Source organism: Miniopterus schreibersii (assembly GCF_964146895.1).
Source record: "Miniopterus schreibersii genome assembly, chromosome: 18".
Classification (NCBI taxonomy): Eukaryota; Metazoa; Chordata; class Mammalia; order Chiroptera; family Miniopteridae; genus Miniopterus; species Miniopterus schreibersii.
In genome coordinates, this window is record NC_138121.1 from 31,738,527 (window position 1) to 31,878,964 (window position 140,438).

The window sequence follows — 140,438 nt, forward strand, 5'->3', positions numbered from 1 at the left end:
TTCTTTAATTTTGACCCCTTGCCTGTCCATGAGCTCTGTCAGGACAGCAACAAGATCTGTCAGGATGCTTTGTGTCCAGCAGGGGCTTGCTTACTTTAGGAGACACTCAGAATTGCTGAATTAACAAATGGTGTCAGAGTGATATATTTTAAAAAGGAAGTCTGGACACACTGATTTAGGTTTAAAGACTCCTCTGCACTCCTCCTACCTTGCATCAGGGTCCCTCAAGGGACCTGGACTGCTGTGTTTCCTGGGGAGCCCATCTGAAAGACATTCATCAAATTTATCAAACAAATATTTACTGAGCATCCACTATGTGCCACATACCATTCTAGGTACAGAGGATACAACAGAGAATAAGACAGGTTAAAATCCCTTTAGTATCGTGGAGCTGACATTCTAGTGAGGGAGACAATAAATGTATATACCAAATATGTGGTATGCCAAATACCGATGCATTAAAGGGAGAAATAAAGCAGAAGGCAGATAGAGAGAATATGTATGTATCTGGGAGAGGGTTATCATTTTACATAGAGTGGTGATCATAAAGGGAAGGACTTTCCGGAGGGAACAACACAGGCAAAGGCCCTGGGGCAACAATGTGCCTGGCATGCTAGAGGAGTATCAAGCAGGCCAATTAACACTAGAGCAGAGTGAGTTAGGGGGGAAATGAGGTCATACAGGGATCCAGCTCCTTTAGGGCTTTAAAGGCCTGCTTTCTACCTGTTCCAACCTCACCTTGTCTTTTATATAGTGAAGAGCCAGGAAAGGGATGTGAGCAGAGGAGGGCCCTGATCTGATTCAGGTTTTCACAGGTTCCCTCTGACTGCATGAGGGGAACAGACTGTGCAAGTAGGTTGACCAATGAAGCTACTAAAATAGTCAGTTGGGAGGTGACAATGGCTAGGACCATGGTGGGGCAGAGATGGGGTGAGAAGTGGTCAATTTCAGATAGATTTGAAAGGGAGAGCCAACAGCATTTGCCAATGGAATGGACAAGGAAAGTGTCCTGGCTCAGTTAGACTGACAAACCTGTAGTCAGGTTTATTTCCTACAGCAATGAGGGAAACTGCACACCAGAGAGGGGAGTCTCACCAAAGAAAAAGATAGTTATTATTGGGATTGGAGGAAGGGTGAAATTTAGGTGAGATGTAAATGAAAGTGGATAGGCTCAAAGCAAAGCCCAACTGTGTGTAAAGGGATCAATATCAAGTCTGGATTGTGAAACGGGCCCAGGGTCCTGTCCTCTCAGAAACAATAAAGTTTAGGTAGATGTGGAACACGGTGTCCAGAAACGCCTTGCCTGAAGCTCTGCACCTGGATTGTAAATCGAGGCTGCTTCTGTGTCTGCGTGACTTACTCCTCCAGGTTTTAGAACTGAGATGTTTCCTTCTGACATAACTTGAAACAACAAAGTCTGTGATAGTCTATGATTTTAGCAAACAAAGTTTCCTAGTAAGAAAGGAGTACTCACTCAAATAAAGGGAGTTGCGTCCCTGTCTGGGGGCAGCATGCCCCTGAGAAAAATACAGAAATAGTTTCCTTTTAACTCTTCATCTTTTTCCCCCATGTGTTTACTCCAGCCAAATAAATGGCAAGGCAGACTTTTTTACAGTTCAAGCTAATTTTTCCTTTCTCAAGTATGAGGAAAAGAAAAGGTAAGGATGACTCTAAGGTTTCTGCCTTAAGAACAGGAAGGATGGAGTAAGCTATTAACTAAGATAGAAAGGTTGTGGAAGGCTTTGGGCAGACGAGATCAGGAGCTCGGTTTCGGATGTTTTGAGTTGGAGGTGTCTGAAATCCGTGGATTTGGTGCGTGGGCAGTTGTCGGCCCTTACAGAGCCGGGAACCACCTCACTTCTCTCTGCAGAGCCCCCCTTCTCCCTCACCCCCGCTCTCTACCTGTAGTGAATCGTCTACACACATCTACAACCTTCGTAAGTGCAGCGCCTGCTGGTGAAGGGCTGCGAACACCGTTTCTTCCCGCCGCTAACCTACTTCAGGACTGCGAGCAGGACCGGGGGCGGACCGAGGCATTCACGTTCGGGCCCCGCCCCTGCGCTCACTTGAAGAACCTTACAGGGCAGTTGTCTGGAGCATTTCGGAGCCAGCAGGACTTGGGCATGGCTGTCCAGCCCGAAGTTTCTCCTGGTCGGCAGCCGCCCTTGGGCGGTGGCTCGGAGCCGCCGAATCCCGTCCCGCCCGCGCGCTCTCTGACCCCACGTGAGGATGCCGAGGTGCCTCCTCACGTGCCTCGGGAGGGACGAGTGCGCCTGCGTACTACCCGCCCATCCGGGTCACCACAGTTACACCCCGGGGTCACGTAGTGAATGGGAGAAAGCGAGTGCGTCTGGTCCCAGTCACCCGGATTTATTCACAAGCTCGGGTAGAGGTGGAGTCTCAGCGTTTCTGAGCCTGCGCCCACTCGTCAGTCTGTTTGGGCTCCACCCTAGCTTACATCCGAGAGACTGCCACTGCGTGGTTAGTGGCCCTGGGGCGGCAGCAAAAAGCGAGATGAGGCGGCTTTGGTATTGGCCACGTAGAAGTTAAAAACCAGTGTGTTTCAGCGAATGATGAAAACGCAGACTACATAAAATGCGTCACCAAGATTGATCCTAGCGTTGGCTCCACCCCGCCACCACTCCACCCCGCCTCTTAGCCCTCATTGGTCAAGAGCTCCCCCCGGCAACCCTGAGATTGGCCAGACCAGCGGGGACCGCATCCAATGGGGGGCGGCGCCGGCTTTCCCGCGGCGGTTCGTTATTCGAGAGGGCCGTGGCGGCTGCGGCAGTTGAGTGTAACGGCTCCGGTGCGACCATGGCGGCCTTGGGGCCCGGAGGCTACGGGCGGAACGATGCGCGGAGGAGCCAGTCCTCCCCGCCCCCCGCTCCAGCGCTCTGTCTCCGCCGGCGGACGCGACTCCCGGCGGCCCCCGAGGACACAGTGCAGAACCGGGTGAGGAGCTGCCGGCCTTGTTCTCCCCAGGTCCTTCCCTTAGACCTTTGGCCGCGCCTGTCAGCTCCCGGCTTTTGGCTCCCTGGCCCCGTCGGGTCTCCAAGCCCCGCCCCTTTAGTCAAGGCTCCTCCCACTTTACATCTCCTCTTCTCTGGGGTACTGCCCGTAGTTCCTAGCCCACCTCTGAAAACCCGGCCCCACCCTCAGCCCTTGGAGCATTCCTGGGTTCCTCCAGGTCCCCGCCTTCCTCCCTGCGTGTTCCTTCCGTCTTTAGACGTCTCTCTGGACCCTTCCACTTGTGTTGACCTCGCCCGGGCTGAGTTTTTAGGGTCTCTAGTCCTCCCTGCCCCAACTCTCCCTCAGCTCTACCCCGCCTTCTCTTTCCTTCTCTCTTACCAAGGTGGGGTTCTTGGGCCATATCGCCACCCAGAGTGATGGAGAGCATGTGAGTCATTGTAAAATCTCAGCAGCGCTGCTTGCGGGGAGGCTTACAGAAGTCCCGAGACACAGAAACAAAGATGATTTTATAGTATGTAGAGGGAATTCCATTAGCACAGCAGCAATTTTCAAAATTGTTCTCCCAACTTTCTGAGCCACAAAGTAATGTTTTTATAAAACGGAGATAACAATAACCGTACCATGGAGTGGCAGGGAGATGAAATAAAATTGGGAATATGACCTGCTTGGCACAGAGTCCAGGTAAAGGATGGATACAGGGTAGCTTCTTGTGGATTCCTGCTGCACTCTGATTGTATCACCGACTCCTGGCTGCAAGGCCCCAGGCCCCTATCCACCTCTCTGCTGGTGCCCCCTCATCCTCACTCTTAAAAAGATTCAGTCTCACTGCCCTGCTGTCTGTTTTCCTGAGGCACCAAGCTTTTCCCCGCTTCCTAGCCTTTGTTTGGTGAGTCCTCTGTCTGGGCTGTTTGCCACAATCTACTTGGCTGGCTCCTTATCCCTCAAGTCTCTGCAGGAATATTCCTATCCTAGAGGCCTTCTTGAACCCCAGCCTAAAGCCAGTACCCACCTTCATCTCTCACCTAGCTCCCTATACTTTATAGCCTTTATCTTGTAGGTTTCTGAAAGTGTCTTGCCCGCTCTGAACTTTCTATAATGTAGAAGAATAACTGGCAATTTCAGAGAGGCGGTGTAGCCAGGTGGGTAAGAGCACAGCTTCTTGGACCCAGACTGCCTGGGCGTAAACCTTAAAATCTTCTTCCTGTTATGAACTCTTGTGTGCCTCAATTTCCCCCTCTGTAAAATGAGGATAATAGTATAAATATTCGCTTATAGGGTATTTGTGAGGATTAAGTGAGCTCACATATCTTAAGCACTTAGAACAACACCTGGCACATTGCAATTACTTTGTTATTGTGAGCTGCTGTTGTTATGATTATGTATTTTGGGTAACTTGATGTCATTTATTTTTCTTGTTTGGTGATGCAGAGTCCACCTGGCTTGCAAAAGACCTAGTCTGAGATGATTAGTTATACTAATGCCCAGTACTGCTGATTGATAGATTTTAAAAAAACACACATGAGTGCCACTGCCTGGTTGCCTGGGCTAAAGTCCTGGCACTGCTCCTTTTTGGATGCGCAACCCCTCTGGGTCTCTGTTTCCTCATCTGTAAGATGGAGATGATGTGGAGTGACCAAAGCACAGGGTTATTAAGAACATTAAATGTGAATACAGTCATAGATATTCAAACACTGCCTGGCTCCAGGTAAATGCTCAGTAAATGTTAGCTATTATTGTTTTATATTTGCCTTTCATTTCTAAGACCAGGGACTTGCTCGAGAATGTTTTACTTTATAATAGTTAGAAACTACTCTATTCAAAATATGAAAATACCACAGTTTTATGAATCTGTACTCTAAGTAGTTCGATCAACCATGATGGGGACTGGTCCATTTTTCTTTATTACTCTTATCATCATCTGATATCTATTTTGCATATTTTTCCTGTTCATTTTCTTGGAATATCCTCCATTCCATCATCACCAGAATGTGAGCTCTGGAAGGGCAGGGATTTTTGTGTGTTTTCCTCACCATGCTATGCCTTTCACCTGGCCCTGTGTATTTGTCAAAGGAGTGTTGAGGAAAACAAGTGTTAGCTGCTGGTAGGTGACTATAGAAGCTCAGTGAGTGTGTTGATTATAATAGGAACAGAATGGGTAGCTGAGGTGACTATGCCACATGGGACCTGCTGGGGCAGGTGCTTTTGACTTGGGTCTTTTCCCTGCAGGTGTCACTGGAGAAGGTGCTTGGCATCACAGCCCAGAACAGCAGTGGCCTCACCTGTGACCCCAGCACAGGCCATGTGGCCTACTTAGCAGGGTGAGTGAGTGGATGGGCCTCGGTTTTCCGTCTGTACAATGCAGATAATGCTGCCTACCTCTGAGGGCTGTGGAGAGGATACCATGGGCCCATCTGTATCTAGAACAGTACCTGGCATGTAGTGAGAACTATGAAAGCCTTACTGTGACTGCAGGTGGGAGGTGGCAGCGATTATGGGAAAGACAGGTCATTAAACCCCAACCATTAGACAATCTGGACTTGTGTCCCAGCTCCACCATGTGCCCCTCTCTGAGCCTCTGCTTCTATGATTATAAAACAGAAATAGTGATACCCTCCTCTTGGATAGTTGAGACCTGAAGGACATTCTTCAACTGTTTATTCCACAAATACTGATCTAGCCTGACACTGTTCTAGGCACCAAAGGGAACCTCCCTTCCCCCCCTCGCAGGACAGGACACGCAGACCCATGATCATTCCTGATGAACAGTATCTGTTATCAAGTCTTAGGGGAGTAAGCAGTCCAGGACAGAGAACAAGGGCGGGCTCTTGAATCTGACAGGTACAGATTCACTTCCCCACTGTGTCCCAGATCTACTGGGTAGCCCTGGGCAAAGGACTTCACCTCTCTGGGCTTCAATTTCCTCCTCTATAAAATGGCACTAAGATTCCTGACCTTACCTGGCCCTTGTAAGGATTTAAAGAGATGGTAAACACAAGTCTTTATTAGCCCAGGGCTTGGCAGGATAGTAATCATAGAGGAAGTGTTGGTTTCTATTTAAGAATGTATTAATATAATGTGAAGAGCCCTAGAATTCTCAGCATAGACATCTGGAGGAGGAGGTGAACAGCGAGAGAATCTTTATGTGTGGGCTCTCTTCTGTTGTGAACAGAATATCCCTGAATTCCAATACTCCCCTCAGTTTGAACACATTTTCTTTTTTCTTCCCAGCTGTGTGGTGGTGATTTTGGACCCCAAGGAGAACAAACAGCAGCACATTCTTAACACCGCCAGGTAGGCTAAGGCCAGGCATGGGTAGGGGTGGAACGGTAGAAATGCTTATGGTTAGGTGACTCACGCATTCATTCACCTATAAGTTCAGTAATATTCACGAAGTGTCTGCTCTGTGTTAGGTACTGTCCCAGGTGCTAGGAACACAATAGTGAACAAAAGAGACGAGAATCTCTGCTCTCTGTAGAGCTGACAGCTACAGACTAAAGCCAATTGGCTAGCAAGCCCACTGTGACCATTGCTATGGGGTAATGATGAGGGATGTGTTAGGACAGGTTTATAGGCAGAGAGTAGGGGAAAAGCTATATTAGAGACCTCTGGAAAGGCCTCCCTGAGGCCAAGACCTGAGGGAGTGAGGGGGTGACCCATGTGATGGTGAGGGGAGAGCATTTCAGGGAGAGGGAACAGCAAGGGCAAAGGCCTGGCAGTGGCTAAGAATCTTGGGTTCTTTGAGGAGCAGCCAAGGATCCATGTGCCTGGAATAGAGGAGTGAGTGTGGGGGAGATGAGGCTGAAACAGGCAAAAGCCACATCACATGGACCTTAGGGAAGGGGTTGGACACTGATTGCAAAGAGAAGCCACTGGGGCCTTTATAGGCTAGGGATATGCTTTCCACACCCTGACCTTCCAGCACCCTCTACATCCCTTCTCTGTTTTACTTTTCTCCACAAAATGTACTCCTTTCTCATATGCTATCAAATTTTCTCATTGATGATATTCACTGTCTCCCTTCCATGGTGTGAGCTCTCTGAGGGCAGAGACTTTCTCGTAGTGAATTTCTATGTTGCTTTCACCTAGAGCAGTATCTAGCACATTGATGACACTTATTATTTCATGAATGAATGGATGTGATTTAGAAAGATCCTCCAGCTTCCAGTTTATTGGGGAAGGCCCTTGGCCCTGAGTTGGCCCAAGTGGGTGTTCAGGGGCTCCCTGGGGTTGATTGATCACTGCGTCATCCAGCAGATGGTATGGAAAGGGTCCACTCTCAACCACTGATGCGTCTGTCTTAGGAGGTGGTGTGGCCAGTGTCGAGGTTTTCACTCTGGATGTATTTCAGAGTCACCTGACCCCTGGGCCTCACTCCCAGAGGACTAATCATTGGTCTTGAGTGAGGCCTGGGTATTGGCAACTTTAAAATACTTTATATGAAAATTATTTTATTATTATTTTTTGTTGTTGTTAATCCTCATCCGAGGATATTTTTTCCATTGATTTTTAGAAAGAGGGGGGAAGAAACATCAATGTGAGAGAGACACATCAATTGGTTTCCTCCTACACACACCCCAACTGGAGTCAGGGATCAAACCTGCAACCTAGGTACATGCCCTTGACCGGAAATCAAACCCCTGACCCTCCTGAGTGATGCTCTAACCACTTAGCACACCAGCCAGGGCTAAAATAATTTTAGACATATTAAGAATAGTACAAAGAGTGTGTGTATACCTTTTACCTCTATTCCCCAAATGTTAACATTTTACCACATTTGCTTTATCATTCTCTCTCTATGTACATATTAATTTTTTTCTGAATCATTTGAGAGTAAGTTGCAAACATGATGCCCCTGTATCTAAATACTTAGGCTTGTATTTCTTGGGGGGACAAAGAAATAACATGGTCCTTCAAAACCGCAATACATTCAACAATATCGGGAAATTAAAATTGGTACATCGCTACCATCTACTCATTCAAGTTTCACCATTTATCCTAAGAACGTTGTTTATAGCAAAAGGATTGTCCAGAATCATGCATTGCATATCATTATCTCTTCAATCTTAACTTTTGTGACCTTAACACTTTTGAGGCCAGGTACTTTGTGGAATGTGCCAACCTTTGGGTTTATTTGACATTTCCTCATACACAGATTCACGTCTGCACCTTTGGCAGGAACACCTCAGAAGGAATGCTGTGTGCTTCTCAGTGCATTCTGTTAGGAAGTTCATGATGTTGATCTCTCTCGTGGCTGATGGTGTTCACTTTGAGCCCTTGGTTAAGGTGGTGTCTGCCAGGCTTCTCCACTATGAAGCCTCTCTTTTTCCCTTTGTGATTAGTGAGTACCTTAGGGAGAGCTTCTCTGAACCTTTGCACATATTACCCTGTTTCTCACCAAGCTTTTACTCACTAGTCTTAGCGTGGCTTTGACATTTTTAAAAGGCTCCCCAGGGAATTCTGAGATGCAGCCAAGACTGAGAACCTTTGGCCTAGAGTCCAGAGCTCTGCCCTGTCTGGTTAGGTAACCTTGGGCAGGGGACTTCCCTGTGATGAAGTCTCCTCATCTCAAAACTGGCTAATGAGAGTCCTGATTTCATGGAATGTATATGAGGAATCAGTGTACTGATGCCCGTATAGCATTGGATAGAGGACTGGGCACAAGGTCAGGGCACATGACAGTCAGGAGTACCTACAAGCAATAGAAACCCCACAACAAGCATGGTTTAAACACAAGGCATGTTCTTCTTGCACATAAGTCTAGAGGTGGCCACCCAGTGGGCTGGTGGCTCTGAGCACTAAGGACTCCACTTCTGCTTTTCTGTTCCACCATGCTTATTGTGAGGCTTCCATTCTTGAAGTCACCACTTGACCCAAGATAGAGTTCTGGCTGTCATGTCCTTTTTTCAGAAGGGGAGCAAGTGGGGAGCAGGACAGAATTCCCTTTGAGAAGCTTTTCTGGAAATTACACAGAGCATGTCTCATTGGCCAGATTGTCATATAGCTGTACCTGTGTAGCTACAAGAGAGGTGAAGAAATGTACTCTAACTGGAGACATTGCCATTACAATTAAAACTGGTATTCTGTGAGTGAGGAGGGAGTGGTGAGGGGCTGTTAGGTAGGAAGTTCACCTTGCTTGCTGTAGGAGCAATGGGAACCATCAGAGGGTTGGGTTGATGATGAATTTTCTATAAAATTATCAAAGACTTACTCAGAGGCATTTACTTAGTTATTTGCATACTAGTTTACTCATGTGAAGGAGACAGTTACTAGACTGTTAAGGAACAGATGTAAAAACAGAATTAAAAAAAGAGGAGAGAGCCCTAGCTGGTTTTCTCAGTGGTTAGAGGATTGGCCTGCAGACTGAAGGGTCTTGGGTTCTATTCCTGGTCAAGGGCATGTACCTCAGTTGCAGGCTGGGGAATCTCTGGTCCCATGGGAGGCAACCAATCGATGTGTTTCTCTCTCTCTCCCCTCCCTTCCACTCTCTAAAAAAATCAATGGAAAAAATATACTGGGGTGAGGGTTAACAAAAAAATTAAAATAAATTTTAAAAAAATAAAGAGGAGAGAGAAAAAACAATACAGTCTTGGAACAGTGAAACTTGCTACCAAAAATGTGCAAACAAGTCTGGTCATTCAGTCTTTCTGCAGGCTATCTGGGAGTATCAGAGAGAACCATGTTTGTTGGTAAAAGGTTTTCCAGAACACCTTGAGTGATTAGCAGTGGAGCATATGCTGCGATGTCTCAGTGTGATTGTCTGCCAGAGTCCTCCCTGCAGCACCACCTCCATAGTTAGGCCAGATCTGTAGCATTTCCTACATCTGAATTTCTCAGGATTATAGGGCTGGTGGGGTCTTAGGAAACTCACTGTTGTAGAGGGAGAGAAGGAAGTTCCCCATTCACTGTCCACTCCATCTGGGTTTGGAGTTTTAGGAAGGAAGGGACCTTTGCTTTTACAGAACCCCATTTCCCTATGCTGCTGCCCCCTCCTAGCAGCAGGGGATGCAGGAATGCACTGTATGCTGTGCTGGGCACTCAGGCAGCACTGGCTCTGAGGGAGCTGCAGGTGCTCATGTCTCCTGGCCCCTTCCAGGTTTGGGATGAGGAGTGGGCAGTGTGCTGTGAGCACAGCCAGGCTGAGGTTCGGCTGCCCACCCTTAGTGGAACCAGTGATCAACCCCTTTCCTTGCCCTCAGGAAGTCTCTGAGCTCTCTGGCCTTCTCCCCTGATGGGAAGTACATAGTGACGGGGGAGGTGAGTTGTAATCATGATTGAGTAGGTGGGAGGTGTCTTGGGGCCATTCCTTTTGTCCCCACCAGGCCTGGGGAGTCGCTGGAATAGCTCCTTCCTGGGCCAGAAGAGCCTCATGGCAGATGGGGGAGGTGGCTTTGGGGCACACCCTGGGGCAATGCCATCTTCAGCCCTGCCAGCCCCTCTAGCCCTGCCTGGTATAGAACCCAGCAGTAGTAACAGCCCCATCTTCCATAGAACGGGCACAGGCCTACTGTGCGAATCTGGGATGTGGATGAGAAGAGTCAGGTGGCAGAGATGTTGGGCCACAAGTACGGCGTGGCCTGTGTGGCCTTCTCCCCAAATATGAAGCACATTGTGTCCATGGGCTACCAGCACGATATGGTACTCAACGTGTGGGACTGGAAGGTGAGCCAGCTGGTGGGTGTGCGGGCAGGCAGCCAGCCGCCGGAGCATCCGAGTCTCAGGCTTTGGAAGAACTAAATGAGATAACTTGGTAAAGTGCTCTTTCATTCAGCAAATATTTATTGAGCACCTGATCCCAGTTTTAGGCACTTATTGAAGGGCATATGAGAAGTTCTCAGCTAGTGGAATATATAATTATTTTTATATTAGCCAGCTGTAACCTTGACCAAGTGACTTACCGTCTCTGTGGGTCTGTTTCCTTATCTGTGAAATGGATATTATAGTACACACCTGGTTGAATTGTGAGAATTCATTGAGTTGATAAGGAGCACTGGACTGTGGAATAGCTGAGGGAGGACTGGAGTTGGCAAAAGTGGGTACCAAGTCCTGGTTCTGTTCATAACCTGCTCTGTGACCCTGAACACAGATATCCCCCTCTGCGCATGGCAGAGTGGGAGGAGAAGCACCTCCCTTAGAGCTATGGAGGGGATTCGTGACTTATCCTGTGAGTGCTCAGCAGGGCGCAGAGCGAGAGCCCTATCGATGGCAGCCCTGGTTGGTATCCTTTCCTCGCAGCTTGGCTGTCCTCAGCACCTTGTGCGGGCTGTAGAGCTTGGACTCTCAGGGAGAGCTCTGGAACTTATGCTCACGTGGGAACCTTTCCAAGCCTCAGCAGCCTCTGTGGTGGGAATGAGTGCCAAGCAGGTTCTCCCATAAAGTAGCTTCCTGGGGGTCCAAGGAAAAGAGACTCGGAGCAGGGGATAGTGAGGAGATGCGGGGCTGAGGGCAAAGGCTGAGGGCAGTACAGTGGGGTGGGTGCTGGCATGAACTTTTCTGTACCGATTCTTCCAGAAAGATGTGGTGGTGGCCTCCAACAAGGTATCATGCAGGGTCATCGCCCTCTCTTTCTCCGAGGACAGCAGCTATTTTGTTACTGTTGGTAACCGGCATGTTAGGTTCTGGTTCTTGGAAGTGTCCACTGAGGCAAAGGTGAGTTTTTGTCCCTGCAACCTCAGCCAGGCCCAGGGAGTGACTTTCAGGGACAGAATGGACTCGTTTCTACCTGAGATATGGGGGCAGTGGTCTCAGAGGCTGTCTAGCCTCTCAGGGGTCTGGCTTCTGCTTCTGGCCTGCTCTCCGGGTGCTGTCTGGCAGGCTCTGCTAGGAAATCTCCCTACCAAATTTGCTTCTTCCCCTGACTCTGGGGCCAGACCTTGTTCCTGAACTGCTGCCTTCCAACCACTCTGCCTGGAAGTGTGTTCTGGTTTTTCTTCCCTTCTCCACTTGAAGGAGTTTCTTAGGGTCCTCCTGTTTGTGTTGTTCCCCTGGTCATGAGAGAGCCATCATGACATTGTTGGGGGTCTAGGCTATGTGGACACTATCTCATTGTACCTTGTTATGCCTCCAGGTGACGGGGACAGTGCCCCTCATAGGGCGCTCAGGCATCTTGGGTGAGCTGCACAACAATGTCTTCTGTGGTGTGGCTTGTGGCCGGGGCCAGATGGCAGGCAATACCTTCTGTGTCTCCTACTCGGGCCTCCTCTGCCAGTTCAATGAGAAGAGGGTGCTGGAGAAGTGGATCAATCTGAAGGTACCCCACCTCTCTGCTGTCAATGGGGGAAACATTTCCCATGGCATGATCTCCTGGGACGCTCAGCAGTGTTTCTGCCTGGTGATTGATCACACCCGCTCTGGGTTTGACTTCAAGTTCTGCTTGTGTGACTCTGGTAGATGACTTTCCCTACCTGAGCCTCAGTTTCCTCATCTGTAAAAATGGCAATACTGCTGCCTCCCTCACAGAGTTGATAAGGAGTCACATGAGATAATATAGGTAAGGCATTCAGCACTGTGCCCGGTCCCCTGTAATTCGGTCAAGTTACAATTGCTTTCCTCACTGTTTGATTCAGAAGCTTTTGACAGAGAGATGTGTAGCCCCTGTGCAGTTGCAGTTGTCATAAATGACTCATCAATTAAGTCTCTGTGGATTTGTAAAAACTCCTCTAGTCTGTGCCCAGAGCTCTGGCATTTCCTGCCCCTCTGCCTACATCTGGCGGGCTAGACAGTCCTTCCTGTATACAGTAACTTTTTCCTATGCTGCTTTGTAGTCTAATCTCTATGAAGTTGTTTTTAAACAATAGGAAATAAACCGTAAGCCTAAAATTCAACTTTGTTACTGCAAGTGACCTCTCTGGAGTCATGGTCTGCTGAACAGATATTTCCCACCCACAGCTGAGTTCCTCTGTAGGTAGCAGTGACAACTCTGTCCCAGTCTGTACCTTTATCTACCTGCTGGCACATTTCCTTCAATAGTGCCCTTACACTACATCCTGATTTCAGAAAACCTTAACATTTACTAAGATGGGCTTCTTAGACCCAAGAAACTATAAGGCTTCTCTGGAGGCCCAAGTCTGTCCCATCAGTGCCCATGTCCCTGAACCGGGCCACACAAAGCACAAAGTCTACTTGAGTCCCCTTTGCCCCCACAGGTCTCTCTGTCTTCCTGCCTCTGTGTCAGCGAGGAACTCATCTTCTGCGGTTGCACAGATGGGATAGTTCGCATCTTCCAGGCCCACAACCTACACTACCTTGCCAACCTGCCCAAGCCGCACTACCTTGGGGTGGATGTGGCCCAGGGCCTGGAGCCCAGGTACTACCCAGCAGGGGGAGGGAGAGGGGCCCACCCAGAGTCTGTTGGTATGCATCCATGCTTCCAGATCCATCTACATGTGGGCCAGCCCTAGGTGGGAAGCAGGATACAGCTATAATGAGGCAGCAAAACTTCTGCCACTGTGAAGTCTTCAGTCTCGTGAGGGAGCTTGATGAGAAACAAGTACACAAATAAGATCATTTTAGATAGTCATTCATAAATGCTTTGGTGAAATAAAACAGGGACTCGGGAAAGAGACTGCCTGGGGGTTGGGGCTATATTTGAGTGGCCAGGGGAAGCTTCTCTAGTGAGAAAGAGCCAGCTGTGTGGAGAACTGGGTCCTGACAGCAGGTGGAAAGGCCTTAAGGGGACAGCACACTGGGCTTAGTATATTGCAGGAACACCTAGGGGCTGTGTGGCTGGAGCCTAGTGTGCCTGGCGGAGGAGAATGGTAGGAGACAGGTCTGAGTATTGATGAAAGCTGGGAGGAGGAGCTTATAGTCTATTCTGAGATCCTTGGGCAGCCACTGGGGATTTCAGGCATTGGCATTATGTGGTTAGGCCTTGAGCATTAGATCTCTCTGGCTGTCATGTCAAGAGTAGGTGGAAGGGCTGAGCTGTGACATATTTTCCTTTTGTTGTTATTTTGGGGGGGCAGGGAGCTACCTAACCAGGGATGCTGGGTACCTGGGGTGGCCTCTTTGTAGATATCTGGATACTACCTCCTGAGTGCCTTTTCTAATCGCCTGGAGGGGGCTTTTGGGTGTTTCAAAGTACAGAGAGGGTGGATCAGCAACCCACACACAGTGGTATGTTGTAACCAGGCCGCCCAGCTCTGCTAGCTTTTGCTTTGTGCTGTGTGGCCTCAGGCAGGTCACTGTATCAACCTGTGCTTCTGCAGTTTGTCTATAAAATATAGTACCTACCTATCGCAGAGGTTGTGGGGATTTGGTGTAGCTAAAGCTCTTGGCTCAGCACACAGTAGGTGCTCAGTAAACTGTAGCCTTTGTAGGGATGCCCCAGGCCAGGGGACGACAACTCTGCTCCCTTGTACAGAGATTTTTGGTCATGTGTTGATGGAGTCCATGAGAGAGAGGGCCTGAGGTATGTGCCCATTATCCTTCCATGAGAGAGGACAGAGCTTGGGTTGGGTGAAATGAGGGGAGAAAATTGTTAACAGTTGAAAATTCAAATATTCTCAGGGGCCAAGGGGAAGCGTTCACATTACAGCCTCTGTATTAGAAACAAAGCAAAGGAAGAGAGAGGAGGGAGAAGTAGAGTTGGAGTGGGAGAGATGGGCCACAGTGGCATTGACATGAGATAGCTCAAGTGTCACCACAGGCAGCTGTCACTACCCACAGTGACACTGAAGGTGATTGATGATCCGTGTTGCCTTGTTAGCTTCCTCTTCTGCAGGAAGACAGAAGCTGTCTATCCGGATACGGTGGCGCTGACCTTTGACCCCATCCACCAGTGGCTGTCCTGTGTGTATAAGGACCACAGTATCTATATCTGGGATGTCAAAGATATCAACAAAGTAGGCAAGATGTGGTCGGAGCTCTTCCACAGCTCCTACGTCTGGAATGTGGAGGTGAGCCCCTTTCTCCCTCCCCTGCCTTTGCTCAGCCCCCATTTGAAGAAAGCTGCAGAGTTTGGAGAGCCCATTCAGACATTCCTTCCAAAGATACTCTGTTCCTTCAAATGGACTTCAGCTGTGTGCCAGGTGCTGTTCTAGGTGCTGAGGACACAACTAGGAAGGAAACTGACAAAAGTCCTGCCCTCATGGAGCTCACATTTGGGTGGGAAAGTAAGCCCATAAGCATGAATATAAAACATGCCAAGTAGCACCTCTCAGAAGAAAAATGAGGCCGAGCAGGTGAAAGGGGATGAAGGGTGCTGGCTGTTCTAGAGAGGAGAGGTCAGGAACGGCATCAGCATTGCTGAGGATGTGGCTTTCAAGCAGAGACTGCCGGAAGTGAGGGGGTGAGAGGCACCTGACCACTGGGTTGTAGCAGGAGCCTGTGTGCCACAGAGAGCCTTCTGGAAGCCGTTTGTGTTTAGTGCTTTTTTAAGTGTTGAACTTTTTATTTTCTAAGAATGAATCTGGGGGATTTTTTCATTCTCTAAAGCTGTCCTAAGTACTCCTTGCAGATTAGACACCTGGTGGAGAAAAAATTGTATTCTACTTTTTTTCCCCCTGAAAATTTCTGACTACTAGGGATATCTGTCCTAGAGAACTTGTGTTTTCAGTGGCCTAATTCAGAATTGGGGAACATAACTTAATCCTTCTGGATAAGTGTTATTTAGCCTTTTGACTGCTTGAATTCATCTGCCTTCTTGGATCTGACGCTTCTGTTAGTAGCACTTTTCTCACTTTACAAGAATGCTTTTAAGTAACTTTAAAATTTTATATATAAATATATTCTCTTTGAAAAAAAGGTAAAGTATTACAGATAAAGCTAAAGTCTCTTGGATCACCTCCCTATCACCAGTCCTGCTCTCTCTTATCCTCACCCTTGTTACCAGTTTTTTATGTGGTTTTTTTGTTAATTTTGTTGCATCTCCCTGTTATTTATTTATACTTATATATAAATATAATTTTTATTTTATTTATTGGTTGACTACATAATTCTATATATAATTATGTTATATAATATACACCTTATTTTTCTATATTATGTGTGTGTGTGTGTGTGTGTGTGTGTATCTCCTGAACAAAAATATCTGTGGATAGATTTTTTTAGGCTCTTTTTATCAATTCTAGAAAATTCTCAGCCAGTACAGATTTAAGAATTGCCTCTACTCCATTCTCTCTTCTTCTTCTGTAACTTTTATGTCCTATTTCTCTCCGTCCTTTATTTTTATTTTTTAAAATTTTATTATTTTTATACTCATTACCTTTTTATTTTATTTTTTATAATTAAGGACTTCTTTTTTAAAAAATATATCTTTATTGATTTCAGAGAGAGGAAGGGAGAGGGAGAGAGGTAGAAACATCAGTGATGAGCCAGTTATTGATCGGCTGCCTCCTGCACACTCTCTGCTGAGGATCAAGCCCCCAACCCGGGCATGTGTCCTCACCAGGAATGAAACCTCGATGTCCTGGATCCTAGGTCAATGCTCAACCGTTGAGCCACGCCCGACTGGGCTACCTTTTTATTTATTTATTTATTTTATTTATTTATTTTATTTTACATTTTTTAATGCTCACCCAAGAATATTTTTCCCATTGCTTTTCAGACAGAGTGAAAGAGGGGGAGAGAGAGAGAGAGAAACATCAACGTGGGAGAGACACATGGACTGGTTGCCTCCAGCACTTGCCCCGACCAGGGCCAGGAATGGAGCCTGCAACCAAGGTACATGCCCTTGGCTGGAATCAAACCTGGGACCCTTCAGTCCATGGGCCAATGCTCTGACCACTGAGTCAAAGTGGCCATGACTGTACTCATTACCTTTTTAAAGAATTTTTAAAAATGTATTGATTTTAGAGAGAGAAGGGGAGAGAGAGAGAGACATCGATTTGTTGTTCCACTTACTTATGCATTCATTGCTTGATTCTTGTATGTGCCCTGACTGGTGATCGAACCCACAACCTTGAGGTATTGGAACAATTTTCTAACCAACTGAGCCCCTGGCCCGGGCTAGATAATTTTTTTAATGTCTTTTAGCTTTTTTGAAATAGTTATAATTTTGATCTGTTTTATGGAAATGTGTTTCTGGTGTGCTCTTTTTTATCTTATTTTAAAGAGTAACTTTGTTAGTGACTTTGTTTTGGTCCTTGTTCTGTTGTTCACTTTCATATGATAATAGGTTTTCTGAATTTTTTGAAATTGGTGTGGTTTAGGACAGGTTTTCTAACTTCCCAAAAAAGAACTTTATCTTCTGATTTTTATTTTTATTTTTTTATTTTAGAAAGAGAAAGAGGGAGAGAGAGAAAGAAAGATCTGTTTGTTGTTCCACTTATTTATGCATTATTTGATTGATTCTTGTATGTGCCCACAACCTTGATGTATCAGGACAATGCTCTAAACAACCAAACTACCCAGCCAGCGCTAACCTTTGGTTAAAAATATGTTCTATTTTTTCACTTCTTTTTATTTATTTATTTATTGTCTATTTTATTTGTTAGTTTATTTTGTTTATTAGATTCCACATATAAGTGAGATCATATGGTAGTTGTTTTTCTCTGACCGGCTCATTTCACTTAGCATAATACTCTCCCTGTCTGTTCCTGCTGTCGCAAAAGGTAAGATTTCCTTCTTTTTTTTTTTTTATCCTCACCTGAAGATATGTTTACTGATTCCAGAGAGAGAGGAAGGGAGAGAGAAAGATAAACATCGATGTGAGAGAGAAACATCGATCAGTTGCCTCCCATAAGCACCCCAACCAGGGATCAAACCTGCAACCTAAGTATGTACCCTGATGGGGAATCAAACCTGCAGCCTTTCGGTGTACGGGACAACATTCCAACCAACGGAGCCACGTGGCCAGGGCAAGATTTTATTATTTTTTATGGCTAAGTAGTATTCCATGGTATAAATGTCCCATGGCTTTTTTATGCACTCATCTACTGATGGACACTTGGGCTGCTTCCATATCTTGGCTATTGTAAATAATGTTGCAGTGAACATAGGGCTGCATGTATTCTTCTGAATCAGTGTTTCAAGTTTCTCTAGATATATTCCCAGAAGTAGAATCACTGGGTCATAAAGCAGTTCCATTTTTAATTTAAAAAAAAAACATATCATTATCCATTTTTAATTTTTTTAGTAACTCCATATTGGTTTCCACAGTGGCTACACCAATGTGCATTCCCATGAACAGTGCACGAGGGTTCCCTTTTTTCCACGTCCTCGCCAACACTTGTTGTTTATTAATTTACTGATGGTAGCCATTCTGACAAGTATAAGCTGATTTCTCATTGTGGTTTTAATTTTTATTTCTCAGCTGATTAGTGACATTGAGCATCTTTTCATATGCCTCTTGGCCATCTGTATGTCTTTGGAAAAGTGTCTATTCAGGTCTTTTGCCCATTTTTAATTGGATTATTTGTTTGTTCTGGTGTTGAGTAGTATGAGTTCTTTATAAATTTTGGATTTTAACCCCTTATCAGGTGTATCATTGGCAAATATGCCCTCCCATTCAGTGGGTTGTCTTTTCATTTTGTTGATGATTTTCTTCACTGTGCAAAACTTTTCAGTTTGTTGTAGTTCCGTTTGTTTATTTTTTCTTTTGTTTCCCTTGCCTTTTTTCCACTTCTATAACCAGTTCTATTTTGTTCTTTTCCAGCCCTGCTTGGTTATTCTTTATACCAAGCTACTCATACTTTTAATCTTGTCAGTGTTCTTCTATTTCTTTAAACATATTAAGCATAGTTATTTTTTATTCTCTGATAATTCCAGTATTTGAAGCTAGACTCTGTTGTTTCTGCTGCTGCTTGCTCGTGGTACCTTGTTTCCTTTTTGTTTAGTGAGCTACCCATTTTCCTTGGAAATTTATTCATGGGGATGTTTTACGGCCTGGGCTGAAGATGGGGCCACGGATGATAAATGGTAGCATGTTATGTGTCTTTAAGCATTAAACTATGCTTGTTTATTTTCAGCTTACTTTTTTCCCACCAACAAGCAACAGTATATCAGTGCTGTCATTGAAATGGTTGTGATGAATTGCCCTTTGCCTCGTTCTCTGGGAACTGTAGGTGTATCCTGAGTGTGAAGATCAGAGAGCTTGTCTGCCGACAGGATCTTTTCTGACTTGTTCCTCAGACAACACCATTCGCTTCTGGAACATAAATAGCAGCCCTGACTCTCCCTGGCAGAAAAACATCTTCAGTAATGTGAGTGACTTCATTGTCATTGTCAGCCATCTTTTAGGAAGAACAAAGACCTACTTTAAGCTAGGACACTGAGGCAGGAGGAAAGCTCACAGAATCTTGCTGTTAGGCTGCACTACGGGCAGGAACCAGGAGCCAAGGCAGGTCACTCTGTTTTTCCCTCTCTCTTGTTTCTCCCTCCCTCCCTCTCTTTCTTTCTGAGTAGCATAGTTCTGCCTGTCAGCAGCTGCTGTCCAGGTGTGTCTATACAGCCACTCCAGGCAACCTGACATACTCAACAGAAGAGAAATTGCTCCCTGAATCTTTAGTTGGAGCTCGTTAGGAGGGTTCTTTGATCCATCAACCAAATCAGGCAGGAGCTTCCCCTGTCAACTAGCCACCATGCAGTAAGGCCATGGGTAGGGGTGCTGGCAGGATCCCAGAGAGAGTCATGATGTGAGGTCGGGGAGAAAACACTTTGCTGGAGAAATGGTTGGTATTGCTAGGTCAGTAAGGGAGCTTCTCTGAGGAGCTGAGACCTGAATCATGCATTCATTTATTCTACAGATACTTTTTAAGGTCTGTGCTATGCTACATGCTGGAACATCAGTGACTAAGACAGACCCTTCTCCTGTACTCATGGCACCCACAGTCTAGTGAGGGGAGGCAGAGAGTGAACTAATAACTGCACAAATTATGATATAATCACAAGCATGGTAAGCACCATGAAAGAAAATTGCATAGTGCTAGTAGGATATATAACAGAGTCATCTGATATTATTTGTGGCACCAGGGGCACCTGGAGGAAGAAACAACTAAGCTGAGATATGGAGTACTGGGAGGAGTGAAGAGGGGAAGGGAAAGTGTCCCATGCCAAAGGAACAGCTTGTACAAAGGCCCTGTGGTGGGAAAGAGCTTGATGAGTTGGAAAACCTGAGAAGTTAGTGGGGCTGGAACAAAAAGGGCCCTTCTTGCAGGGAGGGTATAATAGGTATTTCTTTACTACCATCTTCTCTTCTGCACCTGTGGCTGTATACGATAGAAAACCCCGAAACAAGAGGTAAAATTTTGGTTTCCTCATTCATGAAAATAGTCTAGAGGTAACCAGTTCAAACTGCAATGGCAGCTGCGGGAAACCCTCCGAGGCCCCAGAACCTTCCATCTCTCCCCTCTGCTGTTTTGAAGAAGGGGCTACCGTCATCATCCAAAACAGCTGCTGGCTTTCCAGGTGTTACTTTAGTGAGCTTCAGGCAGCAAGAAGGAAGCAGAAGGGCTCTCACTTGCTTTACATCTCATTGACCAGAATTTATTCACAGAGCCCCATCTAGCTGCAAGGGAGGCTGGGAAACAGTTATTACTCTGAGTAGTGAACCTCCCAGGTCAAAATTGGAGTTCAGTTACTAATAAAGAATAGGAAACTCACTCTTGGGTCACAAAATTTTAGGGGTGTTTCAGACCTGCTCATTGGACTGACTTCAACCCTCTCCTTCCTGCAGACCCTACTGAAGGTAGTATATGTAGAGAATGACATCCAGCACCTGCAGGATATGTCACACTTCCCAGACCGGGGGAGTGAGAATGGCATGCCTATGGATGTGAAAGCCGGGGTACGAGTGATGCAGGTCAGTCCTGACGGCCAGCACTTGGCTTCAGGCGACCGAAGTGGAAATCTGAGGCAAGTGGGCCCTGGTGGGTGTCCAGTGTACACCTCCCAGCTTGGGCTCGGGTACTCAGGGTGGTGGGGAGGAAGCCTGGCCTTTGTACCTCCAGCTACTCTTTGGGAATGAGGGGCTGTGAGAAGTAGTCCTGTTACCAGCCACCCCGAGGAACTTAAGCAAAGAAGTGTCTTCCAAAAGGGCTGAGATGAAGGTAGCTACTGGGAACTTAGCAGCTGGGGCGTGCAAACTTTTCCTACAGAGTGGACAAGTAAATTTGTATGACTCTAGAACAGGGTAACACTTTTAACAGCTGTGTGGTACCGCTGCTGAGCCATTAGAGAAGATGCCAGCTGGAGCTTGCGGGGTCCTGGTAGCCCAGGTGGAGGGGCCAGGAGGATGGGACATATGAGGGCTCAGTTCACACTGCAGAGGTTTTTCAAAATGGTACTGGTGCAATCGGTGCTGACAGCATATGAGCCCTGTCATAGGGACCGGGTTTAAGTTGATGAGTGACAGCTGTGACCACATGGGTACTAGGGCTGTTGAGGGATGGAAGGGACCCTGCAAACTGAAGCCAGGTCCTCCAAGCTGGTATGTGTTCTCATTGTCCAAGAAGAACAGAATGCAGGATTTTTTTTCTGCGAAAAGCCTATGATTTTTTAAAATACTGGCAACTTTTTTTTTTAAATATGTTTTTATTGATTTCAGAGAGAGGAAGGGAGAGGGAGAGAGAGACAGAAACATCAGTGATGAGATAGAGTCATCAATCAGCTGTCTCCTGCATGCCCCCTGACCAGGAATTGAACGACCTCCTGGGTCAGTGCTCAACCACTGAGCCATGCCAGCCTGGCTGCTGGCAACTGTTTTGATATCAATCACTGCAGAAGGCAAATCGAATGTATCAGTGGGCTGCTCACATTGACAGCACTCTGCTGTAAATGGCAAAAATGGTAACAAGAGCTAGATGGGCATACCACTCTTCCCCTGGCTGGCCACTGGCTTGATACTGTGTGTATCAACCGATTTAGTATTCTCACCGACCCTCAATGTAAGTGCTGTTATCAGCTCCATTTTCACATGGGTTGACTGAGTTAAGAGAGGCCAAGTGGCTAGGCTAGGATTACACAGTTAGAGAGTAGAGAAACTGGGATGATTGTCTCTTATTTCAACCCTGGATGACCTCTTGATTGTTTGATTTCATTTGGAGAGAATAAGTCTAGATTTGAGGCTCTTTAAAAATGACAGGTTGAAATCAAATGTTCCCACCCATAGGTCCTATCCTTGAATGTGACTTTTGACCCTTGCCCCCTACCCCACCCCCCCAGGGATCACTCTGGTACAGCTCTGCTCTAACCCTTGTTTTCCCCAGAGGACTGTGCTAGATCTGGCCCATGGAACCACAAGGGCTGGGTGCTCACTGTGGTACTCCGAGGTTTGGCACTGCTTCCTTTAAGATGGCAGGTTTCTAGATGATAACAGTGGTTGGGTATCTCTACACTAGTTCCCCATGTCACCTGCCTGGCAGTGGCAGAGTGCCTGGGGTGGGAGCAGTGGTGGGAGGGCCCTCCGAGAAGTGTTCAGCAGGCAGTGTATGTCTCCCAGGATCCATGAGCTGCACTTCATGGATGAGCTGGTCAAGATGGAGGCCCATGATGCTGAGGTGCTATGCCTGGAGTACTCCAAGCCTGAGACTGGTGAGCCCATGGCAGGGTGGCAGGGGGAAGGCAGGGGAGTGGCCCCCCTGGCAGAGCCACAGAGAGTAGTAGTTGGTATCTGATAGGGCTGTGAATGACAGCTGGGAGTCCTGTGTTTAGTAAGGGCCCCTGTCCCTGCGCCCTGGGACCAACGTGACTCGGACTCCAGAAAGCAAGACGCTGGCAGGCAGGACTGGACTGGACTTGCTTACTGTGGTGCCCAGCACCCTGAACAGTACTCAGGCTAAAGAGGTGAATGTCGAATGAGTGAATGTATGAATGAGATCATCCTCTGCTAATGAAGATAGATTGACAGTTAAACGTGTTATTTTGAAAAAGCTTAATGCCTACAGAAAAATTACAAGACTATTACAATGAATACCCATGTGCTGTTTACGTGGATTCCCCAAGTTTCTTCTTTTAAAGTGTGACCCTGTGACTGTATAATGACTTTGTCTGTTTCCCCTTTTTCCATTTCTCCCTCTGTGTTTGTAAATACACACATATAACAAAATAATAGCATATACATTCTTGTTTTTCTTTTTGCTAAACTATTTGAGAGTAAATTGCAGGCATGATGCCCATTCACCCTTAAATGCTTCTGTGAGCATTTCCTAGGAATGAGGACATCCTTTACCACAGGGCTCATCAAATGTGGGAATTTCACTTTGATGTTATATTGTCATCTGTCTTATGGCCCTCGCTCACATTTTGCCAAGTGTCCCAATATTGTCCTCTCAGCGTCTTTGTTTTTCCAATCCAGGTTCACACTTTAGTTGTCGTGGCTCTTTTGTCACTTTTTTTCTGGAACATTTCTACAAACTTAATTTGTCTTTCTGACTTTGGCTTTCTGCAGAGTGTAGACCAGTCATTTTATAGAGTTTCCTTCAATTTGGGTTTGTCTTCCTCATAATTTGATTCCAACTATACATTTCTTGGTAGGAACGTAACATAGGCGGAGTATGTCCTCACATGTTAATGATCTTTCCCATGCTCTTCTTTCCTTCTTCCTTCTTCTGTACCCTCTGTCCTATTCAACTTTCTTTAAATCTCTCTTTATTCAGTTTCCTGAGCTCCCTTCCACCTCAGGTCGTACGTTAAGCCTCATACAGACCAGGTGACCGGCGTAGGCACTGTCTGAGGGGCCAGCAGGGAAGGCCTAGTGGTGGAAGGAAGTGTGGCAGTGGGCAGGTGATCATTAGGCCTGGACAAGGCCCATGTATTCAGAGCTCAGAGTGAAGGGGCTGTGTTCTTGGGAGCTGAGAAGTTGGTAGGGCTTCACATGGCACACCAAGGAGCTAGACTTGGTAGGAAGGAGTGCTGGGCTCTACTAGAATGTCTGCTGTGGGCACAAGTGAAGGAGTGCCCAAGTGTCCCTGAAGATGAACCCTCCCTGAGCTGGTGTTACGGCATGAGAAATGCCAGGGTTTGGGGGCGCTGGAGAAAGACTGCAAGAGCTGAGGGAGTTTCCCCTTCGGGGTTTGGAGCAAGTTAGCAGCACTTATGGGACTGAAGACCCCTTCTTCAAGGCCTGCAAAGCTCGGCCCTGCTGCTCTCTAGGAGGCCAAGGCATCAAGTAGCCTCCCAGGAACCCAGGGCCACCCTCTCCACTTGCAGGGCTGACCCTGCTTGCCTCGGCCAGTCGGGACCGACTGATACATGTGCTGAACGTAGAGAAGAACTACAACCTGGAGCAGACCCTGGATGACCACTCCTCTGCCATCACGGCCGTCAAGTTCGCAGGTGAGCCCCTTCCTTCCCACTTAGAGCACCTCGTTAGGTGGGTTCCTTCAGCCACGAGTATCACCAAAAACTCACTTCAGCTTAAACAAAGAAAGGAGAAGTAAGCTCTGGATTCAGGCACAGTTGGATCCAAAAGTTGAATTTTTGAAACTAAATTATTAGGACTCTCTCCTTCTGTTAGTTGTGCATTTCTATGGAGGGCAGGATCTTGGTTGTCACTGGGCCACTGGAAAGAGATTTCCCCTCTTCCTATCCATTTTGGCAGAAATTAGGAGCTGGCTTTCCTTTTGCTGGTTTGAGGCACCTGTTCTTTCCTGAACAGTTATTTGTGCCAGGGCTTTGGGGGTTCTCTTCAGCTATGTTGGACTCATATACCCAGCCGCCACCTACCTCCACTCCTGATCCCAGAGGACTGGCATTAGATGAGTGCAGATCCCCAAAAAGAAATCAGGGTGCTAATCCTGTTAGGGCAGGATGGGCACTGGTAACATGACAGAAAAATAGGTAAAGTGACAATTACTGGAGGCTAATTCTTTGCTGGGGATCATCCTTGTGCCATCCCAGCAGTATCCCCTTCCTTACAGCCAGTCACACAGCTAGTAGGTGCAGACCTAGGATCTTGCCTAAGGCGTCCTCCATGACTGAAAGGATTCAGTATGGAAATCCCTGACCCTAAAGGGTTCCAAGGGGAGGGGAGGTAGGCCCTGTGGGGAGTAACTGATCAGAACCAAGAACATGTTCAAAGCTATATTTAAGAAGTATATATTCATGTAGTCTAAGTTCTTGGCTATGAAGTATTTTTTACACATAATTTTGTGACTGAGAATGTATTAATGTCCCTTCCTTGGCCCTCTCCACTTCTGGCCCTGGCCCTCTCTAGCTAAGATGATAGGGAGCTGGGCAAAAACAAGTTAACAATGTTTGATGTGTCTTGATGAAGACCTTACAAAAGTTGATCAGCTAAAACTTCTCAGACATCCTTAAAAACCTGTTCTTTCCACTGGCTAGAGGTAGTTAGAATAAGCCCTGGCTGGTGTGGCTCAGTTGGTTGGGCGTCAGCCTGTGCACCAAAAGGTTGTGGTTCCATTCCCCGTCAGGGTACATAATCAGGTTTCAGGCTCCATCCCCAGTAAGGGGCATGCAGGAGGCAGCCAGTCGATGTTCTGCTATCACATCAATGTTTTTCTCTCTCTCCCTCTCTCCCTCTCTCTAAAAATCAATGAAAAGCCCTGGTTGGTTTGGCTCCGTGGTTAGGGCATCAGGCCCTCGGACTGAAGGGTCTCTGTTCGATCCTGTCAAGGGCGTGTACCTCGGTTGCAGGCTCCATCCCCGGCCCTGGTTGGGGGGCCTGTGGGAGGCAACCAATCAATGTGTCTCTCTCACACATCGATTGGTTACCTCCCGATTGTGTTTCTCCCTCCTTCCCTCCCTCCCTCCCTGAAAAGCAATTGAAAAAATATTTTTAGGTGAGGATTAAAAAAATAATAATAAATAAATAAAATAAAAATCTTAAAATATTTAGAATAAATTGGCAAACCTAGCAGTTTGGCCCCAGTGACCTCATCTCTCTCTCTTTTTTTTTAATTGATTTGAGAAAGAGAAAGAACCATTGCTCTTGAATGAATGCACTTATTTGTGCATTCATTGGTTGATTCTTGTATGTGCCCTGACCAGTGGTTGAACCGGCAACCTTGGCGTATTGGGATGACTCTCTAACCAGCTGAGCCACCCTGCCCGGGCACTGACCTCACCTTTAGTGAATGGTCTAGATCCAAGAGAGGTGATGACTGGCCTGGGGGGCCCAGGAGTTGGTCCTTTGGGCCACCTTCTGAAAGGTGCCGGCCTTCTGTAGAGCCCCAGCCAGTCTGAGAGGATGCAGCTCCTAAACCCCGCTCCCGAGTGCCCTGCTCTGCAGGGCTGGCTCACTTGGTTATGCTCAGAACATTGATAGTCAGTATAAACTGGCCACCAGTCACTCTGAACCTGTCTGAAGCTACCCTGCTGGGGAAGGACTCAGTCTTCTCTTTTCTGTGAAGTATGTCCAAACAAGTGAGGACAGTACATATGGTTTACTGGATACAGTCATGCGCTACATGGTGACAGTCCAGTCAATGACAGGCCTCCTATATGAAGGTGGTCCCACAACATTATAGTGGAGCTAAAAAATTCCTATCGCCTAGTGACATCGCAGCCATCATAATGTCACAGTATAACACAGGTCATAGCACTCATTACGTGGTTATGCTGATGTAAACAAATCTGAGCTGCCAGTCATATAAAAGTATAGCATATACGATCATGTACAGTACGTAATACTCTATAATGATAACAAACACCTGTTACTGGTTTATGTATTTAATTTACTTTTTATTTTAGCATGTGCTCTTTCTACTTATAAAACAAAGTTTGCTATAAAACAGTGTGCTGTGTTCCATAGGCAGCAGCCTCCAACATCTCGTGTTTGTGTCCCTTGACTGCATCATTTTCTCTTGTTCTTGATTTAATCTCATGTTGTTTTGTGCAGTAACAAGCTGCACAGGCTTGTAGTCTAGGAGCAATGGGCTATCTCATACAGCCTAGGTGTGTAGTAGGCTATCCCATCTTGGGGTGGTAAGTGTACCCTGTGATGTTATCACAATGGCAAAATCACCTGACAACACATTTCTCAAAATATGTCCCTATCGTTAAGTGGTGCATGACTAATACAATGAACATCCACATGGAGGTTCATAGTCGGTGGGTATGAACTAGAACACACCCCCATTGTTCATAGCCAGAGACTGTTCTGATCGTTTGCGGTCCTAACATTGGTAGGTGCTTGGATCTACCACCCCAGGTTAAGAAGCAGAACATTACCTGTAACTTGCAGGCCTCTCTGGGCCCCTCCATGTCACACTCCCTCCCCCATACAGGGCTCACTCCCTTCTGTGAGACAATGACTCCTGCTTGAGTAGCATCTTAACTTGTATGTCAGTCCTGGGCTCTCTCAAATGTCTCATCACAAAGGACCAGCATCTGTTGAACCAAGCCTCTAAGTATGTTGTCTTTTCATTCTCACCACAACTCAGGGAGGCGTTTGTGCTAAATTATTATTTTTCTATAAAGAAGGAATAATAAGGAAAGAGCTTGCCAGGTGGTAGCCACTGTTCCAAGGGTTTCACACAGTTTCTTGGGGCAGGGACTATTACAAGCCCATTATACAGGTAGGAAGCTAAGGTTCAGAGAGGAAGCAGGGTTCAGAGCAGTGTTCAACCAGAGAATGCCTGGCTTCAGTCCTGGCCCTGTCCTGACTCTCTGTACACCCTGGGACAGGGACTGTGTGACTCAGTACCTGGCTCACATTTGTGCAATGAGGGGCTAGTGAGCAGTCAGGAAGAAGGAAGCACAGGTGGCACAGGGTCTGGCCTGGGGTATGTAGGGGTGTTCTGATTGTTCTTAATGGCATGAGCCTCCCAGTGGCCTACCTGTCTTAGATGTGCCCCTCCTGTGTTCTTGGCCTTTGTTTTCCTGTCTGCCCTTGCAACTTGCTCCATGTACCCCCTCACTCACCCAACTCACATCTTACAGACTCCTACCTGCACCCAGCATCCGCCTCACCTCTGAGAAGCCCTCCCTGATCCCAGCAGAATTCCCTTGCAGTGGAGTTCCCTAGCAGGGACCCTGGCCCCAGCCAGGCCCAGCGGTGACCCAGCCCTGCCTAATACACCGCCTCCTCCTCTTCCAGGCAACAGAGACATCCAGATGATCAGCTGTGGGGCTGACAAGAGCATCTACTTCCGAAGTGCCCAGCAGGTAGAGTGGGGTGGCCTCCTTGGGGGCTGGGGTGTGGGGGCTTGTCAGAGTTGTCCTTTGAAGGCCATTCCTGTCCTGCCAGGGCTCGGATGGGCTCCACTTTGTCCGTACCCACCATGTGGCAGAGAAGACTACCTTGTATGACATGGATATTGACATCACCCAGAAGTACGTGGCTGTGGCCTGCCAGGACCGCAATGTGAGGTAAGGAGCTGCCCTGGGCCCTTAGTCAGCGTGGCCTGGGCTGCGTTATGAGTGGGGCCTGTATGGGACCTAGTTGAGTCTGTTTTCTCCTGAGCTAGTTGCTCTCCTTCCTCTGCTCATTTAGTCCCTGAGAAGCTGAGTGGATGGAGGGACCCAGCAGATGTTTCTTAGGAGCTGGGTTCACCTGGGCATAGTTTCCAGGTCACAGAGGGTTCCTTCGGGCTCTTCAGAAGCCTGTGTGGGGTGACTACGAGGTGCCCATGTTGCTCATAAACTTATTTCACCTACATTCCCTGAACACCTGCCTGGGATGGACAGTGCAGGAGTAGCAGCAGTGAGCAGGGCAGCCCCAGGCCCTATCTTCACAGAGCTCACAGTCCAGTAAAGGAGAGACGTACCCTTCACCAGCCTGGAGTGGTCAGGGCTGGGATGGGGGAAGCCAGAGGGTTGGGTCCTGGGGAGATACCTGACCCCACCTGGGAATCAAGCAGGGCTTGATGGAAGGAATGTCTGAGCTGGGGCTGCAGGACACAGGACTGAGCCAGGGGAGGGGAGAGGGCATGTGCAGAGGGCACAGCATGTACAAAGTGGTTCACCTCCTCCATCTGCTCATTCAAATTGGGTGCCAGGCACTCAGCTTGCTCTATAGCAGGGGAGACAGGCATTAACTCAACAGACACCCTAATAAATAATTTCCATGACCTCAGCCCGAGATGTCATTCTCTGAGGTGGGGTTTCAGTCCAGGCATCAAATGAGGCATAAGAGGTGACAGTGGTCTTCCAGTGGGGAGGAGGGGGCGGGTGGGCAGGTCTATGTTTGCCATGTTCTGCAACCACCTCCACAGAGTCTACAACACCATGAATGGAAAGCAGAAGAAATGCTACAAGGGCTCCCAGGGTGATGAAGGGTCCCTGCTGAAGGTGAGGAGCCAGGGCCCCTGGGGTGAAAACTATACACAGTCTTCACAAACAAGGCTCCCTTTTGTGTCTGCTGTCCTGTGTCCTCCTTGGCACCTGATCAAAGGATCACATGCTGGCCAGCCACCCTTTCTGGCCTGGCTGCCCGAGGATGCTTGGCACCAGGGGTGGCCCAGACTGCTTCCCCTTTATGTACTGTGTCCTTCCCCAAGTGGAGCCATTTTAAGTGGTTTCTGATTTGAGTGGCAACATAGTGTGGTGGGAAGAATCAGAGAGGCCTGGGCTCCCTTGCCACACTTATCCCCTGCCTGTGAGGGACTAGGTAAGAGTTCAGGCTGACTGTGACCTTGGGCAAGTGTTCTCTCTAGTCTATCTCATCAGCTGTAAAGTCCAGATACAAAGAGCTTCTGTCATAGGGCTGTTCTGTGAAAGAAATAAGTTAAACAGGCACATTGCTTAGCACAGGGCCTGGCTGCCATCAGTACCATTGTTGTGGTTAATGTTTCTACCTATGAAATGGGAGCAGGAATTCCTATTGTAGCAGGGTGTGTGTGGTGAGGGCTATCTGGGACAAGTGCATGTACCAAGTGTCCAGCACGAGGGTGGTCCTCAATCAGTGGGGGCGGTGGGGGAGGAAGCAGGTAGCACAAAGCATCACTTGCATCTTCTCGGCAGGTCCACGTGGACCCCTCAGGCACCTTCCTGGCCACAAGCTGCTCTGACAAAAGCATCTCAGTGATTGACTTTTACTCAGGCGAGTGCATTGCCAAGATGTTTGGCCATTCAGGTAGGTGTGCCCCCTGCTTGAGATGTCTCCCCACCCACCTCCACATTGCCTTCTGACTCAGAAGGTCACACAGCTTCTCTGCCCTGCTTCTAGAAATTGTCACTGGCATGAAGTTCACTTATGACTGTCGTCACTTGATCACAGTATCCGGAGACAGGTGGGAAAGGCCTAGAGGCTGTCCCTGGCTTGCCTCCCGTTGGAACTGGGTGGGACCTACGCTGTGGGGAGAGCAGGGGCTCAGAGACGGGAACCCCAGGCTCACAACCTGCCTGTGCAGAGTTCCTCTAAGTGTTCCAGCTTTCTCTCTCTTTGGACAGCATGCACGTTGGTGTCACACCCAGTCCTGAGTTCAAATTCCAAATCTGCCCCTTGTATACTTGTGACCTTGAGCAGGTCATTTTCCCTCTCTGACCCTCAGTTTGCTCCTTTGTAAGAGTTGATGCCATCTACCTTGAAAATTGTGTTGTGAGAATCAAATGAGATGTATGTCATTCTGATTTTCCTTATATAAATTATATAGATTAATTTATAATCAACATAATAAAATAAATTTTTTAGCACATGGTTGGTACCCAAGGAAGTCCCTTTGGTCATTCCCTTCAATTTACTTCCTCACAGCCCTCTTCCTTGGTCCGGAGGCCTTCAGAACAGGCCCTGGTTAGGTGGGTGTCCTAGAGCCCACCCAGGGTGTGGACCTGACACGGTCTGGAGCCCCTGCAGTAGACTAATGGGCTGTGTTTTCTGGGAGGTACCAAGAATGCGGTCTTGGCTGTGATGACTCAGGTGACTTCAGAGTCAGATGACTTCCACAGTCACTGTTGCTCCTCCTTCCACATCTCTGGTCTCTACAGCTGTGTGTTCATCTGGCACCTGGGCCCAGAGATCACCAACTGCATGAAGCAGCACTTGCTGGAAATTGACCGTGGGGAGCAGCAGCAGCAGCAGCAGCAGCAGAACACAAAGGACGGGAAGTGGAGCAGCCACCCCAGGTCCTAGCAGCCACCTGTACATCCCCCATCTGTCCTCCCCCGGAGGAATATGTTCCTGCCCTACGCCCCAGGACGTGTGATGCTGGGAACGTACCCATAGCCAAGACAGCCCTGGGCCCTGCCTTTTGTGCACTTGCAGCCTAGGGTGGGAGATGGACTTTGAATACAAAGTTATGTTAACACATACAAGAAGGGTTTTGGACTGGAAAAGCAAAGTACTTGGAGAGCCTGTGAGCACTGTAATGCGGGAACACCCAGGAGGCTCTGGGAGTAGGGAGGGAGGTGATAGGAGAAGAGTCCCATGACATTGAGATGTCTTCTTACACTTTAAAGTTTTTATGCTGTAAGACCACTTTTATTTGGAGTGGATTCATGCTCTAGTTTTTTATTAGGGATTTTGGTTTGGAGATCTCAGTTTTATTGGGAGATTATAGGATTTTTTTTCTCTCTCTCCTGCCCCTGGAGCTGTCCCCTTCTCTCTGTCTTGGGGCTTTGTCATTGCCTCCCTGTGGGACCAGGCCTTGACATGCACTGCCTGTCCTGCAATGGTTTTGGAGTATTGTAGATATAGGCACCAAGGGAGAGAGCAGCTACCCTTGGCTCCTGGTTTTGAGTCTCTCACCCTACCCTGGGGCTGGAGCAGGGTCCTGGCTCCAGTGCCCACCTTATGTCAAGCATGTTTTAGTCTCCTGTTTCCAAAGGAGCTAAAATCTCATAGCTACCCCCTGCTTCCCAAAACAGAACCCAGCAGCTCAATACTCAAACCCCACTATCTGCTTTGCTTTTCAAAGGTCCCATTGCTGTGGCCCTTGGAGAGTTCGCTTATTTTTTAAACCTAGACTTTCTATGTCTCATTTATTATGGTGCTTTACATTTCTAGCAGAGTGGGTGTGGCAAGTGAGACCTCCCAGCACCATCTTGACCAGAAGTCAGTAATATGTCCATGTGGAACCCAGCATAGGGCCTGGCCCTAGGCAGGCCCCTCTAGCACCCCATTTACCTATTCCTCTCCTTGACTTCCTTATTCCTGGTTTCAGGCAGGAGACATATGCATCCATGCCCAGCGAGACTTGCTCCCTAAGCCCTGGAGAGCAGACAGAGGATGAGCTGGAGGAAGAGTGTGAACCTGAAGAATTGCTGAAGACACCATCCAGAGAGAGCTTGGATCCAGGTTGGGAAAGGGGCCCATCCAAAGGAGCCCTTTTTTGACCTTTGTCAGTATAGGGGTCATTGCTGGGTTTCACCCACTACTTTGTTTTCATGCCTGCCACATATTGAAGCTCAATAATCATATTTTGGTCAGGACTCTCTAAGTATAATAACAACCAGAGTCATTGGCTTAAGCTGGAAAGAGAATTTATTGGCTCATGTACCTGACAATTTGAGAGGATTGACTTCAGGCATAGCTGGATCCAGACAGCCAGGTGATGTTAAAGGAATGTATTTTTCTCTCTCTTGGATCTGCTTTTCCCCATATTGGCTTTGCTGTGAGGCAGACTTTTCTTTTCCTTGAGGGGTGTAAAGATGTCCCAGAAAAAAACAGAGCATGCTAACCAGAAGACAGAACAAATTTTGTAATTCAGGCAAAAGGGAGAGTAGTAGCTTAATGACTTTATAAACAGCCAGGCCCTCTGTTAATTTCTGGCCTCTGCATATCTCCTTGGCATAGGCCCTCATGGTTGCAAGGTGAATTCCATGTATCAGAAGCATGGTTGAATAGGACATTTCCTCCTAGAATCTTCTTCAGAGAGGAACCTTTTCCCAGAATGCCCTGATGGACTTCTCTCAGGTCCCACTGGCCATGATTGCTCTGTCTATGAGAGAGGCTGGGAATAGTGATTAGCACTAGGTGCTTTTAGTGTGGGTGGTGGGCTCCAGCAGCAAGGGGCCAACAGGCACAGGCCAACTGGATGGCTATTTGGTGGCAACAGCAATATAGGAATTCAGCCATGGGCCCGGCCAGTGTTGCTCAGTGGTTAAGCATCGACCCATGATCCTGGAGGCACATGCCCGGGTTGCGGCCTTGATCCAAGAGGCAGCCGATACTAATTCTCTCTCATCATTGATGTTTCTATCTCTCCCTCTCCCTCCCCCTCTCTCCCTCTCCCTCTCCCTCTCCCTCCCCCTCTCTCCCTCCCCCTCCCCCTCCCCCCTCCCCCTCCCCCTCCCCCTCCCCTCCCCCTCCCCCTCCCCCCCTCCCCCTCCCCCTCCCCCTCCCCCTCCCCCTCCCCCTCCCCCTCCCCCTCCCCCTCCCCCTCCCCCTCCCCCTCCCCCTCCCCCTCCCCCTCTCCCTCTCCCTCTCCCTCTCCCTCTCCCTCTCCCTCTCCCTCTCCCTCTCCCTCTCCCTCTCCCTCTCCCTCTCCCTCTCCCTCTCCCTCTCCCTTCCTACTGAAATCAATTTTTAAAAATTATTTTTTTAAAAAATTCAGCTATGAAAAAAAATCAAGATAAGTTAATTTTCTTTGTCACCACCCTCACTCCCCATCCAATGTCCTCTCCAGGTGTGACTCCTTATAGACCTTTTCATGAACATTAATATGCATATGTACATATCCATAGGAAATATATGTATGGCCATAAGTTGTATTATACTACAGATACCGTTCTGTATCTTTTTCCTCTCAAAAGAATCTTACCCACCTGTATGTTGGTGGATATAAAGCAGAGCCCCCCCTCTTTTAACCAGCAGCATAGTAGGGTACCTTACTTTACCCTCTGGGTGGGCATTTAGGTTTTCTCTAACTTTATGCTGTTGTGGAGGAGGCTGTGCTGACTGCTCCAGGCCTCCTCCTTGTGCGTGTGTGACTATTTCTCCAGGACAGAAGCCGAGGACTGGCACTGCTGGGCCCTGGGGTTAGCACACTCTTTCTTTTCAAAGAGAACCCCAAGGGCCCTCCAAATCCAGCTACTGCCTCACCCAGCAGTCAGTGTTAAGCCCTCCTTCCCCATGCTTCTGCCAGCATCTGATAGTGTGAAGCATTTTAATTTTGGTCAAATCTTATGGGTAGAAGGTATCCCACTGTGTAAATATGCATTTCTCCGACTGTTAGCGAGGCTGGGCGTTTTGGGCATGTGTGCCTCCTGCACGGTGCTGTAGAAGTGCCCGTTTGCGTGTGCCACCCAGTCCTCTGTTGGGTTGTTTATTCTCTTCTCATGGATTCTTCGTGTCTCTTCAGATCCTCAGTGCCTGCTGACCAATGGCAAGCTGCCGCTCTGGGCAAAGCGGCTGGTGAGTCTGCCTGGAGACTGTGATGCCTGGGGGCTGGCAGAGTAGGGGCACCCTCCTTCATGCCCTGGTTTCTTCTAGGAGCCCCTTTCCCTCTCCATGTCTCTCTTTTCCCTGGAGAACCCCATCACCCTTCTAGTTTCAGCTTAGATAGCCCTTCATTCATGCAACATGTATTTACTGAACACCTACCCTCTGCCAGGCCTTGTTCTGGCCATTAGACACAACAGTGAACAAGGCAGACAAAATCTCTGCCTTCACAAGCTCCTTTTATTGTGTAAGAGAGGGACAGTATCCACTGTAAACTATTTGGGGAGCTGGTAAGTGCTATGGAGGAAAAAAATTGAGAAGGAAAATATTAAAATTGAACGAATGATTGTTATCTTGGAGGAGGGGCAGACTAGGAGCTGATGGGTTAGAAGCTGGTAGCAGATTCCTAAACACTAGGTTGGAGGGTTTATTTTAGGAACAAGTCAGACCTCAGATCAAAGCCTGCAGGGAAATACCTTCTGCCATTCCTGTCCCTGCAGACCAGGTCAGGGCATCTGGCCACGCTCTTTCAGGCCCCCAAGCTTCCCCTTATTGTATATTACAATTGAAATTACATTCAACAAATAACCACTGTACACTTGCTTTGTGTAGGCTTTGTTCTAAGTCTTTTACATGTATTATCTTATTTAATTCTCATTGGGGTAGGAGCTTTTCATATCACCATTTCATAGATAGGGAAACTGAGGCCCAGAGAGGTTAAGTAACTTGCCCAAGGTCACACAGCTAGGACTTAGAGGACATGGGATGGACCCTTGGCAGGCTGGCTCCAGAGCCTGAGTTCTCAAACACCCACCCTCCACTGTCTCTCAAGCAACAGTCTTGGCAGTAGGCAGTGGTGGGGTGGGCCAGGGTGGGCTAGGATGTGGCTGTATCTTGGATGTGTCTGAATGGCAATAGTGACAGATTTTGCTGAAGAAATACAGTGTGGAGTATGAGGGACAGAATAAGAGAGGAATGAAGGGTGACCTCAAGGTTTGGGGCCTGAGCAGCTGGAAAGAACAGCTAGGATAGGGAAGGCTTTAGGAAAAGCAGGTTTAGGGGAAAGATCAGTTTTCAACATGTTTACTTTGAAATATCCACTAAACATCCATGTGGAGCTGTAGAGCTGTCGCATGTACACCTCTGAAATTTAAGAGCAAGGTGCAGGCTGGAGATAGGTTTCTGGAAGTTCTTTCTGAGCAGTGTTTAAAGCCAAGGGACTGGATGAGGCCCGTGCAGTGGCCCTGGCCCTTGTTGGAGTGGGTGATTGCGTGGCTGGCTGCCTGACCATCTCGTCGCCCTCAGCTAGGAGATGACGACGTGGTGGACGGCTCAGCCTTCCGCACCAAGCACAGCTACCAGCCACACGGCCGCTGGGCAGAGCGGGCTGACCAGGAGCCGCTCAAGACCATCCTGGATGTCGGTGACCTGGATTGCTACTTCACCCCCTTGAAGTCCGACAGCCTGGAGGACTCCGTTCTGGATCCAGTGGAGCCACAGAGCCTAGCAGGCCTGCTGAGTGAGGTAAGGACTTCCTGCTCCAGCCTGGCCTGGAGCCCCTGCACCATGACTGTCTGCTCAGGACTTGGAGCCTCAGGGCTCTCATTTTGAAAATAGGGTTGACTGCCCCACTCCAGGGGTAGGAGAGGATTACCTGAGATGGTAGAGGGCAGGAGGGTGAGCCCCAGGCCTGGTGCACAGTGAGACTTCCTCGGGCAGACCAGGAATCTAGGAGGTGGGTCACTTTGGGGCTTAAGAGCTTAGGCCCAAGAGCAGGCCTGTGCCTGAGTTGGTGGGCATTTGAACAAGTGGAGCCTGGCCCTACCTCTTCCCAGCTGTGTGAATTAGAACAAGGGCTGCCTCTCTGGGCTTCAGTTTTCAAAAATATAGACCTTTTTTTTAAAAGGTGACCAAAAAGATTTCTTAAAATGGTCATTAAAAAATAGCCCTCAGCGCCCGGCGGAGTGGCTCGGTTGCTTGGGCATCGTCCTGTGCACAAAGGTCGCCGGTTCGATTCCTAGTCAGGGCACATACCTGGGTTGTGGGTTTGACCCCCAATCGGAGGGCGTCCGGAAGGCAGCTGATTGATGTTACTCTCTCACATCAGGGTTTTCTCTCTGTTTCTCTCTTTCTTTTCCTCTCCCTTCTCTCTAAGCTTGTTCTCAGGTAAGGATTAAAAAAAAAAAAAAAGTTCTCAGAGAACTTTTACAGGAATCCGGTGCTAAGAACAGGGCCTGGGTCCCCTTGGAGGTGCTGGAGCAATTTTAGCTCTCATTTGATTATTTTCCAAATAAAGTCCTTCTTTATCCTATTATATGTTTTCTTTTTTATTGTGGCATAATATACATGCAGTTATGTGCTCAAATCTTACATATATAGCTTAATGAATTGTTACCTGTATATATAACTATGTATATGCACCAAGGTCAAAATTTAGAGCATTTTCTACCTCCAGGGAGACCCCTGTGCCCCTCCCGGTCAGTACTTCCACCCAGGGTAACCAGCATTCTGACCTCTCACTGTGGACTGGTTTGCCTGTTTTTGACCTTCATATGAATAGGTGCTTAGAGAGTTGGAGCCATACCTATTCCTTATTTGTAAAGGGGCTGATGATAGTGCAGATGGGCATGGAGTGAGCTCATGGTGAACAAAAGCTTGGCCCACGCCCTGGTGTACAGTGAGCATCCGACAGTGGGGCTGCCGTTACCCCCAACTTCTTTACTGTAATGCTTAGAAGCTTGCAAGGGCCCTGGTTGCCACAGCTGCCTCTGATGGCTCTGCCCCTTCACCCCACAGTCAGAGAGTCCCCAGGAAGATGGCTGTAGGAATCCCTCCTTCCTGCCCTTACAGAAGGAGTCCTCTGAAGCCAGAGAGGTCATCAGCTCCCTGGAGGCAGAGGTGACACTTCCAGGGACAGACAGGTGGGTGTCCTTTGCACCAAAGGGAGCCTTAGTTGAAGAGGAAGCCTCTGCTGATGGGCACACTCTGGAAGAACTGCTCTCTCAGTGGGCCTGTGGGATTGGGGAGGAAGGAATATCGCCCAGATGGAGCAGGAGCCCAGCCCTGCAGCCTGTTTCCACAGTTCTAGGTGGAGGTGCAGGGGACTTCTGGGGGAAGGGAGCCTTTGCAGGAGGTAGGGGAGGCAAGATAGTGTGCCCAAGAGGAGCAGGGTACCAATGCCTCAGGGTTCTGGGTAGGGACCAGCTGTCTACTAACTAGCATGTTATCATTCCCTCACTTATTGGCACTGCAGCAAGTATGGCTCCGAAGAGGTGGAGGGGGAGTCTGGAGACCAGCCGGGTGACTCCTATCTCAGGGTCTCCTCCATGGGCTCAAAGGATCAGAGCCAACTTGCGGGTGAGTGAGGACCAGGCAAGGACCCTGCCGTAGTCTATTTGTCCTGCTAGGCCTCATTTTGTGCACTGATGATGACCTTGACCCAGTCTTCCTAAAACTTAAGAGTCTGTTGCAAAAGACAGACATGGTCCTTGATGTTACCAAAGGATTCTGGAGCCCATCTGCCTGTTGACAGCCCAGCTCTGCCACTTCCTCTAAGTATAACCTTGTTGGTCCATAAAAATAGGGGCCGGGTATTATCATCCTCATTCTACAGATGGGGAAACTGAAGCCCAAAGAAACTGAGCCACTTACCTGACTCACCCAAAAAGGGCCTGACTTTGGGCGTCTGACCCCCTACTTTCCCCTCCCTGCTCCTTTAGATTCAGAGAATTCAGAGGCCTACTTGGAGTGCACCTTCGCCACCATCCATTCCTCCCCTCCACAGCTGGACTCAGATCCTCGGTTTGACATGACAATGACCCCCATACCAGGTAAACAGACCAGACGCGAGGAAGGGCTGTACATGGGCCTGGCTTAGGGGATGGTCATGATACATACACACTGGACCCACATCAGCCCTACACTTGGTGCCCACAGAGCCTCACCTGGGAGACAGAGCCATTAGGCTTTCCTCCTCAGCCTGCTGGCAACAGTGTACCCTGGGCTCGCCCAGCTTTCTCCATTGTTAACTGCTTGATGTCTTTGTCAGGATGTCTTCCATAACCAGTAGTGTTGAAGGTTCTCTTCTGCCTGCCCGCTTTGCCTCCACAGAATGCCCAGGAACTGCAGAGGAGTTGTCTCGGCCTGAGGTGGCAGGCATATCCAATGGCTCCCTGCCCCAGACCCCTGAGCAAGAGAAGTTTCTCCGCCACCACTTTGAGACGCTTACTGACGCCCACCCTGAGGGTAGGGCCCTGCGCCTGTCAGCCCTACCTGGGCCTGGGTGGGCCATCCAGTGCTCGGCTCAGCATGGGCACCTCTGGGTTAGCCTTTCCCTAGCAGGGCTGCTGAGGGTGGTGGGAGGGCGTATGCTTTATCTTAAGGACTGAGCTGCAGTTTCCTCCTCCTGCTCCAGTTGCTCTGTGTTGTCTGTTGGGGAGGGTTTCTAAGGATCTGCCTGCTGCTCTGTGGGTCTGCTGGACCTAGGGCTGGCTGGCCGCAGGGACTGAGGTCTCCCTTGGCATCTTCCCTTAGAGCTCTTTCACAGATCGCTGAGAGAGGTGACGGCCTCTGCAGATGAGGACTTTTTTAACCCCAGGCTGAGTATCTCAGCCCAGTTCCTCTCCCGTCTCCAGAAGACATCCAGGTAGGAACTGGTGAACCAGGGAACCTTCCAGCTTCCTGTATTCCCCCAGGGTGGGGCTGTGTCCTCTCAGGCACCCACAGGGCAGACATAGCTGCCTGGTTTCCTCCCCACAGGCCCAACCACACCTTCCTTTCCCGGCCCCTGCACCTTATGAAGCCCCCGGAGGTCAAACTCATAGGCCTAGGGGGGAACCAGCCCAGAGCAGAGCCCCTGAGAGCAGGTACTGGCTACGCCTTCCCAGGCAGGACCAATGTGAGTACTTGGGCCATGTTCTCAGGACGTAGGGCTGGGAGCTGGGAGGCCTTGTCCTCACCTCATGGCTATGCTTGCAGGTCCTCTCTGGGGGAAAAGCCAAGGAGTCCCTTGACACCCTGGAGGCCTGGTGCCCACTAAGTGAGTGTCACCATCCCTGGTAAATAGCCCTGGGCTTCTCAGCAAATGACCCTGGGTGCCCAGCTGAACCATGGGTGGGGATGGGCAGGGTCCACTCAGACCCTGCAGCCATCCTGGGGTGGGCCCTGTCTATCAGTTCTGCCACTTGGTTGTGAGAGTGAACCAGCTGCTTTCTTTACGGCCCCCTGCCTCACAGGCCTAGCTTTCCTTGTCACCTCCTCCTCAGTGCTGCCCACAGACAGGAAGCCTCTGACACCCATAGCCCTGCCCACTCCAGACCTCCATACTCCCTCTCCCTGCTCCTACATAGAGGCCACTGCCAGCCCGCGTGCCAAGATGTCACGCAGCAGCTCCCTTGAGGAAAGTGAGGATTCTGTCCTGGCTGAGTTGACCAGACCCCTCTGCAGGCCCTCATCCATGGGGAAGCTGGCCTCCCTGGACCAGGAGCTTCAGGCCATCACTACCTCCGCAGCGCCCAGTTTTGACAGCGAGGGCCAAGAGCCTGCCCTGCCCTCCCGGGGCAACCATGAAGCCCGGGCCAGCCTCAAACAGACCCTGTCAAGTGTCTGTGACAGGCTCTTACTGTCCCCACCCCCACTGGAGCCACCCACTACTTGTGTCTGGTCCCAGGAACCTGTGGCCACCCGGCCCGATGTCACGGTCACAACAGCTAGCTTCCTGGCTCCCAGCCCCGTAGATGTGAGCTCCCTGAGGCTCCACAACTCTACCTTTCTCCTGGCCCCTGAGCCCCTCAAAACCCCTGCCCATCCCAGCAGCCCCCCACTTCCAGAGGCCATACCTGGCAGCATCACCTCCTTCCTGGAGCTCACACCTGGTGAGTATCACCCTTGGGATAAGGGGTTGTCTCCTAAGCTCATCCCATGTAACAGCTCCAAAGGTAGGCACTTGACCTGGCCACAGGGGCTGTGCCATTCATTTGTTCTTTACTGAACTATTTAGTGAGCACTTTGTTTGTGTTGGGCTTTTTGTTCTATCCCCTGAGGACATGGTTGGGATGTGGTGGTAAACAACAGACAGAATTGACACCTTAATTGGGGAAGACTCCCAAACTAAATTCTGAGGAAAGTGTTAAGTGTATCAGGAGGTGATATGTGCTAAGGAGAGAAATAAAAGAAAAGGTCTAGGGAATGAGAAGTGGGGGCAGTTGTTACAGTTCTAAACAGGATGGTGAGAAAAGGCTACGGAGAGAAGGTGGTATTTGAGCTGAGACCTGCAGGAGGGGAGGGAAGGGAGCCTGGGGAGCTGAGGGAAGTATTCCAGGCAGAGGGACAACGGTTGGGATCAGCCCAGCCACCCTGACCTCTCTTAGACCAGCTATAAAGTAGAGGTATCTTTCTTATTCCCTCCCCTTTACCCCTAGATGTGCTCAGTGTGGTCCGGGACAGCCCTGGACACTGGGGAGAGCCTGGGGTGCCAGCCAGAGTCCTGTCCCCAGCTCCCCTTGACCTGAGCAGTGTGGGGACCATCGTGCACAAACTTCAGACTGCCTTCCAAGAAGCCCTGGACCTTTACCACCTGGTGAGCCAAGCCCTAAGGTCAGGGGAGGGCTGAGGGGGTGCCTTGGGACTTTCTGGTGGGGTGCCTTGGGACTTTCTGGTCTGGGTGGTTCGTAACAAGGTTGGCACCCCTTGCAGATGGTCTCCAGTGGCCAGTTGAGTACCACACAGCGGCAGGCACGGACTGAGCTGGCCTCGACCTTCCTTTGGATCCACAGCCAGTTAAAGGCCAATGACTGGCTGGTTGGGAGTGATGTGGCCCCTACCCAGGCCCTGCCCAGCTCAGGTCCCGCCTCCCCACCTACCTTGTGCCCCCTGGCCAGCCCAGATTTACGTGCCCTGCTGGAACACTACTCGGAGCTGCTGGTGCAGGCCGTGCGGAGGAAGGCACAGGGGGACTGAGGGCCAGCAGCCCTGCTATTTTCTGATGAAATAGGTATTTTAAGGAAATAAACTGACAACTTGGAGGAATGGTTCCTGGTGCCTATCCTGGCACATCCACAAAGCCCCCTTCAGGTGGATGCAGGGAGGGAGGGTGGAAGGGGGTGCTCTGGTGGACCAGCCCAGAGAACTCTCATGAGCCCCAATGGTAGGCCCAGTTCTCAGAATCTGTCAATGGCAACATGAGACCAACATTCCCAAGAAGTTTTAGAACTGCAGCGATAATGATCCCTGTACCAGGTTCCTTTGTTGCTTATTATCCCCGGCCCACTGAGCTGCTAAGGAATCACATGTGGTCCTTGCCCAGTGGGTCCCAGCTGTACCCCAGAGAGGGACCGGCCGGTCCTTCTGTCCTACCCCATACTGATGCCCAAGAACCCACTGGAGCTGCTGCAACCACCATGTGCCTGACCCTGAATATCAGTGCATGTACTACCACACCACTGGCCCCTGGGCCAGGCTTCTGTCCCCATCTGCAGCAGGGGAAGTTGAGGAGAGACAAACAGGCTTATCTACTGGACAATCTGGCAGCGTGCCCAGGCCACCTAGCAGCTGGGACAGTAATTCCCCAGCAGGAGGACTGTGTCCAGCTTCGACATACCATGAGCTCCCCACACTGATACCAGCTTTCCCAGGCAACAGGCATCTAGCCACGTGCATGTCTGCTGAGAGGGCCACTCTTGTGACCACAAAAGCCCCCACTGTCCCAAGTGTGTAAAAAGAAAGCCAGCAGGGGTAAGCCCTCTCCTAAAGCACAGTCCTACCATGTGTGCTGTTGTGGCCTGAACCCCCACTTGCTTGAGTTCCTCCCTGCTCTGTTTGATGGTCATGGCCCACCAGAAACAGGCTCAGAGAGATCCAGTGTCTTGCCCAGGGTCCCGTAGAGCTGAGACTCTAACTTAGGCTTGCCTGGCGGCAGAGCCGGATCCTTCAACGTGAGGACATGGCCCACTGCTGCCTCCATAAACATTGACACACATCAGAACCAGTCATGCAGTTTTAAAAAAAAAAAGTCCTGCTGGCGCCCAGGTGCCTGTCACTGTTCTATATGTCAGGGGTAGAGTGAAGAACAGAACAAACAAAGCATCTGCCCCTGCGGCATTCACCTTCTAGAGAGCAAAACTCACAAGAATTAAAATAACTAGAGTCACTGAGGGAATTCACTGTGCTGGTTGAAGTGTCAGGAAAGGCCTTTCTGAGGTGACATTTGAGCTGAGGCTTGATAGAGGGCACAGGCCATGTGGACACCTCAGGAAAGTATCCAGGCATACCAAACAACCGGTGCAAAGGCCCCACGGCAGGGTCAAAGGTACACTTCAGGATTAGTAACAGAGCCAGGGCAGCTGGAATAGAGTGAGCGAGGGGAGAGAGGCAGTGGGATAGTGCCAGGCAGGGCCTTGTTGCTTCATGACGTTTAAATCCAAGAAACATTCACAACACAATCCGCCCCCCCCCCCCCCAATAAAGTCCCCAATATTGGTGTTTGGGGACATGCCCAGTCTTATGTTTTCAAAGCTCCCTCTTCCTGCCTTAATGAGCCCAGGTGGTCCAGAGCTTGTAGTTGAACTGCACCTCTGCCAGGCCCACAGGCCACCCCAGGAAGACAGGAGGACCCATTCTTGCTCCTGCCTAGCTTGGCCGCAGTCACCTAAGATCCCTGAGGCAAGGTTTGGCATCCAGCTCCTGGACACCCAGAAGACCAACTTGAGGCTGCGTCCCTCGTGAGAATTATCCCTTCTCCCACCCTGTATTATAGTTAAGCCTTCAACTCCCAATTAGCAAACACCAGACTTAGAGGGGCACATGTGTAGGGACATTTGTTGCTCTTGATTATGTTTCCGCTCTGTCACTCTCTGTGAACCTGAGTTTCACCCTCTAGCTTAGGCCCTCACAATTGCAACGTGTCTACCATGCACTCAGCAGCACACCCCTACCCAGCCAGTAGCAAAGGCACAAAGCAGGGCAGCCACCAGGGTAGTGGGGGGAAATTGCAAAGCCTTCCTAGACTCCTCCTTCAGAGCAGCCACAGGCAATGGGAATGGTGGTTGATTTGATTTGCGTGGACCAACCATCTCTTCTATGCTGGGCATGCTGCTTAAAATTGGGTTCTCAGCGCAAAAGGAGGTGGGCTGGTAGTTCAAAAGAATCCAGACGTCTGCAACCCTCTACTTTCTAATGCCAAGCTCTTCAGCCCTAGAAGGACCAAACTTTCTATTGGACAACAGAGCTGGTTAAGAAACCACTGCCGATGAATGTGTGTGCAGGCAGTTTATGGAACAACAGGATCTCAGCGGGAAGAGGGCGGCATGTTCACATGGGATATTTCAGTGTCATGAAGGAATCATTTGCAAAGGAGTGGGCAGGGAAGACTGAAACCACAGCACCTCAGACCTGCTACCAGAGGAGAGCTGTCACACCCCCACCCTAGACCACAAGGCACAAGGGAGCAAAGTGAAACCCAAGAGAGCAAATCCTGGAGAGAGGGCTGTCCTGAGGGGACCTGTGTCCCTGGCAACCTCACAGGGAGGGAATTGGAATCCCCGCATCTACAGGGCTCCCCATTGTTCAAACCCTACTGGAAGCCAGAGGGCACAGGAGCCCAGATGATGCTGACCACACAGGGCAGGCAGCAGAAAGGGAGTCTGGGGGCAAATAAGGACACCCAACCCCAGATTTCTCCCCTGATTGTTTTCAGCAACAACACAGGAATCAATTTGGAGAACTGGGCACCGAGGCAGAAAAAGAACAGCTCCCGTTCACCAGCCCATTCTTCAGGGCAGCCTGGCCCCTGCACTCCACACCGTGCAGCCTAGACACTGGGCTGCCCTGCGCATGAAACCCGACAACTGTGAGACGGCGACACTTAGAACCCCCGGTGGGATACTATACAGCTGTGAAACAGGAGGAACTCCTGGCCTTTGTGACAGTAGGGATGGACCTAGAGATTATTATCCTAAGCGAACTAAGCCAGAGGAAAACAAATACCATGTGATCTCACTTATATGTGGAATCTAATGAACAAAATGAAGAACAAAGTAGAACCAGAGGCACGGATACATAGAACAGACTGACAGATCTCAGGGCGGGGGAGAGGGGCACCAAATAAAAAGAGGTGACAAGATTAGCCAAATAACATGTATGCATGGCCCATGGACACCAGCAACAGTGTAGTGATGGTGTGTGTGTGTGTGTGTGTGTGCAGGGGCTGGGTGGAGGTGGAAATAGGGGGCATCTGTAATAGTGTCAATGAAAAAAACCCATTTTACAGATTGGTCAATTGAAACTCAGATGCTTGCCTAGCCACCCACCCCTCAAGACTTCCTGCTTCCTCTGTTTATATGTCAGCCCATGCCAGATCCCATGCTCAGCATTCTCCCCACATCTGCTTGGCTCTTCAGCACAATCCAGAGATAGGGAGACTCATTAGGCCCAGATCCTGCAGAGATACAGTGGCAAAGGTCTGGGCTAGCAGACTCTCAGCGCTGCCTCCCTTGCTCCCCCAAATGAATCAGCAGGACTCACTCTAGGGAGTGTGAAGAAATGAATAAATATTGCTTCTTTCACCACCAAGCCTTTGTATGGACTGCTCCCTCTGCTGGGAACACTCTCCTTTCACCCTAACCCTCTTCTTCCTTCAGGGCTTATGCCCAGGAAGTCATCCCTCAACCCTCAGGCTGGACCAGGAGCTCACCTTCTCCGCCTCCGGATTCTCCCCATCAGTTTGGATCACTCTGCCTGTGCCTCCCCCATCATGCCTTGGTCATTCTGGGCAGTCATTGGTGTGTCTCCCCCAAGAACTAAGCTATGTGTTTGTTTTCAGTGCTGAGTTAGACCTGGTCTATAATTGGAGTTCAGAGAATTATTGGGTGAATAAATGAGAGAAAGTAACTGCATGAGGAATGTTCAAAATCCTCAACCCCTGGTTAAGAGGCCAATGACCAGTCTAGAACACAGCCTGGCCAGAGTGCTGAGGTAAGGTCCTCGGAGCCCCTGGCTGTTTCTGGAATGTGGGAGAGTGGGAGAGGTGTTCCAGGCAGTCACTAGGAGCTGAACTATTAACAAACCAGTGTTTTAATGCCTGCTACACCTGAACAGTGTGCTTCCGGCTGAACATCACTCTGGGCATCTAAAGATCAGAGAGGTGGAGCTCCTGCTTGAAGATGCACAGCCTGGATCCTCACTGTCCTTACTTATTAGAACCTGCTGTCCCTCCATCCTCTGGAATAGGCAATCACAGTCACCCCCTCCCCTGAGTCCTCAGACAGTTGCTGTGATTTGAATAACCAAGCAGGCTGTTGGAACACCCGGTAGTGACTGATTTGCCTGGCAAACACACCCTTAGGTCCTTGGCCCTGTTGGTAATATGGGAAGACACCCCAAATCTCTGGGGTCTGTTTCCTCTCCCCACCCCAAGAGCTGCCTAGGCCGCAGTCTTGCCCTTGCTTGACCTCCTTGTGGGTCCTAGAGCTTGTCTGCCTCTGGAGGCTGGAGACTGCTCTCAGGAATCTGTCATGGAAGGGGGAGGAATGGCGGGCCCCAAGGCAGAGGTAACTGGAGCCAGCTAAGTCTGCTCCCTGGGCCCGTCATGAAATTTGCATTGAGAGAATGGAGGCTCCTTCATGGCTGCCCCCTCCCTTTCCACCTGGGATGGTCATCCTCAACTGAAGTCTGACAGCAGGCGGAGGCAGCCCCATTGTGTGTGTGTGTGTGTGTGTAACCATCTTACCATTCCCAGAGGTGATGCCCCGTGCCTTCCTGGTCAGGAGTAGGCGTCTGCAACCACCCAATTGGGGCCACCTGCCGGACCAGCTACGGGGAGATGCCTATGTCCCAGGTGGGCCCCTCACTAGGCCTGGAGTTGAGGGGCAGTGAAGACACAAAGCATCACCGTCTGGCTTCTCTTCTCAGATTGCAGTAGCCTGGAGGGGCCACCGGCACACCAATCTTCTGGCCTTGGGGACTCTTGGGCAGCGGTGAGTCTGTAGATGGCCCCCAAGACCCTGCTCAGTTTCACCCCTGCCCACTCTCAGCCTCAAAAGAACCTAACTGCCCCTTACTCCCCAAGCCCACTGCCCATGTCCCTCCAGCCTCAGGACCTTCCCACCCATTGTTCTCTCTGCTGGGAAAGCCTTTCCTTTCTTAGTAGCGAGCTGTTAGCCTTCATCCCAGCACAATTTCCCCAGGTGGGCAGCCACAGCTCCTACCCTTAGGGATCTCTGTCCCATGGGGCAGAACAGAATTCAAGCCACCAGTCGATGGTGATTTGCTTTGTGTTAGAGGACCAAAGTGACAGGAGCAGGATGGGGATGGGGATGAGATTGGGGCCTTTCAGAAGGGATATTCTGTGTATGCACTGGAAGGACAGCACTGGCCAAATGTAACTGTGCTCAAGGTTATTTCAGTATTTATTGAAAACCAGGAACCGTTCTAAGCAACAGGTATTTAGCAGGAGTGACAAAAATTCCATCCTTCCTGGAATTTATGATCTGGTGGCAGCTGTAGGTAGGCAATAAAATTAGAAAAAATATATATGTTGGAAGATAGTATGTACTTTGAAGAAACAAAGGGCAGTGGGGTTTGATCAGGGAGGACCTTGGAGAAAGCATGGCATTTACACACACAGTCTCTTGTCTTCCCAGACCTCCTGGTTCCAAGTTCTAGGCATTCCATTTGCTTCCACGCGCGTGTGTGTGTGTGTGTGTGTGTGTATGTAACTCCCATGTCCCTCCCACAGCCCAGGCAGGGGACTTTGGTCACCACTCCCAGGGACCCTGGGATGCTTGGCTGCCCGTTCTGCCCCAAGGCCTTCCCGTTGCAGCGCATGCTGACAAGGCACCTCAAGTGCCACAGCCCTGCACGCCGCCACGTGTGCCACTGCTGTGGCAAGGGCTTCCACGACGCCTTTGACCTCAAGCGCCATATGAGGACTCACACTGGTGAGCAGCAGCAGGGACATGGAGGGGTGCTAGGTCCTGGGTGGGGATGGAACAAAATGGAGGGAGGTCCCCTGGGTGTAGAATTTTAATTTTTTGTGTTTGTGGAGCTGAGACTCAGCTTGGAGCACTACATACTTAAGCAGGTGGGTGTAAGGTGGTGCTGGGGTAGGGGCCTGCTGAGGGGTATAGAGTAAAGACAGGTACTGGTTACAGGATTCAGGTCCCAGATTGAAGGGTGCAAGGGAAAGCCTCCCTCCACACTCCTGGCTCCAGGGGAAGGAACATCCTGGACACAGGTGTCTGGCCCATGTTTGCACTGAGGCTGCAGATGGTGGGATGTAGGTGGAGTCTGCAGAACTTGGAGTAGGAATGGGGGAATGCTCAGAAGGCAAGGTGGGTTGGCTTTGGTCTGGAGGTCATTGCCCTGTCTGTCCTCTCCCCCTCAACCTCTCTGCCCAGGGATCCGCCCATTCCACTGCAGAGCTTGCGGGAAAGCATTTACACAGCGCTGCTCGCTTGAAACGCATCTTGCCAAGGTGCACGGGCAGCCGGCCAGCTATGCTTACCGTGAGCGCCGTGAGAAGTTGCATGTGTGCGAGGACTGTGGCTTCACCAGCTCGAGGCCCGACGCTTACGCACAGCATTGTGCCCTGCACCGCGCTGCTTGAGACGCTGAATCCCGCCTCCAACCCATGAGAGGCAAATAAACACAGGACATGCACACACAGAACAGAGCATTTATTACACGTGGAGAGGGGGGGTTCACTCGGTCCAGCGGTGGCCGCAGTGAGGGGCCGTACACACGTAGTACAAGCGCATGGCGTCCTGGCAGAAAGGATACGCGGTTAGGAAGGGTCTGGACCCCGGGGAGGGCACAAGGAACCTCCATCCAGCAAAGCCTCACTCCCAAAAACATGGGGCCTTCCCCATTGGTCAGGGCCCAGCTCAGGACACCGGGAAGGGCAGGCTCCCCTCAATATTGGTATCCCAGCTCCCAGGAAGGACCAAACACAGGCTATCCAGAAAGCCTTCTTCAGGCCACTCACCTCGGCTCGGGCGCTGTGCGACTGGAAAAACACCGCCTCCTTGTGGCCACACCTGAGGGGACAGTCAGCCACTCAGAGCCTACCTTACCCTTCCCTCCAGCCGCCTCCCCTCTCCACCCGGGGGGACGAGCCCCTCTCCCTCCCTAATACAGCCGCGGGCTCACTTTTGGCACGGGTGGTCCTCGGTCCGCGGCAGCGTGGGGTCCTGGGACACGTCAGCGATGATCTGGGTCAGTTCGCTGAGTGAGGGGAGGAGGAATAATTATGCTCTGACAGGGGCCCCAACAACCCCGTCCCTAAACTCCAGTCCTGCACTCACTCCACTTCGTGCGTGATTTTGTTGACGTAGATGCAGCTGTTGTCGGCTTCCTGCTGGTAATCACAATTCCGGCACTGCGGGAGGACGTGGGGCAGGAAGGGGGTCAGGGAGAGATCCCCGACAGGACTGGGCGGGCAGGGTCTTTCCCCGAGAGGATGGTTAGGGGATGGGGTCTCGAGGTACGGGGGTGTATCGAGAATCACTTCGGGGTTGGGAAAGACGGGGAAGCCGGGTTCATTTCGAGAGGGAAGAGACCAGAACCAGCCGGGGCCGAACAGGGAGGAGGGGTCACGATGGGAACGGGCTGACCCGTGGGGAACACCGGGGCACCCGCGGGCTCGCGCTCACCGCGTAGAGCAGAATGCGGTTCTCCTTGTCCTCCTTGGGATAAAGCATGTTGTTACTGTGGGCAGGGGAGGTCAGAGCTCAGTCCTGGGGCCATTACTGGCTTCCCTTCCACACCTGTTGCCCCGGCCTCACCATTCCTGGCAGAATCGAATACCCACGAAGCCCGGCTCGTAGGTCCCGTCTGGTTCCATAGCGCAGCACTGCCCGCCAAGCCTTCCGCGCGTGCCCCGCCCCACGACGGGTCGCGGGAAGGGTCAGGCCTCGCTGCTTCGCCTAAAGAGGGGCGGAGCTGCACACAAGTAGTGGCTGCTAGCGGCTTTGTGCTCGGTTCTCTGAGCTGAGATTTGATTGATTACTTGCTTCAACCTTTTGATATCCTAAAGTAATTGCTTCGACCTGTGGGCCTCGTTTCCCCAGTTTACAGAATCGGACGGTACGCGAGCCGGGAATAGGACGCGTCACTACCTGGGAAAGCACTGAGCGTAACTGAAGAAGCCATGCCCTCAGCAGGGGCCGAAGGCCAGTGCACATGCGCGAGCTTACCTTCATGGCGGGGCTAACTCCTGCCAGGCCCTTCTCTGGGCTTCAGCCCTCGCCCGTCCGGCCCATTTCCCGGGCTGCTATTGGAAGAACTGCCCCAAGTTAGGCCTCTCAGGATTGGCTGGGCCTAACTAAGAATAGGGGAGCGCTTCCGGGGCTGAGGGGACGGCGGTGATTGGTGGACCTTCCCTGCAGGAGAGCGCGGATTGGCCAGGTTGGGAGCAGGGGGCGGGGCTGATATCCCAGAGGCGGTGGCGGCGGCAGCTGCGGAGCCGGTGTGAGGCGGCTGACTGGGCTGCACACCGGCTCGGTGCGCGGCAAGATGGAGGTGACGGGGTTATCCGCGCCCACAGTGACCGTTTTCATCAGCAGTTCTCTCAACAGCTTTCGCTCCGAGAAGCGGTACAGTCGTAGCCTCACGATAGCTGAATTCAAGGTGTGGCCGTGGGGCGGGGTCGGGAGGGGTGGGGCAAAGGAGAAATAGAGGGGCTACCGATCGCAAGGAGGGGCTAGAAATAAGCAGAGGTTGCAGAGATTGGGGACCGGGCCTCAGCAGGGCGGGGCCACAGGGAACTGGAGGTTCCAGAGAAGGGGGCAGGGCCTGGGGAAATCAGGGTTTCACAGGGCGGGGGCAAGAGCAGAGGGGGCATGGCCAGGGATAACCAGTTGGGTCCAAAAATGATGGGTTTCTTGGAGGAGCAAGGATGGGGTGATGGTTATTGATGCAAGGGGCGGAGAGTCAGGGCAGAGGGTGGGGGCACTGACGGCCTTCCTCTCCACCTCTCCCCATCCTCTACTCTTCGCAGTGTAAACTAGAGCTGGTGGTGGGCAGCCCTGCGTCTTGCATGGAACTTGAGCTGTATGGAGCCGACGAGCAGCTCTACGGCAAGATGGATCAGGAGGATGCGCTACTGGGCTCATACCCCGTAGATGACGGCTGCCGCATCCATGTGAGACCTCCCTACCTCCCTACTCTCCCTTCACTTATTTAACAGATGCTTCCCATACTTTGCCCTGTGTGATAACCAAGATAGGCCCACATGGAGCCTCTATTCCAGTATGAGAAAGACTGACCCATCACTAGACAGTGACAGCCAGAGTGGTTTGAGCTGGGGCAAGCCCAGGGGACTGCTACACCCTGAAGAAGTGCCTGACTCCACCTGGGATTATCGGAAGGGGCTCTCTAAAGCCTAAGCTGAGGCCTAAAGGGTGACTTAGGAGAACAGGGGGGAAGGGCATGCCAGCTGGAGGAAGCAGAGTGTACAGAGGCCTAGAGTTTGAGGTGGATCAGGGTGAAAGATGAGATGTGTTGGGAGAAGCTGGAACACAAAGTACCCCCTGGAATGCATCAGCTCACATCATGTTCTCGGTCCTCACTACCCCTCCTCCCCCCTGCCATATTCCTCAGATATCTCAGCATCCCAGGTGAGGTTACCTCGGGGCCTTTGCGTGTGCTACATCCTATGCCTGAACGGTTCTTTTTCTGTGCTCACATGGCTCAGTCATTCTGTCCAGTCATTACTTAAATGTCAACTTTTTTTTTTTTTTTTAAATATATCTTTATTGATTTTAGAGAGAAGAAAGGAGAGGGAGGGAGAGATAGAAACATCAATGATGAGAGAGTCATTTATCGAGCCCACAACCCAGGCATGTTCCCTAACCGGGAATCGAGCCCCGATCGCCTGGATCCTAGGTCGACGCTCAACCGCTGAGCCACGCCCAGACGGGTTAAATGTCAGCTTTTGAGTGTGAAGCCCTCATTGGCTTCAGTGTAAAACTTAAACCTCCTCCTTTTTCGATTTATTTGATTTTTGTCCTTAGCTCTTACCGTCCGGTGACATACTGTGCATTTTCCCTTAGCACCTGGAACAATGCCTGACACAGAAAGGATGCTCAGTGAATCATTGGATGATGAGTTGAGTCTATAAAATAAGACTTGGGCCCTAGCCACTTTGTCCCAGTGGTTAGAGTGTTGGCCCGTGGACTGAAGGGTCCCAGGTTCGATTCTGGCCAAGGGTGTATACCTCGGTTGCAGGCTCCATTGGGGTGTGTGTGGGAGGCAACCAATCAGTGTGTGCCTCTTGCATCAATGTTTTTTTCTCTCTCTCCCTTCCACTCTCTCTGAAGAGCAATGAAAAAAAAATCCTTGGGTAAGGATTGGAAAAAAAAAATTTGCAAGATAGTGTAATTAACCCTATTTTGCACAAGAGAAAATGTAGCTTTAAGATGGAATTTAAGGATGAAGTATAGCTAGAATTGTAACCTCAGTCTGCATGACTCCTGATCAGTGTGCCTAGAGAACCAGTTCTTTTTTTAATCTTATTTATTTAGTAACGGTTCATTGAGCATCTGTGTTACACCAGGGGTATAGCTGTGAACCAAATCTGAGGTCTCTGTTTAGCTCTGTCCAGTGTGAGATAGATGTCAACGAAATATTCACAGGAACAAATGTGAAGGGTCAGTAAGGTGAAGACCATGTAGGAAGAGATCGAGGAGCTGGAGATCCTATACTGATGGAGGTGACCCATCATTGAGGGCTTCCTAGAGGGGGTGCTGCCTTAGCAGAGACCTGAATAGGAAGAGTTAACTGGAGAAGGGAAAAGAGTGCTGCAGAAGGGTACAGCATGTGCAAACACTCTGAGATGGGCTCAGGCGGTGTGGCTCAGCGGTGAGCGTTAACCTGCGATCCAGGAGATCTCGGTTTGATTCCTGGTCAGGGCACATGCCCTGGGTTTTGGGTTCTATCCCCAGCAGGGGGCGTGCAGGAGGCAGCCGGTCAATGACTGTCTTATCATTGATGTTTCTATCTCTCCTTCTTTTCCCTTCCTCTCTGAAATCAATAAAAAAAAATATTTTTTAAAAAAACACTGGATTGGGAGGGAGCATTGTGGGTACAAGGAACTAAAGAGCAGCTACTCCTATGGCAGAGGGAAGTGGGAGCCAAGGGAGGACTCTGAGTCAGAAGAGCCCCTGTCTGACTGAAGTATTCCCAGACCCTTTCTGATTATGTGTGGGGAACAGTCTGGAGGGTAGAAAGAGTAGGGAGATGAGGGAGGAGGCTACTTCCATAGTCCAGATGATGTGGTAGGGTGAGAGTGGGTCAGGACTGTAGGTGAGCGTTATATGGATAGACCACAGCACTGAGACCGGGCTGCCCTGGGCAGCCTCAGCCTAGGGATGCTGGTGGGCCAGGCATGGGTGGTGGTATCCTCAAACAGGTTTTCAAACATGGATTCAGGTATAGATAGACCTCTGACTTCTGAGGCCATTCAAGGAAGGTTTCCCAGAGGTGGAGTCTCTGGGAAATTTTTAGTTTTTCTAAACCTTTTTCTGTTTATAAATATTACCTGTATATGTTGCTTAAAATAACAGCAACCTCAAACTTACAAAATCCCTAATATAGAAAGTAGAAATTCTTACTGATCCTTGACCAGAGGTAAAAGCCATTTCTCTTTTGGTTTGTTAGCCCAGTGGTTCAGGCCAACAGGTCAAACACCTCAGAGTGTTTCCTGACCCCTCTGTTTCTCTCATACCCACATCCAGTCTGTCTGCAAACCCTTGTAGGCTCCACCTACAAAACCTGTCCAGAATCTAAACTCTTCGCCCCCTCCACTGCCCACCCTGGCCCAGCCTCTATCCGCTCCCTCCTGGACATCACAGAGCCTCTTCTCTTCTCCTGCCCCCATTCGCACCCCCACAGTCTATTCTTCACATACAGCCGGAGGGAGCCTATGAACCAGAGCCATGTCAGAGTGCTCCTGGCTCAGAGCCTCCCTGGCTGCACCTTATTCTAGGTAAAAGCAAAGTCTACAGTGATTCGTAGTGTCTTCCACTGTCCCTGGCTTATTCCACACCAGCCATGCTCACCTCCCTGATGTTCCTCAAAAGGGCTAAAGATAATCTATACCCAGGACTTTGTGCCTGTTCCTTCTTATCCTTCAGGCCTTGAGTCAGACATCCCCTCCTTTTGGAAGCCTTCCCTGACTACCTTCCCAGGCTCCTTAAGCCTCTTTGTTTATGGTCATTCTCCGAGCAGGCATTTATCTATTTTTGTACTGTGTCCCTAGCACCCAGCACAGGGCCCAACTGGGCACCTTGGAAGAACTCAGCAAGCAATGAATTAATGAACACTGAGGGTGGTACAGGAAGAGATGTTCCAGGGTTTAGAAGTTGAGGCCAGCTTAGGAGGATCTCAGAGGCCCACAGAGGACAGATGTGTTGCCTCGAGGGTTCATGAGCAAGACTCGAGCTCCATCCTTTGGTTCTTATGACTTGAGAGCCATCAGTGATGTTGATGCCAGCGTGTGGGGCAGATCCAGCTTTCAGGGTTTGGATAGGGGTGAGAAAAGGGAGATGACTAGTGTAGATACCTGCTCTCATCCTTTCTGCTGGGCTCAGGAGATGAGAGAAGGCTGGGATAGAGTGAGGGTAGAATATAGTTTTTCCTATATGGGAGAGTCTTAAGTCTATGGAATGCTCCCATGTGCAACAGAACCCCCCCCCCCATACCCCAAGCCTCCCTGACCACACCCTGATCACCTCTGACCCCTCCTGTCACTACAGGTCATTGACCACAGTGGTGCCTGCCTTGGGGAGTATGAGGATGTGTCCAAGGTGGAGAAATACAGCATCTCACAAGAAGCCTATGACCAGAGGCAAGGTATGGGGCACATAGGGATAAATGGGGGCAGGTGGGGGCCAAAAGGAGTGTGTGCAGGTGGGTGGTAGTGTTGGGGGGCAGACAGCAGACAGGGACATTGGGGGGAAATTGGTGCTGTGGGCAGTGGGTGTAGATAGGCAGGGAGAGTGGAGGGGTGGGGTGAGGTTGGTGTGGGGACAGATGAGGGCATGGGAGAGCAGTGGGGTGGAAAGGGCATAGGGTATGAATGAGGGCTGGGAGGTGTGAGGGATTGTGGACAGGCAGACAGCTGCATGAGAAAGCGGAAGGGGCATTAGAGGGAGGTCGGGTGGGATCAGGCGTGGGGAGAGTGGTCAGAGTTACATGGGGCAGCATGGTAGAATATGGGGAGTGGATAGGGCAGTGTGGTGATCCGTACAGTCATGGGGAAGATGAGGAAGGATTCAGGGGACGGATGGAAGCGAATGTGACACTGAAGGGATGTGGGAAGATGGGGTGAAAAGCTGGACACAGGAATCTTCCCTTTAGTTTCTGGATTCTGGGGAGGGTCCAAGGAGCCTGGGGAGAGGCCAGGGCTATGGTGGGAAACTTGTGGGGCTTGGATGACAGCCCTTTGACACCCAGAACAGAAGAGTTTCTCTGTGAATGTTAGCCCTGTGTGAGCGGAAGTTTATCCCATTAGGCCAGAGGCTCTACCAGGGAGACCGTGTCTGACCCCCACCCTCCACCCCACCCACAGACTCAGTCCGCTCCTTCCTGAAGCGCAGCAAGCTAGGCCGATACAATGAAGAGGAGCGGGCACAGCAAGAGGCCGAGACCAGCCAGCGCCTAGCAGAGGAGAAGGCCCAGGCCAGTGCCATCCCTGTGGGCAGCCGCTGTGAGGTGCGGGCACCTGGGCAGCCCCCTCGCCGGGGCACCATCATGTATGTAGGTACGTGGCCCACTGAGGCCTTATGCCGTGCCCTGCCTGATGTGGGCAATGATGGGGACCCATCCCTCAAGGAAATCCCAATTTAACAGAAGAGACGCAGCAGCTGACAGTGACAACTCAGAGTGTTCATGGCAGGGAATTGGGAAGCAGAGCTGGAATGATGTGGGTTGTGATAGAGGAAGTGGAGGCCAGAGTGGTTAGTTCTGAGGCAAAAGTGGTCAGAGCTAAGATGGGGAAACACAGGCAGAATTTTTAGGGCTGTGATGGGGAAAGCACAGGCTGAAGTGATCAGGGCAGGGATGAGGGAAGCATAGGAAGCTGAGTGAGTGGAGAGGAAGTCCCAGACCTCTCCTTGAGAGGAATCCAGAGTGCTTCCTGGGGGAAGGGCTATCTGAAAGAAGGAGAGTGATCCAGGTGAAAAGGGGGGATGAGTTTTCCAGCCAGAGGGAGTAGTGAGTGCAAGGGCTGTGGCAGAAACAAACTTGACCTGTTTGAGGCAGAGAAAGGAAGTCAGCATGGCTAGTGGGGAGTGAGGGAGGGGCAGGTAAGTGAGGTCAGGAGCATGAGCAGGGCTTTACCATACATGGCTTTGGAGACAGTAGAGGAGTGTGGGTTTTATTTTTTTATAACAACTTGATTGAGATATAATTCATATATCATAAAACTTACCCATTTAAAGCGTACAGTATTCATTCATTGGTTTTTAGTATGTCCACAGAATTGTGCTACCAACACCGCAATCAATTTTAGAACATTTTCATCACCAAAAGAAACCCCATAACCACTAGCTGCCACGCCCCATTGTTTTCTTTTCTTTCCTTTCCTTTTCTTTTTTAAAGAGAGAGAGAAATATAAATGAAAGAAACATTGATCGGCTGCCTCCTGCATGCTCCTCAACGGGATCGAATCTGCAACCTGGGCACATACTCTGACCGGGAAGGGAACTGAACACATGACCTTTTGGTACATGAGATGATGCTCAACCAGTTGAGCCACAGTGGCCAGGGCATTATGTACATTCTTGTATAAGTTTTTGTGTGGATATATATTTTCTTTTTTTAATCCTCACACAAGGTTATTTTTTCCATGCTTTTCAGAGAGTGGAAGGGTCGGGGAGAGAGAAAAAAAATCAGTTGGTTGCCTCCTACACTCACCCCAACTAGGCTGGGGATTGAGCCTGCAACCGAAGTACATGCCCTTGGCTAGAATTGAATCTGGGATTCTGCAGTCCACAGGCCAGTGCTCTAACCACTGAGCAAAACCAGCTAGGGCATCTGTATTTTCTTCTAAGAGTTGTGGGTTTTTAAAATATATATATGTATCTTTATTGATTTCAGAGAGAGGAAGGGAGAGGGAGAGAGATAGAAACATTAATTTTGAGAGAGTCATCATTGATTGGCTGCCTCCTGCACGCCCCTGACTGGGGATTGAGCCCACAACCTGGGCATGTGCCCTGACTAGGAATCGAACCATGATCTCCTGGATCCTAGATCAGTGCTCAACTGCTGAGCCATGCCTGGCCAGGCAAGAGTTTTTATATATATATATATACATACATATATATGTATGTGTGTGTATATATATATGTATGTATATATACACACACACACACACACATATATACATATATATACACACACTTTTTTTTTTTTTCCAAATCTCAGCTGATTTTTTTTCTTTATTTTATTTTCCATCACCATTTATCCCCCCATACCCTCTTCCACCTCCCTCCCCTCTTTCTAAGAGTTTTGTAGTGTTACATCTTACATTTAGGTCTTTGATTACCTCATTGTGTGTTGATTTTGTGTATAGTGTGAGGTAGGAGTCCAACTTCATTCTCTTACATGTGGATATCTAGTTTCCCAGTATTATTTGTTGAAAAGTCTATTATTTTCTCATTGAATTGTCTTGGTACCCTTGTCAGAAATCATTTGACCATAAGCAGTGTGGATTTTATGCTGAGTGGGATGGGCAGCCTTGAGCTGTTTTGGTTAAGGCAGTGGTGCTATTTCCCTTTGATTTTTACAAAGACCCCTTTGGCTAGGAGTGTCAAATGGATAGGGGGTAAAGGGTAGGAGCAGGAAGACCAGTGAAGGGGGCTACCATATTTGGGCAGGAGATCGCAGTGTTCCTAGTAAGGAGTGATTTTCACCAAGACTGGCTTTAGAATCAGGGGGCAGGCACAAATCTGGGATGAGCTGTGTGTGGAGATTTCATTGGCATTTCTCCCCTTGGTAGGACTCACAGATTTCAAGCCTGGCTACTGGATTGGCGTTCGCTTCGATGAGCCACTAGGGAAAAATGATGGCAGGTAATAAGTATTCAGGCGTCTGTGTGTCTGCCTGTGTCTGTCCTTGCATGTGTGTAAGTGCATGCATGTACTACTGGGTGAGCCTATCCATCCCAGCATCTGGGGGGAACAGTGTTGGGAGCTCTGACCACTGACTATTCCATCATGCCCTGCAGTGTGAATGGGAAACGCTACTTTGAATGCCAGGCCAAGTACGGTGCCTTCTTCAAGCCATCAGTTGTGACCGTGGGGGATTTCCCTGAGGAGGACTACGGGTTGGATGAGATGTGATGCCCAAGGAAGGGCATCCTCCTGCTCCAGCTAATTTGCCCACTTATCACCCCTCCCTTTGTGTGCCCACGGCTCTCTTCCCCGTCCCCGTTTTTATTTTATTCACTTTGTTCTTGCCATTGACTTTTGAAACGTGTATTAAATTTGCCCGACCTAGCCCTCGGACCGAGTAGCTCAGTTGGTTAGAGTGTCATTCCCATATGCCAAGGTTGTGGGTTTGATCCCCCATCAGGGCACATATAGGGGTCAACCAATGAATGCATAAATAAGTGGAACAGAAAATCAATGTTTCTCTCTTTCTCTCCCTTTCCCTCTCCCTCTCTCTCTTAAATTAATAAATAAAAATTTTTAAAAAGTTTTTTAAATTGCCAGACTGGGAAGCCTTTGGAGGACTCAGTGATTATATGAAGGGCTGGGGGCAGCTGGGTAGGTGAGGGTGAAATAGGGGGCTGAGCAAAGTAGAGTTGGGCAGGGTGAGGCTTTATCTCCTAGCTGGTAGCTGGAGGCCCATGAAACTCTTCTCTGCCCTTTATTGGTTAATACAATATACAATATTCTGCTGCTATGACAAATAGGCCCAAAGTAATAGTAGCCTTTTGCAAGATTGAAGTTTTTCTGTCCATGTAAAGACTTATGTAATCATAAGAGCTAATGTGGTGACCTTTCCATGTCAGAGGCCAGTCTTCTTCTCCATATATCTTATTGCTCTCCCATCTCCTCATGATTTCCACCTCATCTGCTCCAGGCACCAGGATCAGGGAGGAGAGAATACCCCTTGTCTTTAGGAATATATATGTACAACTCAAAATGTGTTCCTATTTCACTGGCTAGAATTTTGTCTCATGGCCACTTGTAACTGCAAAGGAGGCTGGGAAATGTTTTTACTCTGGGCAGCCATGTTCCTAGCTAAATATCAGAAGTTCCTATACTATAGAAACTGGGGAGAAGGGATATTGGGGGTCAACAAGTAGTTCTACCATAGTCCCTGTGGGTGGGGGACCCTTGAACAACATGGGTTTGTCTTGACTTATACACAGATCTTTTTCAATAAATACTGTAAATGTATTTTCTCTTATTTTCTTAACATTTTCCTTTCTCTAGCTTACTTTAGTTAATGTAAGAATCGTTCAACCCCGCTGGGCGTGGCTCAGTGGTTAAGCGTCGACCTAGGATCCAGGCGATCAGGGTTCGATCCCCGGTCAGGGCACATGCCCGGGTTGCGGGCTCGGTCAATGACTCTCTCATCATTGATTTTTCCATCTCTCTCTCTCCTTTCCTCTCTGAAATCAATAAAGATATATTTAAAAAAGAAACGTTCAAACCTATAGAGGATTTTTGTGAGTTTATTTGAGCCAAACTGTGGACAATTCCCAGGAAGCAAAATCTCACCAGATTGAGATAATGCTCCAGAGAATGGCAGTTTTGCACCTTATTTTATACATTACAATCAAGAGGAGACATGTGTGGGTTACATGAAATACATTGGTGATAGATTAGGGAGGTGGGAGAAAGCAAAGCAAGGAAACCTCTGGGATTGGGTGAAAAGTAAAATGATAGACATATTTTATATAGGTGGGTGCAGGATAGTTGATAGTCAATAATTAACTCAGTAACAATGAGGGAATTTGTGGTCTCTGCAGAGTAGTGCCTGTGCTTTGAGGGTCTGGAAAAAGGAAAATTACTTTGATATTCCAAAGATGCTATTGTAGATGCAAAAAGACAATGGACAGGCTCAGTTAAGGTAAAGATTGACCTTTGTCAGGGAAGATGCAGGCCTAGGACATGACTACCCACCATAAACTGCTCTTGGGTTAAAAAGTTTTTAAACTTCAGACCATCCTTTGTGGCTACTTTAGGTCTCAGTTTGCAAGGCCGCCATGCAGGCCTTCCCTGAGCTTGTCAGGTTAGCATGTGGCCCCTTTAGTCTACACTTACTGTAAGGATACAGTATGTAATATAGCATAAAATGTGTTGCCCGGCTGGAGTAGCTCAGTTGGTTGCGTGTTATCATATGCACTGAAAGGTTGCTGGTTAGATTCCTGGTCAGGGCAATGTAAGAAACATTTGAACCTGTAGAGAATTTTTTATGAGTTTATTTGAGCCAAACTGACGACAAAGCAAAAATCCAACAGATTTGAGAAAATGCTCCGGAAAATGGCAGTTTTGCACCTTGCTTTATTCATTACAATTAAGAGAGGAGGCCTGGCCTGGCCGGCATGGCTCAGCAGTTGAGCATCTACCTCTGATCCAGGAGCTCGAGATTCAGTTCCCGGTTGGGCACATGCCCGGGTTGCAGGCTCGATCCCCAGTTCGGGGTGTGCAGGAAGCAGCAGATCAATGACTCATCATTGATGTTTCTCTCTCTCTCTCTCTCATTCTCCCTTCCTCTCTCTGAAATCAATAAAGATATATTTTTTTAAAAAAAAGCATTAGTGGGTTACATGAAATCCACTGGTGATAGATTAGGGAGACGGGAGAAAGCAAAGGGTGGGGGGAACCTCTGGGATTGGATAAAAAGTAAAAATGATAGACACACACTTCTTTTACACAGGTGGGTACAGGATAGTTAACAGTCAACAATTAACCTGATAACAATAACATTTTATTTGTGGTCTCCACCTTGTGCCTGAGGGTTCCAGAAAAAGGGAAGTTATCTTGACATTCTAAAGGTATGTTGGCATACATGCAAAACAGACTATAGACAAGCTCAGTTAAGGTAAAGACTGACTTTTCTCAGAGAAGATTCTACCCACCATAAACTGCTCTTAGTTAAAAAATTTTAATTTCAGACTATCCTATGTGGTTACTTTAGGTCTCTGAGTTTGTAAGGCTGCCATGAAGGCCTCTGAGCTTGTCAGGTTTGGTATATAGCCCCTTTTCATCTACAGAAACCTATACCTGCTGTGTGAACATTGACCACAGTTAGGGATTATAGAGACTCACTTTATAGAATGACTTGGTGCTTAAGCTTTAATGATGTCGGGGCGCAGAAAGGAAGGGGACAGTGGTCAGTGTGTTATGATAACACCAGCTGCTATAACAAATGCCCCTCCCCCCACAGTCTGATGCAGGGGTTCTGGATGAATGGCAGCAACCTCCAAGTGGTGATTCATACACCCAGATTCCATCCTGTGGCTCCATCACCTCCATATGCTCAGAATTATCCAGCTAGCAAATAGGGGAGAACAGTGTGGAGAAAATTCTTTAATAACATGTTGTGCAGCCAAGTTGGGTGAGGCTCAGCGGTTGAGCATCAACCTATGATCCAGGAGATCGCTGTTTGAGTCCTGGTCAGGGCACTGATCTCCAGTCGGGGGCGTGCGGAAGGCAGCTGATCAATGACTCTCATCATTGATGTTTCCATCTCTCCCTCTCCCTTCCTTTCTCTCAAGTCAATAAAGATATACTTAAATAAATAACCTGTTGTACATATTTCACTTCTGCTCATATTGTGGGGCCCTTCTAGATGCAAGGGGGGTTTTGGAACACACTCCTGTGCTGAGCAGCTCCCTCCCAGCCACTATCATTGTTGCCAGAGGAATTAATGGGCCAGGTTTCCCAGACATGAGTGGGGATGGGGCTCTTGGGGTACCACTGAAATGAGCACTTTCAGAAGCCCCCACAGGAGAATGAGATGGGGTAAAAGGCTTTATTTGCGTGGAGTTACATTCCTCGAGCTGCAAAGTCCCCTGCCCCTTAAACCAGTCCTAAAAGAGGTGCAACGGGGCTTCCAGTAGAGCCAAAAGCAGGGGCAGTGTCCAGAGCTTCTGTTCCATGTTGCACCCGGTCCAGTTCAGCATGCAAGCAATTTAAGTCCGTCAGTCCACTGTGTGGAGTGCCACAGGGCTGAGCCTCGTGGGAGCAGGCCTGAGGCTGGGGACACACTCTTGAATTGGACAGTCCTTGCTTGGGAGTTGAAGGCAAACAAACATAATTACCAAACTTTGCCTTTTTATTTAATTACTTATTTACTTTCGGCTGTGACATTTCACTGTAAGATGGCCCACAGTGGGGGAGGGAGAACAAAGCCACTAAACCTGCTGGATGGGGCTGGTGCTCAGGAAGCGGTAAATGTGGGAGACATTTGAATGGGCGTCTCAGGAACAAAAGGGCTTTGTAGGTCTGAAGTAATCCCTCCAGAGATTCCGGCTGATCAGAAACTTGATCCCTGCACTAAACACAAACTTAGGCTGAATGCCATCTTTGCCCTGGAGCCGGGCTAAAGCAGCAACTCAAACAAGCTAATGGCCACGACTTAAGTTGGTTCCAGTACCAATTTCCACACTTGGGATAATTCCGTAGGCTAAGCGGTGATGCAACCTTAGTAAAAAAGAGCCCAGACTCGGAAACCGACAGCCTGCTTAGGCCAAACCCCAGCTCCCTCACTCACCAGCTGCCCACGCACAAGTAAGGATTCCTTCTCTTTGGGTTTCAGTTTCAATCCTATAAATTGGGGCAATAATAGTACCTACCCCAAATGATTGTTGTGAGCATCAAATGAGCTAATAAATGTACAGCAGTTTAAATTCCGAGCCAGGCACATAGGTAAACGCTTCCTTAGTATTAGCTGTAGGTATTAAAACGACTCTGTTACAGTCAACAGTTACTAGCAGGCCTTCCTTAATCCTCACAGCGGGCCCCGCACCCCATTTCTTCACCGTTTCCCCTCCCATCCCGCCTTTCCTGGCCCAGGCTGGGCTCACCCTCTCGGAAAGGGACCCCCTTACATTCCACGGAGGGCCGCGGCCCCCCGAGTCCCTGAGCTGAGCGTTGCTCCCCCGCAGTCTGGGCCGCCACGCGGGGGCAGCAGCACTCCACGCCGCGCTGGCCCGCGCTGGGCACAGCCTCCGGCTTGGCACGCGAACTGCGTTTTCTAGAAAACGAAGCGACGCCCTCAGCCTCACCCGGCTCGGGCGGAGAAGCGGAGGTCTCGCTTCCCTGCGTGAAGCGCTGGGAAGTGGAGGAAGGGATGTGGCTCCCTCGCGCCCGGAGGCGGTGCGGGGCGAAGCTGCGCCGGTGCCGTGGGTCAGCGACTTACCCGAGTGGGACCCGGAGGCGTCGCTGCGGCGCCCGAGCGGCCTTTTCGCGCTGCAGGCGAAGCTGGCCCGCCTCCTGCTTTCCCGCATCTCCGCCGGTCACTCTGCGGCGCTCCTGGTCAGCTCTCAGGCAGGGTGGAGGTGCTCCCCCCTTTTTTCCATTGATTGTAGAAAGAGAGAAAAGACGCACACACACCATCAGATTCCACATAGTTAGGCACCCACTGGTCGATTCGTTTATGGCCCTGACTGGGGATCCACCCACAACCTTGGCACATTGTAACAATGCTCCAACCAATAGAGCTACCCAGCCAGGGTGGCTTTTACTTTTTAAAAATATACATATATCTTTATTGATTTCAGAGAGAGGAAGGGAAAGGGGGAGAGAGAGAGAGAAACATCAATGATGAGAGTCATTGATCGCTGCCTCCTGCACGCCCCCTGCCGAGGATCGAGCCTCACTCCAGGCATGTGCCCTGACGGGGAATGGAACCGCCATCTCCTGGATCCTAGGTCGATGCTCAACTGCTGAGCCACACTGGCTGGGCAGCTCCCCTGGTTCTTGGGCCTTCAGACTTGGACCAGGATTTAAACCATTGGCTTTCCTGGACTTCCAGCTTGTAGACGGCGGATTGTGTGACTTCTCAGCCAACATAATCATGTGAGCCAATTCATTATGTTACAGGACAGTAAGAAGCTAGGAAAATCCCAGGACAAGAGGAATAGGGAAACAGGCAGGGAAATTAAACAAAGCCAAAGAGCTTTGCGGGCCGCTTGTAACTGGGTCTTATCTTGAGAATAAAGGGTTAAAACCTCTTCACAAAAGAATGCCAAAGGGGGAGGGGGTGTCTAATTCAACTTCCTAGTCAGAGACTGCTTCGTGCAAATCATCCTGAAGCTGTTAAAACAGCAGGGAGGCGGGGAAAGGAGAGCGCAGCCTATCTCACCCCACTGTTTAAACAGAAAGCCAGCAGGCTTGGTTTTGTCAAGATGAAGTTGCCAGGTGCTTCTCATAAATTGTGGGAAAGCCGTAATAAAGAAAAGGGGAGAGCTTCAGAGTTCATCTGTACCCAGGATACCTAGCAAAGGAATTTTTTAAAAACTTATAGACAGGAGGGTATATAAGGCAGAGCCCCCCACCCCCCTCACTCTTCAGATTAGCTGAGGGCCCATCTGCGCTTCGTAAGTCAGATGTATAGATTTGCTTGCTTTGCTTTTTTAATAAATATGCATGCTTTACAGTTTCTTAATAATTTCACTTGCTTTCGTTTTTAATGAATTGGCTTTATCACAACGTAATCATCTGAAGTCTCATTTAAATTCATTTATATGAGAAGACAAGAATTGAGGTTGGGGACAGCCCTCTCCCTCTGACTCTGGGGGCTGTCCAATAACACCTCTCTGGTGTCTGTCACAATTATAATAAATCTCTTTCCATCTCTCACTAGCCTGTCATTCTTTCTCTGGAGAACCCTGAGTAATACACATCGAAGGGAGGGCGGTGGAGGGACAGTAATCCGGATTAGTCATCATATAACTATTTGGCATCAAACACGCTTGGAATTAGACCTGCCTCTGCCATGTCCTCAGGCAATTGACTCCACCTCTCTGAACCTCCACTTCCTCTCACCTTAGTTCATTTCTCAGAGGGTGTGAGAGGACTTGTGAGACACACCTACCTATAAAGCAGTTACCCAGCCTGGTTCCCGTCAAGCCCTCGGGAAGTGTTAGCAAGGGTTTATTAATTGGTAGCAATGCAAAATTAACATCACTGAGGCAGCAAATTATGAGGATGAAAAGCATGAGCTACAATGCCAGCCTTTCCGGATCTGAATCTTGACTATGGCACTTAGTAGCTGTGTGATCTTGGACAGGTAATTCCATCTCTCTGGTTGCCTTCCTGATGGGCATCATAACAACTTCTACCTGCATCACTCAGAACAGACTAGGTTACACTGTGGTAACAAATGAATCCTAGATCTTAGTGGACTAATACCTCAAAATTTATTTCTTCCTCATAAAACAGGCACATGTCCTGTTTTAGGAACTGGGTACACAGCAATGAACAAGACATACAGAAATCCCTGCCCTTGAGGAGCTCACATTCTAGTAAGAGAGACAAGAAACTAGAGTGGTGTGGGAGTGGGTTGAGGAATGTGGGGGTTAAATCAGAGATCTGATTGGACCTTCCTGAGATCACTATATGTATAGACTTGAGGCACTGAGCTGGGGCTAGACAGGGCCTTGGTAATGGAATAGCAGCCTTCAATTGTGCCAGGAAAGGGGCTGCTTAGATATTGCTGTGCTTGCAGAGACCCCTAACTCTTGTCCGTGTTCCGCTGGAAATACCTGGGTCAAGCTGCCAGTAGGGCTTCTCACTTTCTTAAGACAGAGGAAATGAAAGCAGAGAGATGACTGGACAGATCGCTAGGGACTTGATGCGGGTGGTGAGAACTTTGACTCTTATCTGGAGTGAGGTGGAACCACAGGTGGGCCCTGATCGAAGGGCCCTGACCACAGGCTCCCTCTTGCTGCAAGTGGGAAGCAGACTGTGGGGGAAGGGATGGGAGGAGTGATGGGGAGGAGGTTCCTGTGAGGTCCAGGAGGGGGGAGGGAGGCTGGGCCAGGGTGGGGCAGTGGAGGGGGAGAAGAGTTTAGATTCTGTAGGTAGAGTCAAAGAGGTCTGCTGACAGGTTGGAGTGGACAACCCTGGGGTGTTTGGTCTCTGTCACTGGAAGGACAGAGGTGCCATTAACCTAGATGGGGAAGGTGGAGAGGAAGCAGGTTTGGGAGGAAGGTTAGTTTATAATGTGTGAAGCTTGAGACACCTCTAAGACCCCTATGGAGGAAGAGCCTGGAGATGTCTGGGCTGAAGGTAGAAATTTGGGTATTGAGAGCCTAGAGATGGAATTTAGGCCATGCATGTGAAGGAGATCTCAGGGTTGAGGTCAGGCAGACAGACCTGGATGACAGTATGACTGTAATTGGCAGTGAGTGCTACGAGAAAGAACAAGTTACAAGCATGTCCACTGGAAGCTGCACCTTGTCTCAGATAGGGGTGGAGACAGGGAGGGCTTCCCAGCAGAGGTGACTCCTGATACCCAAAGCCTGAGTAGCTACAAAGCCAGGCAAAAAAAAGTGAGATGGAGTGTTCTAGGCAGAGGGCACAGGCAGGAAGTGAGCCCTGGAGAGGGCAAAAACAAGCCGCTCACTCTGGCAGGGAGAGGTGTGTTGACAAGGGAATCTGAATTAGTCATCACCAAAAGTTTTGGCATAGCCAAGCCCAGGTTCAGACCTGGTGCTGACACCCTCTGTGACCTCAGGCAAGTGACCCTGCCTTCGGAGCCTCCATTTTCTCTCCTGTTAGTTCCTGCTCTATGGACAAGGCTTGGGTAGCAGTTCCTGGCCGTGGCCCCAGCAAGCCCTCAGGCGGTATTAGCCTTGATTATGGGTTTTATCTGTTTTGATTTTGTTATCTGAGCTATTATCATATTAATTGGTACATGAGGTTAGTGGCTAAGAGTACAAGCTAGGGAGTTTAACTTCAGAGCCAGATTGCTTATTTTTAAATGGAGATAATATATAGACCCTTATGAAGACATATGAGCTGATATATGTAGTGTTTAGGAGAGTTATTTTTATCAGTATTATCTAAGAGTGGGCAAGTCAGCCAGCCACCTGAGGAATCCAGGTGGGCTCCAGGAGGAGGGAACAGCATGGGTACAGACAATGGATGCGGGCGCTTGTCCCCGGATCGTGAGCCAAATAAAATTCGGGGCCTCCAGATGCTGTGGCAACAAGGCCAGGCCAGGGGCCAGGGGCCGGGAGCCAAGAGTCGCGTTTCGAGCGGGCCGAAAACCGCATCCGTAGCCGGGTGGAGAGCGGCTTCAGGGACAAAATTCACACAACCTACGGGGTCACCTTGGAGTTCTGGTTCCGGACGTCTTCACCCGCGCTGGAGAGGTGTTGGGGGGGGCCTCAGACCAATGAAATCAGCGCGGGCTGCAGCCTGCGGCTCCAGCAGCGCGACGCGCGAAGCCGGGGCCGCTACCGCCGGTTGGCGCGGCCGAGCGCTCGCGCGCAGGCGCAGCTCCGCAGGCGGCGGTAGGACCGCGCGGAAGCCGGCGGCGCGCCCGCGGCGGCCGGTTCGGAAGGAGCCGCCTGAGTCACCCGCCCCGCCCTACGCAGCCGGACTCTGCCGGAGGCCGGGAGCAGCGGAGGCCGGGGAACGGCGGACCTGTGAAAGGCGGTGAGCGCCCGGGCCACACTACCCTTGTGCTTCCTAACCCGCCTTTACGGCCCCAGACCCGACGAGATCCTAAAGTCCCGGCTTCAGGGGTCCCCAGACTTACGATCTGAGATTCGAACCTCCAGACCCGTCCTGCCCCTCTTATGCCGCCCCAGACACTCTTCCACCCTACGTCTCCTTAAAATACGAGACCATGGATTTGAGAGGTACCCCGTAAATTATTATGCCCTGGGGTGGCTTCCAGAACCACGATCCTAGATCCGTGTTCCCAATTCCAACGGGGAACCCGTTATTCCAGGCCCGGGTCTGACACCCACGATCTCAGACCCGAGCCCACAGACCCGGCAGTGACACTGTAATCCCGCTGCCGGGAGTATCTAAATTTTCAGGCCCACATTCTGAATTTCCAAAACCCTCCAGGCCGCGCTCCTGACTCGCCCAAGACCCATCGTGCAGTTTTGGGGCTCTGATTCGAGTTCCCAGGCACATCGAGGATGCCTTACTTGGAGCCTCCGAGAACCCCACCAGAACTGGGCCCCTACCCTTAACGAAGCCTATGTGTCCGTTGAGTCCAGGGTCACTCAAGCCTGATGGGGAGGGACCCTTTGAATCCGGAGGGGTTTCAAACCTACCCTCAGTCCCTATCGCGCCACCCAGAACTGCCCTCCCCGGCTCGTCCAGCCCCAGCCGGAGGATGGGCCCCCTCCCGGAGGCCTCATTCCCCACGTCCGGCTGCCTGAATTTCTTATTTTTACGGGGAGGGGGTGGGCTCGGGGCCAGGCGGCCACCTAACCCCTTTTTTCTCCTTAGGAATCCTTAGGAGTCGCAGCCATGTTCCTGGTTAACTCGTTCTTGAAGGGAGGCGGAGGCGGCGGCGGGGGAGGCGGAGGCCTGGGCGGGGGCCTGGGGAATGTGCTCGGAGGCCTGATCAGCGGAGGCGGCGGCGGCGGCGGAGGAGGCGGCGGCGGCGGCGGCGGCGGCGGCGGAACTGCCATGCGCATTCTGGGCGGGGTCATTAGCGCCATCAGGTGGGCGGGGCCTGGGCGGGCCTGGGCGGGGCCTGACGTTGGAGGCGGCCCGGCAGGATTAGAATGGGGTAACCCGGAGACTGACCTGGAGCCTTGATTAGCCTGGATTAGGGCTAGGGAGCGGGCCCTGAGGGGGCGGGCCCTAGGGAGGCGGACGGCGGTTCATGGGGGCGGGGCTTCCATGGGGGGGGGCACCATCTGTTGGATCTGTTGGATCTGTTGGATCTGTTGAGGGTCCCGGCGGGGCTTTGGGGAGCGGAGCTTCCTGGGGCTGGACCCAGCCGGCTTTTGCTGACCTGGAGACGGACGTTGAGGGGGCGGAGTCAGTGAGGCTGGGTGTCACCTCATGGGGGCGAGGCTGGTTCTATGGGCGCGGGGCCACCGCCGTCGTAGGTGGGTCGCTGAGAAGAGGAGGCCGAGGCCTACTGGGATGAGATAAATGGACTTGAAGGGGCTCAGCCCCGCTGGGAACTGGCTGGATTAAAATAGAAAAATGTCCTCGCGGAGGTAGGGCAGGTGGTGGACTTGTCCTAATTAGGGGCTTAATTAGCCGTGGCCACTGAGCAGTGATCCCTCCAAGGGTCGGGAACTGATGGAGCGGGGGTGAGGTGCTGGGAAGACACAGGCGTTCAGGAAGCCCTAGCGATGAAGTGGGTTCCTAGACAGGCGGGATCTGGGGAGTTTGGGCGCGCCCCCCCCCCCCCCCCCCCCCGAGAAGCTGGGGCAGAACTTTTACGAAGTGAGCCCTCGGACGGGCTGAGCCTACTGAGGCGGCTGCACGGGGCAGGTGTGCTCTGGTGGGCGGAGCCTAGCTTGAGGTGGGCCTCAGTTCCCTCGCGGGTGCAACCAGGGCAGCAAGGATAGGGACAGGTGAGCAGGTGAGGACGAGGAGAGAGAAGGCAGGCAGAGGGAGCAGTCAGGGAGGGGGCAGCCTGGGGTTTGGAGGGGTTGGCTGTGGGGGCTACTGCTGCCCGTTGGAGGCCCGGCTCCCTGACGCTAATTCCCGTTTCCCTCCAGCGAGGCGGCTGCGCAGTATAACCCAGAGCCCCCGGTAAGCGGCCCCCCACAACCTGAAGCCTTTCTTCCCACTCTGAGGCCGTTTCCAGCACCCCTCCCTGTCCCTTTGGAGAAGCCCCACCCCTTCTCCGTCTTATGAGACCCCTCTCATTAAGTCTTTCCCCTTGTCATGTCCACAGACTTAGCTATTACCCACCCCTGTTCACTGACCACCTCTCATTCCTTCGATCACTCAGCTACCCAGTCCACTGTTACTTTACCACCTCGGGCTGTACTGGCCAGGGCACCCCTCCCCACCCCTCCCCCTACCTGCTCTGAGATCTCCTCCCTCTGCAGCCCCCACGCACTCATTACTCCAACATCGAGGCCAACGAGAGTGAGGAGGTCCGGCAGTTCCGGAGGCTCTTTGCCCAGCTGGCTGGAGAAGTAAGTAACCCAGGGTCCTTAGACCTGTCCTAACTCTTCCATACTTTCCCTTGGGTGGCCCTTGCACACACACACTCAACCATGGCAATCCCAAAGTTCCTATCCTCCTTCATGACACCCCCAGGCCCCTTTTAGTCACCCCCGGTCCACCCCAAACTTCCCTGCAGGACATGGAAGTCAGTGCAACAGAACTCATGAACATTCTCAACAAGGTCGTGACCCGACGTGAGTGACGGGGGTCAACACATTGGGCAGGTTTAGAGGTATGGCAGCTGGGGTAGCTGTGACCTCTAGCCTCTGACTTTCAACCTGTCCCCCACAGACCCTGATCTGAAGACTGACGGTTTTGGCATTGACACATGTCGCAGCATGGTGGCCGTGATGGATGTATCCTTGAGGGCAGTCTAGGAGAGGCTTTGAGTGCAGAAGGAATTTTCTGAGAGCAAGAGTGGGAACCAGGTTATAGCTTTCATACCCACAGATGTAGACAGAAATACATTAGAGCACACACCCACCTATGGACATGTGACAATAAAAACATCAGCTGTCATAGCTGGCACTTACATGCACTTCACAGCCATCCTGTTAGACATATACAATTATTACATTCCATTCTGTAGGTAAAGAAACTGAGTCTCAGAGAGAGAGAGGCAGTCATTTGTCTGAAGTTACAAATACTGTAAAGAGTAAGTGGCAGGATAGGAATTTGGACTCCAGGTCTTTTGGGCTTGAGAACTCAAGCTTCTGTCATAGGTATGCCCAAGTGCACATATACATGCTAACTGAGCCTCTCTGTGCCTCAGTTTGCCTATCTGTAAAATGACAATGGTGATACCCAACTAAGAGTTACATGCAAAAGGTTTAGCACAGTGCGTAGTACATAGTAAGCAGTCTGTGCGTGTTAGGTGTTACTATGATCTTATGCAGGTAGATTTTTCAGCTCTGAATCTGTCTCTCTCTGTGACTGGGAATATTACTGAGGATTTAGTGATAAAAATTGTGTTCTGAGAAGCTTACAGCTGTCTGGTGTGTACTAGGTAATCTGGTAAGTCTTGGCTATTGTTGATATTCACCTCATTTTCTTAGAGCTCTAAGGTGCCCCTGTTTTTTACATGTTCTAACATTTAGGAAATCAAATTACTATCAAGGATTTTATAAATAAGGAATTAGCAACTATTTTCAGGTGAGAAATTTGTAGTTTGGAAAAGTTCATTATAATTCCACATGGTTATGCTTAAAGAGAGTCCTAACCATTTAGAAACATAAAGTGGCCCTAGCCAGGTAGCTCAGTTGGTTAGAGCATCATCCTGATAGGCCAGGGTTGTGGGTTCGATCACCAGTTAGGTCATATACAAGAAACAACCAAGGAATGTATAAATAAGTGGAACAACAAAATTGATGTTTCTCTTTCTCTCCCCCTCTCCCTATCCCCCTTCCTCCCTCCTTTCCTCTCTCATTAAAATCAATAAGTACAATTTTTAAAAAAAAAAACATAAAATATGTATGGATAAAACAAGAAATAGCACCACACCCAAGGCAACATGACTAGGGTGAGACAGGAGCTGGGGTTGTAGCCCATGTTTCCCTGCTTGGCAGTTATCATCATGATGTACACATGGTGTACAATGCACACATTTGGTACAGCTATTCTTAACACCTTCCTGCCAGAGTGACACAACAGGCAAGCTGGGTTTCGAGGAGTTCAAGTATTTGTGGAACAACATCAAAAAGTGGCAGGTGTGTGGTGACCTCAGAAACTCCTAGCATGAAGACTTCTAAGCCATGGAGATGCTGTGCTCCATGGTGCTTATATGATCCCTGATCTTCCTGTCCCCACAGGCCATATACAAAAAGTTTGATGTTGACCGTTCAGGGACCATTGGCAGCAGTGAACTTCCCGGGGCCTTTGAGGCAGCAGGTATGGCTGGTGGGGACATGGTGGCGCTGGGGGTGGTATTGGTGAGGCAGCCTCCACTGAGTTGGTCTGAGCCTGAATTCTGGGGCTGGGAGTGAGTTGGGCTGCGTGGCCCGCACACCTGAGAGACTAAACCATCGTCAGGGTTCCATCTAAATGAGCATCTCTACAACATGATCATCCGACGCTACTCAGATGAGGGAGGGAACATGGATTTTGACAACTTCATCAGCTGCCTGGTCAGGCTGGATGCCATGTTCCGTGAGTAACACCCCAACTCTCTTCCCTGGTGGGGATTTTATTTGTTCAACCTCCATTGGCCAAGGTCTTTGAGCCTAACACTGAGGCTGGCAATGCAGTGACCAGAACAGCCGCAGATCCTGCCCTCACATCACTCACCGTCCAGTGGAAAGGCAAAGCTCAGAATGGTTGCTGCTGGGATAGGGGAAGCTCAGGGCAGAGTGGGTTTACATGTGTGACTGGGAAAGCTCTGAGGGCTTCAAACTTAAGAGGCAGCCTGAGGGGTCAAGGAGGGCTTCCTGGAGGAAGACACATGTGAGCTGAGACCTTAGGGGTGGGGTGAGGAGGAGTGACCCCGTGAGAGGAGAGGATGAGTGTTGCAGTGGGAACAGCCTGTGCGAAGGTCTAGAAAGGAAAGAGAAGATGGTACTTTTGGTGTTTTTGTTGAACTCAGTTCAGCATGCTGAAGAGAGGGGGCAGGATGGTGAGACATAAGACTGTGAGGAGGGGACAGCAGGGACTGGATCATGAAGGCTCTTTTGAACATTAATGCACTGAATCTTTAAGGCCACTCTGAGAAGTGGGAATTATTGTCCCCATTTTACGGAGGAGGAGCCTAGGGTTGAAGGAGGCAAAATTGCTTGCTCACAGCCACTCAGCGAGGAAGTTGTAAAGCCAGAATTTGAACTTTGACCTGTTCAAGAGAGTTGAATGAAAGGAAGCAAGAGCAATGGGCACGTAGGGCTGTAAATGCTAATTTTTAGGGGTGCTCAGACACCCCTAATTTTTAGTGGGAGAAACAGAGAGCTACAGCAGGTTCTAGGCAGGGGGGTGGACAAGGTCAGGTTTGGCTCTGGTTCCCCTACCTCCCAAGAGACCAGGAAGGACCGTACATTAAGAGCATGGGTAAAGGAAAAGGGACAGGTATGTCAGGAATGTGAAGGGAAGGCAGGAATGGACAATAGGACAGATGATGCCAAAAGTCACATATGAGAAGGCCCAAGACATGTCCATTGGATTTACCAGCAAGATCAATAGTAACTGCAGTGAGTGCGGCGAGCAGGACACCAGGTATGTGGACATCTGAGGGTGGTAACAGTGCAGAATGAAAGAGAGGAAGCAAAGGCAGTGTGGGCACCTGTTTACCCAGGTTTGGCTGTGGGTGGGGAACATGGAGTGGAGTTTCAGGGCAGGAGCGGGAACCACGCCCGACTGTAAGGCAGGAACTGGATCCTGCAGAGTCTCTTTCCAATAGTCTGTTTAGGCTGGAACTGGAGGGTTTAGTGGTTGGTGGGAGGCTGGGACTTGGGCAGAGGGTGATGGGGTATATGGAGGCCATTATTGAGGTGGTAACAGCCTGGGTTTCAATCCCTATTTCCTCACTTTCTCATTGTGTGACCAGGAGCACATCACTTCTTTGTGTCAAATTTTATTTTTTATTTTATTTTAAAAAATATATCTTTATTGATTTCAGAGAGAGGAAAGGAGAGGGAGAGAGAGAGATAGAAACATCAATGATGAGAGAGTCATTGATCTGCTGCCTCCTACACGCCCCCGACTGGGGATGGAGCTGGCAGCCTCAGCATGTGCCCTGACCGGGAATCGAACCCCGATTGTCTGGATCCTAGGTCGACGCTCAACCGCTGAGCCACACCCGGCCAGGCTCAAATTTTAAAATGACACATCTCACAGAATTGTATTAAATGAATGGATACATGAAAAGTGCTTTTTATAGTGCTTGGCACACAATACTCAATAAAAAAAAGCTAATCTCCTCCCAAACCTTCCCTTCTCCTCTAGGTGCTTTCAAATCTCTTGATAAAGATGGCACCGGACAAATTCAAGTGAACATCCAAGAGGTAAGAAACTCCCATCCTGGGATGTGGGTTCCCAGCAGGGGACACCTTCCCTCAGCTCTAAACTGGGCTCCCTCCCTCCTATTTTCCCAGAAACCTCTGGGGAGGGCAGAGAAGGGCTCCTGGTATTCCCATTTCCCTTCCTCCTCACTCTCTGTGCCCTTCTCTCCCCAGTGGCTGCAGCTGACTATGTATTCCTGAATGGGAACCCCAGACTTCTCCTCTCATCACCTCGCTATAGGTGTCACCTTGGACTTTTTGGTCTCTCCCAGGGCTGATCCTGTCTGCAGTCATGTCTTTGTAGGTCCTGCCAACCCACCGGCTTTTCCATTCTCCCAGCTGTTGGCAACTAGCTTCTCAGACAACAGCTAGGACTCAACATGTCCCAACATGCCATGCCCCAAGTTACCTCTGACTCTAAGACACTCTAACACACCAGGCCCCATGGGTCACTTACCCTCAGCACATCCATTTCACACCCACTCCATAACCCTTCTCATGCATCTGTGCCAAGTTGTGTTGCTTCCACACCCCAAGGGCCCTTCTCTAAGTTCTGGGAGGATCACCCCAGTCCCTATGCAGCCTGGTACCTGTTCACAGTTAACCACCCAGGCAGCTGAACTCCAGGCCATAACAGGCCTACATGCCCCAGTGCCTTTGTATTCTGCTCCCAGCCTGCTAGGCCCTGGAGGAAATAAATGCACCCAGTTGCTGCTCTGAGATCTGCCTCCTGTTCTAAGAGTTGAGGGGTGGCTCAGGCTCTGTCTGGGGCAGAGGGAGTCTGGGTCCTGGTGGTGGGTGGGGGTGGTTTTGTGGGTCTCTGTGACTCTCCCCAAGGCTGGATCTGCATGTCTTTCTGACACTGGATCCCAGTTGAGCCGTAGCCTCACTCTTGCTAAGATGCTTTAGAGATTCTGTGGAAGCTGAGACTGGGACCCAGAGGCCTGGGCACTCTCTGCTCCTGCTGCAAGAGTAGGGGTGGTGGGAAGTGTCAGTGTCCCCCCTGGTTCTGTCTCCCAAGGTCATGTTTGTTGCGCTGTCATCTGTGCATGAGTGAGTTTGTTCCTTACGTGCCCCTGTCTGTTTTGCTTCTTCCTTCCACCCCCGAGCCTCTGAGGCACTGCTATCCCATGATATATATCCCTGTCCCACTTGAGGATACCGCCCTAGTTCATCAAGCCTGAGGGGCATCCCAGGGATGCTCTTTGGTGTCCCCAACCCCTCTTGGAGGGCTGAGAAGCAGTGACATCCTAGAAATAGTCCAGGTCTAGAATGAGGGACTCAAGGCTGGGGCAATGGGCTGTCCATAGGACAGAGATTGCTTGCTAATCGGAGGACGGGCTGAGGGGCACACACACAAGCCAGAGCTGGGCTGGGTTCCCCCAAGAAGCCAGCATATTTATTTAAGCTGTTCAAGTTCTTCACGTTCTGTAGACTTCTTGGTCTCACTTCTTGTGCGGGAAGGAAGCCCAGCCAAGGCAATATAGGCTGTAGACGGTGCCTAGGGAGAGTGTGGGGGATACAGCATGAGATCCTAATCGCTTCCCTGAACCCCATCTTGGGCTTTTAAGCCCCACTGCAGACTCCTCAGTCACCAGTATGGATCCCAGCCCCAGGTCATGGTTCAAACTCCCTCCTCAACCTCAGGCAGGGAATCCATGGTCCTTGGTCCAGACCAGGCCCTGAGCTTTCTACCCACCTCCTGCCAGGGCCCCAGATCCCCTCCTGGGACAGAAGCCCAAGTCCTAGGGAGCTCCCTCCCTATTTGCTAGCGTGGACTCCAGTACCGTCCCCAATCCCCTCCCTAAATCCCAGCTGGGAACCAGCAGGAGCGCGCCTCCTGAAGCTCGCGCGGAGCGGCCCGCACTCACCTCCCACGCACAGCGCCATGGTCAGTCGGTACAGAATGCTGTCGGTTGCCCCGCCCTTCAAGTGCACCGGGAGGTCATTGTCCGCCTGATGTTGGGGGCGTCCAATAAGAAAGGGGTGCTCACTGTGGTGAAGACGGCATCCCTCGCCTCCCTCTGGATCCAGCTAGCAGACCGCCGCCTCGCCCCGCCCCCGCCTCCTCTAGCCCCGCCCAGCCCCTCTAGCCCCGCCCCCCACCTGGAAGAGTTTCTGTTTCTCCGCCACTCGGTTCTCCAAGTGGGTGCGGGCGGTTGAGCTGAAGGCGCGAACCAACGCCTGGGAAACCTGGAGGAAGGCGGGGGACAGGTGTTAGAGGCACCCGGAGAGTCTCAAAGTGGGTCCAGCGGGGGGTCGGGGACGGACGCAGGCCTTAGGAGCTTCCCAAAGGCAAGATGACAATTGCCAGCACGAGTGGGGGCGGGTGTCCTGTCAAGAAAGACCCAAAGGGGGCCTCGCGCCTAGAGGGTCTGGCTTGGAGGTCACCAGGCTGTCTAGACGGCCCTGGAAGAGGGGCGGACCCCAAAGGTAGGCTCAGTTCCCCGAAATGTCGGGACTGGATCCGGGGTACCCAATGGGGTTTCCCTAAGTCCGGGGAAGGGGACGGGGTGTTAAATTCCCAGTGCCCGGGTCCTAGGTGTTAGGGAGCCCTGGACGGAGATAAGTTCAAACCCGGGGCTTCGGGCCGTGTTAGTGGTCCCCGGCTCTCTGAGAAGCCCTTGGATTAGGAGGTGAGGGGTGGGGGCCTCAGGCTGCTCAGTGGGGCGACTCGAGCCCTAAAGGGGCTCACGTTCCAAGGTCCCCGATCCTGGGACATTTAGGGAGTCCCGTATTGGGGTGAAGGCTTCCCGGTTGGGGGCCCCGGCCTGCCTCACCCGCAGGGCCCTCATGCTGCGTCCTCTTCGGCCGGAGTCACCTCCCCTCTCCGACAAGGACACACGGGGGCCTCCCCTCCCTGGGAATCCCAGGCCACACCCCCGGCGCAGCACCGCCTCCGTCCCGGCCGAGCGGGGTGGGCGGAGCCGGGGAGAGCCCGCGGCCAGGTTCGGATTCGCCGCGGGGGCCCCAACCCCGCCCCGGCGCCGGCCCCGCGCGGGCTGGAGGATGCGCCAGCAGCTCCGCACCTCGGAGTTTCCGCGGGTCCCAGTGCAGAGGGAAGCGGGACCAGGGGACCTGTTCTTTGGTTTGTTCCTGCGGAGATACCGCCTGGGCCAGGCGCGTTTCCCTCCCCGCGCCTGCCGCATCGCCTCCCGCCCCGTCGCAGCTGCAGAGCGAGCGCGGGCGCGGATAAACTGGGGGTCGAGCTGCTTTTCTCTCCCCGGACCGAGCGATTGCACCTCTGAGCCTTAGTTCTCAGATGTTGAACGTGGGACTAAGTCAGAATCTTAAAGGCTTGTTGAGAGCATTAAATAGCTTATATTAGAGCATAACTAAACCAGCAGTTACACCGGAGCTAGTAACTATTGCAGAGAGACAGGTAAGAGCTGTTATTTTTTACTCTTTTCTAGCTGCAACGTTCATATATACAATGTTTGTATTTAGTTAATTCAAGTTTTATCATGGAAATTTTCGAACAGAAAGCAAAGAGATAGGTATAATAAACCTCCGTCTTGGACCCATCACCTGCTTCAACAGTTATCACCATTATGGTGATTTTCATGTATCTCCCCACTCAGCTCTTTTTGTATTGGTGTATTTAAAGCAAGCCCCAACATCATATTTTATATTTACATATATATCTCTAATAGATAGAGACTTATAAAGGAAAACCCTAACCACTCACAATTTATGAATTTTATCAGGGATTAGAAAAATAATTAAAAACTTTTTTCTATTGATTAGTGGGACAATGGATGGATTTTTTTTTTTTTGAGAGAGAGAAAGAGAGGAAGGGAGAGGGAGGGGGAGGGGGGAGAGAGAGAGAAACATCAATGTGAAAGCGAGACATTGATCGGCTGCCTCCTGGATGCCCCAGCCAGGGCATCGAGCTCGAAACCGTGGCATGTGCCCTGACCAGGAATCAAACCATCAACCTTTTGGTGCAGGGGACGATGCCCAACCAAATGAGCCACACCACCCAGGGCTGGGTGAAACTTAAATAAGCTTTGTGGATTAGACAGTAACATCTGTAATAATTTCCTGATTTTGATTATTGTATAACAGTTATGTAACAATGTTTTAGGAACTACATGCTGAAGTACTGGGGAGTAAAAGGGTATAATATTTGTAGCTTAATGTAAAATGGTTAAGAAACAAGTTATCTATATTCAAGAAACAAGAATATCTATATTCTGTTAGATTCTAATTCTGATTCTGATGTGCAGCCAGCGTTAGGCAGTTTTAGCAACCAGTGAAGATCTTCCCCTAGCCTAAAAGATTTTGACAATCTCTTTTAAAGAGAGCTTTTATAACAATTAAATTCCCTTAACACTTTCAGCCCTGGCTGGGTAGCTCAGTTTAGAGTGTTGTCCCGTTACACCAAAGTTGTGGGTTCCATTGCTGATTGGGGCACATACAAGAATCAACCAATAAATGCTGCAGGGAGGCTCAGAGATGCAATATGTCTCCAGCAGTAAAGGCAGCTGGGAAGTGTTGGACTCTGTGACCGTTTAACTCTCTGTAGCCTCAGGTTTGGCTGAGCACCCGGAAAGCTGGGCTACCGCCCAAAGATAAACAACACACCCAGGAAGGAGGTTAATGAATGCATAGAGTGTGACAGCTGTCAGACGTTACCTGCTAATAGAAATGCATTGTCCTTTCTGGTGGCCTATGTGACTACCCATCACATGGTTTTACCATTAACCCCCTATAAAAAAAAAGGCCTTGTCCTGGGAGGGGCTGGATTTATTCCCAGCTGGCCACTGCTGGAAGCAAGCAGCTGCTTTGCCGTTTATGTAAGTTTTTCCTATTAAGCTCTTATGAATTTGAATAAGCTTATGTGTCAGTTCTTTGGAATCGATCCTGAATTTAGACTTTTTGGGCTTCCCCTCAACAAATGCATAAGGAAACGAAACAATTCAGTGTTTCTCTCCTTTCCTTTCTCCCTAAAATCAATCAGCCCAGCCCCTGTGGCTCAGCTGTTGAGCCTATACCTATGAACCAGGAGGTCACAGTTCAATTCCAGGTCAGGGCACATGCCCGGTTTCGGACTCCACCCCCAGTAGGGGGCGTGCATGAGGCAGCTGATTGATGATTCTCCCTCATCGATGTTTCTGTCTCTCCCTTCCTCTCTCTGAAATCAATAAAAACATATTTTAAAAAATAAATAAAATCAATCAATCAATAAAAATGAAAGAAAAATAAATTCCCTTAACACTTTCAAACTATGCTTACAAATAGAACATGTTAGATTTTTTCCATTTATAAACTATGGTAGGCTTAGTTACCAGAAGAATCTTTCCTTGGTACTTAAAATTAAGTTTTATGAAGCTAAAATGATAAACTTATGTGGCAAATCTTATATTCCATTATTTGTTCCAATAGTGTACATAAATAGTAAGATTTCAACTCAGAGTAAGTCTTAGTCACTAACTGGATTCCATATTTTTTTTTTATTATTGATTTTAGAGAGAGAGGAAGGGAGGGGGGAGAGAGAGAGAAACATTAATTGCCTGCCTCCCCTATGCACCCCGAATGGGGGTCAAACCCACAACCTGGGTATGTGCCCTGACCAGTCGAACTGGTGACCTATTGGTGCGTGGGATGCTGCTCAACCAACTGAGCCACACCGGCCAGGGCTGGATTCCACATTTTAAATTGGAATTATAAGACTGTTATTTGAATAGGCCCATGTATCTTATATCTTACAAATACTTAAAATACTAAATATTCAGATTTCCTAACACATAAAGTTAACACCATGGTTTTGACTTAAATATTTCCTTATCTAATTTTTATTAATTCAAAACTTTCCGCAGGTTAGATGATGGTTGCCCTCAATGTAAGATGCTCAGCGTGGCACCATCAATTACCAGGGAAATGAAAATTTAAACCACAATCAGATACCACAATATGACTAATGACTAAAATGGCCAGAATTAAAAAGATTGACCATATGAAATGCTGGTGAGGATGTGGAGCGATTGTAACTCCCATACATTGCTGGTGAAAATGCAAAATGGTGCACCCTGTGTACTGATCTGGGTCCAATCAAGAGAGAGAAACTACCTACTAGGTTAAACAGGGAAGTTTAATATAAAGAATTATTAACTGTGATAAAATAGTAACTATAAGATATAAGGAAACCCTAGATGGCACCCTAGGGTTGAGGGAAGGCACCAGAGGAATGAGGACTTGGGAAGGGGTTTAAACCTTGTTGGAGACGTGGTTTTGATACCGTTGTAATTAACTAGTTAATAATAATAGGAAAGGGGCAACGGGAAGGCCAGGTATTATAGGCATGTCATTTAGGCAGACCCCCCACGGGACTCCCGGGCCGCAGCCAGCCTGATACCGAGCTGGACCCGCCTCCAGCGTGGGCAGCAAACTCCGGACGCCGGCTTTGCTTCTGGCTCTGCTGCAACCCCAGCTACACTTCAGTGACTGGACTAAGGGAAATGGGGCTTGAGAAACACAGGAATTTAATCCCACACAAATAAGAATCACTCACACTCCTCTGAGAGTCTCAGAAAATTCTTTTTCTTGGGACATCATAAGGACTCCACCCCAGCAGCGCCCAGTGGGGAAGAGGACCCCAATTTTCTCTGATAATAGTTTGGTCACCAGATAGTAGAGATGAGACGTTTGCTACTTTAGCCAGGCTGGGGCTGGGCTGGAGTTGCTGCAAGTGTGCAGAGTGCAAGCAGGGGAGCCGGCAGGCAGCCACGGGTGGAGTGGGCATGCAGTGGGAGTCCCGATCCGGCAGGGAGAGGCTCTCAGGGCCTGTGGGCCACGGGGGCTGGGAGGAGCAGCCTGCTTGCTGTATGCGCATCTGGACCACACGGGGCTTGCCGAGGGAACCCAGCAGGTGACCTCGTGCAGGTTGAGGGGGAGCTCCTGAGGGAGTTGAGAGGTGGCTGTGCGCGGGTTGAGTGGGGCTTGTCAAGGGAGTCTGGGTGTGTGGCTGTGGAAAGATTATTGCCAGGCTGAGGTTGGGGCAGATTCTGTGGGAGGTCCTCACACCCACGCCACTGACACCTCACTCCTGCTTGCAATGGAAATTTCGGGAAGCTACTTCCTCCTGCAATGTCACTCCAGTGCCCTCTGCTGAGAAAGATGAATCATGTGTTGTCTTTAAAGGACAAATGCTTAAGGGAATTGCATTGTTTTATCACAGAGCATATATTGAACAGTGCATTTGGAGCTGAGAGGCAACAGATAACTGACACATCTAACTCAGCTCCTATATGGACAAACATTTGAAATGCCTACAATAACGAAACAATTCTATATTTTACCTATCCTTACAAGGAAAGTTTTACTTTTCCCCAGAATGAGAAGACCCACAGTTCCAAAAGTTTGTATCCATCACAGGCTAAATTAATTACTCCTCAGATTCAGTCACAGTCTCACTGAATATTCTATTACCTAAAGACTAAATTGTAAACTTACCCTCCAATAATAACTCATGTATAAAAGTAAAAAAAAAAGGGGAAGGGAAGGAAATGAGGAGAACGGTTAGTATACATAAACAAACACCTTCCTGTAGCAGCTGTAGAGGAAATGTGGAAAATCTCCCTTTCTGTAACTGGGGTGGGGCCCTGAGCCGGTCTGCCTCGGGCTGGCCGGTAATGTGTGGGTCCTTGACTCAGTGCAGGAAAGAGGTCACATCATGAATCCAGGTGATTTTAAGAGTGTATTTGTTGCCCTGGCTGGGTGGCTCAGTTTGTTGGGAGCGTCATCCCGTGCACCATAAAGGTTGCGGGTTCAATTCCTGGTCAGGGCACATACCAGGTTGCGGGTTTGATCCCCAGCTGGGGTGAGTACGGGAGGCAACCAATCGATGTTTCTCTCTCACATCGATGTTTTCCTCTCTCTCTCAAAAAAAAAAAAAAATCATTTTAAAAAAGTGCATTTATTAAAGCTAGGGACAGTGAGAGTTTAGCAGAAAGAAAATAAATGGTTCACTCCTGGGATAAGGCTTGAGCACACTACGTGCTACAGAGAGAGCCCTGTGCTGGCATTTTTTGTCTTTAGGGCTTTTTTTAAAAAATTTTTTTTTTTTTTTAAATTGATTTGAGAGAGAGAGGGAGAGAGAAGCGTCAATGATGAGAGTCATTGATCGGCCGCCTCCTGTATGCCCCCTACTGGGGATCGAGCCCGCAAACCTGGCATGTGCCCTGACCGGGAATCAGACCTCAATCTCCTGGATCATAGGTCAATGCTCAACCGCTGAGCCACACTGGCTGGGCGTCTTGAGAGCTCTTCTCGCTCTTTTTCCAGCAGGAATCTTAGAGGAGGTCTCAGGGGAGAGTTTCAGCGAATATTCATCAGTTTTCCAGGTGTGTTCTCTAATACGTTGATAATCCAAAATGAGTGCACAGAGAGACCAGGGTCATTTTCTGGTCAGCTTTGCCTCTATCTTGGATTTCTTTGAGCCTAATTGGGTTTTTGTTATCCATCCCCCTGACTTCATCCGTCCTTGGGTTTGGCTGGCACTAGGGGCACTGACTGGGTCTCTGCTATCTGTCTCCCTGACTGGGATATTTCAGCTACTTGCTCTCTGGTTAGGGAGGAGAGGCGTAAACTATTTGCTCTCAAGTGTCTCTGGTTAGGGAAGAGAAGATCTTGTGATTTACTAGCTGACTGTAAATTGCTTGATTGGTTTGGCCCTATTTGTCTGACCATTTGCCTCAGTTTCCCTTTTTCCACTTGTCAAAAACTTTCCTAACATCTAACTATCCTGCCTCAAGGTGGTCAGCACTGATGTCCCTGGCTTCCTTCTTTAATTTTCTTTTCAGTTGCTCTTGGTTGAATTGTGGCAGAGGCCACCCAGTCTTTCATTCCCAAAGGGTTCCAGTCCTCAGCATCCCAAGTACCAGAGTCTGTTGATGTGTTCAAGCAAAGATATTACATCTGGGACAGCAACTTCAACTGAAATAAACATCTCACTAAGTTTATGATAACCCACAGCCATTCTCCAAGACATACTTTTTAAAAATATATCTTGCCCGGCCAGGTGTGGCTCAGTGGTTGAGCATGGACCTAGAATCCAGGTGATTGGGGTTCGATTCCCGGTCAGGGCACATGCCCAGGTTGCGGGCTCCATCCCCAATGACTCTCATCATTGGTGTTTCTCTCTCTCCCTCTGCTGCCCTCTCTCTGAAATCAATAAAGATATATATAAAAAAAAATTGTTTTTAATAAAATAAAAATGTATCTTTATTGACTTCAGAGAGAGAGAGAAACATCAATGATGAGTCATTGATCGGCTGCCTCCTGCCCGCCCCCTGCTGGGGATCGAGCCCAAAACCCGGGCATGTGCCCTGCCCAGGAATCAAACTGCGATCTCCTGGGTCCTAGGTCAATGCTCAACCGCTGAGCCACACCGGCCGGGCTCCAAGACATTTTTTGTACATTTTAAAGTAAATGGCAGATACCAGTATACTTCTGCCCCATGCTTTATTAACTAGACTATATCATTAACTTGATTTCCTGGGTATTTGAAGTTATCCAGTGCCTCACCTGGGTCATCTTGTAGCAGAGTGCCTCAGGTGAGACACTTCCCCTTGAACAGTTTTTCTTGGCAAGCTACAGGTAGATTTCCAAAGGGCAAGCTTTTAAAGGGCAGGTTTCCAGAAAGATCCACTAGCACAGCACCACAGCAACTTCTCTGCCGTTCAGTTAGCCATGGCCGTGCCCTCTCCAGCAGGGTCTGGATCTCAGCCCTGGGAGGGCGTTTTCCTTGAGTGCTCTCTCTCATCACTAGAGGAGCTGTGCAACTTGGCACCACAGAGTTGCCCAAATTGGGACAATGGGACTGGAATCCCAGCATCAAACAGTCATTGAATGAATATAAGCTGTCCCTGGAAAGGGAATATTACATTGAAATCTTTTTTTTTTTTAATCCTCACCTGAGGATATTTTTTTCCATTGCTTTCTAGAGAGAGTGCAAGGGAGAGAGAGAGAGAAACGTCGATGTGAGAGAGACACATCAACTGGTTGCCTTCCACACAGGACCCCGACCGGGGCTGGGATCGAGCCAGCAACCGGGGTACGTGCCTTTGGCTGGAGTCGAACCTGGGACCCTTCAGTCCTAAGGCTGATGCTCTAACCACTGAGCCATACTGGCTAAGGCCAAAGTACCTTTCTTACGGTACTCAGGAAAGGGGTATGTGTTTCAGAAATATCCTCGTGGGTAGAAGCAAACTGGATTTTAAAATGGTCAGGAATAGGGAGGCCATGGATAGTCCCCGGTGTTTGGCTTGGGGAACGGGGTGAGCAACGGGGCTGTTTGTTAAGAGAGCACAGAGAGGAGCTTATCAATGGGACTAGGCTCAGCTGAAGTGTGCCTGCGGTTACTGAAGTAACTTTGAATCGCCATGTAAGAGCCAACTTTTTCCTTGCTGACTTTAGGCTGACTGTGGGGTGCGGTCTCTGCAAGGTGCTTCACATTTGTTTCCAAAACTCCACGAGGTACTATTATGAGCCCCAAACTAAAACCTAGGAGCCTAGGTTATCATCACCTACCTAGTGATAAGTCCAGATCTGATCTAAAGCTAATATATATGTATATTTTTAAATGTCTTTATTGATTTCAGAGAGAGGAAGGGAGATGGAAAGAGAAACATCAATGATGAGAGTCATGAACGGCTGCCTCCTGCACACCCCCGACTGGGGACTGAGCCCAAACCCGGCACGTGCTCTGATCCGGAATCGAATCGCGATCTCCTGGATCACAAGTTGATGCTCAACCGCTGAGCCACACCGACTGGGCTAAAGCTAGTATTTTAAAGTGGAAGGTTAAGTACCAGAAGTCTTAGCTGACAGCTGTTTCTGGCTTGGGAGACAAGGCGGCCTGTGACATCATTAATCAAGATGTATTAGAACGATGAAAGAAAAAGATGGCTTTGGAGCTATAAGGTAGGTAGAGTGGAATTTAAAATCTGGTTTTAGATATTACACTTGAGATGCCTAAGGGATATCTAGGTGCAGTACAGCAAGCTGTTGCATCATTAATGTTGCTTATGAATCCAACAAAGATGCAGTATCAAACCTTATTTCCAAAATTAAAATATGTAAATTCTTTGGAATGACTTGTGAAATTCTCCTTCCGCTAGAATTTAAGGCATGGTGACTTCTAAGTGTGGCATTTCCTATCTCTCTTTTTTTTTTTTTTTTAAATAAAGGGAAGGTTCCCCACCTACATCTTCTCGCCACAAAAATATTCTATCATTTGCCTAATTTTAACTCAGTCACTCAGTCATTCAACAAATATCTGACTGCCTTCTAGGAGCAAAGAAACAGATATAGTTCTCAATACATCAAAGATTTAGAATTATGATAAGAGTTTTACCAATTCAGTCAATTTTTTGTTTAATACAAACAACAAAAAAAAACCCTTCACATTTCACAGTTGCACCTGAAAAAATATTTTTTTGGAGAGGCCTTTGGGAAAAAAATGTTCCTAGGAAAACCTTTTCCTAACATCCTAATTCTCCTAATACATATGAAACAACTTTCTCTGCAATCACAATGAGAATCATAGTATCAAAACCAGATTTTGGTAGAAAATGTTATTGTCCTTCCTTCCTACTAAAGTAAAGGCTCAGAATTGTAAATTCATCCTGATTTTTTTTAAAAGCGTCTTTTAGAGATAGTTACTGAAATATTTACAGATGTCATCATGTGACATCTGAACTCTGCTTTTGAAAGAACCCGGTGGAAGGGGGCGTGGGCATGAGCACAGACACGGGTGGTGGCTTTCACAGCAGCGCGAGGAGCATGTGAGGGCTGACCGCAGTACACTTTCTGCTGTTGTGTGCTTCAAGTTTTCCATAATAAAGTAGGAATTTTTAAAACTGAAGAAGCTGGAAAGAAATATGCAAGGACGATAACACTTATGGTTAACTGAGGTATTGTGCTAGGAACTTTATACACATTTATTCCTCTGAACAATAGTTCTTTTAGTAAGAAAAACATGACTACCCCCAATATTAAACGAACAAAGGCTAACTGAAGGAACTAAAAATGCTTTTCCTTAAATTTTCTATGTTCTCTGTATTCTTTCATTTGAGCATTTTTATTTTTCATAAGGTCAAGACAAAAAAATTTTTAAAAAAAGATACTTAGGTTCTTTCGTATCTTTGTTCCTAGCATTGCAGCTTTCCGTGTGAGGACTATATACTGACTGCGTTTTATAGATTATCTGAAAAAACACTGATTTTTCCTTTTCACAGTCACACATTCTGAAAGCTGTGTACAAAAACCCTACCCTCTGTTGCCCTTGTCCTTGCAATTAGGATTCTCCATGTAAGGGGCCTTGGACAAGCTACTTAATCTCTTTGACTCTAAATTTCTTGATCTCTTAAAGTAGAAAGAAGAGACATAAATGACAATGCATGCAAGTACCCAGCAGGGAGCTAATACTTGGTGAGTTTCAGGCATTGTGCTAGGAACTTTATACACATTTATTCCTCTGAACAATTTATTCCTCTTTTAGTAAGAAAAATATGACTACCCCCAATATCAAACAAACAAAGGCTATGAACATACAATTTATTCAATTGACAAATATTTATTGAGCACCTATTGTTTTAGACACATGCTAAAAGCAATACCATTGGCCGAACAAGTATGTAAATAAATGGTCACCTCTATATTAATCATAATCAAAGAAATGCAAGTGAAAACAAAAATGACTTTTCCATTTTCATTTATCAATGGTCTTTGTTCAAAATAAATGTTTTCTCCAGGGTTAGAAGAATGTGATTCTTTGGGATCTCTTCTACTGCAGGTAGAAGCATAGATGCATAATTTTCCTAAAGGCACTTGAGCAATGTATATAAAACAGCTTAAAACGTACACATTTATTTTTTTAAAAATGCCTTTATTGATTTCAGAGAGAGGAAGGGAGAGGGAGAGAGAGATAGAAACATCAGTGATTACAGTCATTGATCGACTGCCTCTTGCATGTCCCCTGCCCGCAACCGGGCATGTGCCCTGACTGGGAATTAAACTGTGATCTCTTGGTTTCTGGGTCAATGCTCAACCACTGAACATAACCAGCCAGGCTGTAAATTTTTTAAATAAAGAGTATGTTATGTATAACCTTATATAAATATAAAAATCAGGATGTATATATAAGACACTGATACCAGTAATTGCTAAGTATAGTTAATGGAGTGAAGAGGGGGCAGAGATAGTGTGGAGACTTATATTTGTATACCAAATTGCATAACTTTAAAATTTTTATTTTGTGCATGTGTATTAACTATTCAAAGTAACAATCTTTAATGTCATAGCTTTGAGCTCCTCCAACTGTACATCCTAATTAAACCACTTAAAGAAAAATGACATACAGAACACTGCTTTCTAATCCTTTGTAGGCGGTGGCACATGCAGAAAATGCAGGTGCTTTTATGGAACACTCAGGATGTCTGAGAAGATAGATGACATTTGGGGTGCAACAGGCCCCTCTGCCCCAGACACTGCCTGGCTACCCCAAGGGCTGAGAGAATCTATTTCTTGAGATTTCTCAGATTCACAAGCCTTGATCCAAATATCATTGGGGCTGGATCAAGGCTGTTTTCCCATCACTGTCATCTCCTGGAGTTATAATACCAAAATTCTAAAAGCATAACTAATCCAGAACAGGTGAAGTCCCAAACATTCCCTTTCAAATTAGCTTCTTAATTTTAATAGGTTGGACTAAATTTTACTTATATTTATTTTCACAAATGATAACCATCCACAATTTGTCTTTTGGGAGCTATCCTTGTTGTTTTTTTTTAATCAGAATTTTATTTAGCCTTGAAAATGAACTGGCAGATAATCCCTTCTCTCAGGGGTTAATGGTTCCTTGAAGTTGTTGTAAGTAAAACTAATTTCTCTGAAGGGACAAGAGCTTTGATGACTTTTTACATCTTTTTGACAATCACTGACTTATTCAGGTATTCTACATCTTCTTGAACCAATTTTGATATTTTTAAAATCTGTTCTCTCTAGATTTCAAATATATTAGAATAAAGTCATGCATAGAAGCTACTTTAAAAGAAATCCACCCCTTCCTCATTCATAGTGGTAAATGTGTTTTTTTTCTAGATCAGACTTGTTAATCACCTTATTATATATCTTGTTAAATAAACAACGTCCAGCCTGGCTGGCATGACTCAGAGGTTGAGTATCGACCTAGAATGGAGGAGACTGCAGTTTGATTCCTGGTCAGGGCACATGCCTGGGTTGCGGGCTCGATCCCCAGTTGGGGGCGTGCAGGAGGCAACTGATCGATGACTCTCTCATCATTGATGTTTCTCTCTCTCCCTTCCTCTCTCTGAAATCAATAAAAACATTAAAATAATATTTTAAATAAACAACATCCAGATTAAGTCTACTGTTGTTTTCTACTTTTTCTTTTCTTTTTAATATTCATTTTTACTGTTGACTTGGGTTTATGTGGTAATTTTCTCCTAGTTTTTAGAGTTGACCATTCATTCACTGTGCCTGGTATGTGACTTGCAATGACTAGTTGTTGAAGATAAACATTTAGAGAACAAAACCCCTACCTTCAATTCTTGCTTCTGCTTTGGCTACAATGAACTGACTTTGATACGTAGAATTCACTGTCATTCATTTTTAGTTTGTAATTTTAGTTTTGATTTTTCTTGAAATAAAGATATAGTTGGTGGTTTTAGATTTCTAAATGGCAGATTTCTTTTGGCTACTTTTCTTTTAACTTCTCATCTTCTGATTTTTTGTTCTGTTTTCAGTTAAAAGATGGGAGACAATGTTTTACTGACTTTGCTCCTATGAAAGGGTAGCTATAGGCACCCAGGAGTAATCTGAATTTCCAGCCTTTTGAATGAAGTACTTCTCGTGATAATGACACTTTACTACTGTTTTTCAGAGTGAATTACTGTAACAAGAGGTTCATAAGGGCATTTTAATATTTGGTACATTCACAAGGTCTTCCTCTCATATGAATCCCTTAATAGTAATACCATTAATGAAAATAACTAATACTTACTCAGCATAGTCTTTATATCAAATACCTGACAGTCCTCACAAAAACACTGTTAGGTAGGCATAATTATCACTGCTTAAAAATAAGTAAACTGAGGAACAGGTAGATTGCATAATTCGCCCACTGCTATACCATCAATAACTGGTAGAAATGAGATAACATTAAGTAAGGTATATGCCACGGCAGAAGGCACATTCACAAAATATTTTAATAGGGTTATTTTCTACTAGAATTTCTCAGTTTAATACATTTTGAGTGGTAAGAGAAGACTTTACATTCATATTAATATTCTTTCACCATAAGTTCTCTGATACATAGTAAACAGTGTGCAGCAAAAATAACAACATTTATTAAATTTTCTTCCAGTATAAGTTGTCTGATGTTCCACAATGGAAGTGACAAATGAAGGTTTTCCGAGATTACAATACATTAGGCATTACCTAATATTAAGTCAGGTGTGACCACCATATAAAGGCTTTCCTACATCCCCAATATTCAAAGCTTCCTAACCAGTATGGATTCTGTAGTGTTCAATGAGCTGTGCACCAAGAACAAAGGCCTGCCCACATTCTCTGCACTCATAAGGTTTGATACCAGGGTGAATTCTCTGATGTTCAGTAAGTTGTGAACTACGAATAAAGGCCATTCCACATTCCCTACACTGATAGGGTTTATCACAAGTATGGATTCGCTGATGATGAGTCAGTTGTGAAACACGAATAAAGGCTTTCCCACATTCCTTACATTCGTAGGGTTTGTCACCAGTATGAATTCTTTGATGTTGAGTAAGGTATGAACTACGACTAAAGGCCTTCCCACAGTCCTTACATTCATAGGGTCTGTCACCGGTGTGAACTCTCTGGTGCCGAGTAAGCTGCGCATGCTGTCTAAAGGCCTTTCCACATTCCTTACACTCATAAGGTTTCTCCCCAGAATGAATCCTTTGATGCCGAGTAACTTCTGAGCTGTGAATAAAGCCCTTTCCGCATTCCTTACACTCATAGGGTTTCTCGCCAGTATGAATTCTCTGGTGTACAGTAAGTTGTGAGTGCTGCCTAAAGGCCTTCCCACATTCTTTACACTGATAGGGTCTAGCACCTGTATGAATTCTCCGATGAACAGTAAGTTGTGAGCCACGAATAAAAGCCTTCCCACAATCTTTACATACGTAAGGTTTCTCACCGGTGTGAGTTCTTTGATGCAAAATAAGTTGTGAATGCTGTCTAAAGGTCTTTCCACACTGGTTACATTCATAGGGTTTCACACCAGTATGCAGTCTCTGATGCAGAGTAAGTTCTGAAGTACGACCAAAGGCCTTTCCACATTCCTTACAGTCGTAAGGTTTCTCACCTGTGTGAATTCTCTGATGCTGAACAAGGTGTGAGGCCCGACTGAAGGCCTTCCCACAGTCCTTACATTCAAAGGGCTTTTCACCAGTGTGAGTTTTCTGATGTTGAATGAGGTGTGAGCCACGGCTAAATGCTTTCCCGCATTCATCACATTCAATCAGTTTCTTACCGGACTCGTTGCTTTGACGTAGAGTGAGCGATGTATGATGCTCAAAAGTGGGTATGTTTTCATACGTGATCTTCACTTGCTTGAAACAGCATTCCTGATTTAGTTGTCTTTGAAACTGGCGTTTGTATTCCCAGTCATCTCTAAAACTAGAGCTCTCAAAACCACAGCATTTAAGGCTTTCCATTAGCTCCCAATTGAATGTCTCTACTTCAAAAATATCTTTCTGTGGTAATTTCTCACACTTAGACTCCAAGTCTGAAAAAAATATATATATAAAAAATAAATACAAGCTGTTCTCTTCTAAAAGAAATAAGAATATTCTACAGTAGATTAGAGAAATAAAATGAAAACAATAAGCATAAAAGATGAATGGCTTATATTGAGGCAGGATAGAAGGAAGTTAGGGAAAACTCCCGAAATGGAATGAGGAAGTAGGAGCGGACATCACAGGCCCATAAGCACTAGGTCCTCTCACCAGAGCCCCAGCCTCACGCATGGTCAAAGGGAAACGGCTTACGGCCGGAAACTCCTGCGGTGGTCGCAGAGTCAACAGCAGCAAGGACTGGCTAAAATCAGATCGGAAAAACTGACCAGAAAAAGACGCCATAGCTCATTCTACCATCATTAAAATGAAAACTGACATCATTATAATGAGAAAGACTCCAAAGCTCGTTATTATCATCATTGTAAGAAAAACAAGTAGAAGGGGGGCTGAGGGGGGCACACGCCCTGACGCTTCCTGAACGGACCACATTAGGGACAAGGGCCTCCCACCCAGAAAGCAGAGTCGGAATCTGGCACCACGCACTTCAGAAGCCACCTACCCTTGGAAACACATAAAACCCCAAGGACTGGCTGGCCCAGCGCACAGCTCGCGAGCGTGCCCGAGTCTACTCGGACGCAGGGCCCTGGGAGACCTGCAACCGGGAGCAGCAGGTGGCTCAGCCCCTGGTCCTGTCTCCAGGAATCCACACCCTAGCCTCTGTCTCTCTCCCTGAATAAAACTTGCTTTTGCTCTCACCTGGATTCTCATTCGAAATCATTTTTGTTGTTGTTAATCCTCACCTGAGGATATTTTCTCCACTGAGTTTTTATTTTTATTTATTGATTTATTTTTAATACTCTCACTGGAGAATATTTTTTCCATTGCTTTTCAGAGAGAGTGGAAGGGGGGAGAGAGAGAGAGAAACACTGATGTAATAGAGACACATGCCCCGAATGGGCTGGGGAGCGAGCCTGCAACCGAGGGATGTGCCTTTGGCTGGAATGGAACCCGGGACACTTCAGTCTGTGGGCCAGCGCTCTAACCACTGAGCAAACCCAGCTAGGGCCTCCACTGATTTTTTTAGAGAGTGTGGAAGGGAGAAAGGGAGGGAGGGGGAAAAGGGGAGGACGGGGGGAGAGAGAGAGAGGGAGAGAGAGAAACATCGATGTGAGAGAGACACATCGATGGTTGCCCCCTGCTTGCACCCTGACCAGGCCAGGGATCAAACTTGCAACTCAGGTACATGCCCTTGACCCGGAATCTAATCCGATACCCTTTGGTGTGTGGGCCAATGCTCTAACCACTGAGCAACACTGGCCAGGGCTGAACTCATTCTTGAATTCTTTCCTGTGCGAGTCAAGAGCCTGGAGGTCCCAGACTGTGTTGGGGCAGGACCAATCCTGGCATGGAACCTGTACGGTGATAATGCCTCAGATATCACTGTGCAAGTTCTAAAAAGCACATGAAAGCACAAATATGAGAGCTTATACAGTGCCAGAAAGAAACAAAAACACATTAAACCAGGGGTTCTCAATTTCAATAGGGATCGGAATCATCCAGGAGGCCTGTTAATAACATTTACTAACATTTATATAGTGGCCACAATTGCCTGGCATTGTTCTGGGAATTTTCACATTATTATTAATGCATACAAAAGCCACAACAACTACATGAGACACTATTTTTCTCCCATTTGCAGAGGAGAAAACTGAAGCACAGAGAATGTAAATAGTTTACCTAAACTCACAAATCTAGTAAGTGGAGAGGCAGGATTTGAACTCAGGCAGTCTGACTCCAGAGTCTGTCCTCAGCAAACTACATATCCTTACCTCTCAGAAGTTAATAGGTGAATTGCTAAATGAGGTAAAGTGAGAAGCTGTCTTAAGAAAATAAGTGTTTTTTAAGGGATGAAGAGATTTGCAGAAAAAAGGATCCAAAGTACAGGAAAAAAGGCTGCCACTGGGAAAATGGGGGTCAGCCCATTTTGAAGTGGGATGAAAATATAAGAAAGAACAGAGAGGAATTAATGGGGGTCAGGGCAAGGTTCCCTTGGGAGCTGATGCTGACAAGGTCTTTGTTCTTCACGTCTCAGGCTTCTATTTTCCTCAGTTTTTGGCAAGGCTTTGAGAGGAGTTTCCTGACAAGAACTCAAGCTACTGTTTGACAGCTCTTCCACTGGGCTATTATTCCTAATGGCCTCCTCCGCCCGGTCACCCTTGCTCACCTGGGCACCTTGGTGCTGTCATATCATTTGCAATCATCCAGGGCTCTTTCCCTTGCTCCAATAAGGAGATGACATCAGGCTTAGAAATGGAAAGTCCTGTTTATAGGAAGAGAAATGGGGACTGATCATGCTGTTCCAAAATTCAAACCTAATCTCTTGTCACCGAGAGAGGCAATTACGTAAAGGAAGGTGTGAAGGTTGTTAACTATGGTGCTATTCTCTATTTGCCCTCTTTCCCCCCTAATCCATTCCTTGCTGTTCCTGACCCTTCTCTGTGCCCCGGACACTTACCTGTAAAGGACTGTATTATGCTGGCCCTATAATTTTTTCATTGGATTTGGCAGAGGGAAAGCATCAGCGGGAGGTCAGCAGGCAGGAGGAAAGGGTTCAGAGTATTTCTTATCCCTCCCCCTTGCTCCTTTGACCCAAGAGTTCTGGAAATAGCTTTAGCTGCTGCTAACCAGGCCCTTCTCCATGACTTAGCTCCTTCACTCTTCCAGTGGCAGTGTTTCCTCCCTTTACCCCTTCTGGCCAAAGATGGTAACAGCCTCCCACTTGTAGTCCCTGGGAGCTTGTTTCCGTCTGGCCTTGTATTATACAATCTCCTTACCTAGTGAGACCAAGTTACCAAAGTTCTCCAAAGTCACATCCCTGTACAAGTCCCTCTGGGCAGGTTCCAGATACTTCCACTCTTCCTGAGAGAACTCTATGGCCACATCCCTGAATGTCACCAATCCCTGAAACAATAAACCCATGCATTACTAGTAAACGAAACAATTTTCTCATTTATTACAAACATTTTTAAAATACACAGAAGTATACAAAATAGTGTACTGACCCCATAAATCCATCACCCTGCTTCTACAATTAACAAGAGTTTGCGAATCTTGTTTCCTCTCTTCCCTTTCACTTTCTTCCCCTGGTGTATTTTGAGGCAAATCCCACATACCAAACATCTTAGCATTTCACCCACAAATACTTTAGTATCTAACAGATTAGATTTTTTTAAAAAGCATAACCAGAATAACATTATCATATTTAGTAACATTAACAATAATTTCCTAATAACCAGATCAAGTTTCAAATTGCCCCATTTTCTCAAAAGTGATTTTTTACTGTTGATTTGTTCAAGTCAGGATTCAAACAAGATCCACACATTGTGTTTAGTTGATAGGTTTCCTAAAGTCTCTCAAATCTCTAACAGGCTCCAAAGGCCCTTTAAAATTTTTATTGCTATTTATTAAAGAAACCTTTGAATAAGAATTTCCCACATTTTGGATTTAGCCAACTGCATCTTCATGCTATAGTTTAATATGTTCTGTTTCCATATTTTCTGTGAAAGGCTGTTGGATCTGGAGGCCTGATTGATTGTTTTTTGAGAGAGCATGAATATGCTAAAGGTGGTACTGTTTACTTCCTGTAGTGTCCCAATAGGAGGCATATAATTACTAGCTGTCCCAATTAGAATAAAGTTAAAATTGATGAGTAGGTTCAGGTTTTAACAACCTGATCCATCCAGGAAAATGTTTTTAAGATAAAAAGAGAAGGGTGCTGTCGGAAGGAGGTGATCAAGCAGGCAAGCTAGGCTGAATGCCTAAGCCACAAAGGAACTGCAAGCAGCACATTTATATGACAAAGGCCTACATGCTTTGCATATTCCTGTGGCTACAGATAAGAACTGCCTCCTTCATACAGCCAGAATCTCTTCTACTGTCCACAAGGTCTATGACTGAGAAAAGGCTAGCTAAATGGGGTCTTATAAATAAACAAAATAACACATACAAAACACACAGCAAACACAGGCCTAGCAAATAATCAAGTCTTTACAAATGCATCCCTTTTTACCAATTTTCTCCCTTGAGATAAAAAAGAAAGAATCCAAAATGTCTTATAAATCTCTATCTTAAATATAGGATTCAAACAAGATCCACACATTGTGTTTAGTTGATACGTTTCCTAAAGCCTTTCAAATATTCTTTATGGAAGTTTTAAATCTATCCTGAAGACTCAGGGTCATAAGTAGCCTGTGGATCTCAACCTAGATTATACCTTCCTCTTTAGGATGCACTTGGGACCATGCAGAGGGTGGTCTAGTTGTTACAATGTTGGAGACGTTGGTCTGGGGGTGCAGGGGTGGGCAGTGTGCTACAGACATTAATGCTGGCTGGCATCAGGAATGTTAAATGTCCTGAATGTTAAGTCTCTGGGCTACGTACCCAGGACAGTCCCCTATAACAAAGAATTATATGACTGAATATGACGACAGTGTTCCCACTGCTTCTGTTAGACTTCATGAACAATTCTTGGTTATGGCAAATTTTATAATAAACACAGGGATTTTTATTTGCTACATAATATTGCACTTTACATCTTATAAGATATAATCATTCCATTATTTCAAGGGCAATTAGCTTAAATAAGATTTGTAAAATCTTCACAGTTTATTATATACTGTGAATATTTATCACCCTTTACTGTCTACTTTTCTTTGTTCCTGAAAAAAAGAAAAATGAAGGAGGTGGACCTCAGTCACATAAACGTGGCCCACAACCAACATATATTGTTCAACCTCAAAATGGACCATTTTACAGTTACTCATCTCATAAATTCCCTTGCAAGACAGGAGAACTTTTGATAGTGTGAAGTATTTTATGATTTTTAAAGAGGGGGCGATATTTAAAAACAGAAGAACAGGAAACTACCCAGGTTAATGAAAACGATCAAAATTCTTATCTTTGTCCCCTTTCATCCATAGTGCTAATAAGGGAGGCTCTCGAGAGAATCTGTCTCTGCTGCATTGGCGCTCTGATCACAGCACTGTGCACACACGTGAACACTGCTGGAGAGGGCCAGCGTCACTAAGGGAAGTGGGGCACCATCACTCACTCTCTGGAATGGAAGAACTGGAAACAGGTTACTGAACGGGGCTCAGCTGAGACAGGGAAGTTTCAGGATAAAGAACACAAATGTTCATATGATCTGGAAGAAAGGTTACTTCAAGGATAGAGGGAACTTCAACTTACCTGGGCCATGGCCTTTAGAACTACCCAACCTGCTCAGATTTCTCTAGGTTCTTCTCTTGGACAAGCACGGAGTCCTGAAAAAGCAGAGTAGGGAAGGAGCAAATCTCTCATAAATTGGGCTTGCCTCAGCAATCCTAAGTAGATGAGCTGAAAAACAACTGAACTTCTAGTGTCCTGCTCTGCTTCCCCTGCCCTCCCCTGGTCTTGCCACACACCACTAATGCTAAGAACTACAGCTTTAACAAAACCCAGCCCCTCCTTAAACCTTAGGGAAACCAAAAGATGGATTCAAGGCACATGTGCTCCAGCGCTGACACAGAATCCGTGCAGCTCAGCAGGAGGGGTTCTGGCCCAAACAGGCCCTCATCTTGTTTCCGCTAGTCTATGCCCAAATGGGCCTAGATAGCTCCCACCTGTTCCAAGCAGATCTTCCTGTGCACCCGTAGCAAGGAGGATCATAACCTTACTCGCCCACTTTACCCCCTCAGGGTGAGGAAGTGCGCGCACAGCATACTGTACAGGCCACACCCTGTGAAAAAGCCACTCTTAGACAAAGTCTTCCAGCTTCTGTGGGCTCGACAGGCAAAGCCTCTCGGGTGCCTCCTTGGCTTCACTTTCTCTTCCTAAGTCCAAAAGGGGGCGATGCCACCCATGCCAGAGGCTTCGTCAAAGCCACCAGCCCCAGCTGGATTCACAGGATAGGAGCAAGAAAACCACAGTAATCCAGGCATCTTACAAGCATACCTGCACATCCAGAATATGGACCTGAGTGGGAACTCAATTTATAGCAGCCTCCTGGCCCGGCACCTATTTTCCATTTAAACCCTCCCTATTGCTTTCCTGCAGAACATCACTTCATCACTGGCTGGCAGTTACTGAGGCTGCACTTCTGTGGAGAATGGCCTGTACCTCCAGGTAATGAGATTTCAGGGGTTTTAAGGAGAGCAGCAAGGTTGGTTTTAATTAGAGGGGCAAGAAGCTTCCCATGGTGGGTGTGTCAGAAGGAAGATTAATGTAACCAATGGGGGTGGTGGCGAGGAAAACTTCCCGTAAGTTATAGAACATGATCTGGGACCTAAAAATCAGAGAATTTTAATATACAGAATAGGGATAGAGGAGCATTCTGAGCAGAGTGAAGAGCAGTGCAAAACAGTGGGCCAGTATATGGTGTATTTGAGGAGCAGAGAACAATCTGGAGTGACATGAATAGTTTGGGAAAGGTCTAGACCAGTGTGCTGTCCAACAAACTTTCTGTGACGGAAATCTATACTGTCAGTCATGTAGCCATTAGCCCCATATGGCTAGTATGACTGAAGAATTAAATTTTTTACTTAATTTTAGTTAATACAAATTTAAATTTAATTAGTTCTAGAACCTAGGGGAAAGTAATGCTGGAGATAACATTAGGGGTTGGAAAATGAAGGTGTATGAATGAAATAAAATAACTATAAGAGCAAGGACCAGGTCTCACTATCACTGTGACTGGCACTTGCCATGGTGACCAGTGAATAATGACTGAATATATAAAAGTTTGGTTTTCATTCATTAATAAATGGAAGGTAACTGAAGAATTTAAGGAAGGAAGTGATAAGGCCAATATGACCAGATTATTTTATTGGAGAGGAGTAAAAGTGAAGTCAGGAATAGCAACTGAAGGGTTCTTGTACTCTCTCAAGCAAACCAAGGATCTGACCCCAGGATAGTTAGTGACAGAGGAAATGAGAAGGAAGGAGATGAAGTCAGGTATAGAGAAGTAAAATCAGCCCTGGCCGGTGTGGCTCAGTTGGTTGAGAATGGTCTGTGCATCAGAGGTGGCCGGTTCGTTTCTGGTCAGGGCCCATGCCCGGGTTGGGTTCAGAGCCCAGTCAGGGTGCTTATGGGAGGCAACCGATCGATGTTTCTCTCTTGCTCCCTTCCTTTCTTTCTCTTGAAAATCAATAAAAACATATTTTAAAAAAGGAAAAGAAAAGAAGTAAAATCAACAGGCTCTGGCATCTAATGGAATATGGCAGCAGAGAGAGAGAAAAGTCAGGAATTCTCTCATATTTCTCTCTCATGTTTACTGAGTTCCTACCTCAACTGGCATTTTCCTGTCTGTGAGGAAGATGATAAATCCAGCCCCTGTCCCAGAAAAGCTCACACTCTAATGGAAAGAGGCAGTAGCAAATACACCGACATTCCTCTCTACATGCCAGCTGGCCAGAGTTCTACGGGGAAAAATAAAGAGTAAGAGGATAGGGACTTTGGGGGGAATGGAGGGTAGCCTAAGGTTCTTCACTGAGCAGGTGACATACAAGAATGGAATGAGTGAGCAATGAAGACATCTAGGGGAGGTACGCTCCTAGCAAAGGGAACAGCAATCGCAAAGGCCTCAAGGCAGGAGCAGGCTTTCTTCGGTCAACAGAGGAAGGAGCTAGAGTGGCTGGAATGAAGTATATGAGAGAAAGCGGGTCAGAGGCTCATCTGGGTCAGCTGCATCACGTGAGGCTTGTAAGAATTTAGGTTTTTACTCTTGAGTAAAGCAGGAAGCTACTGAAACGTTTCGAGCCAAGGAATGGTCCTTCTGATTTACATGTAGAAGGACCAGTTGTGGAAAATGGGCTAAAGGGGACAAAGGGGTGGGGAGCAGGGAGACCAGCGAGGCTGCTGCAGTAATCCAGGCAAGGGGCGAGTGCGGTCTGCATTGGGGGCGGAGGTGATGGGAACCGATCAGGTTCCAGAGTCTCTGAAGGGAGAGCTGGCAGGATTTGCTAATTTTAGGTACATAAGAAAATAAAGCCAAGATGACACTAAGGTTTTTGGCTCGAGCAACTCGAAGTGTGAAGTTGCTATTTGTTAACACAAAGGACTATGAAAGGAGCAGGTTTGGAGGGACCACTAGGAGTTCTATTTTAGACCTTAATATTTGAGATGATTATTACATACCCAAGTGCAAATGTCAAGTGTCCATTAGACATTTGGTTCTGGAGTTCAGGATAAAGTCCAAATATAGAAATATAAAATTGGAAATTACTGACGTACAGATGGCATGTAAAGCCCTGAGACTAGATAAGTTCACCTACAGAGTGAGTGAAATTAAGGAAAATGTCTGTGAAATTAAGGAAAAGGTCTGTAAAAAATAATATAAATAGAGCCACTTTATTACTTTTTTATCCTCACTCCCCCCAAATATATATCTATTTCCATTGCTTTGGATAGAGTGGCTATCTGTCTAGGTAGGTAGATAGGGGCAGAGAGAGAAAGAGACACATCGATGTGAGAGAGACACATCCATTGGTTGCCTCCTGCATGTGCCCTGACTGGGGAATGAACCTGCAACCCAGGTGCGTGCCCTTCACTGGGAATTGAACCCAGGACTCTTTGGTGTGTGGGCCAACGCTCTAATCACTGAGCCAAACAGAGTCACTTTAAAATGGAGTCAGAGCTGCCATCCCAGAGGAACTGCCTTGTAGTCTTACTCCTCAAACCTTTGGAATGTTAAAACTGGATAAAATAACCTTTGGACTGGGCTTAAGGCAACACTGTATCCCAAACAACTATTTGCAAAGACAGAAGGAAAGCAGATATTATGATTATTGGACTGAAAATTAAAAACATTCTTTAGGCCCGGTCGGTATGTTTGAGCATCAACCCATGAACCTGGAGGTCACAGTTCGATTCCCAGTCAGGGCACATGCCCGGGTTGTGGCTTGATCCCTAGTAGGGAGCGTGCAGGAGGCAGCTGATCAATAACTCTTTCATCATTGATGTTTCTATCTCTCTCCCTCTCTCTGAAATAAAAAATATATATATGTATTTTTAAAAAGAACAAAATAGGAATAGTCTTAACCAAGAAAGCAAGACTACATTGTAAACTATAAACCATCGCTGAAAGAAACAAAAGAACAAAAGAACATAGGTAAATGGAAAGATATTCTGTGTTCAAGGATTGAAAAACTTAAGATGCTGCTATGGACTGAATTGTGTGTCTCTCCCCCATGCCCATTCATATGTTGCAACCGTAACCCTTAATGTCATTGTATTTGGAGATAGTGCCATTGTAAAAGTAATTAAAATTAAATGAGGTCATAAGGGTGAGGTCCTGATGTGACAGTATTAGTGTCACATAAGAAGAGACATCAGAGAGGACTCTCGCTCTCTCTCTGCCACCATGTGAGGACTCATCAGCAAGAAGGTGGCCACTTGTAAGCCAGGAAGAGAAGCCTCACTAGAATCCAACTATGCTGGCACCCTGATCTCAGACTTCCAGCCTCCATAACTATGAGAAAATAAATTTCTGTTGTTTAAGCCACCCAGTCTATGGTATTTTGTTATGGCAGCCTGAGCTGACCAAGATAGATGTTAATATTACCAAGATAGATGTTAATACTACCTAATATGTTAATACACATATTTGATGCAATTCTTATCAAAACTCCATTGATATTTTTTGAAGAAATATAAAAATACATTCTAAAACTCACAGTCTCAATGAACCTTGAATAGGCTAAACACTATATAACCTTGAAAAAGAACAAAGTTGGAGTTCTCACACTTCCTGATTTCAAAATTTACTAGAAAGCTACAATAATCAAAATAATGTGGTACGGACAAAAGGACAGCTATCTAGACCAATATAATATAATAGAAACCCTCATATATATGGTCAAATTATTTTCAACACGAGAACCAAGACCATTTCATGGGGAAAAGGACAGTCTTTTCCTTTGGTATTGGGAAACTGGATATCCATATGCAAAAGAATGAAGTTGGACCCTTACCTAATACCACATAAAAAATTTAACTAAAAATGGATCCATGATCTAATCATAAGAACTAATACTATGAAACTCTTAGAAGAAAAGAGAGAAATATCTTCATAACATTGTATTTAGCAATGATTTCTTGGATATAACAATAAAAGCACAGGCAAAAGAAAAACAGATATGTTGTGGACTTCATCAAAACTAAAAGCTTTTGCCCTGGCTGGTGTGGCTCAGTTGGTTGGGTGTTGTCCTATGCACCAAAGGTTGCTGATTTGATTCCAGGTTAGGGCACATGCTCGATCCCCGGTATGGGTGTGCAGGAGGCAGTGGATGAATGTTTTGCTCTCATATCGATGTTTTTCTCTCACATTGATGTTTCTCCCTCTCCCTCTCCCTTCCATTCTCTCTAAAAAAATCAATAACAACATATTTACAAAAAGGGTTAGGTGAAAGTAGTATGAGAAATAGGATATTTATATAGATTAAAGCATTTCTCCATAAGACACTTGGGTAATTATAATGGGAAAAATAGTGGAGAAACCACTGTAATCAAGTGATTAAAGTTAATACTACTACAACTAAAACAAATTGACTTCATGGGTCTCCTGATATGATACACTGAGACCATATCACTTTTGGGGTATTCTTGCCTCAAATGCATAATCTAAATTTAATCATGAGGAAGCAGCAAGCCTCAATTTGAGGAACATTCTACACTACATAATTTATATAATGGCCAGTTCTCTTCAAGTGTCAAAGTCATGAAGGACAAAGAAAGATTGAGGAACTGTGCTAGATCAAGAAGGCTAAGGAGACTTACCAACTAACTTCAACACATGATTGTGGATTGGCTCCTAGTCCAGAAAAAGGACACTAAGAGACATTGGGTTTGTAGATTAGTTATTAATAGTGTATCATTGTTAATCTCCTGGTTTTAATCATGTACTGTGATTATGTAAGATGTTACCATATGGAGAAGCTGGGTTAAGAGTATATGGAAATTCTGTTTTTGCAAGAGTTTTAAACCTAAAACTAATTTAAAATGAAAAGTTAAAAAATTTTTTAAAATGAATACTAGGTGTGTAGAGAGCAGTGATGCCTTTCAGTTCATCTCCAGGGCACCCAGTAATTTACTCCAATGGCACATACTGGAGATCAGGGCATGTTGGCAGGGGGAGGGATGGTGGTGGTCTCTGTTAGTCAAGGAGTTTCAGAAGAAGGAAAGAAAAGCATGTCTTGGAAAATAGGAAGGGTTTCAGGGAAAGAAGAAAACCCGATGCACCATGAACTTGGCTTTTGGACGTTCAAAAGTAATTCTCTCCTTCTCCTCTAAATATTTCCCTTGAAGGAGTCAAGAAAGGAATCATGAGCGACCAAGACATTTTTGAAGAATCATTTTCCTACCCTCCCACACAAGGGAGACTTGCCATCCTGTCCAATCCCAGGGTTACAGTTTAAGGCTGAGGTTCTCACTGTCCAGGGCCACAATCTGCCCTAATTACACAGGCTCTGCCGTGATCAGAGCACTGCAGTCACAGACACCTCACACCCACACACCTGGGGCTGCACAAATGGTATCTCACAACCACAACCACACACCCACTCTTGAGACACACAGTACACAACCACACAATCACAGACACCTCCACACCCTTGAACACCAGTCATAATCTCACACCTACTAAGAAGACACAAAGTCACACAATCTGACCACCATCACACACAGCCACTCTCACACAGTCACAGGCTTCCTAAACCAACACCCACAAATTCCTGGCACAGCCACAATTACATACCCACTTAGAGGATACACACAATTACTGGCACTCCCGCCAACTCAATGTTAACCAGTCACAATTCAACATTCACTCTGGAGACACACAGTCACACTTACACAGGAAAAGATAAACCACACCCCAAGGGACACGCTTGGAATATACAGGCAGTGTCACCACCCAGTCACAGACACACGACAACTGCACATGGTAACACACACGGTCACAGTATCACGCAACCTTGGACACACTGCGATCGTAACCCAGATACCCGCACCCATCACACATTTACAACTACACCCACATCTCCAAGAACAAGGCGTGCGGTCATACGTCCACAACGGGGACACAGTCACAAGGACCAAACCACACTCCAACACAGTATCACACATGGTTACAAAGACAACCAGACACACTTCCTGAAGACAGGCGAACACAATCGCACACTCACAGGCACCCAACCACAGCCACAAAGCACTCATTCATAATCCGCCATGCTCAGGGCGCGACCGCCGGCGCGCAAAGACCTAAAGCTCTGGACACGCCCCATCCCCGCCCCGGATTCCCAGACCCCTCACCTTCTGCCTCCCCTTGGTAGCGTCCGGGTCCCCGCGGAGTAACGATATCGCCACCACGTTGCGACGTAACGTCCGGCCGCTGTGGACTCTGGGAAACGCAGTCCAGATCCAGGCCAGCCAGACAAGATGCCGGCCTCGTACTTCGGAATCTGAGCGTGGCTCGTTTGACACGGAGCACGGGAGACTTCAAAGAGGGAGTCCCCGTTCAAAACCTCCCACCAGGCTTGAGCTGATCTTCCAAGGCAGGACCACTCACCCCGAGAGCGCCACAGTCACAGAAAGAGGCAGCCAAGTTCGCGTTGGAGAGACAGAGGCAGAGTGCCGACCAGCAAAGCCTTAAGGGAAATGTAGTCCAAGGCCGGAAAAGCAGCGTTGCTGTTCATAGAAGGTAACCAGATACCACCGTGGGCCTGGACTTGGTGACGGTGCGAACTGCGTCGCGGAGACTTGTGGGAGTGCTCAGTAGCCTTCCCAATGCGCAGGCGCGGGGCACCGAGTGGACATTTTGGTCTTTGTCCGCTGGTCAGTCGGCCTCTGGGTCCACGTGGCGTGAAAATAGGAGGTGGGATCTGGGCATCTTGGGCCGGTCGGGTTCGGGAGGTTGAAGGGAAGGATTCTGGATCTATTGGGGCGCGACGTGGGGGTGGGGGAGTGGGCTTAAGAGCTTCTGGCCTACCTGTGGGGTGGGGTTGGAGGCCTGTGAGGAGGGTTCGAACGTGCGCGACCCTCCGTTCGACCGGATGTTTGAGGTTACTGAGTGAGCAACTGGCTGCAGGATTGTGTGTGGATGCGTTAGAGAGGGAGCTGTGGGCGACCACAATTGAGGTAATAACGTTTGAGCAGCGCTTCCCTTGTCGAAAGTGCTGATAATAACGGTCCCATCTTCCTGGAGCATCAATTTTACTCGACGTTTTGAAGAGGGCAGGAGCTAAGTGGTAAATAATTGAAAAATGGATTTTTATATAAAAACGCATTTCTTAACTGGGGTAGAATGCAAATCATTATGATTCCTTTTTTTTTTTTTTTTTAAGCAACCGAGAATGTTTCAAAGGAACTTTTTGTTTGAGAGCGTCTGTTTCGGACGACCTCAGATTCCTCTGACTTTTGGGGTATTTAAATAGGGTTGCGCCCTGGCCAGTTTGGCTCAGTGGTTAGAAAATCGGCCGGCGGACTCTTCGAAGGGTCCCGGATTCCATTCCGGCTAAGGGCACGTACCTCGGTTGCAGGCTCAATCTCCGGACCCAGTGGGGACACGTGCGGGAGGCAACAATGGATATGTCTCTCACACATGGGTGTTTCTGTCTCTCTCCCTTCCACTCTCTCTGAAAAGCAATGGAAAAAATGTCCTCGAGTGAAGATTAGGAAAAATAAAATAAGAATAGGGCTGCTATTAAGTCCTACATAAAATATCAGCCTTGCACTTTGAGAAGCAGTGGCGTGCAGCGCAGAAAGCCCAGGATTTAGGGAGTCGGGTTTGGAGTCCTAGGTTAGACAGTTACTTCCTTCTTTGAAGGAAACTTAGTTGTTGGAATCTTTATCCGTGAGTCTGGACTAGATTCTAGGTGTCCTAACTCCTAAATGAATCGAGGTGTTCTCAGGTTGTATAAATTTTGTGAAGTAATGAAAATTATTTCTGTTTTCAAAGATGCTTTTTGCAAGGAATCCACCGGCAGTTTCCTTAACATAATTTTTAATAAGAGAGTTAAAGTTACTGGGTACCAAATTAAAATAGACAAACAACAGCACTTAGAAGATATAATAGAAGAAAACCACTATTTACTAGAGTAATAAAGTATTGCTGAATAAACTTGAGAAATAGGCAGAACTGTTAGAAAAGAATTTAAAAATACTAAGGGGTATAGCATAAAATGTGAACAGGTAGACCATGCTTCTCAATAGGAAGATGTAAAAAAACTTAAGTAAATTAAAGTATCTATAGTTGTTGCCCCTCCCAACTAGATAAGCTGATTCTGCACTTCATCTGGAAAAATGGACAATCTAAAATAGCCAGTAAAACTGAGAAAGAAAAGCAATTGTGTGGGGACCTGGAAGCCCACTGGTAACATTTGAAAATACAAATCTTTGGAAGTTAAATAGTATTAGCATGAAGCTGGCCTAGGAAGGACAATTCAGCAATATCTATAATAATTGCAAATGTATTTTTTTTGAGCCAGCGACTTCATATCTGGAAATTAATCCTACAAATGTATCTGCGTTTGCATTAAATAATACAGGTACGAGGTTGTTCTTTGCATTAATGTTTGGCATAGGAAAAAATTAGAAACAATTCTTGCTTATGTGGAGACTGGTTGGATAAAATAATGGTACATCTATACAACAGAATAATATGCAGCTGTAGAAAAGAATGAACAGGAAGCTTTTCTGTATGCTGACATTTGAAATAACTCCAAAAATAAAGTGAAGAAAGCAAGATGCAGAATGTATGGTATGCTTCATTTAGAGTAAGAAACGGGAGAAATAAATATATATTCAAAAGTTAGTTTTTGTTTTTTTAAAGAGGAAGTAGGCCATGGAGCCATGCTGCCTCAGTTAACTCCTTCTTCTGCCACTTTGTACCTAGGTGACCTCAGGTACTTAAACCTTGTGCCTCAGTTTCTCATCTAGTAATATAGAGAAAATAATAATAGTGCAGTGGTACCTCAGTTTTCAAATGTAATCTGTTCCGGAAGACCATTTGAGTTCTGAAACATTTGAAAACTAGGGGATCAACAGCCGACAGCTAGGCCTCAGGATCTTGCCCTCAGTGGAAGCCATGTGGCATGTTTGATCTCTGAGGCGTGTTTAAAATCCCACAGCCTTTTGATGTATGGGACAATACTCCAACCAACTGAGCCACCCAGCCTGGGCAGTGTGTATATTCTCTGTAAGTATAGTCACAGTAACATTCCATCTGTGTCTTTAGCAGCAATGATATTCTGACACCTGACAAATTCCCATTTTGATTCTAGACCTATTCTGAGCTCCTCATCTACATATACAATTGCCTAATGGATATATCTGCTTGTATGTTACCCAGAAACCTGACACTCTGAATTTCCAAACTTGATCTCCTTCCTCTTGAAGGTTGTCTTCAGCCAACTCTGTGTACATTACTGTTTAAGGTTCTAAGCCGTCCATCTCTGTCACACCCCAGTACAAATTGGTGACTAAGCTTTTTCAACAAACATATTGTAGATAGTATGTATGTAAATAGTAAGTTAAGTTTTTTCAGAATTTTGCTTTTTAAGTATTATTTCAACATTATAGAAAAGTTAGAATAGTACAGAGAAGTCCCATATACCCTTTATCCTAATTCACCATTTACATGTTTTTCCCCTTTATTTTTCCTTTTATCTCTCAGTATGTATTTGTGTATTTTTTTTTCTCCTCTGAAGCATTTAAGACTAAGTTGCATACATGCTCCCTTTATCTCTAAATACTTCAGCATGAATTTTTTTGAGAACAAGGATTCTTTTTATAACCATAGTACAGTAGTCAAACTCAGAAAATTTAACATTGATACATTACTATCATTTAATCCAGTTCATATTCAGGTTTTTGTCAGTTGCTCTTATAATGACCTTAAAAGTGTTTTTTGAATTAATGGATGTACATATTTACAGGACATTTGGAATATATAGTTGCACTCAGAATATCATGTAAACAAAGTAAATATTAGGATTCCAGGAAAACTTACTGGGAGTTTTTTTTATTCCTAAATATTTTCAGAACAACTTCCTATGCATTGTATCTGTGTGGCTTTGTTCTGTTAGGCATATGTTGTTACAGTCATAGATAGGATTGAATTCATCCAGGAATAAGGGCCTCAGTTAAAACCCTCTCAAGAACCTATGAAGGAGAGTGGTGCTAGAGAACAGTTAAAACTAGTCAGGTAAGGTGTGAACATCTTTCCTGTGTAAGTAGAATTTTAAAAGTAAGTTTTCTTCTTTGCCCATTTCAGTATGTGTGGAGGCTTAAGTGGTTTAATGAGTATGGCTTTGAAATTCAGGATTCAAATAGTCTTAGTCCCTTTGCTCATATAATTGTACTTTAATCTTTAAGGCAAAAAGGTTATTACTTTGTTTTTTTCCACAGGTACCCTTTCTTGTGCATCCCTGGAAATTGCACCCTCCTCCTCCTTCAGAAGGCCCTGAAGCCTCAGCCTGAGTTCGAGGATGGTATTTTGGCCCCAGCATTAACATTCTAGTGGTGTGTCATTTCCCCAGTAGCAGGTTTTAAGTTAACCAAGCTGTACGTGATTCTCTGTTGGAGCAAAAAGACAGATTGGATGGTGGAGAAAAGTGGAAAGGAAATTTGTCCAGGTGAGTGAATGACAGCCAGACAGGTTACAGTTGTTCAGTAAGCACTGACACCTGAAATGCAATTAAGGATGTTTTCTTATAGGCCCTAGTCTTCATACCATCACTTGGTATGAATTTTTTAGATACTTGAATGACATTTCCAGTTACCATTTTTTCTGTTTCACTACTCTCCTCCTTTAGATTCTAGAGGACCATGTTCCCCTGTTATCTTTAATCTGAATGTCCACACTTGCACTTCATTTATACTGCCTCTGTAATTGCTCTCTCATTGCTCCCTCAGTCTCGTATCCCCTGATGTGTGCAGAATCCTTTCCTCATGCATGGTCTTTTTTATAGGTTTTGAGTCTTTGCATATTGTCTGACACTTAGGTTTTTTATTACTGACCACTTTCTCTTATTCTTTCAGTGGTTAAGTGCTTCAGAATTTTATTTTACAACAGTAATCATACTTCATGTTGTCTTTTTCACCTCCCCATTATACATCAATAAACTGCCTCCCTCCTTTTTGCCCTCATGTACCTCTTTCAGAAGTTGTTGCCTTAGAAATCAGTTCTGACTTTCTGCTGTGTGTGTGTGTGTGTGTATGAATGTATGGGTCTGTATTTAATTTAATACATGAGTTAGTAACAAAATTTTGAACATTAAGGTAAAAAATGAAGAAGTCTCCTCTAACCTCTGAGCTTCGGTCCTATCCTTTTTCAAAGATGCAGTCACTTTTACTTTTTATCTTTATTTTTTTAAAACATTTTAAAAATTGATTTTAGAGAGAGGAAGGGGGGGAGAGAGAGAGAGAGAAGGAGAGAGAGGGAGGGAGGGAGGGAGGGAGGGAGGGAGGGAGGGAGGGAGGGAGGGAGGGGGAGGGAGAGGGAGAGAGATTGGTTGCCTCCTGCACCAGCCCCAGCTAGAGATTGAACCTGCAACCTGAGTATGTACCCTAACTGGGAATCGAACCCTTTGGTGTACAGGATGACGCTCCAGCTGAGCCACACTGGCAGGGCAAAGTTGCAGTCACTTTTAAGAGTTTTACATATGTCCTTCATGAGGTAGTCTATGAATAAGCTAGCATATATTATGTATCCATGCTGTAAATATGAGTATATAAGAGCCCTTAGTTTTTCTTTTTATTTAAATGGTAGTATATATTGTGTATATAATTTTGTTTTTTGGGGGGGGGGGTAGATTCTCTATCAACAACACATCTCCTATTAATGGCTATTTAGATTGTTTCCATGCTTATGCTATTGAAGACACAAGTGCATATACTTGTTTATATTGCTTTGCAAAGGTATGCAGATACAACTACATAGTAATTTACTATAAGTGGAAATGCTGGGCCAAAGTTATATTTATAGATTTAATAGAAATAGGCACATTGTTCTCAAAAGAAGCAAACCAATTTACATTTCTACCAATGTGGTATATTTATATTTTCAACAGGACATTTTTAAAAAGATCTAAAGAGTGTGAAAGTGGGACATGCAGTATTTGGTGGAAGAGCATTCAGCCAGAAGGTACAAAAAGTAATGTTAAAAGCCCTGAGGCTGCGCTCAGTGTTGAATAGTGATCAGGGCAGTGTGCTGGAGCAGAGTGAACACAAAAGATTAAGATTTGGTTAGGTAACAGGCGAAATCAGACTTTGGCCTTTGTTCTGAGTGATTTGGGAGACGGCAAAGGGTTTTGAGCAGAAGAGTAATAAGGTCAGAATTACATTTCAGCTGTTGTATGGAAAATAAGGTGTGTGTGGGGGGCAAGGCTAGGAGAGTAATTGGAGGCTGTTGCAGTAATCTAGGTAAGAAGGTCGTAGTTGAGCTGGCGACAGGTAATTAGATTCTTTTTTTTAAAAAAATATATCTTTATGGGTTTCAGAGAGAGGGACAGAGAGAGATAGAAACATCAATGATGAGAGAGTCATCATTGATCAGCTGCCTCCTGCACGCCTCCGACTGGGGATGGAGCCCACAACTCGGGCATGTGCCCTGACTGGAAATCGAACCTCCGTCTCCTGGATCCTAGGTCGATGCTCAACTGATGAGCCATCCCCAGCTGGGCAGATTCTTAAAGGAATGGCTGACAGGATTGACTGACAACTCCAAGGTTTTAACTAAAAGAGGAGTTATCATTTACTGAAATAGGAAGACTTCAGTAATTTTGGAGATCAAGAGTTTTCTTTTGGACTTGTGAATTGTTATATATCTGCTGATCATATAAGTTCATATTCAGGTAGGCAGTTGGATAAACAAGTCAGGAATTTAGGGAGATAGAAAGTTGTGACCTTTTCTGTTATGCCATACTTACAAGCTGCTTTATAAAGTGATGGTGTCTTTGCATTTCTCTGCTTAGTCCTACTTTTCCCACTACTCAGGGATGCAGTGGGCCCACCATCTCTCCAGCCAACATTCCTGAACTCTGTTACAGTTATGAACAAGGAGGTTTATATGGCCCTTGAGGCTGTGCCTTATGTTTTTGGAGAGCATTGTGCATGAGAGCTCTTCCTAAAAATAGGAATGGCAGCTGCCCACTCACAACCTTTCTCAGAAAACATCAGGATTATAACTAATTCCTACTCTTACAAACAGTGCAGTTTTTCTTTTTCTTTTTTTTTCTGTTTCTCTTTTTCCTTCACAGTCATGAAAAGTGGTCAGAGATGTCTTTATTTTACCATTATATAAGAAAGTATTTATGTGATGTTTGAGCCACTCCTCTAGGAATTCTCTCCTACTTCTGCTTGATTGGTGCTTTGATGACCTTAGATGTTGCTTTATCTTTCTGTTGTTCCATCTTTTTCTTCTCTCTCTCCTCTTGCTGGAGTTGGCTCCTAGAATACTGCATTCTGTCTTTCCTTCTTCCCTGTATAAATTAATTCCCAGAAAGGACTCATCCATTCTGAAGTTAGAAGTAATTCTTTTTATAATACCAATTTTTATTTTGGCACCTCCAACTTTTTTGTCTTGCCTGTCATAATATTACCTGTTTATAGGATAAACAGCTGTCTAACTGACTTCATTCTTATTGTGTCAGACAGTGAAATCGTTAATATCCTACTCAAAACAGAGATTTCAGCTCATTATTTTCAGGTCCAGAGATCACTTCAAACCAGTTTCTTATGTCTGGGTTATTTCTTTTCCTCATGGTCCTGTGATATGATTGGTCAAGCCTTTAAAAAGATAAACTAGTCTAATCAAGAAGTGATGTATTAACCATATGAATATATTTGAATCTTGGCCTTTGTGAAATGCTGTACTCCTATATCATTTAAGCCTTTTACTTCCTCTTTTATTAATGTCTCTTCTGATCGTCCATGCTACTTAGCAATTTCCACAGAAATTTAGATGTTCTTAGTAAATACTATCATATTTTTATAATTTGATGTCTGGAATTATAAACCAATTGAAAGGAAGGCCCACATTTTATTCTTACTGTCCTCAGTTTTGATTACATATAAGGTACTTGTTAAATAATCTTCCTCAATTTTTTAAAACTGTAGAAGTTTTTTTTTTTTATGATTTATTGATTTGAGAGAGAGAGAAGGGAGAGGGAGGAAGAGAGAGAAACATTGGTAGGTTGCCTCTCCTACATGCCCCAACCAGAGATTGCACCCGCAACCTGTTATGTGCCCTCACTGGGAATCAAACTAGCGACCTTTTGAGTGTATGGGATGACACTCCCAACCAACTGAGCCACACTGGCCAGAGCCTCAGTTTTTTTGTCTTAGGAATTTTCAGACATTGAAAGAATAGTTGCCCGGCTGGGCGTGGCTCAGCGGTTGAGCGTCGACCTAGGATCCAGGCGATCGGGGTTCGATTCCCGGTCAGGGCACATGCCCGGGTTGTGGGCTCGATCAATGACTCTCTCATCATTGATGTTTCTGTCTCTCTCTCTCTCGCTCTCCTTTCTTCTCTCTGAAATCAATAAAGATATATCTTTTTAAAAAAAGGCATTTCTCTTAGAAAAAAAAAGAATAGTGATCTTTTACATGCTCACCACATAGATTCAGTAATTAATATTTTAGCACATTTGTTTTATGTGTCAGATCCTTGTGCATGTGTATTGTGTGCTGAAATGTGACACTTCACTCCTAAAAAATTAAGTATGCATTTTATAAAAATAGTAGCATTCTCTTATATAACCAAAATATCATTATCACATCTTAAACAATTAACCATAATACCCTAACATTACGTAATATTCATTTTACATTTTTCAAGCTATATCCCAAATACCTTCTATAGCACTTTTTAAAGTGCCAGAATCCAGTCAAGGTTTAAACTTTGAATTTGGTTGTCTTTTTCATCTTTAATGTCTGAACTGTTGTCCCCTCCTTTTGTCCCTGCTTAATATTGCTCCTGATACTTAAAAAATACTTACTGTCAGCCATTCAAAGAAAAGAGAACCATTAATGCAATCCAGTATCTCAGACTTAATTAGATAGAAATTGGGGTATAAAAATATTTTATATGAAATATTTTAGGAAAAGTGAATCTGATTATGATTAAAAGTTCAGGGAGCCCTGGCTGGTGTGGCTCAGTGGTTAATGTCTGCCCATGCACCAAAGGGTCACTGGTTTGATTCCTGGTCAAGGGCATGTACCTGTGTTGCAGGTTCAATCCCTGGCCCTGGTCAGGGTGCATGCAGGAGGCAACCAATTGATGTCTGTCTCTCTGTCTCTCTTTTTCTCCCGCCTTCTCTCATCCTCCCTCCCACTCTCTCTTAAAAAAAAAAAGGGGGCAGTGAAAAAAATATCCTTGGGTGAGGATTAAAGTTCAGAGAATATGCATAAATGCATAACCCATGGACACAGACAATAGTGTGATGAAGGCCTGGGAGGGTGGAGAGGGTCAATGGGGGTGGGAGAGGGGGACATCCGTACTACTTTCAACAATAAAGATAAATGAAAAGTAAAAGTTCAGGGAAAGATGTTTATAAGTAACAGATAAGAGTGAAGTCTTTTTAGGAGCTGCTTCCTTATAGATTGAAAGAATAGGAGAGGTCAGAAGCACATCAGGAACATGGTGTGCATGAATGTTACTCTTTTATTACATACTTAATATGCTTGGCAGGCTCTTCCTCAGGGTCTGTGAACTTGTTTAATTTCTGCTTAGAATGTTCTTAGCATAAGAATCCTTATCTTCCTTCATGTTTTGAATCTTGCCTTCTAGGCTACTTTATCTAAAATTGAAACTCTACTCCTTCCCTATTTGTTTCTCATAGTTATTTATTTATAAACAAATCATTTATTTGTTTATTATTTATCCACTAGAATGTAAACTTAATGAGGGCAGAGAATTTTGTCAGTTTTGTTCAATTCTGTTTATCCCTAGAGCTTAGAACTGTGCCAGGCACATATTAAGGAGAGAAAAAAGTATTTATTGAATGAATAATGAGAACTGTTTTGAGCAGTTGTTCTCAAACTTTTTGGTCTCTTTACATTTTTAAAAAAATAACAAGCTTTATTGAGATATAATTCACATCACATAGTCTATCCTTTTAGGATGTACAATTCAGTGGTTTGTAGTATATTCAATTCACAAAGTTGTGTAGCCATCACCATCATCAAATTTCAGAACATTTTTATTACCACTAAAGGAAACCCAGTACCCATTAGCAGTAATCTTTACATTCTTTTTTTTTCTTTTTTTTTAATCTTCATGCGAGGATATGTTCTTATTGATCTTTTTAGAAAGGGAGGGAGGGAGAAACATCAATGTGAGAGAAACATCGATTGGTTGCCTCCTGTATGCTCCAGGACCAGGGATTGAACCGCAACCTAGGTATGTACCCTGACTGGGAATTGAACCCACAACCTTTTGGTGCACGGGACAACAGTCCCACTAACAGCCACCTAGCCAGCCATAGCTAATCTTTATATTCTTAAAACTTGAGGACCCCAAAGACCTCTGGTTTATATGGACTTCAGTGATAATTTACCTTATTTAAAAGTAAAATCAAGAATCTTAAAAACATTTATTAACTTATTTAAAAATAACACAAATAATCCATTACATGCAAACTTGTATTATATTTCTTATTTTTAAATTTTGTTTATTAGTTGATTTTAGAGAGAGAGAAACATTGATTTATTGTTTCACTAATTTATGCATTCATTGGTTGATTCTTTTTTTAAAAAAATATATCTTTATTGACTTCAGAGAGAAGAAAGGAGAGGGAGAGAGAGAGATAGAAACATCAATGATGAGAGAGTCATTGATCAAGCCCCCAACCGGGGCATGTGCCCTGACCAGGAATCGAACCCCGATCACCTGGATCCCAGGTCGACGCTCAACTGCTGAGCGACTCCCGGCCGGGCCATTGGTTGTTTCTTGTATGTACCCTGACTAGTGATCAAACCCGTAACCTTGGCATATCGGCACAACGCTTTAATCAACTGAGCTACCAGGCCAGCGCCTATTAACATTTCTTAATAAAATTAACAAGTTTTCCAAAATCAAAAAAGGTAGTGAGAAGAGTGACAAATTGTTTTGCACATTTGTAAATATCTGACTGACTGACTTAATAGAAGACAGCTGGAATCTTATTTTTGCTGTTGTAACCTGTTGTTGCGGTTAAAGTATTTAAAAAAATTGTGGCTTCATACAGATGTAGTTAGAAAAAGGAGAAGTATTTTAAAATAACCTTTTTGTGTAATTGTGGATATTTTTTGGTATTCCTCCAACACAAGTAGCCTTTTTTTTTTTTCAAGATTAGCCTCAATGTGGAATTTGAAATTATAACAAATTTTTTCATTCTTTTACAGGAAATCCATATCTTAAACTTTTGGTCTGTCTTAAACTTTGAATGGATTTCTCACCCACGCATGATTTTGTAACATCATGCAGTGGTCAGTTGAGTTATGCAGATCTTTTAAATATTGACATACCTTATATAACATCAAAACATGTTTTGTTAACATCACCACCAATATCATTAGGAAAGTCTTTTAAGAATTTGGAAGCTATCAATCTTGTGAAGGATACCAATTTTCAAAAATTCTAATTTTTTTTGAAAACTCAAGTTTTATTATTGACAACATATACCGTCAGTTTTTTCCTTTAAAGGATTGTCTTACTTTGTTCTTTCTGAAGATAGTCCCTAACAATCTATACCCAGATCTGAATAATCAGTCTTTAAGGCAGTCATTAATTTATTTAAAGCAAGTTAATGGTGCCCGTGAAAAAGTGGCTAGTTTAGCTTACAACTTAAAAGATTTGCCTAGGTATACAACACATATGTATATATGTGTATGTGTATACAGTTATTTATACATGTTATGTGTATATATATCATGTGTATATATTATATATGTACATATTTATATAATTTGCTTTTCATGGAATTTATTAGTTAATCCTCAGCAGAGGATATTTTTTCCATTGGCTTTTCTTTGTCTTTATTGTTGAGAATATTACAGATGTCTCCTCTTTATCCCAACTGATCCCCTCCACCCCACATCCACCCCACCCCACCCCCATCCACTGATTTTTAAAAAGAGTGGAGGGAGGAATGGGGTGGAGAGAGAGAGAAACATGAATGCGAGAGAGACACATTCATCGGCTGCTTCCCATACATGCCCTTTTTGGGGCTGAGGATCAAACCTGCAACCCAGATATGTGCCCTTAACCAGCAATCGAACCTGCGACTCTTTGGTGTGCAGACCGATGCTCTAACCTCTGAGCCACACCAGCCAGGACCATGGAATTTATTTTTGCCTCACTTTTTGTTTGCTTGGTTTTCTATATTTAGCACAGACTCTCTTGAACTTCAGAATAGTTAAAAATCCTCTCAGTACTAGTTTCTTCATTGTCAAATGCATTGGGAAATCTCCCCATTTTTTCCCCTTCAAGATACTACTACTAGAATTTTTGTCCTACTTCAGTCTGGGCTAGCTATATTCTTTTGTCTTTTATTTAATGTGAGGGTTTTGTTTTTGTTTTTTAAATTTATTGATTTGAGAGAGACATCAATCTGTTCCACCTGTGCACTCATTGGTTGATTCCTATATGTGCCCCGACTGAGGATCGAACCTGCAACCATGGCCCATCGGTACAATGCTCCAACCAACTAAGCTACTGGGCCAGGGCTGGGTTGGCTGTATTCTGACCTGATAGCTCTTATCTTAATAGTTTTTCATCATCATCATAGAAATTTACTCAGCTGTTCTATGTATTACCTTGGTTTATCCTCTGAATTTGTCTTCTTAAAGCTTCTACCAAGTAATGATCTTGTGCTTGAATTTCATTGGCCAAACAAGGTACCTCGCCATACCTGAGTGCCCTAGGTGAGAAACAGTGTAATCCTTCTGCATTAAGGAGACCCTGTTATTAATGAATAGTAATACATCCTACCTCACCTTCCCCCTCTCCCTCCAGTCTAATTTCTAAGGGGACTTTTTCTCTCTGTTTGTCACTTAAAAAATTCTGTTTGTTTCACTGATGAAATATAGTCATAACTGTGATTGGTTTTAGGGTTCTGTTGTTTCCTTTGCCTTTTATTTCCTTAGAGTTTTCTTTTTCTCTTGATGTTGATCTTTCATGTTTGTGGGGTTCCTCAAATGTATGTGGAATATTGGCTACACAGTCGTATTTAAAAATTATTCACTAACAGGTAAGCTCTTTTGTGCCTGGGTGCTTCTAATCCTCTGGTAGGCTTCAATGGATGAAAAGAAAAATGCCTTGACCCAGGGTCTCCTCCTTACAGAAGGATTATAGTGTTTTTATTCTCAAGAACTTAGATGTAGCCAGATCCTTTGTTATGGCAAAATAAATGAATACAAGCAACAAGTATTATCTTGGAGGGGCATTGTACTAAGGTTTTTTTATGAGCCTTTCAGTTTGTCCAGAGAAAGATCCTTTCATATTCTGCCCTTAGGAGTATATATACCTGGTTGCCAACATTTTTTTGTTTATTTTTCATCAGCTGCAGAATGGTGCTGAAGGTCTCACCATATTATATACAGATTTAGTCATTGGTTTCAGTATAGCACCTCTTCCATGACATTTCATTTGCTGGGTGTCCCCTGAATCTGGAGCTTCTCTGATTAAATATCTGCAAAGTATAATTTCCATTTCATATAAAGGAGTGGTCCTTTGTCCTCCTCACTGGGAGAGTAGAGGTCCAGCTGCACCGTATACAATATATTTTTTCATCCACCATCCTTTATTCCTTGTTCTGAGGTACTTGATTTCCCTCCATTTTCTGAGTGTTTTTTCTGATTTGTGGCACAGATTGGCTTGCTTGAACTTGGCATCCTCGTCTGCAGTACCTTTATGTTATCTGAACTTCTCAGCTTTTTGTGTTGAAAATCTTCCATTTGCTTTATGTTATAAAAAATTTTGTTAATATCTGTGTATGTTGATGTCTTCTATCGTAATATATCCCATTTTCTTGTGAGTTTAGGCTATTTTCCCTTTTGTCATTTAATGGAGTTTAGGGAGGAAGCAATTGTTGGTTATTCCTTTCCCTTTCTTAGGTATCACAGGTAGACTTTCTCAACTTTATGTGGTCATCTTTTTATCCTATTTATTGACGCCTCATTGTTTACATTCATTGCTGAATTATGAAATGAGAAAGGTTATTTTTCAAGAGTAATCTAAGTTTTGTATACTGATATATGTTAATTTTCTACCCAGATATTCTTTCCAAGGGTTTCTTCTCAAAATTTAGTTGGAGACATTGGTTATTAGGCTATTTTAACATTGTGAAATGGGCTAACAGAGTTAATCCTGAAAAGCACAATCTAAAGTTTTATTGCTAGTAATGGTAAAGTCATAAATAATGACAATAACATGATGCTAACATTTATTGAGTGCTTACCATGTGCCAGCCACAGTTTTAAGCCCTTTATACATTAATTCCTTTAAATGATGATTCTTTGTACTTCATTTTAGAAGAAGCCTAAGAAGGTGATGAGCAGATAGAGAGGCAACAAGACTTGGGAGGCAAGTTGCATCCATCTGCAGTACAGACTGAAGAAAAAAGCAGTGAATATAAGAAAATTGGAAAAATACTTCCTCTGATTTCAGAACTTTTATCTTTTAAGGCAACATTCTTTTTAACTTAACCTAGAAAGAATTTGAAACACAATTTAGACTTAATCATGGGGGCCATTGTGTAGGAATGAATCATCAATTTTATTGATTTGGAAATCCTGCCACAGCTTGCTTTTTCTGGTAATAACCCTCTTTAAGTGTAAATCAGTGTGGAAATACCTTCAGTTAAAAAAGTTTGAACCCCATCAGATACCACAACATTCATATTGGATTCATACCCTATGAAGTTACTGAATGTGGGAAAACTTCCACTCACTCATGTGCCATACCTTATGAAATACAGAAGTCAGGTTGGAGAGAAACCCTGTGATTCTAAGAAATATTGAAAAGCCTTTAGCTAGGTGACATTGAACAGAAAAAAATTTATACTGAAGAGAAACCAATGAATGTAACAAAAGTTCACTGAGTATACTTGGAGAGAAAGCTTTGATCGCAATATGGTAAAGTTTTCTCTCAAACATCCCTTACTTTACATTTGAAAGGTCATACACAGAGAAGCCCTACCAATGTAAGAAATGCGGAAATACCTTCAGCCAAAAGTAAGTCCTCATTCATCAAGAAATTCATACTGGAAAGAAAACTTGTGAATGTGGGAAAGCTTCCATTCAGATGTCACACCTCAGTCAGCAGAAAATTTGCAGTGGGGAAAACCCCTTTGCTTGTAAGGTATGTGGGAAAGTCTTCAGCCACAAGTCAAATCTCACTGAGCATGAGCATTTTCATAATAGAGAGAAACCTTTTGAATGTAATGAATGTGGAAAAGCCTTCAGCCAAAAGCAGTATGTCATTAAACATCAGAACACCCATACTGGAGAGAAGCTTTTTGAATGTAACGAATGTGGGAAATCCTTCAGCCAGAAGGAAAACCTTCTTACCCATCAGAAAATCCACACTGGAGAGAAACCTTTTGAGTGTAAGGATTGTGGGAAAGCTTTCATTCAGAAGTCAAACCTCATCAGACACCAGAGAACTCACACAGGAGAGAAACCCTTTGTATGTAAGGAGTGTGGAAAAACCTTCAGTGGCAAATCTAACCTTACTGAACATGAGAAAATTCACATTGGAGAGAAACCTTTTAAATGCAGTGAATGTGGAACAGCTTTTGGTCAGAAGAAGTATCTCATAAAACATCAAAACATTCACACTGGAGAGAAACCTTATGAATGTAATGAATGTGGAAAAGCCTTCTCTCAACGAACATCACTTATTGTACATGTGAGAATTCATTCAGGTGATAAGCCTTATGAATGCAATGTATGTGGAAAAGCCTTCTCTCAAAGTTCGTCTCTTACTGTGCATGCGAGAAGCCATACAGGTGAGAAGCCCTATGGATGTAATGAGTGTGGGAAAGCTTTCTCTCAATTCTCAACCCTTGCTCTGCATTTGAGAATTCATACAGGTAAGAAGCCTTATCAATGTAGTGAATGTGGGAAAGCTTTCAGCCAGAAGTCACACCACATTAGACACCAGAAAATTCATACTCATTAAAAATGCTGTAAATACCTTGAAAATGGAAAAGCATTCATCAGGGATTTACACCTCATAGCAAGCACATCAGAAGTAATCATTCTGAAGGAAACTGTCACAAATGAAGGAAACAAAAGCTAAAAACTTATGGGACACCAGAGAATTCATACTGAAAAGAAAAACAAAAATCCTGTGCCCATCAAAAAAACCTACAGCAAAAGTAATGCTGAAACTTTAGATGCGTTTCCACTAAAATTGGGAATGGGAAACATGCTTGTTTTCATTACTGTCTGCCTAGATCTAGAAATCTTCACCAGTGTAGTAGTAAAAATAAGTTGTAAATATTGGAAAGGAAAATACTTTCATGCTATTGTTTTAGCAGAACAGAAGAGATTCTGGAATACCTATGCATTTATTAGAATTTAGAATAGGATAGACATGGCATCAGGAGGTGAGAAGATAATGGGACTGTTTAAAAAGTGATTTGGAGATAATTTTTTCTCCAAGGAAGGAAATAAAGACCATGAACTATGCACAAAGGTAAGATCCATGGGGATTAAAAACAGGAATATGAAAAAGCTGTATACTAAAATGGTTATGACCTTGGGAGTAGGGAAACATTCCTTATAATAAATGAAAAATACCTAACTTTTCTACTCTGAGTTTGTATGCTCAGGAAATTTGTACCAGGCTATTTGCTGTGGCATGATTTGTAGTAGCTATAAATTGGAAACAGTTTAAATGCCCATCAGGAATAAAGTAGAAAGTACTTGTGATGGGATACTATGTACCTGTAAAATGTAACAAATGAGATCTACATGTATTACAGAGAAAGGTATCAAAAATGTTGAGGGCAAAAATGAAGTTACAGAATGATACATCTAATACCATGACATTTTTGTAAATTTGAATAGAAACTTCCCTCACAGAATTCAGTACTATATATTGGTAACAGATACATATATGTATGTACGTATGTATGTTTTTAATATGTTTTTGAAGTGGATTTGAAGGATACAGACCAAACTCTTGATAGTGGTTGCCTGAGAAGAGTTGAAAGGGGAAGGGGATGAGTGTGGGAGGGGTGGAGGGTTGGTTAAAGGGGACTTCATTATTTTATATATAAACATCAATTTCTCTTAAAAACAAAAGAGACTGCAAGTAAATATATATATCAAAATACTGGATAGTTCTGGACTGTGGTATATGGATATCTTGTCTTATTTTTTTGTATTTTTCTGTATTTTTAAATTTTCTCAAAATTAATAAGGATGGGGTGAGGATGGGAACACTGTACCTATAGAAATCATGTTTCAATGGATTTATTCCCAATCAAATGCTAAACTTTTTATAGAAAATATTTCTAAAATTTTATCAATGATGAGTGGATGGACTTGTTCTCTATGTAGTATGAAATTATCTATTTTATTAAAATTAAAAATGATAGCATAATCCAAATCAGTTTCATTTATTTATACATGTTAGTGTATACTGTATGGTTGGTCTACATGTTTCTAACATTTTGCAACATATCATTTAAGCTTAGAAAATTATGGGAACTTTTAGTTAAATAAGGATGCATGCACAAACAATATAATTTGTTTTATTATTTTTAATAAAAAATATGTTTTTATTGATTTCAGAGAGGAAGGGAGAAAGAGAGAGACACCAATGATAAAAAGTCACTCACTGATCAGCTGCCTTCCGCACGCCCCCTACTGGGGATTGAGCCTGCAACCTGGACATGTTCCCTAACCAGGAATTGAACTGTGATCCCCTGGTTCATGGGTCGATGCTCAATCACTGAGCCATGCCAGGCCTGGCTAACTTGTCTATTTAGATAAACTTTTTGGAATGTCAAGTTTACTGACCTGCAGATTTCTGTGGGAACAGTGTATATCCATTAAAAATAAGTTTTTGATCATTTTATTTTTAAAAAGAAAACCATTTAACTGCCCACAACTTCCACAGTTTGAGTTAACTGCTAACACCTGGATCTTAATTATTACCTGCAGACTTGCATTCCTCCCAGTACTTTGACAAACACCCTCTTTTGGTTTCCTCCCCAACTTTATTGAGATGTAACTGACAAAATTGCAAAATAATTTAAAGTGTACTACATGTGTGCCGATTTGATACACATATGCATTGTGAAGGGAATTCCCCCCATCAAGTAAGTTACTGTTTGTTTCTTTTACAAAGGTGTAGAGGATGGGATGGATATGAAAAAAGCGGTCCAGACCCTGAGCAGAATTCTATTGTGTAAACCAATCCTTCCTTAAGGTGGTTTCTCTTTGGTCTATATTTAAGTGTAAATAATGTTATTAAAGGTTTTCTTAACGGTAAACAGCAATACAGCCTTTGAGGCTGATTTCAAAAACTGCTTTAAAAAAGACTGTTAAACTTGTTAAATGCCACAGCACTTGTATTTTTTGTTGTTAGCCTTTATGGAGGAATGACCATGAATTATATACTTAGTTATCTAAATGAAACTTAGTCCTTTGTAATGTGGAGTCCCCCACCCCCTTTTAAAAAGATATTATAAAATAACCTACTAAGAAATTGCACCAGATATTTGTACCCCATTTAAAAATTAGCTGCATTTATCACCCACAGGAAAAACAATAGATTTTAGTCAAAAGATGCATTTTCCTAAACTACCGTCTCCTTAATCTCTTATGCTTTACTTAGCTCTGAACTCTGCTCTTTGTGCAGCTTTGAAGTCAACAGAATACATCGTGTCACTGAAGACAAAACCAGGGAATACCTTAATATGTATTTATGGGCAATGACCTAGGGCCCCCTTCCCCTGCTCAGCAAAACTGGTTGTGTTGGCTTATAGAGGAAAGTTGAATCTGAAATTCAGAATTATTTTACTCAGCATTCCAGGAGGCAGATGATCTGAACCCTTTAAGTACATCTACCGTACTCCATTCTAACTGATAGAATGTAGATATTAGTGACTTGAATGTTGGACACCTAAATTGTCAGTCAAGGTTTATAAGATAAAGATAGTTGGAGGAGTGAACTTTATAGGGCATGTCTGCATTAGCTGGGTTAATATTAGTGTATGGAGCCAGGGAATTCCTGGCAATGCTATATCCGGAATCTTTGTTGTTAATCCTCACCTGAGGGTATTTTTTCCCTTGGATTTTTTTGGAGTGGAAGGGAAGGGGAGAGACAGATAGAAGCATCTTTGTGAGAGAGAGACATCGATTGGTTGCTTCCGGCACGTGCCCCAACCAGGCTGGGGATGGAGCCTGCAACTGAGGTACATGCCCTTGACTGGAATCGAACCCGTGACCATTCCGAGGGCCAATGCTCTGACCACTAAGCCAAAATGACTAGGGTTATACCAGGAATCTTGTAGAAAATAGGTTGACATGTAAAACAGGAAAAAATGTGAGCAGACTAAAATATACCAAGGGTTAAATATGCAAAATAACTTTTCATATAAATGTTTTGATTAGAGGGATAATATCTATAAAACAGTGATGTCTATTTTGTGGAGTTAAAAGAGCTAAAGTTTTGAGAAACTTGGGAGTTACTGGGTTAAAGCAGCAATTTTCAACCTGTCTTCCGCAAGGGGCACACTTGGTGTGCCACAAGAATTTTTAAAACATGCAATATCTAGTCAGGGACACCACTTTTCCCTTAGATTTTCAATAAAAAAATGACAACAGCCAACAGTAGCTGTCTGGTATGAGTGAATCAAAATTATGCCTATTTTTTAAAATACTGATTTCAGAGAGAGGAAGGGAGAGAGAGAAACCAATGGAGTCATTGATCGGCTGCCTCCACACCCTCTGCTGGGGATCGAGCCCATGACCCAGGCATGTGCCCTGAATGGGAATTGAACCTTGATCTGGATCATAGGTCGGTGCTCAACCGATGAGTCACACCAGCAGGCGATTATGCCTTTTTTTTTCTTTTTTTCAGATCAGAAAAAATTTATTTTGGTGTGCTGCAGAATTTTAGTAATTATGTGTTCCATGAAATGGAAAAGGTTGAAAAATCGCTGGATTAAAGCATGCTAAGGTCCTTTTATTTCAGGCAATTGACAGATAAAATTGACTTAAGTGTACAATGCATGTTAAAATAACCAGGGCAGCCACTAAGAGAGGAAGGGAGGGACGGATGGCAGGTAGAAGAAAATGGGAGTGAGAAAAAAAACAAGGAAAGGCCGGAAATAAAACAAAAAACGTAAGTAGAAACAACATAATAGAAATAAGTCTAAGTACATCATTAATCCCAATAAATGGAAATGGACTCAACTATTCAGTTAAAAGATTGTGAAATGGGAGTTTTATTTTTAAAGTACCTGTAGGCTATTTACAAGGGATACATCTTAAAAGATAAGGTCTCACATGAAAAAATACTGAAGATATACTAGGCAAATTGTACCCAAGAGAAAGCTGTTGTGTTTAAGTACCAGACAAAATAGTCTTTAAGGCAAATGCACTGCTAGAGTTAAAGTCACTAGCGAATAGTAAAAATTTCAATTCACTGGGAAGATGTAATGACTCTGATCTATATGTTTCTAAATAATACAGCCTGAGAATATTCACAAAGCAAAAATTAAAAATAAATTGACAAATTTACCAGATATTTTAAAACTGCGGCCAAGCCAATTCAGGGTGAATTCATCATTTCTATCAGTTTTAAATTTCTTATACTTGGGTACCTAAAAAGTGGGAGATGGAGTTCTTTGGAAAAGATGAGAACTGAGTCCCAAATTGTGTCATGGCCTTGACCTAGCTCTTTCTTCAGGACTCTCGCCAATTATGGATAACCATTCGGGCTGGCCTCAGGGCTGTGTGTAAGTTGAGAACCCTTTCACCTGAAATGCCTTAAAGGAGAAATCTCTTGTTCTCTGTGTCTCAACTCGGGAGTGCCAAGAGGCATGAATAATGGGGTGGGAAGGTTACAGGGGGGACACATTTTACCCTCAAGTCACTTTTTCCACTGCCCTTACATGTTTTTACAGTGCAATAAATGAGTGTCCTAGGATATGATAGGAACTTCTGAATAGGTAGGATTATGAATTTTTTTCTATGTTTTTCTTTTAAAAATGTAGATATATTGTGAAATAAAAGTGAACAAAATTCTATATTGCATTTCTTGTAGAATTTCTGTTTGACCAACTTGAGATCTCTGGAATAATCTGATATATTTAAGCTTTCAAATCTGATTACATAAATGAAAGAGATATATACTTTCCCTTTAAACTTAAGTTTATAATACACGATACGTTTTTATTCATTACTGTTCTCTACCACTGTGAAAAAATATATATGAGAAGAGGAGAACCAGCCAATTGGTTAAGTTTTCTATGCAGATAATGATAAAGGAAGTAGAAAATTAAAAAACTAGTGTTGAAATTCTCAGTTTCCTGGGGCTGCCATGGTAAAATACCACAAAACTTAAGTATTTTGTTAAGCCACCAAGCTGGGTATTTTTCTTTTCTCTCACAGTTCTGGAGGCTAGAAGTCCAAAACCCACAGGTGTGATCAGGGCCATGATCACTCCCAAGGCTCTAGGGAAGAATCTTTCCTTGCCTCATACAATTTTTGTGGCCCATTTCTTGGCTTTTAGTTGCATCACCACCCCATGGCCCTCTACCCTTTGTCTCCTCTATGTATGTGTCTCCAAACCTCCCTCTCTGTAAGGATGCAAGCTATTGGGTTTAGGGCCTACCCCAGTTCAATGTGATCTCATTTCAACTTCATTACATCTGCCAAGACCCTGTTTCCAATAAAGTCTCATTCACAGGTACCAGGGTTAGGACTTAAACCTATCTTTTTGGAGAAATAATCCAACCCACAACCTGGAAATCAGTAAACTTAGCTGAAACAGCACATTCTGTGAAAATAAGCTTAGATACACAAGTCCTTAAAATTACCAGCATAAGTTTGAGCAAATCTACCTGAAATGCAAACTTCTTTTTAAAAAGCACATACACACAAAATAGATGGACGAATTTTCTCAAAACTTTATTCTGGAATGAGTTTTCAGCAAGTTACAGGATAGCAAGATAAGCAAGTTAAGCAAGTTAAAGTGTAGGAAGGAGTATAAGCATAGGCATAGCTGTCACTGAAGGACTTTTATGTGAGGAGGGGGTATAGAAATGTGTAGGCAACAAGAAACATCCAACCTTTTTCTGGGATCCATGGGAAATGAGCAACATCAACTCTAGAGTATAGGGGAATAGAAATCCTTAGAAAAAGCATGGCTAAGTTAAGGCTGAAAGTGGAGGCAGAACCTTTAGTGTTGAGGTTTAGCACATTAGCAGTGTTTGTGCTATGACGGCCATTCCCAATGGCACAGACAGGAGTAGAGGGGAAGTGTGGGTTAAGATGGTTGCCTGCAGCCTGGCTGGTGTGGCTCAGCAGTTGAGCATCAACCTATGATCCAGGAGATCAAGGTTTGATTCCCAGTCAGGGCACATGCCTGGGTTGGGGGCTCCATCCCCAGTGAGGGGCATGACTCTCTTCATTGATGTTTCTATCTCTCCCTCTCTCTTCCTCTTTTTGAAATCAATATATTAAAAAAAAAAAAAAAAAAAAGATGGTTGATTGCAGTGGCTGTGCCCACAGGACTAACAAGTAGGGGCTGAAGAGTTCTTATAGTTCTGTTTGGTTTTCTGGTGTAAGGTCTCTGGATTATTTCAGTCACATTTATCTTTTTTACCTATGAATAGAACCAGTTTTTATTTTTCTAACTTCATTTAGTTGAAATGGTTGAATGTCTCATTGCCTGGGTTGCTGAGATAATTAAAGGATAACAGGCCAAAACATAATCCAGGAAGGAAATGACAAGGAGAAGCAAATTTTTTGAGATAATAGAGTCATACAGAATGTGGTCATTGGATAAATATGCAATCTTCATATATGTTCCAGAAAAATAAAAAAGGTAATATTGGTTACCTAGCCGGGCGTGGCTTAGCACTTGAGCATTGACCTAGGATCCAGGAGATTGCAGCTTGGTTCCTGGTCGGGGCGCATGCCCGGGTTGTGGGCTTGATCCCCAGTCAGGGGTGTGCAGGAGGCAGCCGATCAATGACTATTCTCTCATCATTGATGTTTCTATCTCTCCCTCTCCCTTCCTCTCTCTGAAATCAATAAAGATATATTTAAAAAAAAAAGTTAATTTTGGTTTTCTCATTGTCATACTAAGAATAAATGTCTATCATTTCTCAGTTCCTATAGAGAACAATCTAAGCTCCTTATCTCAATATGCAGGGTCCTTCATATTTTGTTCACTTTTTAAAATTTTATGTACTTTAGCCCAACTGGCATGGCTCAGCGGTTGAGCATCGACCTATGATCCAGGAGATAGCGGTTCGATTCCCGATCAGGGCACATGCCCGAGTTGTGGGCTCTGGTGTACAGGAGGCAGCCGATCAATGACTCTCATCATTGATGTTTCTCTCTCTCTCCCTCTCCCTCTCTCTGAAGTCAATGAAGATATATATACTTAAAAAAAACTTTATGATGGTCCCAGACCTTGATTTGCATTTTTACCCATTAGCAACTTTTTTTCCTAGAATGAATATATTTTATTATTATTATTTTAAATTTATCTTTATTGTTGAGAGTATTACAGGTGTCTAGACCATTGTCCCCCCCAATTGACCCCCTCCACTTTGCTCCCACCCCCTCCTCAGGCCTTCACCCAGTTATTAACTGTGTCCATGGGTTATGCATATATTCATATAACTTCTTTGGTTAATCTCTTCCCACCCTCCACCCCCTTCCCTCTTTCCTCTGAAATATGACCGTCTGTTGCATGCGTCAATGTCTCTGGATCTATTTAGTTCATCAGATTCTTTTGTTCATTAGCTTCTTCTTAAAGAAGACCCTTCAACTTTTCCTGTAGTGCTGGTCTGGTGGTGATGAACTCCTTTAGCTTTTTCTTATCTGTGAAGCTCTTCATTTGACCTTCAATTCTAAATGTTAGCTTTGCTGGGTAGAGCAATCTTGGTTGTAGTTCCATGTTTTTCATCACTTTGAATATTTCTTGCCACTCCCTTCTGGCCTGCAAAGTTTCTGTTGAGAAATCAGCTGACAGTCGTATGGGTGCTCCCTTGTAGGTAAGTAACTGCTTTTCTCTTGCTGCTTTTAAGATCCTCTCTTTGTCTTTAACCTTTGGCGTTTTAATTATGATGTGTCTTGCTGTGGGCCTCTTTGGGTTCCTCTTGTTTGGGACCCTCAGTGCTTCCTGGACTTGTAAGTCTATTTCTTTCCCCAGGTAGGGGAAGTTTTCTGTAATTATTTTTTCAAATAGGTTTTCTATTTCTTGCTCTATTTTTGCCCCTCTGGCACCCCAATAATACGAATGTTGGGCCTCTTGAAGTTGTCCCAGAGGCTCCTTATTATTTTCATATTTCTGGGTTCTTTTTTCATTTTGCTCTTCTGGTTGGGTGTTTTTTGTTTCCTCATGTTCCAAATTGCTGATTTGATTCTCAGCGTCCTCTACTCTGCTGTTGATTCCATGTAAATGATTCTTCATTTCAGTTCGTGTAGCCTTCATTTCAAATTGGTACTTTATTATGTTATTGATTTTCTCAGTTATTTCCCTAATAGTCTGCTTAAACATCCTTATAAACAAAATTCTGAACTCTGTATCTGTTAGCTTGCTTGGACCTATTTCATTTAGTTCCTCTTCTAGAGATTTCTTCTATTCTTTCCTTTGTGACACGTTTCTTTGCCTCCACATTTTGGCTGCTTCCAGGTGTTTGTTTCTATGTATTAGGTAGAGCTGCTATGTCTCCTGGAATTTGTAGTGGCTTTTTGTAGTAGGTGTCCTGTAGGATCCAGTGGCTCAGCCTCCCCAGTCACCTGAGCTGGGCTTTCTAGGTGTTCCCATGTGGGCTGTGTGCACTGTCCTGTTGTAGTTGAGCCCTGGTTGCTGTTGGCATCACTGGGAGGAATTGACCCCCAGGCCAATGAGCTGTGAGAACCAGCTGCAACTACAGCCAAAGAGCTGCTGTGCTGGAGACACCCCTGTGTGTCAGGATTTACTTCAGTGGAGCTTTGGTGTTCACCAAGTGTGCCCCTTGAGTGTGTCACTCGTGGATGTGGTAGGGTTGTAATCCAGTGTGGTCGAGTCTGACCACCAGGTGCACTGTCTCTGGGGCCTCTGGGAAGGTGCAAAGTCAGCCTGTGCCAGGTCCACCCAGCATGAGCTACACAGTAAACCGTATTTGGCTGCTCCTTGTGCTGGGCTTGGCGTTGTCCAGGAGAGGCCAAGCTATGAGCCAATTCAGGCTGCTACTAGTGCCAGGCCTGGGGCCTCTTATCAAGCTGTATGGGGCCCTCTGCTGCTTGTTTGGGAGATTTTAGGAAAATCCTAAGCATGAGGCTTGAGAGGCCACTTGCACAGAAAAGCCCCTGGAAATGGCCTGGATGAGCTGCAGGTGGGGAGGGGCGGGGCCTCCGGGAATCACGGGGCGGGGCCAAAGGTGTGAGTCAAGTGTTGGCGACTCAAATATGGTGCCTGCCTGCTGGCTGTGTGCGGGGAGGACTCGCCAAAGGAGCAATGGTCTCTGCCAGCCCTTCTGCCTGGGAGGAAGCCGCCCTCCAGCTCTCGCCCGACTTCAGGCAGGTTAGTTCCTCCCCGAGTGTCCCGGGTCCTTTCAGGCTGCTGCCCGGCGCTGGGCTCAGAGGGAGCGTCCGAGTGAGTCCGTGCGCGGCCCTTTGAGAGGAGCTGCTGGGGCTCCCGCAGCCTCCTCGACCCTCAGGACAGTCCCCACTGGTTTCCTGCCCGGAGTTGTGGGGACGTCTCCTCCAGGCCCTGGAGCCCTGGGCTGGGGGCCTGCTGTGGGGCTGGGACCCCCTCGCTCCTCTGGGAAACCTCCGCCGCCAAGATTCCCTCCCGGGTTTCAACCTCCGCACCGGGTGTGGGCCCGGTGGCCGCCTCTCCGATTCAGCCCTGACCCGCCCGCATCTGCGCCCCTCCTACTGTCTCGGTGCTTCTTCAGCTCCCTGGTTGTAGGGCTTCTGTGCAGCCAGGTTCAGTAGGTTCTGAGGGATGGTTGTTCTGTATTTTAGTTGTAATTTTGATGTGGTTGCGGGAGGCGGCGGGTGCAGCTATTACCTACCCGCCATCTTGTTTCTCTCGCAACTTTTCTTATGTGTTTTTTTCTACTTGGCATATCTATCTACTATAATTATCAGTTATCAGCTATCAAAATGTATTCAGCATCAAATGCAGAGATCAGTTGTTATTTTTCCATTGAGCCTTTCCTATACTTTATATATCTACCTTTGTCCACTCAAGAATCATAGTTTTCTAAATAGTAACTACCAATAATTGAGTCTTTGATATTTACCTCACTGTTCTAAAAACTTTATCTTGTGCCATGTTCACATCAAGTCTATGAAGTGTAATCACTTATTTCCATTTTACAGATGAGGAAATAGAATTTACATAGCTAGTAATTATTAGTTCTCAAACCATTATTGTAAGACTGCATCTTTAGAGGTAAGTTGGGAAGCTAAAGACTATTTCTTTTTTCCCCTTTTATTTATTTTTTACTTTATAAGTGAACAAACCAAGACCAGTAAAATGAAGCAGTAGGATTCAGGAAGTATAAAGAGCAGACTGGATATGGCAGACTACCAAATCAGTCAGTCTTAATAGCTTGATAAGTTACCACTGGACTGAGAAAATGAAATTAAAATTATGAGAGAAAAAGAAAAATATATAAATAGATCTGTGGTAGGCAGACAGACATGAGCAGAAGTCACCAGAAAACCCCAGGTGCTTAGCAATGGAAAAAACTGGGAAAACAAGGACCTCACCTCCAGGGTAACCTTTTCTCCCCTAGCATTACACTGGTCATGTGGTTTGGATCCCCTGATCTTTCATATCACTGGTCATGTGATTTAGAGAGAACATCTCGGCCTCAGTTGTATTTCAGCTCCAGGCCTAGAAAAGCAGCAAAACCAGACAAGGGATGCCAGGGCTGACCTCAGGACCAGTTGCTTTGACTGATGACTCCCTGCCCTGGTACTGACTAATCAGTGGAGACTGTGACCCTGAAAGGACCAACATAGAAAGCTGATGAATATTTTATTGAGATCCTCCCCTGGGACCTCCCCTAAGGTCTCCACCCTTAGAAGCTTTTAGGACTGAGGGCCCAATGTGCTCTCCCAGGAGCATGCCCAGACCTTTCTCCTCTCCTTACCCCTCCTCTCTTCCCTCAGGTGCATTACCTCCTGAGTCCATTTCTTTTACCACTCACTTCTACCTCTGTGGCTTTCTTTTCTTTTCTTTTTTTAAAAAATATATCTTTATTGATTTCAGAGAGAGGAAAGGAGAGGGAGAGAGTGAGATAGAAACATCAATGATGAGAGAGTCATTGATCGGCCACCTCCTGCACACCCCCAACTGGAGAGCGAGCCTGCATGTGCCCTGACTGGGAATCGAACCCCGATCGCCTGGATCCTAGGTCGATGCTCAACCGCTGAGCCACTCCCAGCCGGGCTACCTCTGTGGCTTTCTAAATAAACTCTCTCTTATAGTTTGAGTCTTGGCTCTGAATTCTTTCCTAGCCAGAACTCAAGTACCGAGGTTGCTAAGCCAAGGACCAGTCTGACCCTACTGCTCTAACACCTGGTGCCATTCTCTCTGCCACCAACAGATCTAGAATATCCTCTATCTGTACAATAGACATTTAAAGGGGCAAGAAATGAACAGATTACAAGGCATAAGTAATAATTTTTAAATAATAGTGTTATTGGCACCAGAAAAGATGTTATTGGACAGCTCTCTAAGTTGAAGGAAGAGGGCTCTCCCCTCCTTGTTTTTTTTTCAGTCTCATAAAAAAAGACTTCAGAGGAGTGACAGAGTGACAGACAACAGTGTTGTAGGAAAGCAAGCAGATTTATTAAGGAAGCAAAGCAAGCAAGTTTATTAAAAATACACTTGGCATATAGCACAAGTGGGCCGTACAGCTAATCTGAGTGTGCTGCTCAGCGGGGGTTCAGGGGCTTTATACTTTTCTGTCTTCAGGTTTCGAAGTTCCTCTGCCGTAGATCTTGGGCAAAAGACAACTTTTTAAGGTCCCCCTTTTACTTTGTTGTGGCTTTTCTGAGAATATCTGGTGATTTTATCTTGGCAAGTCCCAAGACTGCTGACTTCTTTGTTCGGTGGGTAAGATAAAACTCCTCCTTTCCCCCTCCCCTTGCCCCCTCCTTTTCTGTATTCTCTCATTAGGGAGGAGAGGTATTCACCATTTGCTCTCAAGTGTCCTGAATTGGGGAAGATAAGGTCTTGCTGCAAGCTGCCCAAACTGTCTGGCCTTGTTTAATTTTCCTGTCTTGGTTTCCCCATTCCACTTGCCCTGGCTTACTGGCCTGTCTCAGAAGAGAGACTTCTGCCTCAGGAAAGCTTGAGTAGATGTATTTTGTTCTTGCTCCTGCTAAGTACAAATAAAAGCTCTGGATGTTTATAGAAAACAAACATGAGACTTTTAAAGTGGAAAAAAGGCAGACAGAGTTGGGACGATGGGGCCTAAGGAATAACATGGTTCTGAGTTCTCTGTTTTTTGTTTTGTTTTGCCTCATGTATCCCAGACTTGGAGGTGAAAAAGCTGGCAACCCTGAAGTGCCAATTGGTGCAGACAGAGAAAAAGAAAGAACAGCCCCAAATAAAGCCTGCTCTCTAGCCAAAGAACTAAGGAAGGGACAGAAAATGTTCACTTCTCTACTCTAGCCAAACACCACAGCAAGAACTGGCCCTACCTATACCAACAAAGGTCCTGTGGGGACCTGGATTTTCACTCTTGCCAGACCGTAAAGCCGTGCTCCAAATCCACCTCCCCTTTACAGGAGTGGTGCCAGGAAAGGATAAATAGGGAGATGGGACTATCATCCCCACTGGGTGTTTATGAAATAGCACCCCCTCCATGGAGTCAGCGTAGACCATTGGGGGAACTGAAACTTCTACCCTAATCCAGCAGTAATGAGGCACCTGCACTCCTCAACCTCATTACTGGGTGGTGTCAGGGAGGCTTACTGGAGAGTTAGGATTTTCACCACTGCCCAGTGTTAAAAAACCACACACACCACCATAGTGTCAGTGGAGACCACCTGGAAAACAGTAATAATACACAGTCTTATCTGTCCCAGCAGAAGGTGGTGTCTCTGCTCTCTTAGCCATGACAGTGTCAGAGGAAGCCAGCTAAAAAAGGTTTAAATAAGATCTAGTCTCATAACATAATGCTCAAAATGTCCATCTTTTGATAGAAAATCACAATACCAGATCAGAAAAATCTGAACTTGAATAAAAATCAATAGACATTTTGCTGCAAACCTAAAACAGCTTAAAAAAAAAAGTCTATTAAAAATGTCAATAGATGTCAACAGAGACAACAGAGATGTCAGAATTATGTAACAAAGGTTTAAAGCAGCCATCATAAATATGCCTTAATGAGCAATTGTAAACACATTTGAAACAAATAAAAAATAGAAAGTGTTAGCAAGAAACAGAGGCATAAAGTAGAACCAAATGGAAATTTTAGAATTGAAAAATACAATAACTGAAAAATTAAAAAAAAAACTAAATGGATGAGCTCAACAGCAGTATGGAAGGTACAGAGGAACAACTCAGTGAATTTTAAGACATCCAACAAATAACTTAGTCTTACAGCAGAGATAAAATAGACTGAAACAAAAACAGTGCTTCAGGGAGGCCAGCGTGGCTCAGCGGTTGAAGGTCAACCCATGAACCGGGAGATTGCTGGTTCGATTCCCAGTCAGGGCACATGCCCGGGTTGAGGACTTGATCCCCAGTAGGGGGCATGCAAGAGGCAGCCGATCAACGACTCTCTCATCACTGATGTTTCTATCTCTCTCTCCCTCTCCCTTCCTCTCTCTGAAATCAATAAAGATATATTTTTAAAAAAAGGCAGATTTTCAATAATAGGGGAAAATTATTCTGAATCAGTAGAGCTGGGCTTCTTTACTTGTCTTGTATCACACCACTGAAGAAGTGCCTCTGAACAGGACTCAGCCTTTTGTCTTCCAGCTGGCAGATGATGATCGCATCTCTGAGTATTTCCTTCCTCTGAAGTGACAAAAAGTGTCTTCTCCAGAGGCCTGTGCTTCCATATTGCCCCAGTGGGAGTGGCAATGGGGAAGCAGCAAAAAGAGGGGAGATAAGGCAATCGCAGCGTTGTAGGTGGACAGCATGTTCACAGGCAGTATTTGACATTCCAAACTTCACGCGGAAGGTAGTTAGGCTACGAAAATCTTTAGTTTGGAGTACTAGCTAGACTTAATTTATCATTGGGATCAAGAGAGCAGTTCCATAGAGTGGACAGAAAGCTGATAAGCCTGTGCCCAGGTGACTGAAGGGAACTCAAAAGTTGGAAGCCGTGCATGGACAAGTTCAGCTGGTCCATTCTAGGCCACAGGCACCTCTCATTTGATCTGATGCAATAGCCTACTAGCTGGTCTCCCTAATTCCTTCATTGCCTGTCTAAAAGTCCTTTTTAACAGAGCAGCCAGGGCGATTTTTTCCCAAAAGGTAAGTCAGAGAATGTTACGCCTTGACTTAAAACTTTCTGTGGCTTTCTACCTTACCCAGAATCAAAACCAGGGTTTCCGTAATGATTTAACATAGCCATATGGGATCTGGCTCTGTTATCCCTCTGACTTTTATCTTCTCAAAATTTTTTTTCTTGGTAACTTAATTCGGTGCCCTGTGCATTTGAGCTTGCTGATTGCCGTGCCTGGAATTTTCTTACCCCTGACACCTGCATCACGTTTTTTTTACCTCTTCGAGGCTTTCCTCATGTCTCCAGATTGGAGACACCTTCCTTGACCACCCTAAATAAAGTAGCATCTCAACCAAAACTTTTTATTGCCCTTATCTTTTATTTTTCTCTATAGCTCTTATTATTTTTACTGAGATATAATTGACATACAACATATTAGTTTCAGGTGTATAACATAGTATTTGTTTATATTGTGAAATTATCACCTCAATAAGTCTAGTTAACGCCTATCACCACAGATGGTTACAATTTTTTTTCACGTGATGAGAACTTTTAAGATCTATTCTCTTAGCAACTTTCAAATATACGATATGATTAACTGTAGTCACCAGGCTGTGTGTTACATCCCCAGGACTTATTTATGTTATAACTGGAAGTTAGTACCTTTTGACCACCTTTACCCATTTTCTCCACTCTCCACCCCCTTCATCTTTGGCAATCACCAGTCTATTCTCTGTATCTATGAGTTCATTTTGTTGTTTTGTTTTTTTCACATTCCACATTCCACATGTAAGTGAGATCATGCAGTATTTGTCTTTCTCTGTGTGACTTATTTCACTTAGCATAATGCCTTCAAGGTCCATTTGTGTTATTGCAAATGGCAGAATTTCCTTCTTTTTATGGCTGAGTAATATTTTGTTACATCTATCTATCATCTATCTATCTATCTATCATCTATCTATCTATCTATCTATCTATCTATCTATCTATCTATCTATCTATCATCTATCTATATCTATCTATCATCTATCTATATCTATCATCTATCTATCATCTGTCATCTATCTATGTATCTATCTATCATCTATCTATCTGTCTATCATCTATCTATCTATCTATCTATCTATCTATCTATCTATCTATCATCTATCTATCATCTATCTATCATCTATCATCTATCTATCTATATCTATCTATCATCTATCTATCTATCTATCTATCTATCTATCTATCTATCTATCTATCTATCTATCTATCATCTATCTATCTAATCTATCTATCATCTTTCTATCTATCTACCTATATCATCTATCAATCACATCTTCTATATTCATTTGATGGACACTTAGGTTGCTTCCATGTCTTGGCTATTGGAAATAATGCAGCAGTGAACATGGGGTGCAGATATCTTTTCAAATTAGTATTTTTGTTTTCTTCAGATAATTACCGAGAAGTGGAATTGCTGGATCTCATGGTAGTTCTATTTTTAATTTTTTGAGGAACTTTGATACTGTTTTCCATAGTGGCTGTACCAATTTACATTCCCATCAGTAGTGCACAAGGATTCCCTTTTTCCACATCCTTGCCAACACTTGTTATTTTTGATAATAATATGAGGTGATATCTCATTGTGGTTTTGATTTGCATAACATATATATATTTGCGTCCCCCATCTATAACAAAGTCTAAAGTATATCTCTGTGGTTTACCAAGGATGGTGAGGGGGTTGACAGGGAATTTAGTATTATTAAGGTAGCAGTAGTAGCATAGGCTAGGCCATGCTGTGTTAATAACACCCAAATACCAATATTTAACATGGAAAGTTTATTTCTCATTCAGACTACATATCCATCATGGGCTATATATAAGAGTATATCTATACGCTTCTAACTTCCTATCTGGTTCATGGGGCCAGTTTTCAAGGCCTTGTTGTCTCTGGCATGGGTTTGGCAGCCCCTTCTTAGATTTGGTGGTTCATAATTTAGCCAGTGAGAAGCCAAGAGATTTTGTATCTTGAGGCTGGTGTATACTAGAAGCCTCTGAAAGTCTTTGTTTAGGTATGGAGCATGTGCAAGCATATTGGGTTTCTAGCTTGAGGACTCTATCTTTGACTTAGGCTGTAACTTGGGTAACTCAGCTTGAGGAAAATTGGCTGTACCTGTAAAGGGGGAACTGTATGGAGCCATGTTATTGTTGTACCCATCTGAGGTCTAGATCAATGTCTTTAGATTAGTGTAATGATCTGCCTGAATTTCTCCTGCAGAGGTGCCTGGGTCCCTCTCAGTGCTGGAGCATGTCTACCTTGAATCCATCCTGATGTTCTTGGATATCATGAACCTATGGAAGTGCTGGGATTTTTATATACCCCTTTAAATCCCCATCAGAGAGAGAGAGAGAGAGAGAGAGTCTGGGGTGTGTAGGGGTAGGCAGTACAGTAAGGGAATCGGAAGAAGAGTGTGGAGTTATTCTGAGCCTATATGGGAGTCATTTTTTTCTCCACAGCTGCTTTCCTGGGATGCTGTGCTTTTCCAAAACAAGAATCTAGAAATATACAACTCAGGTTTATAATTTTAAAATACATGCTCCAAGTTAGTTATTTCTTTTTCCTTGAAAAATAGTCACGGGGGTGTATAGCATAGGGAATATAGTCAACAATATTGTAATAATTGTGTAGGGTCCAGGTGGGTACTGGAAATATTGGGGGAACACTTTGTAAAGTATAGGATTGTCTAACAACTATGCTTTACACCTGAAACTAATACAAAATAATGTTGAACGTAAACTGTAATTTAAAAATGCCACCGAGCCACACTGGCCGGGCATAATTTCTTTTCTTTTACAGTTGCCCAGGAAAAGTCAAGCTTGTGCTGGGCTTGGAGCCACTTAGCAAGAGTATGGGGCATGCCAAGGCCAGATGCTGCTTGTTTGAGACATTTTAGGAAAGTCTGCAGCATGAGCCAAGATAAGCCCTTTGTATAGAAATAACAATGGAAACAGCTTGGGTGGGTGCACAAATGGGCGGGGCAGTCTCAGGCATTCACCAAGGTGAGGCTAACAGTGTTAGCCAGGGTGATGGAGACTCAGATATGGTGCCCACCTGCCAGCTTTGTTCAGAGAGGGCTCAGAAAAGGAACAATGGTCTCTGCCAGCACATCTGTCTGGGAGAAAGCTGCCCCTCCAGCTCTCACCCTGATGCCAGACAATAGGATTCCTCCCCATATGTCCCTTGTGCCTTCCAACTGCTGCTGCAGCACTGGAGCTCAAAGCAACTGAGGCCGAGTAAGTCTGTGTGTGCAGGCCCTTTAAGAGGAATGCCTGGGACTCCAGCAGCTCTCCATCTCACTGAGACAAAATCTCTGCTGGAGATTATTATGCTAAGTGAAATAAGCCAGTCAGAGAAAGACCAATACCGCATGATCTCACTTATATGTGGAATCTAATGAACAAAATAAACGGGCGAACAAAATAGAACCAGAGACATGGATACATGGAACAGACTGACAGAGGTCAGAGGGGAGGGCGTTGGAGGGGACTGGAAGAGATTAACCAAACAATGTATATACATATATGCATAGCCCGTGGATACAGACAGTAGTGTGGTGAAGGCCTGGGGCGGGGAGGGGCTGGGTGGAGGGGGGAAAACAGGGGAATGGGGGACATCTGTAATATTGTCAACAATTGAAAAAACATATATATAAAGAAGATGAAGAGAGTAGCCAAAGAACATATATACATAGCCCATGGGGAGGGGGCTGAGGCTGGTGGAAGTGTGCGAGGAGGGGGGAAATGGGGGACATCTGTAATGGTGTCCACATTAAAAAATGTATTTGACAATTAGAATTTTAGGTTGATAAGTAGAGGTCTTTCTTTTGCTTTCCAGTAGGTGGCGATGTAGCACAAGCTTTTATTTTCTCTTTCCTGCAGTGCTGGGGCTTTCGGGTTGGATCTCTGTGGGGTCTTTCCCCTTGCTGGGGACTATACCCGGTATTTTCTGAGGAGTGGGGCGTCTCCTTTATGTTCCGGTCATCTCAGTCTTGGGGCACCACTCCTTTGGATTGGAAGTGGCAAAGTATGAATCTTTTTGTTTTGTTTTGTTCTTGGCATGGCCTTTCTGTTTCCAGAAGCCACTGGAAGAACTAGCTGCTCTGTCTGAGTTGACTCAGCTGCCTCTGCCAGGGTGAACCACTGTGGGTGGTGGAGGGGTGGGCGGAGGGGGGAAGTGAGGTTTCTCTTCCACTGCTCTGTTCTCTCTGGTGGGTGTAGCTGCAATTTGTGCAGAACACTTGGTCTACAAAGTTTTTTCAGCCCTTTCACGATCTGAGGACTTTGCTGCCAAGATACATGAAAAAAAGTAAAGAGCCTCCCTTCTACTCTCCGTGCTCTCTGTGCTACTCATCTGTCATAATTCCCTCCCATTTTAAAGCCCTTTTTCTTGAGGAGACCTCCTATTCCATATAACTTGGATAACTTTTATTTTATTATGTATTTTTTAAAATTAATTTTTGATTTTTAATTAGTTGACACACAATATTATATTAGTTTCAGGTGTACAACATAGTAGTTAGACATTTATATAATTTATGAAGTGACAAGCCCAGCACCCACCTGACATCATACATAGTTATTACAATATTATTGACTATATTCCTTATGACATACTTGACATCCCTGTGACTGTTTTTATAACTGGCAATTTGCACATCTTAATTTCTTGCCCCTTTCCACTCATTCCCCCAACCCCCTTCCATCTGGAAATCATCAAAATATTCTCTTTATCTATGAGTTTGTTTCTATTTTGTTTATTTTGTATTTATATTCCACCCAGAAGTGAAATCATGGCATTTGTTTTTCTCAGACTTATTTTACTTAGTCTAATACCCACTAGGCCTGTCTATATTGTTCAGATGGCAAGATTCCACCCTTTTTTATGTGTTAGTAATATCATTGTATACAGGTACCACCTCTTCTCTTTTTAAACTATGTCTTGATTGATTTCAGAGAGTGCACCACCTCTTTTTTATCCATTTGTCTATCGATGGACACGGAGGTTGCTTCCATATCTTGACTATTGTAAATAATGCTGCAGTGAACATAGGGATGCATATGTCATTTTGATTTAGTGTTTTGGATTTCTTTGGATAAATACCCAGAAGTGAAATTGCTGGGTCCTTTTTTGTCTCTTGTTACAGGCTTTGTTTTAAAGCCTATTTTGTCTGATATAAGTATTGATTCCCCTGCTTATTTTTCATTTACATTTTCATGAAATATGGTTTCCATCACTTTACTTTCAGTATACGTGTGTCTTTTGATTTGTAGTAAGTATCTTATAGGCAGCACATGTATGGTTCTTATTCTCTTTTTTAAAAAAATTTTTTTAAAAAAATTGATTTTTAGAAAGAGAGGAAGAGGGAGAGAAACATTGATGTGAGAGCAACATATCAATCAGCCGCCTCCTGCACACCCCCTATTGGGGATCAAACCCACAACCCCGGCATGTGCTCTGACTGGGAATCGAACCAGCAACGTTTGGGTGCATGGGATGACACTTCAACTGACTGAGCCATCAGCCAGGGCCACCCTATGTCTTTTTGTTGTTGTTAATCCTTACCTGAAGCTATTTTTTTTCATTGATTTTTTTGTAAAGAATTAAAGGGAGGGAGAGAAGGAAGGAGAGAGGGAGAAAGAGAGAGAAAGCGAGCGTGAGAGAGAGAAACATCGATGTGAGAGAGACACATTGGTTGGTTGCCTCCCACACATGCCCTGACCAGGGCCCGGGGATTGAACCTGTAACCCAGGTATGGGAATCCAACCTGTGGCCCCTCAGTGCACCACAGACCTCCAACCACTAAGCCAAACTAGCCAGGGACCACCCTATGTCTTTTGATTGGAGCATCTAATCCATTTACATTTAAAGTAATTATTGATATGTTTGTAGTTACTGCCATTTTATTATTCATATTTTTTATCCCCCCCCCCCCTTAAACAAGTCCCTTTAACATTTTTTGTAATACTGGTTTGATGGTGATGAACTTCTTTAGCTTATTTTTATCTGGGAAGCTCTTTATCTGTCCTTTGATTCTAAATTATAGCCATGCAGGTTAGAGTAATCTTTGTTGTAGCTCCTTATTTTTTATCACTTTGAATATTTCATGTCCATCCCTTCTAACCTGCAAAGTTTCTGTTGAGAAATCAGCTGACAGTCTTATAGCAGTTCCTTAGTAGATAACTGCTTTTCTCTAGCTACTTTTAAAATTCTCTCTGTGCCTTTAAACTTTGGTATTTTAATTATGATGTGTCTTGGTGTGGGCCTCTTTGGGTTCATTTTGTTTCAGACTCTTTGTGCTTCCTGGGCTTGTATGTCTATTTTCTCCACCAGGTTATGGAAGTTTCTTGTAATTATTTCTTCAAATAGGCTTTTGCTGGGTGTGTTCACCTGTCCCAGAGCCACACCTCTGAGTCTGCTGGGAATATTCCCCTGACCTGGGAGGGCGGAGCCCCTTGTATGCAGTCTGGTTGGGTCTGCTGGAAGTTGTGAGGGGGAAGCACCAGTCTGGTTCCCGGGAAAGTGGGTGGAATGGTCCCACCCCAAAGCCAGTCACAGATGCCCCTAAGACTGCCCAGATCTGTAGGCTTGACCTCTGTTGCTGTCTCCTCAGCAGGGGTTGAGATGCAGGGTGGGGCAAGCAGGATTCCTGAGGGTGGGGTGAGCTGTATCCCCAATGGTGGGATAATTTCCTTTCCCCAGGCTGCTGCTGCTGGGAGAGGCTTGCTTGTCTCAGGAAAAATGGCTGCTGCCGTATGGGTTGGGGATGATGAATATTTTCTTCCATTCTGTGGGTAGTCTTTCACTCAGTTGGTGTGTTTTAGTCCATCTGAGCTGCTATAACAAAATACCATAGGCTGGTAGCTTATAAACATTTACTTCTCATCCCAATATCACCCCCAAGAGCTCTAGGTTCTTCTGTGACAAACTGTACAGAGCATCTAACCTTCTTGCCCAAACCCAGGTCTCTAAGGTGTAGGATTCACTGCCCCATTCCCTAAGTTGAGTCAATGACAACCTCCCTAGCCTCACAGGGATATAGCAGGCCACTGGGACTCCAGTCACCACCTACAGACAATTGACCCTATACAACCATGGTGGTCCATTGGTCACCACACAATGTTTAATGTTTTATGGCCTTTATTGATACCAGTTCCCAAATCAATGTCCTGTTTGGGGCCCACTGCAGACCGCATGGGCTCTAAAGGACTGAGCTTTAATATGAAACAGAAACTCTGGACACTAGATTTTGTTTTGGCCTTGATGAAGACAAAATTGTACTTTTTCATGGCAGGATGGATGGAGATGGGGCATTGGAAACGCAGGGGCAGCCTTCTATTTCCACCCAAAGAAATCTTACCACGCCACAGTCTCCCATATGTGGGTCTGAGGAATGCTTTCCTCACAATCCCATGAAAGAACACAATTTCCACTGGCAGCAATATGGCCCTAAATAAATTGAAACAAGGCCTTTACTGATTAAGATCCATTATACAATATCTATTAAGAGAAGAGGTAATTATTCCCACTCTTTCTCCATTTTACAGCCCAATTTGGCCTGTTTTAAACTTAGAAAGAATGAATGGTACCTTATGGCAGATTACCACAACTTAATGCCATGGTCTCACCCATTAAAATAAGACTGAGCATAGGTCAAATGACCAAAGGGTAC

At 46.0% G+C, this 140,438-nt stretch overlaps 8 protein-coding genes and 1 long non-coding RNA gene across 15 annotated transcripts; 5 read left to right on the forward strand and 4 right to left on the reverse strand.

The window, feature by feature from the left end:
* The first annotated feature begins 2,791 nt into the window (after positions 1-2,791).
* On the forward strand, positions 2,792-44,284 carry WDR62 (WD repeat domain 62). Its single transcript, XM_081118425.1, has 33 exons — positions 2,792-2,955; positions 5,200-5,291; positions 6,202-6,264; positions 10,170-10,227; positions 10,462-10,632; positions 11,482-11,619; positions 12,038-12,220; positions 13,116-13,276; positions 14,678-14,867; positions 18,975-19,112; positions 20,585-20,763; positions 22,349-22,440; positions 24,058-24,183; positions 27,908-27,975; positions 28,058-28,179; positions 29,025-29,100; positions 29,773-29,884; positions 29,978-30,041; positions 30,736-30,873; positions 31,911-32,044; positions 34,050-34,102; positions 35,435-35,653; positions 36,926-37,050; positions 37,383-37,486; positions 37,849-37,959; positions 38,240-38,374; positions 38,663-38,774; positions 38,888-39,026; positions 39,107-39,167; positions 39,478-40,002; positions 40,549-40,706; positions 40,823-41,120; positions 43,821-44,284. Exons 1-32 carry the CDS (start codon positions 2,818-2,820, stop codon positions 41,084-41,086), a joined length of 4,449 nt encoding a protein of 1,482 aa, XP_080974551.1. The 5' UTR covers positions 2,792-2,817; the 3' UTR covers positions 41,087-41,120; positions 43,821-44,284.
* Positions 44,285-45,865: 1,581 nt separating this feature from the next.
* OVOL3 (ovo like zinc finger 3) lies at positions 45,866-47,729 on the forward strand (the record flags this gene model as incomplete). Its single annotated transcript, XM_081118443.1, has 4 exons — positions 45,866-45,959; positions 46,034-46,106; positions 46,865-47,061; positions 47,521-47,729. 4 exons carry the CDS (start codon positions 45,866-45,868, stop codon positions 47,727-47,729), a joined length of 573 nt encoding a protein of 190 aa, XP_080974569.1.
* A 55-nt stretch (positions 47,730-47,784) lies between these two features.
* Positions 47,785-48,990, reverse strand: POLR2I (RNA polymerase II subunit I). The gene is made up of 6 exons (XM_081118445.1): positions 48,907-48,990; positions 48,775-48,829; positions 48,427-48,500; positions 48,272-48,346; positions 48,108-48,159; positions 47,785-47,886 (listed from the first exon to the last, which is right to left on the reverse strand). The coding sequence occupies exons 1-6, from the start codon at positions 48,963-48,965 to the stop codon at positions 47,824-47,826; spliced, it is 378 nt and encodes a 125-aa protein (XP_080974571.1). The 5' UTR covers positions 48,966-48,990; the 3' UTR covers positions 47,785-47,823.
* Positions 48,991-49,577: 587 nt separating this feature from the next.
* Positions 49,578-58,530, forward strand: TBCB (tubulin folding cofactor B). Its single transcript, XM_081118442.1, has 6 exons — positions 49,578-49,750; positions 50,121-50,264; positions 53,878-53,974; positions 54,693-54,884; positions 57,123-57,195; positions 57,351-58,530. Exons 1-6 carry the CDS (start codon positions 49,637-49,639, stop codon positions 57,463-57,465), a joined length of 735 nt encoding a protein of 244 aa, XP_080974568.1. The 5' UTR covers positions 49,578-49,636; the 3' UTR covers positions 57,466-58,530.
* Positions 58,531-58,627: 97 nt separating this feature from the next.
* Positions 58,628-66,476, reverse strand: LOC308547700. The gene is made up of 3 exons (XR_013997536.1): positions 66,423-66,476; positions 62,504-62,652; positions 58,628-60,633 (listed from the first exon to the last, which is right to left on the reverse strand). It is a non-coding gene; the product is annotated as an uncharacterized lncRNA (long non-coding RNA).
* Positions 66,477-66,656: 180 nt separating this feature from the next.
* Positions 66,657-73,952, forward strand: CAPNS1 (calpain small subunit 1). Its single transcript, XM_081118436.1, has 11 exons — positions 66,657-66,750; positions 67,561-67,778; positions 68,796-68,829; positions 69,132-69,221; positions 69,389-69,446; positions 69,544-69,608; positions 70,890-70,958; positions 71,061-71,139; positions 71,281-71,397; positions 73,177-73,235; positions 73,407-73,952. Exons 2-11 carry the CDS (start codon positions 67,582-67,584, stop codon positions 73,431-73,433), a joined length of 795 nt encoding a protein of 264 aa, XP_080974562.1. The 5' UTR covers positions 66,657-66,750; positions 67,561-67,581; the 3' UTR covers positions 73,434-73,952.
* Positions 73,953-74,598: 646 nt separating this feature from the next.
* COX7A1 (cytochrome c oxidase subunit 7A1) lies at positions 74,599-76,132 on the reverse strand. Its single transcript, XM_081118448.1, has 4 exons — positions 76,013-76,132; positions 75,339-75,425; positions 75,104-75,188; positions 74,599-74,733 (listed from the first exon to the last, which is right to left on the reverse strand). The coding sequence occupies exons 1-4, from the start codon at positions 76,025-76,027 to the stop codon at positions 74,678-74,680; spliced, it is 243 nt and encodes an 80-aa protein (XP_080974574.1). The 5' UTR covers positions 76,028-76,132; the 3' UTR covers positions 74,599-74,677.
* Positions 76,133-87,618: 11,486 nt separating this feature from the next.
* On the reverse strand, positions 87,619-102,739 carry ZNF565 (zinc finger protein 565). Its single transcript, XM_081118455.1, has 5 exons — positions 102,386-102,739; positions 95,288-95,361; positions 92,875-93,001; positions 92,265-92,360; positions 87,619-90,030 (listed from the first exon to the last, which is right to left on the reverse strand). Exons 2-5 carry the CDS (start codon positions 95,294-95,296, stop codon positions 88,763-88,765), a joined length of 1,500 nt encoding a protein of 499 aa, XP_080974581.1. The 5' UTR covers positions 95,297-95,361; positions 102,386-102,739; the 3' UTR covers positions 87,619-88,762.
* Positions 102,684-119,675, forward strand: ZNF146 (zinc finger protein 146). 7 transcript variants are annotated; one of them, XM_081118458.1, is made up of 4 exons: positions 102,930-102,947; positions 105,202-105,269; positions 106,481-106,707; positions 116,589-119,675. In XM_081118458.1, exon 4 carries the CDS (start codon positions 117,360-117,362, stop codon positions 118,236-118,238), a length of 879 nt encoding a protein of 292 aa, XP_080974584.1. In that variant the 5' UTR covers positions 102,930-102,947; positions 105,202-105,269; positions 106,481-106,707; positions 116,589-117,359; the 3' UTR covers positions 118,239-119,675. The 7 variants fall into 7 exon arrangements, with proteins under 7 accessions (XP_080974586.1, XP_080974583.1, XP_080974582.1 ...); XM_081118457.1 differs by lacking the exons at positions 102,930-102,947; positions 105,202-105,269 and adding an exon at positions 102,687-102,773; XM_081118456.1 differs by lacking the exon at positions 105,202-105,269 and having other exon boundaries at positions 102,862-102,947.
* Positions 119,676-140,438: the final 20,763 nt, after the last annotated feature.

Coding starts and splice junctions, on each gene's coding strand:
- ZNF565 (XM_081118455.1), bottom strand. Junction 92,361..92,874: donor TGGTAACTTGGTCTCACTAG/GTAAGGAGATTG, acceptor TCCTATAAACAG/GACTTTCCATTTCTAAGCCT. Junction 90,031..92,264: donor GACAGCACCAAGGTGCCCAG/GTGAGCAAGGGT, acceptor TATTTTTTTCAG/ACTTGGAGTCTAAGTGTGAG.
- CAPNS1 (XM_081118436.1), top strand. CDS start 67,582: ATGTTCCTGGTTAACTCGTTCTTGAAGGGAGGCGGAGGCGGCGGCGGG. Junction 68,830..69,131: donor AGTATAACCCAGAGCCCCCG/GTAAGCGGCCCC, acceptor CTCCCTCTGCAG/CCCCCACGCACTCATTACTC. Junction 71,398..73,176: donor CAGGCTGGATGCCATGTTCC/GTGAGTAACACC, acceptor CTTCTCCTCTAG/GTGCTTTCAAATCTCTTGAT.
- TBCB (XM_081118442.1), top strand. CDS start 49,637: ATGGAGGTGACGGGGTTATCCGCGCCCACAGTGACCGTTTTCATCAGC. Junction 53,975..54,692: donor AGCCTATGACCAGAGGCAAG/GTATGGGGCACA, acceptor CCCCACCCACAG/ACTCAGTCCGCTCCTTCCTG. Junction 57,196..57,350: donor CTAGGGAAAAATGATGGCAG/GTAATAAGTATT, acceptor CATGCCCTGCAG/TGTGAATGGGAAACGCTACT.
- ZNF146 (XM_081118460.1), top strand. CDS start 117,360: ATGTCACACCTCAGTCAGCAGAAAATTTGCAGTGGGGAAAACCCCTTT.
- POLR2I (XM_081118445.1), bottom strand. CDS start 48,965: ATGGAACCAGACGGGACCTACGAGCCGGGCTTCGTGGGTATTCGATTC. Junction 48,830..48,906: donor ATTCGATTCTGCCAGGAATG/GTGAGGCCGGGG, acceptor CCCTGCCCACAG/TAACAACATGCTTTATCCCA. Junction 47,887..48,107: donor CGCACAGCGCCCGAGCCGAG/GTGAGTGGCCTG, acceptor CCTTTCTGCCAG/GACGCCATGCGCTTGTACTA.
- WDR62 (XM_081118425.1), top strand. CDS start 2,818: ATGGCGGCCTTGGGGCCCGGAGGCTACGGGCGGAACGATGCGCGGAGG. Junction 11,620..12,037: donor AAGTGTCCACTGAGGCAAAG/GTGAGTTTTTGT, acceptor TTATGCCTCCAG/GTGACGGGGACAGTGCCCCT. Junction 38,375..38,662: donor TACTGACGCCCACCCTGAGG/GTAGGGCCCTGC, acceptor ATCTTCCCTTAG/AGCTCTTTCACAGATCGCTG.
- COX7A1 (XM_081118448.1), bottom strand. Junction 75,189..75,338: donor AGAAACAGAAACTCTTCCAG/GTGGGGGGCGGG, acceptor CCCCAACATCAG/GCGGACAATGACCTCCCGGT. Junction 74,734..75,103: donor CATGGCGCTGTGCGTGGGAG/GTGAGTGCGGGC, acceptor CACTCTCCCTAG/GCACCGTCTACAGCCTATAT.